The sequence below is a fragment of the Orcinus orca genome, chromosome 7, assembly GCF_937001465.1.
Source record: "Orcinus orca chromosome 7, mOrcOrc1.1, whole genome shotgun sequence".
In the NCBI taxonomy this organism is placed as follows: domain Eukaryota; kingdom Metazoa; phylum Chordata; class Mammalia; order Artiodactyla; family Delphinidae; genus Orcinus; species Orcinus orca.
Window position 1 is genome coordinate 29966635 of NC_064565.1, and position 144179 is coordinate 30110813.

The following is a 144179-nucleotide window of genomic DNA, read 5'->3' on the forward strand; positions in this document are numbered from 1 at the left end:
CTAGGCAGCATCTCAGGTCCTTTAGGTCATCTATCTGAGACAGCCAAAGGGAAAAGAGCATCGGCAAGCCTGAATGTGCTTTTACGGTAAGTCTACACATCTCTTCCTCTCACATTATACTAGCTGTAGCTCAGCAACCAGGCTATACCTCACTGCAGGAGAGGCAGGGTCATGCAGTCTAGTGGTCCAGCAAAACCCTTGACCCTTCCACTGCAATGCAAGGAGGAGAAGGCCCTGTCCTGGTGGACAGCTGACAGTCTCTATCACAAATATGGAAAATCAGTGATTCGGAGGAATAAAGAAGAGAAAGAATGGCTTTATCCAGGCAGGAAGAACAATAAAAATAGCTTAAAAAAAAAAAAAAAAAAGGCTGTTGAACCTCATCAGGTCACCAATTCTTTATCTGATAAACAAAACCTATTCTAGAGTGTTTCCATCTTTTAAGCTTCTGTGGTTCTGGGAGCTAGCATTCAGCTGGAGCAATGTCTTCATGTTGGAAATAAGGTAACTCAGGTGGGTAGTGGGGGTCTTGAATAATCACTGTTTTTTTTGCTGGAGATTTTAAGAAAATCGAGTGACAGATATTGACTAAGTACCTACTACATACCAGACACTTTGCCCAGTGCTGTAGCGGACACAGTTAACTCATTCTTTCTGAGAAGAGATTATGGGCTATTTATGGGGAAGCTGAGCAGCATGATGAAAAGGGAAGACGACCAGTGAAGCAGAACGGGATCCATTCCCAGGGTTCCAGACCTCGCATTATGGGGTAGGACATGAGGTAAATATGAAATGACCCTTGAATATTTTTTACAAGATTTTTATGAAGAAAAAAAATCTGTAGCAAGAGCTTCTTTGCCTGTGATTTGTCACTGACAGTTGGAGACATGAAATTTCCATTCATTGAATGTTCTGATTAATTAACTTGGGGTTAACGATAGTTTTACTGCAAGTAAAAATGCATGACTCCATCCTCTATTTTATGAAGTAAAATTGGACCCTTGGGTAATTAAGGCATTTCACACAATTTACGCATTTCTATGAAAATGTATTCTCAGGTGTTAAAATCAGTTGAAAATTCTGTCGAATGTAGTAACTGCTGTTAACTCTTAGCCAGTCATACCTCTAATACATCCCAGGACTCTCATCTTTGGACATAATGGTTTTATTCTGACTTAATTTTTCCAGAGTTTTAGCTTTAAAAAATTTTGTGTTCTTAGAGAAATCACTATCCTGAGGATTTTGGAAAGAGAGCATTTCCAGCCATTTTCATGTTCAATTTTGGCTTCTGGATCACATCTTGTAATAAACTCGCCGCAATTATTTTTGTTTTGTTTTGAATATCTGCTTCAATTTACCTTTCTTCTGTAACACAAGACCTGGGAAGAGGAGTCAGGAGACCTGCATTTCAGTTGGCTTTGTCACGTACCAACTGGACATGTCCTTGACTCTGATGGGGTCTTGGTTTTACTTGTCTGTCAAATGAGAGGGATGAACCAGAAGATAGTATAGGCTGTACTCTCTTTGAAATATTACTCTTCTATATGTTCATGTTGGTTTGATTACTTTCTTTATTTGGTTATCAATCTGTTAGTTTAATTTTCATTTTTAAAAGGGTCTGTTTCCTTCAACATTTTTTTAAAGTATTGTCAGAAGCCTATTGGAACCAGCACAACCTAGGGTTCTTATTTAAGATGTAGATCCTTAATTCCTAATTTACTAATTCCATTTACGAAATCAGAATTTCTAAGGAAGTACTTCTCAGTCTTTAATGTCAATACAAGTCACATGGGTATCTTGTTAAAATGAAAACTCCAATTGGGTGTCCGAGGTAGGACCTGAGATCCTGTATTTCTAACAAGCTTACAGGTAGTACCGCTGATGTACCAACTGCACTTAATGGCAGCTCCTACTCAGCAGAACCACGTCTTGACTGGAGAAAGAATTAGACAATTGTGGAATGTTTAAGGTGTAGCAATTGTGGGTCATGTAGCATCTGCGTCATATAAAGAACAGTGTTGCAGAATACAGATTAAAAAATATAATGTGATATGAATCAGGTTCTCTTATGAGTACCCATGCCAGAGAACCATACTCACTCTTGCTCTGTTATTCTAGATCATGAGAATGTGTTGAAATTCCAAGTACCAAGCAGTAGGAAGAAAGAAAATTGTTTCCTTTTTACTGATTATGCTGTGCTACATGGTGTCCACAGGTCTTTTTCTCTTATTTCCCTTCCCCAGATTTTACAGACCCTGTAGCTGATATGATCACATTGTCCAGAGTCATGGAAATATGACCTCTTTTCTGATTCTGTGTGGTGATGAGTAACAAGATTGTTTCTGCTGAGGGGTGAAAAGGTCTTCAAACTCGTTTGCTTTCTCGTAAACAGCTGGCCTAGAGAGATCCTGAGAAGATAACTAACACCTCCTTGAAGATTAAATTTCTGCTAGTGCTTTTTTATTTTTTAAATTAATTTTTTTATTGAGGCATAATTGACACACATTTTATTGTTTTCAGGTGTTCATCTCTTAGTTTGATTTTCATTTTTAAAAGGGTCTTCTCCTTTACATTTTGAACAATTTGTGATTGGGTATAAAATTAGCTTACATGAATGTCCTTTTCCTCAATTGAAGTACTCAAAGGCAAAAATGGTTTTGTGGAAATGTGTGCATTTGCATGTTTAAATGGGATCTGATTTGTATTGTGCCAAGTACCATTAATGGCAATGATGTAGGCTTTGAAATGAAATTATGACTAAAAAATATATGTGGCATATTTTCTATGCCAATTAAAAAATATGCCTGGGGAACTTTCTTTCTTTCTTTTTTTTTAATTCCACAGATCCTGCTAAAATCTAAGAATCGTGTAGACTGATTTAGCTTTTTTTTTTGGCATGCATATAATGTTTATACCACTCAACTTTTGAACATCAGATAGTTTTAAATCACATTTCATTTGTAATAATAATTATAATAATCATAATGGCAGCTCACACTTACAGAATTCTTACTAGATGCCAAGCTATGTGTCAAGTGGTTTATATGAGTTATTCTTTTACTCTACTTTAAAGTCTCCATAGCCCAGCTGTTCTGTTTAATATGAACATATGGAAAATCTTAATGCTCAGTTGATAAAACACACACACACACACACACACACACACACGCACGAGCACACACATTAAACCACTGTGAGGAAAAGAAACAAGAACAGTCTTAAAAAACAACAACAACCCTGAAGCCATGTGACAGATTTAGCAAATTCTTTTTATTTACATAGAAATGTGTACACATACTTTCTCTGTACACAGAAAATTCTAAGTTTATATACATAGATGGTTCCCACATATTTTACAATAAATAGTATTTTAATCTTGTTTCTACATGAAAATAAAAAGATGTCTCAAAATATTTCACACCAACCACAAAATTACAAAAGCGCCTGATGAACTCAGAGCAAAAATTTCAAGCCTGTACTACCACACACTAAGTCTAGTACAATTTTTACAAAAGACAAAAACCAAACACTGTGCAGATATCACCAAGAAAAGGAAAGGAATGGAGATGCAAAATAGAGATGAGTGCTGCTGGCTTTTTGAACAATGTAGTAAGAGCATTTTTGTTGGTTAGGGCTGGTCTTCCTTTAGTCCTCAATTTAATGTTTTACTTTAACTGATATTTTTCAGGTAAGAAGGGGGAAAAAAGTTAACGTCTATTGTAAAAAAGAGTAACCATTCCATGAGTCTTACAGGTTCTAGAAACCTTTGTACTGGTCAGCCAGACTGTCTTTCTGTGCTAATTCAAAGACCATCCAGTTCTATGACACAGGATGACTGTCGACCCCCTCAGAGAAGATGAGGAGGACAGGGTTGTGAAGCAACATTATTAGGAAGTCATCTCAAAAGACTGATGAATCATGCATCTTGGTTATTAACACTTAATAATAATTAGCAATGTTTAAATATACTCTTTATTTCCACAATTTGATCCCTCATGTAAATAATTAAATGCAAGGAGAACTTAATCTAAGAGGCTAGAAATAATGAATAGATCATCCCAGAATTTCCTCCTTCCAATTCCAATTTCTTTCCCATTCTAGCCTAGGAAACAATCACTTGCTCTCAATTCAAGAGTTGTTCTACACCTGTATATAAAAATCATACTACCAAATGAATAGAATGAGGTTAAAGGGTGAATACAGATTTATGATATTTTTGACCACCTCACAGCACTGAATTTGACAAAACAATCTAAAAACATCCTGATCATCATTATTGTTGAACTGACTTACAATATATCCAGATTTGCTTTCTTAATACACTAATGTTACTACTCGCATGAGAATCCTGAGGCTGGTGACCAAACCAGGGCTAAGTGTTTAAATCCCACTCTACTCAATCACTGTGGCACTGTAACTGCACACATGAGTTTGGAAACAAATTTTACCCCTTCATCTCTCATATCAGTGACAGCACAGATGTGGGAGAAAAGACAGCAATAAAAAAAGAATTCAGTGTCAGAAATGCAATTCATCTACCCAATACGATCTTTTCAGTTGCTTTACTGCATCTGCTATTTTTAAGGTAATCTTCCAAAACATACTTCAAAGGCAGGCTCACTTCAAGAGCAATGTTTATCACATGCATAATTCGGTTCTTTCCTGTTACATGTTGCTACCATCGACTCTTAGAGAAACAACAATACCCGGAGGACTTAGCCATCCTATGTGAGAGCGATGGCTTCATACACAGTTTTACTCTTTAGATTCAGGTACTTATGATCGAAACAAACACAATTCACATTTAAAGATGTTTCTTTTTCTTTTAAGTTTGAAAACCTTATAGGGAATGAAGGTTCACTGCCAGAAACAAAAGGGATCCTTTACCACGAAGAGCTGGGCTTGGTTCTTGGTCATTCTAATTGAATATATATTTGTCCTTCCTTTCTATCGGCTGTAGAAAGATTCAGCCAGAAGATAAGTATGGAGTCTCACTATGGTAATTGTAGTCAGGACAGACCTTCTGCACAAGTTTATAATCAACACTGTAAAAGGCAATGTAGATGCAAATGACCTTGAAGGGCTTGGAACACAACCAGGAAACGTGGCTCTGAGTCTGCTCCTGGTAGCAGATCTTGGACGGGTCGAAGTTGCACAGGGCAGTCTTCTTCGCCCGATCTGTTTTTTCATACTCAATGCGACAATTGAAAGATTTGGATTCCTTGGTCTCCAAGGTAGACTGTGGGGAAACTTCAAATTCCACCACTTTGGAGGGGGGTACCAAACTCACTGAAACATTGCCCAGGCCTGTGGAATTATGTCGGAAATAAACACTGAAGGTTCCATTTCCATGGTCAACGATCTTCCCCGTGATAAGGAGGTTGAGCTTAACAGTTTTAATGTTGGAATGGAAGTCGCCCCATCCAAACATTTTCTTAAATTTTCCCGTTTTCACTATTGGCCTCCGTTTAGTTCTTGCCAAGGGCTCCTGAACCTCCGTGATATTGGCCAGCCAATCCCAAAAGTTCTCCAAGCTGTCCGCATACGCCAAGTGCCCGGGCTTGGGGACTGGAGACTGTTTAACAAACAGACGCAGAGGATTGATGATCCTTGAGTGTACCACGTTTCCCACCAGTGTCCCGGCAGCATCTTTGTCTTCCCAATCCAGCCCTTCTGTGGCATGCACCACCTTTTTACTGTCACAAAATAGCTGTTCGAAAAGAAGAAAGAGAAACACACTTTAGGTTAGGCTTTGAGTGCCTTTTTTTTTTTTTTTTTTTTTTTTGCGGTACGTGGGCATCTCACTGTTGTGGCCTCTCCCGTTGCGGAGCACAGGCTCCGGACGCGCAGGCTCAGCGGCCATGGCTCACGGGCCTAGGTGCTCCGTGGCATGTGGGATCTTCCCACATGTGTGGGAACCCGTGTCCCCTGCATCGGCAGGCGGACTCTCAACCACTGCGCCACCAGGGAAGCCCCACCATGTTAATTTTTGTAATTTATTTCAGTTCCTGCTAAATAGCATTTCACACACACAGCTGGGCTCCACAGTGTAACAAGATGACCATTTAATTCAAGCAATGTAAATCCGTGAGTACGAAAACGGAAATGATGAGATCAAGAAAAGAGTACAGTTGGCTCTTTGTATCTGCAGGTTCTGAATCCAGTGGATTTGACCAACACTGAATTAAGTTAAAAACAAATGAAAACCCCCTCCAACACGCCCGCCCCCAACCAGATATTTCCAAAAAGCAAAACTTGAATTTGTCATACTCTGGCAACTATGCAACTATTCACATTGTATTAGGTATTATGAGTAATCTAGAGATGATTTAAAATACACAGGAGGAGGTGCATAGGTTACATGCAAATACTAAACTATTTTATGTAAGGGACTTAAACATCCCTGGATTTTGGTATCCAAGGGGATCCTGAAACCGATCCCCCATGGATATCAAGGGTCGATTGTATTTCATTTTAATGCGTTGATGTGGTTTTAGTCTCTGTTCCCTAATCTTTACAATTCAATCTTCCCAGACTGGGGGAAATAGTATATTTTGGTCTCTTATTTCATAAAAATATTAAATTTGTAAGATCTTTTTTTTCAGGTAGAAAACAACTCTAGAATGCTGAGGTTTCTACCATGGAGCTAGAAACCACCTGAATATAAGATATTGATAAGACTCTTAAAATATTTTTGCAGGTACTAAGGGTATTATTGTATTCAAAGCTTATGTCACATAATTTCATAACTTCTGATATAATTTGACTTCAAATTCTGTAACGAAAAGTAGTGTGAATAGGAAGTTCTACAAAAGTTTTAGTTGAAAAAATATAATTTCAAATTTAGCTGCCTTTATAGAAACAGAAATAAACTGGAAATGTACATTTTGAATTAATTAATAGACCTATTGTTGATAAATTAAATTTTGTTACAACTGAATAATACCCTGAAAGACAGGATTGCCAGGAAAGAGTCATGTGCATGTGTTTTATGGATTCCACAGTATTTTGACTCAAATCATACCCACTGAAACATAGCACTGTATTTGCATTTGATTTTTATTATTCTTTTTGTAGTGTAAGAGTCCTCATGATTTCTAAAAATCACTTAGCTAAGTCAATATGAATTTTGAGGGACAGAATCATAATATATGAAACTGTTGCCTGGAGTGAATATTTACGGATGAGTTATAAAGTCTGGAAAATAGAGGTTTCTAGTGGAAACACAGATAGCCTCTTATCTCGAATGGCACAAAGCACTCTGGTAATGATTCTCTGGAAAAGTGTCAGCAAGATGAAAAGGATGAGAAAGAAGTGGGGCTGTGTTTATGTAGTTTCCCCAACCATTTCAAACTTGGCAAAGCACCTGGTAAAACCAGTCTCAGATTGTTACAAAAATTATTGCTTTCAATACAATTTTGAAAAAAAAAGCTTGAATTATTAAGATTGCACCTGACTACATGGTAGAGTTTAATAATATGAGGTTACATTTTATATATTCATAAAAGTTTTGAGTTCTAATAGAGTTTTGTGAGAAGTGTTTTCATCTATAGCTTGTACCCAAACACTTTAGAGGAGGAGTCCAAGGACTTAAATATATGTGTAGATTTTTCCTGTTTTTGCTTTGGTGGGGAGGGAGCACATAATAATGTATTGGTCCCTTTGATTAATTTCCCGAAGGCTTTCCCCCACTCAGGTCTGGTATTTTTAGAAATTCTTTTCTCTTTACTTAAATTACGGAGGTTTGTCAAACTGCATGCTGCATGTTCTTACTGTTTTGGAAACCTAAATCCGTACTACCTCTTCTTAGGGGCTTACACATCCTGAGTTGATGCTTCTTTCTCTCTCCTGGCGTTAAAGGGCTGGCATATTCACCAGGAAAGGAGGTATCATTGCTCAGGATTTCTGGCTTAAAATACTCTGGGTATTTCTGATACTGTAACTAGCTTTCTGTCTTTGAACACTCTTAATTATAATGTGCACAAAACCTCATTCAGATCAACTGGTCATACAGCTCATGAAGGTCAGTACAGGCTCCAGATATGACTTGAGTTTCCTGGGAACTGATGCAACCTGGTCCAAGTGACTTGTCCTGTTCTCTCTCCAGGGAGACATTCAAGGACACATGGGCAGATAAGAAACCCCTTGCTGATCAAGGTCCAATTTCTCTTCTCTCTGATTATGATTCTTGCTGTCTATTATCTATTGTTTTGCCTGTTTCCAGTATTTCACGAGATGTGCCTTGCTTGGTCATTGCTGACAGTCACAACTACCGTTCCTGAGAATCACTGGTACTCAAGCTTCTCCTTTACTTCCTGATCTCAACTCCCCTATTTGTACAACTTCCTCACTTCTTCCCTCGCTCCTGCCTTTCTCTCTTTCATAGGGTAAATTTCCCTTTAGCTTGCTTTTTCAAAACCCCCCAAATCTTAATTCTTACTTTTACACACCATGCTCCTGATGAATACTTTATTAGCAGAATTAAGATCCATTTTCCGTTCAAAAATATTTTTTCACTTACAAGTATGACAACACTCTTCACTACCAGGAGAAATATGCTCTTTTTTTTTCTTAAAATGTTTCTTTTACATTACACATTTTCCTGAGTTTTTTCTGCCTGGATCCTTTTTCTTGATTTAGTCCTGTGCCTTATTTTTCTCCTTCCTTTTCTGTTATTGAAAACCTACCAACATTGAACCCATTGTTCAACAAGAAGTCTTCAATCATGTAGAGTCTCAAGTTAGCTGGTATTAGCATATTTTAGAATACATGATGGGCCCCCTTATGAGATAGACATTATGAGATCCTTCTCTTATCCCTTGGACTTCTGATGTGATGGTTCTGAGATTAGTCAATAATAATTACTCAAAAAGTCATTTATTGACTTTTAAAAAAACTGAAGATTTTCTTTGTAGTAACATGGTGTAGCAACTTGACCCAAACATATGTGACTCATCCTAAAGAAATATGACTGTAAAAAAAAAAAAACCTAAGCTTATCAAACAGATACATTAGATATGATTATTTGCTTTTAGAAAGGCTCTTCAATTCTTCAGAAAAGATTCTCCAGATGAGAATTTAAAATGAAATTTGATTCCTAAAAAATATATTCTAACATAATACTCTTCAGGTTCAAACCTGCTCAAGGAGCCCTTGATTTTAAGGTTGGCCTATCTAAAAATAATCAAATTTAACTATTAAGCACAGATCTATAATTGTTCTCTCTTCCAATGAAAAACAGTCACTGACAGTTCCTTAGACAAAAAAAGTAGACGGATGTATCTTTTAGTTTTTTTGCTTTGCCCTAGACCATCACATTTGTCATTTGCTTTGATAACATTAAACAAGGTGAGAAAAGCTGTGAATAACTTCATCTGTTTTTTACTCTAAAATGCATGGGCGGTTCTTACAAGTACTGATTTCCAAATCTAAACCCAAATTTAAAAAAACTATTGGATGATGATGTATTGGTAGAAGAGTATAATTTAAAGGGTAAGTATATTTCTAGTTGTCTTAAAAAGCCAACAATTGTACCTCCTCTCCCAACTTCCTCTCCCTTTGGTGTAACTTGTTCAGCCTTCTCCCTGGAACATATTCTTAAAGGCATGCATCACTGCTGAGAGGGCACCCTCTCCTAAACAGGTCTACAAAGACAGTTGTGAGACCAAAGTCCCCAGGGCTCATGCTTCACCTCAAAAGACCTAACCAGGGATGACTGGGGTTTGGATCAACCACAACCCTGCCTGCACTCATCCATAAACTCCCAATATGAAAGCAGCATGGTGGAAAAAGCATAGGGTTTGGTGCCTGATGACTTCATCACCCCCTTAGCTTGAAGTATTTGATGTGAGCCCCAATTTTCTCACCTTCATGTCCTTTGCCAGTTCATTGTAAGGACTAAATAAAAGAATGGATGGAGACTTCCCTGGTGGTCCAGTGGTAAAGAACCTGCCTTCCGCTGCAGGGGATGCAGATTCTATCCCTGGTTGGGGAACTAGGATCCCACATGATGCGGGGCAACTAACTAAGCCCTCGTGCCACAACTACTGAGCTTGCATGCCTCAATGAGAGAGCCCGCGTGCCGCAAACTACAGAGCCCGTGCTGCAAGGAAAGATTCTGCAGGCCTCAACAAAGATCCCACGTGCTGCAACTAAGACCTGACGCAGCCAAAAAAAAAGAAAAAGAATGGATAGAAATTACTGAGCCCAATCTCTTGCAAAAGACGTTCAGTGACTGCTGGCTCTTGCGTGGTCCAAAGTGCAGTCCCATGCCTCCTATCCAAGAATTGTTTTCAAAGGATTATATGGATTCTCGGTCTCCAGGAAACTGATTAGTGGTTAATCAAGCAACTTGTTCAGTGCCATATGATACATTAACGAGTAGAAATTGACCTTCTCAACCCCAGAGCATCAATCAAATGCTGCCTCGTGTTTCCAGTCTTGCTGACATCTGAGTCATACCCATATCACAGGGACAGGTGAGCTCTTTCTGCCAACAAAATGTGTTTGTGGATCTTTTATTCCAACCTACGAAATGAGTCAGCAAAGGATCTGAAAGTACAATGTGTCTGGCAGGTGCCCTCATTCCTATATAGACAATTTCGGTGATACAGCCTGCTGGGAGAGGACCGTAGGTGGTTCTGAGCCTGTGGGCAAACCACTCTGTCCAAGGCAAGGTTGTTAGATGTTATCTGCAAAACACAAGGCTGTATCCCCCATTACTTTTGTACTTGCTGGGGCTTCCTATGCTAATATCAGTATCACTGCTATCTTTTGTCCCACCATATTACAATAATAATGCAAAAACGTTTAACGGCATGCACAAAATGGAGTTTAAAAAAGGGAGAAAAAGAGGAATTGCTGTGTTTTATCTGTTTGAACATTCCCTGATTTCAACACATTTATCAAAGCTTAAGTAATTTATGTCTTGGCAGGGTGTATCAATTTCACAAAGCACACACATTAGCTAGATACAATGATATCATATTAGCTTTTTCTGCATCTTAGAGAGGAGCTCAAAAAGATTAATAAAACCTCAAACCCTCATCAATTAAATGAAGCAGGTGGAAGGAAGGAAATAGAGGAAGAAGACTGTATTTCATTTCAGTTCTTTTGTTTTTAGGGGGGAAAAGGAGCTGACAGGTTCAAATCATTCATCATAACAGGCTGGAGTTGAATTTCACTGATAATTAAATGCATTTTTTTCCAAGAGGCAGAGAGGGTGCAATGAATTTTATAGTAGCAGATGTGAGAACTGTCACGAATTATGGAAATAATTTATAAACTAAAAAGCATCTCCCTTTGCAAATACTATACCAGAAGATCTTTTTTTTCAACTGTATTTGTTATGTATTTTTCAATAAACATTTTATTTTAGAATAGTTTTAGTTTACAGAAAAGTTGTGTGGTACAAAGAGTTACCAAATACCCTGTACCCAGTTTCCTATATTGTTAACATCTTACATATTACACTTGTCACAACTAATGATCCAATGCTTATACCTTATTACTAACTAAAGTCCATACTTTATTCAGATTTCCTTAGTTTTTCCTTAATGTCCTTTAGCTGCTCCAGGATGCCATCTAGGGTCCCACATGACATTTGGTCATCATGAGTTTTTAGGCTTGTCTTGGCTGCGACCATTTCTTGGTCGTTCCTTGTTTTTGATGACCTTGAATGTTTCAGAGAGCACTGGTTAGGCATTTTGTAGAATGCCTTTCAATTAGAGTTTGTCTGATGTTTTTCTCATGATTAGACTGGGCCTTGGGGAGCAAGAATACAGAAGTAAGGTGCCGTTTTCATTACTTCATCTCAAGGGTACATGCTAGCAGTGTGACTTAATCACTGTTGATGTTAATCTCTGGCTTAGGTAGGGAAGTTTTTTTTTTTTAAGTTTTGCTTTCAGAATTTTCACAAGGCTTGTACATTTTTGTTATTATAAGCTTAGTTTAATTTACATTTAATGCAGCGGCACTTGGTTTAGGATTTTTTTTAAATGTCAGGAACTCTCAAGCATTTCAATTTATAACCCTTTACCACAATGTAAGACAACAGTTATATTTTTCCTAGTGAAACACTCATTTTTTATTTTCTTTTCCAACTTTATTGAGGTATAATTGACAAATGAAATAGTAATATATTTAAACTGTACAACACGATGATTTCATATATGTTTACATTGTGAGAGGATTCCTACCATCAAGAATTTAAGTAACACATCCATCCCTTCACATAGCTACCTTTCTTCTTTTTTTTTTTTTGGTGAGAATCCTTAGGATAGGGTTCTTAGTAAATTTCAATTATACAATACAGTATTATCAATTACAGTCACCATGCTATACGTTAGATGCTCAGACCTTATTTATCTTATAATTTAAAGTACATGTCCATTTCTTTTAACAATAAACAGGCTCCAAGTTTCAGTCAGTGCTAAATTCCTTACTTGGAGGTCTTGTGCTTGGGGGTGGCAACCTTAGCGGACTTTGTGTTTCAGCCTTAAACCTCCTAAGAGCTGTTGAAGGTAACAATAGTTATTTTTTGGGTTCTAGGACAGTCAGACCTTTGCCATAACTGTGGTGTAACACTTTTCTATTATCCTATATAATTATTACAATATATATTAATGCTTTTTGATAATGAACCAAGTATGTTCTGGGTAAATAACAATATTTTGAAATAATGCATGTTTGTCTTTATGTTTATAGGTGCGTGAAGATATGCTAACAGGCAACAAATCTGACTAATGTCTATGATTTTCACAAGAACTGATGAATGCTCTAAATGAAAGGTAGAGAGGACTTTCAAGATGATGGAGGAGTAAGACATGGAGATCACCTTTCTCATCACAATTACATCAGAAATACATCTACACGTGGAACAACTCCTACAGAACACCTACTGAACATTAGCAGAAGACCTCAGACCTCCCAAAAGGCAAGAAAGTCCCCACGTACCTGGGTAGGGCAAAAGAAAAAACAGAGACAAAAGAATAGGGACGGGACCTGCACCAGTGGGAGGGAGCTGCGAAGGAGGAAAGGTTTCCACACCCTAGGAAGCCCCTTCTTGGGCGGAGACAGCAGGTGGCGGAGGGGGGAAGCTTCGGAGCTGCGGAGGAGAGCACAGCAACAGGGGTGCGGAGGGCAAAACGGAGAGATTCCCGCACAGAGGATCGGACCGACCGGAACTCGCCAGCCCGAGAGGCTTGTCTGCTCACCCGCCGGGGTGGGTGGGGGTTGGGAGCTGAGGCTCGGGCTTCTGAGCTTAGATCCCAGGGAGAGGACTGGGGTTGGCGGCGTGAACACAGTCTGAAGGGTCTAGTGCACCACGGCTAGCTGGGAGGGAGTCCGGGAAAAAGTCTGGAACTGCCTAAGAGGCAAGAGACCATTGTTTCAGGGTGCACGAGGAGAGGGGATTCAGACCACCGCCTAAATGAGCTTCAGAGACGGGTGTGAGCTGCGGATATCAGTGCAGACCAAAGAGACAGGCATGAGACGCTAAGGCTGCTGCTGCAGCCACCAAGAAGCCTGTGTGCAAGCACAGGTCACTCCCCACACCTCCCCTCCCGGGAGCCTGTGCAGCCGCCACTGCCAGGGATCCAGGGACAACGTCTGGGGGGAGAACACATGGCGTGCCTCAGGCTGTTGTGATGTTATGCTGGCCTCTGCTGCCGCAGGCTCGCCCCGCATCCATATCCTTCCCTCCCTCCCCCCGGCCTGAGTGAGCCAGAGCCCCCGAGTCAGCTGCTCCTTTAACCCCCTCCTGTCTGGGCAAAGAACAGATGCCAGAGGGCGACCTACACACAGAGGCGGGGCCAAATCCAAAGCTGAACCCCAGGAGCTGTGGGAACAATGAAGAGAAAGGGAAATCGCTCCCAGAAGCCTCAGGAGCAGCGGATTAAATCTCCACAATCAATGTGATGTACCCTGCATCTGTGGAATACCTGAATAGACAATGACTCATCCCAGAATTAAGGCAGTGGACTTTGGGACCAACTATAGACTTGGGGTTTGCTGTATGTGACTGACTAGTTTCTGATTTATATGTTTGTCTTCGTTTAGATTTTAGTACTTGTTGTCATTGGTGGATTTGTTTATTGGTTTGGTTGCTCTCTTTTTTTTTATTACTTTCATTTTTTATTTTAATAATATATTTTTTAACTTTTTATTTTAATAACTTTATTTTATTTAATTAAAAACATTTTTTTCCCTCTCTATCTTTTTTTTCCCTCCCTTTTCTTCTAAGCCATGTGACTGACAGGGTCTTGGTGCTCCTGCCAGGTGTCAGGCCTGAGCCTCTGAGGTGGGAGAGCAGAGTTCAGGACACTGGAACACCAGAGACCTCGTGGCCCCACGTAATATCAATCAGCCAGAGCTCTCCCAGAGATCTCCATCTCAACGTTAAGACCCAGCTCTACCCAATGACCAGCAAGCTCCAGTGTTGGGCAAGCTATGCCGAACAACTAGCAAGACAGGAACACAAACCCACCCATTAGCAGACAGCCTGCGTAAAATCATAATAAGTTCACAGACACATCAAAACACACCACTGGACTTGGTCCTGCCCACCAGAAGGACAAGATCCAGCCTCATCCACCAGAACACAGGCACCAGTCCCCTCCACTACGAAGCCTACACAACCCACTGAACCAACCTTACCAACTGGGGGCAGACACCAAAAACAACGGGAACTGTGAACCTGCAGCCTGTGAAAAGGAGACCCCAAACACAGTAAGTTAAGCAAAATGGGAAGACAGAGAAACACACAGCAGATGAAGGAGCAAGGTTAAAAACCCACCAGACTTAACAAATGAAGAGGAAATAGGCAGTCTACCTGAAAAAGAATTCAGAGTAATGACAGTAAAGATGATCCAAAATCTTGGAAATACAATGGAGAAAATACAAGAAACTTTTAACAAGGACATAGAAGAACTATAAAGCAAACAACCAATGATGAACAACACAATCAATGAAATTAAAAATTCTCTAGAAGGAATTAATAGCAGAATAACTGAGGCAGAAGAATGGATAAGTGACCTGGAAGATAAAATAGTGGAAATAACTACCGCAGAGCAGAATAAAGAAAAAAGAATGAAAAGAATTGAGGACAGAGGGCAGACAGCAGAAGCAAGAAGAACTATAATCCTGCAGCCTGTGGAACAAAAACCACATTCACAGAAACACAGACAAGATGAAAAGGCAGAGGGCTATATACCAGATGAAGAAACAAGATAAAATCCCAGAAAAACAACTAAATGAAGTGGAGATAGGCAACCTTCCAGAAAAAGAATTCAGAATACTGAGAGTGAAGATGATCCAGGACCTCAGAAAAAGAATGGGGGCAAAGATTGAGAAGATGCAATAAATGTTTAACAAAGACCTAGAAGAATTAAAGAACAATACAACAGAGATGAACAATACAATAACTGAAATGAAAACTACACTAGAAGGAATCAATAGCAGAATAACTGAGGCAGAAGAACGGATAAGTGACCTGGAAGACAGAATGGTGGAATTCACTGCTGTGGAACAGAATAAAGAAAAATGAATGAAAAGAAATGAAGACAGCCTAAGAGACCTCTGGGACAACATTAAATGCAACAACATTTGCATTATAGGGGCCCCAGAAGGAGAAGAGAGAGAGAAAGGACCTGAGAAAAATATTGGAAGAGATTATAGTCAAAAACTTCCTTAACATGGGAAAGGAAATAGCCACCCAAGTGCAGGAAGTGCAGAGAGTCCCATACAGTATAAACCCAAGGAGAAACACGCCAAGACACATAATAATAAACTTGGGACAAATTAAAGACAAAGAAAAATTACTGAAAGCAGCAAGGGAAAAATGACAAATAACATACAAGGGAACTCCCATAAGGTTAACAGCTGATTTCTCAGCAGAAACTCTACAAGCCAGAACGGAGTGGCATGATAAAGTGATGAAAAGGAAGAACCTACAACTAAGATTACTCTACCTGGCAAGAATCTCATTCAGATTCGATGGAGAAATCAAAAGCTTTACAGACAAGCAAAAGCTAAGATAATTCAGCACCACCAAACTAGCTCTACAACAAATGCTAAAGGAACTTCTCTAAGTGGGAAACACAAGAGAAGAAAAGGACCTACAAAAAGAAACCCCAAACAATTAAAAAAATGGTACAGGAACATACATATCGATAATTACCTTAAACATGAATGGATTAAATGCTCCAACCAAAAGAACCAGGCTTGCTGAATGGACATAGAAACAAGACCCATATATATGCTGTCAACAAGAGACCCAGTTCAGACCTAGGGACACATACAGACTGAAAGTGAGGCGATGGAAAAAGATATTCCATGCAAATGGAAATCAAAAGAAAGTTGGGGTAGCAATATTCATATCAGATATAAATACACTTTAAAATAAAGAATGTTACAAGAGACAAGGCAGGACACTACATAATGATCAAGGGATTGATCCAAGAAGAAGATATAACAATTATAAATATATATGCACCCAACATAGGAGCACCTCAATACCTAAGGCAACTGCTAACAGCTCTAAAAGAGGAAATCGACAGTAACACAATAATAGTGGGGGACTTTGACACCTCACTTACACCAATGGACAGGTCATCCAAAATGAAAATAAATAAGGAAACAGAAGCTTTAAATGACACAATAGACCAGATAGATTTAACTGATATTCATAAGACATTCCATACAAAAACAGCAGATTACACTTTCTTCTCAAGTGCTCATGGAACATTCTCCAGGGTAGATCACATCTTAGGTCACAAATCAAGCCTAAGTAAATTTGAGAAAACTGAAATCACATCAAGCATCTTATCTGAACACAACACTATGAGATTAGAAATGAATTACAGGGAAAAAATGTAAACAACACAAACAAATAGAGGCTAAACAATACGTTACTAAATAACCAAGAGATCATTGAACAAATCAAAGAGGAAATCAAAAATACCTAGAGAAAAAAGAAAATGAAAACACGACGATCCAAAACCTATGGGATGCAGGAAAAGCTCTTCTAAGAGGGAAGTTTATAGCTATACAAGCCTACGTCAAGAAACAAGAAAAATCTAAAATAAACAATTCAATCTAACACCTAAGGGAACTAGAGAATGAAGAACAAACAAAACCCAAAGTTAGCAGAAGGAAAGAAATCATAAAGATCAGAGTGGAAATAAATGAAATAGAAACAAAGAAAACAATTGCAAAGATCAATTAAACTAAAAGCTGGTTCTTTGAGAAGCTAAACAAAATTGATAAACCATTAGCCAGACTCATCACGAAAAAGAAGGGGACTCAAATCAATAAAATTAGAAATGAAAAAGGAGAAGTTACAACAGACACCGCAGAAATACAAAGCATCCTAGGAGACTGCTATAAGCAACTCTATGCCAATAAAATGGACAACCTGGAAGAAATGAACAAATTCTTAGAAAGGTATAACCTTCCGAGACTGAACCAGGAAGAAATAGAAAACATGAACAGACCAATCACAAGTAATGAAATTGAAACTGTGATTAAAAATCTTCCAACAAACAAAAGTCCAGGACCAGGTGGCTTCACAGGTGAATTCTATCAAACATTTAGAGAAGAGCTAACACCCATCCTTCTCAAACTCTTCCAAAAAATTGCAGAGGAAGGAACACTCCCAAACTCATTCTATGAGGCCACCATCACCCTGATACCAAAACCAGACAAAGATACTACAAAAAAAGAAAATTACAGACCAATATCACTGATGAATATAGATGAAAAAATCCTCAACAAGATACTAGCAAACAGAATCCAACAACACATTAAAAGGATTATACACCATGATCAAGTGGGATTTATCCCAGGGATGCAAGGATTCTTCAGTATACGCAAATCAATCAATGTGATACACCATATTAACAAATTGAAGAATAAAAACCATATGATCATCTCAATAGATGCAGAAAAAGCTTTTGACAAAATTCAACACCCATTTATGATAAAAACTCTCCAGAAAGTGGGCATAGAGGGAACCTACCTGAACATAATAAAGGCCATGTACGACAAACCCACAGCAAACGTCATTCTCAATGGTGAAAAACTGAAAGCATTCCTCTAAGATCAGGAACAAGACAAGGATGTCCACTCTCACCACTATTATTCAACATAGTTTTGGAAGTCCTAGCCACGGCAATCAGAGAAGAAAAAGAAATTAAAGGGATACAAATTGGAAAAGAAGAAGTAAAACTGTCACTGTTTGCAGATGACATGATACTATACATAGAGAATCCTAACGATTCCACCAGAAAACTACTAGAGCTAATCAATGAATTTGGTAAAGTTGCAGGATACAAAATTAATGCACAGAAATCTCTGGCATTCCTATACACTAATGATGAAAAATCTGAAAGAGAAATTAAGGAAACAGTTCCATTTACCATTGTAATCAAAAGAATAAAATACCTATTAATAAACCTACCTAGGGAGACAAAAGACCTGTTTGCAGAAAATAATAAGACACTGATGAAAGAAATTAAAGATGATACCAACAGATGGAGATATATACCATGTTCTTGGATTGGAAGAATCAATATTGTGAAAATAAGTATACTACCCAAAGCAATCTACAGATTCAATGCAATCCCTTTCAAATTACCAATGACATTTTTTACAGAACTAGAAAAAAAATATTAAAATGTGTATGGAGACACAAAACACCCTGAATAGCCAAAGCAGTCTTGAGGGAACAAAGCGGAGCTGGAGAAATTAGACTCCCTTACTTCAGACTATACTACAAAGCTACAGTAAGCAAGACAATATGGTACTGGCGCAAAAACAGAAATATAGATCAATGGAACAAGATAGAAAGCCCAGAGATAATCCCACACACATATGGTCACCTTGTCTTTGATAAAGGAGGCAAGAATATACAATGGAGAAAAGACCGCCTCTTTAATAAGTGGTGCTGGGAAAACTGGACAGTTACATGTAAAAGAATGAAATTAGAACACTCCCTAACACCATACACAAAAAATAAACTCAAAATGGATTAAAGTCCTAAATGTAAGGCTAGACACTTTAAAACTCTTAGAGGAAAACATAGGCAGAATACTCTGTGATGTAAATCACAGCAATATCCTCTTTGACTCACCTCCTAGAGAAATGGAAATAAAAACAAAAATAAACAAATGGGACCTAATGAAACTTAAAAGCTTTTGCACAGCAAAGGAAACCGTAAGCAAGATGAAAAGACAACCCTCAGAATGGGAGAAAATATTTGCAAACGAAGCAACTGACAAAGGATTAATGTTCCAAATACACAAGCAGCTCATGCAGCTCAATATCAAAAAAACAAACAACCCAATCCAAAAATGGGCAGAAGACCTAAATAGACATTTCTCCAAAGAAGATATATAGATTACCCACAAAGACATGAAAAGATGTTCAACATCACTAATCATTAGAGAAATGCAAATCAAAAGTACAGTGATGTATCACCTTACACAGGTCAGAATGGCCATCACTAAAAAATGTACAAACAATCAATGCTGGAGAGGGTGTGGAGAAAAGGGAACCCTCTTGAACAGTTGGTGGGAATGTAAATTGATACAGCCACTATGGAGAACACTATGGAGGTTCCTTAAAAAAGGAAAGATAGAACTACCATACAACCCAGTAATCCCACTACTGGGCATATACCCTGAGAAAACCATAATTCAAAAAGAGTCATGTACCACAATGTTCATTGCAACTCTATTTACAATAGCCAGGAGATGGAAGCAACCTAAGTGTCCATCGACAGATGAATGGATAAATATGTGGCACATATATACAATGGAATATTACTCAGCCATATAATGAAATGAAAGTGAGTTATTTGTAGTGAGGTGGATGGACGTAGAGTTTGTCATACAGAGTGAACTAAGTCAGAAAGAAATACCATATGCTAACACATATATTTGCAATCTAAAAAAAAAAATGGTTTTGAAGAACCTAAGGGCAGGACAGGAATAAAGATGCTGATGTAGAGAATGGACTTGAGGACACAGGGAGGGGAAAGGGTAAGCTGGGATGAAGTGAGAGAGTGGCATGGACATATATATACTACCAAACGTAAAATAGTTAGTGGGAAGCAGCCACATAGCACAGGAAGATTAGCTGGGTGCTTTGTGACCTCCTAGAGGGGTGGGATAGGGAGGGTGGGAAGGAGACGCAAGAGGGAGGGTAATGGGGGTGTATTTATACGTATAGCTGATTCACTTTGTTATACAGCAGAAACTAACACAATGTAACACAATTATACTCCAATAAAGATGTCGAAGAAAATAAATAAATGAATAAAAGATAAAACAAAACAACTGAATTTTTTCCCGTAATCATAGCATCTATACCTCAATTGGATGTTTTCAGTTTTTGTTGTTTACACTGAATATAAAATATTTATAGCCCGTACTGATTTTCTGTGAAATGCTTGCAATAATAGAAATAATGCACCATGCATAGATTGAATAGATCACCTTCCATTAACAAGGAAGGCCGTACCCTTAACTATTTTATAGTATATCAAAAATATGTAGTCCATCAAGGAAAAATAATTATGACTTTCCAGGATCAGGCAGAATGAGCTGAGTGCTCCAAACTTGTGAATTTATACCAAGCTGGGAGGATTGGCTTTTCCATGATAACAGGACTGGCATATGCTACTAGAGATAAATTGATAGAGATCTGTACAAATATTTTTAAAGGCAGCTGGCTTGCCCCCACTGGATATCCTGGAAGCATTTATTAACGTTTTTTCACAGTGACAATCATTGCTAAGTGCCAGTTTGGAAGAATAACTGGTTTGTTTAATAGATTTGTTTATATTACTGTTGCTGATAGAATACATTAATTATTTCACTGGGGTAGTATTAGTTCAAGCCAAGGACCCCCAAAGTGACCACTGCTATACAACATAGAGGTGGCCTGCAGATCCCACTATAGCTGAACAATTATAGAACCAATAATGAAACGTGGTCTAAGGCATCATTTATGTGGCATATATTTATAGTTTATATAACTGGATTGCTCTAACAATTCTGTCCCGTATCCTTCAGTTAAAATGAAACAACGACCTGCTCAGCAGGAAAAAAAAGGAAAAACCCTGTTATGATCGAAATTAGCATCCCATTGATTTTTTTGCTTGTAAACGAATTTTGGAAAGCATTTTCTCTGGGTCGAAATTTTGCAGAGTATCATCCCTGCTGACAAGAGAACACGTATCTGCTGGACAAACGACAACGCTATATTGATGATTAGTAGTATGGCTTGCCCTGAAGTCATATTTCTGGTGCTCCATTACAGAACTGTCACAGCAGATTAAAAGAAGAATGACATGAAGGGAATGAAGAATGACAGCATCAAACATATAACAATGTATTAATTGTACCTATTAATATTTTGTGGCATAATGTGGCATTGTTTCAAAATTCATCTTGCAAGTTGAGAAACAAATGATTGCTTAGGAGAAGAAAGCTAAACAATGAACGTCCTTTCTGCTGAGAGTAGCAAATTCATTTTACTTTCCAGATATCTTTTAATAGCTACCCTTTACATTTTTCTAAATTCATATAGGAACTAACAGGAAACATAAATGTGAAGACAGAAATCTTAGTAGTAAGAGCCAGAAAGCTAGATTGCAAGGCTTGGCATAGTTTTATTGCTAAGGTTAAATATGGCAATTCTTATTTTATCTTGATGACAGTAATCTGGAAAATCGATGACACAACGTCTGCAAAAAATCTTACACACACACACACACACAAGCCCACATTCTGACACACAGAAATATCACGTGTATAAACGCATGTGTGCATGCACATACCATAATTTCTGTAAACATTTAAAAGAAATGGTGTGATACTAAGTGAAGTAAGCTAGACAGAGAAAGACAAATATCATATGATATCACTTTTATGTGGAATCTAAAAAAAATTATACAAATGAACTTATATACAGAACAGAAATAGAACCACAGACAGAAAACAAACTTATGGTTACTAAAGGTTGGGGGGGAGGGATAAGTTAGGAGTCTGGGATTAACAGACACACACTACTATATATAAAATAGATAACAAACAAGGACCTACTGTATAGCACAGGGAACTGTACTCAACATTTTGTAATAACTTATAAGGGAAAAGAATCTGAAAAAGAATATATATATATAGATAGATAGATAGATAGATAGATAGATAGCTATAAAACTGAATCAGTTTGCTGTATACCTGAAACTAACACAACATTGTAAATCAACTACATTTCAATAAAAAAGAAAAGAGATGGTGTGAAAGAAAACAGATGTCATTTTGTATTCGCAAGCTGCATAAAAGGGGCTCTTTAACAAATTATGAACAGACTAGAAGTAAATTTTAAGATGCCTTGTGGTAGAGGGCTGCTAAATGTTAGGCTATGGCTATGCTTCCCAAGTAAAACAGGGTCAGAGGGCAATCTCATTTAACCCAAGGTTTGCAAAGTCACAGAAGGTATTCTTTTGATCATCTAATAGACACGGTCCTTTCACTGTTAAGGAATAAGTGACTCAGCATGGTAAGTGGCACTGTCTCTTTTCACCCCCCATCCTTAGAAGCCCCATCCAAGTTTTCAATGAGAGATAAGAGCTTTGCATGACAGGAACACATAAATACTTCTGAAATATAATGGCCTGGGAAAGACAACAGGCATCTGTGTCTTGACTCCTAAAAGCTGGCATTTAAAAAGGAAAGTTTGCAACAGAGGGAAGAGCAGTGAAAGGAGAAGTGGAAATGGCAGATATTGTATTTTTTACGCCAGTTTAGGCAGAGTTTCAATGCAGGATGAGGAAACGTGGCAGGCTGGTGGGTGGACAGGGCAGGAGACAGGGGTTAGGAGAGGTGTACTGTGTATGGCTTTGTACTCTACCATCAAATCCATTTGATATTTCAATCTTCAGGTACCAGTAATCCAGCAATTAGCACATACTGCCTGTGAGGGTTAGTTTTAATTGCCAATTAGGCTAGGCTGTAGTACTCAGTAGGCAAACACAAGATGCAAACACCAGGTGCTGCTGTGAAGGTATTTTGTAGATGTGGTTAACTTTGCCAATAAGTTGATTTTTCTTTTTTCAGTTAAAAATGTCAGCATTTATTGATTACATCTTTCACCAAACATTACATTCAGTAATTTAAAATATTTTTTCAAATGGTTTTAGATACACAGATGATATTTCACTTAAATGTGAATATTTATAGTCTATTGGGGATTTTTACAGGATCCTCCATAAAAGTGCTGCTTTATGATGGTCCAATATAAGTATGTTTTGTAATATCAGTGTCAGTTTCCACACTAAAAAAATCTATTTAATAAAAAAAACCTCAATGCATATTGCTTGTGTATATGAAACTGATAACTGTGTCAAAAATTATTTTTGCATTAATCATTCCTGACATTTATACTGAGAATTACAGATTCTCTGTAGCCTGAGAGAACTTCAGAGACTTGCCCAAGGTCTAAGTATTGAGAAGTAGCAATAAGTCTAGAAATCAAGTCTTTTGTATCACGTCACTGCTCTTTCCACACTAATACTGTAATGGACCTGACACACAAAAAAGCTTGAATAATGTAATATAAATAATAATATAATATTTGCCTTATAAATAAAAATTTTTTCTAAGTAAAAAATGAAGTTTACTCTAGAAAATGAAACTAAGAAAACTGAAGAAAATTAGTCTTTACAATTACTAATATTTTAATATTTATTTATATTTTCTCCAAATGTAATATAAATAATATATATCTTATGTATTACTTTAATTATTTTTAAGGAAAATACATTGTATTCAGTCACATAATAATTCAAATGGTCTAGAAGAAAAAAATCTTGCTATTACTAAGAGTAAAATCTAAATTCTAATCTGGGTCAGTTTCCCCTAGACCTCCTCCCTAGATCTTGAAGGACATTTTACTGTTCCATCATTTGGGATCATGGATCTTTCTGGAAAGAAGCAAGCTCACTGTCCTCTGGGTGAGCTGGGGTAGCAGCCCCTCCCTCGTAGCCCAAGGAGGTATTGTCAGCCCTGGTCTTTGCATCCATGGCTCTGCCGTCAGAGTCATTCTTTCTTTATTTTGTCCCATCTCTGTGCCTCTCAGTCCAGGCTGGAAAAGTTTCTTTCTTTTTTTTTTGACTGCCCCGCATGGCACGTGGAATCTTAGTTCCCTGACCGGGGATCCAACCCATGCCCCCTTCAGTGGAAGCGCAGAGTCCTAATCACTGGACCGCCAGGGAAGTCCCTGGCAACGTTTCTGATGACATAAAATTCTTAAAACCTTGTCAGTTTCCTGTGTAGTTCACTGGTGTCCAAGCCATCAATAAGAGCACCCTCCAAGCATCTTTTCTGGATAAGTGTGTCTCTGCTTCTTGTTTACGCTGAGATGGTTGATTGGATCCAGTGTCATACACCCAATATCTTCAGCAAAAGTTGTTCAGTCACACCCTTTGGTGTTTTCTCCAGAGCAAACAGTTTGACTCTAAGTAGATTATTCTTGATGTTGTGAGTGGGCCTTATCCAATCAGTTGAAATGTCTTAAAAGCAAAACTTCTTCCCTGAGGAAGAAGACATTCTGCCTCAAGATTGCTGCATCGACTTTTGCCCAAGAGTTTCTGGGGTCTGCCCTACGGTGTCAGAATCGCCAGCCCCCATAATTGCAAGAACCAATATTTTGAAATACAGCTCTTTAGATTATCTATCTATTATCTCTCTCTCTCTCTCTCTCTCTATCTCTCATCTATGTCTATTTATCTATCTATCTATCTATCTATCTATCTATCTATCTATCTATCATCTATCCTATGGTTCTGTACCTTTGAAGAACTCTGATACACTGCCATTTGATTTTAATAATTATACTCATGTGTGAATGTCTTATTTTCATGATTCAATTATACCTCTTTCTTTCTTGTCTTCTCCATAGAACCTAATACAGTGGACCCTTGAACAACATAGGTCTGAACTGCATGGTCCACCTATATGCAGATTTTTTTCACTAATTACGCATTACACTACTACACGATCTGTGGTTCGTTGAATCTGTGGATGCAGAACTGTGGCTATGGAGGGCTGAATGTACCCAGATTTTTGACTGTGCAGGGGGTGGGCAACTCTTAACCTCTGTGCTGTTCTAGGGTCAACTGTATAGGGATACTTGATGGTGACTTAATTGCTGGTTCAGATTTAAGATCAAGGGACTCCATGTGGCTCCCAGAGGAAACTGTGAAAGTTTAGATCACTGCACTTGTCATATTGTTTATTATTATTATTAGTTATGTTTTACTTGACTCTTCCTCTTGTAAACTCCTTGGTGGCAGCTACCATATCTTGCTCACCTTTATGTTGCCAGCGCTCTTCACGGTGCTTGATTCACAGTAAGTGCCCAGTAAAAACTGAATACATAAATCTGACAGAACATCCTGGACTTTTCACAACTTTTTATTTCTTTAGGCCTTACTCTTAGGACACACTGGAAAATGCTTTAAATCTTAAATAAAACGTAGTTGGTAAAGGAGTTAAGTAAGAAAAACAGTGGAGATGGAGAGTAAGGAGTTACAAGTTGGGAGAATGGAACTGAATAATAAGTAATGATAACTGGATAGAAGAATAATGAAACCTCTACTGTATAGGACAGGGAACTCTACTCAGTATTCTGTGATAACCTATATGATAAAAGCTTCTGAAAAAGAATGAATATATATGTATATATAACTGAATCACTGTGCTGTACACCTGAAGCTAACAGAACATTGTAAATCAACTATACTCCAATAAAATTTAAAAAAAAGATTATAGTGATTCGACATAAAAAAGAATGAAATCTAAATAAAAATATTAAAAATAATATTTGAAAAAGTTAGTAGGAATTATTAAAAGGATTAATTTATAGGGTGTTACTTTCAAGGGGTCCTCATACCTGTGTCTTCATCTAATACCTATAAGCTAATATTAATTCACAGGCCTCCACCTTCAGCCCAGACTCTCTCTGAAGTTCATGATCCGTATATCTCCCTTTTTAAAAGACAGCCTCACTTTAAATGAACCATGAAAAGTATACACCACCAGTTTTGCACTTTGTAAAACATAATATGCTGCCTTCAAGGTTGTGGAAGTAGCAGTTAACAATGAGGATAGAAGGGGATTGGGAAGGCTATGAGCTCTCTGTTAGAACTCAACGGACTGCAACGCTTCCTCATCCGACCTACTGGGCTGACATTCATGCCTGCACAACGCCCTGAACTTCTAGAAGTACCTTGCTGACAACTGGCACAGCCAGGTATATATCCTGGGAGCTCTCTTTCAGTCATCTGATACTTGGCTAAGATCAACTGTGGCTTCTTTCTTGCCATCTGCTATCATTTGTAAACCAGACCAAAATCAAAGCCTCCTCTGTCTCTCCGGCTGTCTCTGCACACCTGGTTCAGAAGTCCTGGGAAAGTCAAACAGTATGGTCCTGGGACTAGGAGCTGGTTCAGGACCACAGGCAGGGGGCCAGGCTCTGTCTTGCAACCATTTCCTGTCAAGCCATATCCATCAGGCTTGACATATCCATCACTTGACAGGTCCAGTGAATTTTCTAAGATCTGATTGTGAGCCTTTAAATATCTCCTTATTACCCAGAGCGGTATTTTCACACTTTCAGAGCTCTGGAACCTTTTCCTCCTAAAGTAAGCTTTTGTAGAGTCTCAATAAATACAAGAGACACAAATGGCATTTACATGCACAATTATACATGAGTTCAAGTGTGTAACAACTATTATTGTAAACTTCATGAATGAGTGCAACAAGGATCTTAAAACAAACATGAAACTTGAAATCAGAGGTAACAGATGATTGTTGCAGTCATATCTGCCTCAAAATAGCTCACGGTAGTACTTCCTCCATAAAGTATCTGTGACAATCTGATGGACTTGGCTGTTCTCCTTTTGGGCTTTCACCATTATACTCTTATAATAGCACCTGAACTGGTTGGTCTCCCTTCATTAGGCTGAATTCTTTAATAACAGGGACATTTTCTTGTTCTTTGTTGTATTCCCAAGGCCCAGCACATTGTCTAAAATAAAGTACACATACTTAGTAAACATGTGTTGCTGAAAAAGTGTAACCCTTCCCATAAAGTGCCAGTATCATTTCAATATTGACTGAATGACTTGGTTAAACTTCCCCTGAGATTTTATGTGTTGCAAAGTCATTCCTGGCTTGTACCCAAATGACCATATAATATTTTTAATTTATTGGGGATCAAATACGTGAAGTTTAACTGACTGTGGTTTCCATAGAGAGCCTGGAGAGAAAAGCCACGCTTGAGGAAGGAAAAAGGTGGGATGCTACAAACTATTCCTGATGGTGTCCAGGCCACCCTGGCCCTTGAAGACTCAAGCATAATCCCACCCTCTGGGATCCAGAAGAGAAGGGTTCCTGGACTTGGTTGGGGGGCGTGGTCAGATTCAGGAAGGGACCTGGAACGGGGTGCTGTGGCTTACTCTAGTTAAACAGGAAAAGGGGGAGACAGATTCCTGTGAAGGGTGTTCTTCCGGGCCTGGGGGAGAATTAGCAGAGCATCCACCGAAGTACCAAGGAGACAGGATGCTTTTCCAGGAATGTCCATGTCAAAGTGAAGAACGAAGGAAGAAGTTATTCAAGTAAGTTACAGTGTTGTGGGGAGATCTGATGATTTCAGACCGAAAGTGTTCTGAACCTCAATCACATACATTCCATTCCTCACTGTATCGCCCTTGGCTTTTGTAGACATATTTAACAATCCACCAAATAAGCCAGAATACTTAATAACGAGTGGAAACCTTTTCAGTGTGTTACTGGGGAAGGGGGAGCAGTCAGTGATTCACTAGGTCTTCATGTACAAATAAGTGTTGATGAAAGTCGGTTCACTTTGGTGCTTACTGAGCATCTAGGGCGTACAGACCACGTGGGTGACATCCCCTCGCTACAAACTTGCAGTGGAATCGATGGGGCTGCACGTGCGGGAAGTAGCTCGAAGTGGTGGCAGAGGGTGGAAGTGGTCAGAAAGCAAAGTTATCCAGAGACTGGGAAACTTGAAATGTAAACTTATCCTCCGCCATGCCCATAACAGGGTCACTTACACTGATTTCCTTTCTGATTTCCCTCCTGTAAACGTATTCTCCCTTTGCCACGGAATCTCTCATCTGGTGCTTCTCCATCCACTAGTCACTCATCCTAGCTCAGTTATTCTGAGTCCTCCCTTGTTCCCGCCATCCACAGCTAGTTCATCACTAATTCCTATAGTCTATGCCCACATCTATTTTAAGTCTGTCTACCTGTCTCCTCCATCAACAATGAGATCTCTCTCCTGGACAACTTAGGAACCTCATGTGCAATCTTGCCCCTTCCACGGCTCTCTGCACAGCATCCAGAATGAACGTTAGGCAACCAGGCCGTGTCCCTCCACTGCTCAAACTCGTCAGCAGATTCCAGTGCACTGAGAATAAAACTCAGACTCCTCAGACGGTGACCAAGGTCCTCTGGCTCTGCTCCTCCTGGCTTTCCAACAGCACTCCACTCACTCCCATGCAGTAACCTTATGTCATCTTCTTTCAATTCCCTTTGAAAACCATCAGACAACTTTGCTCGGGGCTCTTTAACAGCACGTGAACATTCTGCCTTGTTTTACCTTCTCTCACGGGATTGAAGGTTACTTTGAGAGTCTCCCATCACATCCATTCTGCAATTATTTGAGGGGCACTCCTGTGTTCCAGGCACTGGGCTGCAACAGTGGATGAGACGGTGACAACTCCCACTTCATGGAGTGTAGCGTGGAGTAGAGAAGATGGACAGAACATGTGTAAACAAATGCATTTACAAAATAAATGCAAATTGTGGGGGGTGCAGAGAGGAGAAGCAAGAGGAGATTCATGCGAGAATAGGGTGAATCACTTGAAAGTGGGTAGCATGAGGGGGTGGCATTTAAGCTCACACAGAGAGAGTGAAGTGAGCTCACTGTAGGAACAGTGCAGAAGGGGTGTTGCGGGCAGAGGGCCAGTGTGTGAAAGACCAGTTAAAGCTCAGGGAATCCCAAGAATCAAATGAAGGTGGTTAGTGGGAATGGGGGTGGGGGCATGGGTACAGGTGATGGTGCAGAAGTAGGCAGGGGTCAGATCACTGGTAGGAAGGGTTGAATAAATATTTGTTGAGTTTTCATGAGGTGAATATACTCCAGCTGCAAAATTATACAGGCTAAAAAACTGAGGTCCTTAAAATTAAGAAAAAAAACCTAGAAGTGAGGTCTCCACATTTCCAGTTGAGTTCTCTTTCTAGTATCGCTATAGACCGTTAAGTCCACAGGGAGACACGGAAGCAGAGTGGAGATGTGATCGCTCACATCTGAAGGTTAAGTGCCAGCTTCTGTCATGCACAGAGTGAACATGATTGACATGTACTAACTGACAGCCTTTTATCAGGATGCGTGACAGCTACTGAGTCTCCCTGAGTCCAGCTTCATTCTGAAAGCAGATACTGCTCTCTGCCTGAATGTTCCCTTATCCCCAAACTCCTTTTGTCTAATCACGCTCTGTGTTTTCTCCATCTGGGGAGCTTTTTCTCATTCTCGGGACCAAGTTGTAACTCTCACAGATGAACTGTGGGAACCTGAGCAGCCTTGTGAGAAGCTGAAGAACTCTGCTGGAGAGATCTTGTGTGGAGGCTCTGAAATTACACGGAACACAGCTGAGTCTAAACTTCCGGCCACCCTTCCAAGGCCCTGGGCGTGTGAGTGGAGTCCTCTTGAACCCTTCAGATCAATTCAACTGCCAGCTGAGTACCTCCAAGTGATGCCAGTGAATGCCCCTTGGAGCAGGAGAATTAATCAACTAAGCCCTGTCTAAATCTTGGTCCACAACATCATGAGACATAATAAGATGGCTGTTGCTTTAAGGTGTCAGATTTTGGGGGTAGCTTCTTATGCAGCCAGTAACTGACACATGGAGAGCATGTGTAACTCTGTGAGGTGAAGAGTAGTAGCCACTGAAGAGATAATCAGAACTTTTCATAAACAGAGCCTGTACGTGAGGCTGTCTGTATGTGGAGTGACCCGCAGCATAAGCCTAGATGGTTCAGCCCTGAGCTGTTCTGAGTTACGGATCCCACCCAAAGCCCTGGGGTCTGCCTAAACCCTGCCTTTCACGGTCCTCGTTGAGGAAGGCTCTTGAAAACTCCAGACCCAATCCCTGGGCTCCCCCGAACACGATCACCTGCGTCCAGACTGCTGGGATGACTTCCACAAAGATTCTAAGATCGTGTTTATACCATCAAGGAACCAGTGCTAGTTCCTCAGCAGCTACTGCAGAGCTTTGGTCAATTTGTAGAATTCAATGAGATTCAAGATATGTGTAAGAGAAGCTTTAGTAACTATCCTCCAATGCTAAGTAACCATCTCTCTGCTTTGCTTTGCCTAAGATTTCCTATGTCTTGGGTCTTACTTGGGCACCTTTTTTTGCCCAGAGGAAAATTATTAAAGGTTGATTCTGAAAGGACAGCAAAAGAGAAAGAAAATGACCAAGCAGGCACTGTTAAGCTAGGCTAACAGAACGCAGGTGACACTCATGATTATGAGGTTTTATTTATGTAATAATATACTCACAACAGACATCATTTTTATACATAGCTTATGTGATCTTTAGATATATCTCACTCCTCATCTTGAGACGACATAATGCTAAAGAGTGGGTGCCTCAGAACACTTGGAGGTTTGTAATGTTTATAAAGGAATCACGTCAAGGATAGCAGAGGAGAAAACGATCAGAAGAGGCGTAATTTCTTAAGTCAGTTGTCAGAACTGTAAGAAAGCCTTTTTGGAATAAATTAAAAAAATTTCCTTGTTATACAGTGCACATAAGTTATATTTCCATTGCATGCATGTTCTTTTTTTTAAGAAATTTCCAACAAGGAATTAACGATTAATAACACTACACCCTGCTTGCCTCTTTTCCATATTATCTCCTTTTTTAATAGCTTTGCTTGATTTCTTTTCATGTTTTGCCTCATAAATGCACTTATGCTTCTCAAGCTTTGTCTCTCAACATGGCTGAAACACTTAGGAGAGGCCATCTGTTCTCACCACCATGGTCAATTAAAAGAAGGATTCTACTGGGCATATACCCTGAGCAAACCATAATTCAAAAACAGTCAGGTACCACAACGTTCATTGCAGCTCTATTTACAATAGCCAGGACATGGAAGCAACCTAAATGTCCATCAACAGATGAATGGATAAAGAAGATGTGGTACATATATATAATGGAATATTACTCAGCCATAAAGGGAAACGAAATTGAATTATTTGTAGTGAGGTGGATGGACCTAGAGTCTGTCATACAGAGTGAAGTAAGTCAGAAAGAGAAAAACAAATACCGTATGCTAACACATACATCTGGAATCTAAAAAAAAAAAAAAAAGAAAAGAAAAAATGGTTCTGAAGAACCTAAGGGCAGGACAGGAATAAAGATGCAGATGTACAGAATGGACTTGAGGACACGGGGAGGGGGAAGTGTAAGCTGGGACAAAGTGAGAGAGTGGCATAGACATATATACACTACCAAATGTAAAACAGATAGCTAGTGGGAAGCAGCCACATAGCATAGGGAGATCAGCTCAGAGCTTTGTGACCACCTACAGGGGTGAGATAGGGAGGCTGGGAGGGAGACGCAAGAGGGAGGAGATATGGGGATATGTGTATATGTATAGCTGATTCACTTTGTTATACAGCAGCAACTAACACACCACTGTAAAGCAGTTATACTCCAATAAAGATGTTAAAAAAATAAAAATAAAAGAAGGATTAAAAAATAGAAATGTTGATCACCTACTTCTTTACCAACAGCTGTAGGACAAAACGCACCATTACAAAGGTGTGAGAGTGTCTCTATTACGAGCCTTTGGTCAGGCTAAAAATGTAAGGTAAGGTCCATGTCTGCGAGCTGCCATATACTTTACAGATCCTTAATTGTGGCCATTTCTTGATTTTTTTCATCAAAATGTGACTATATCTAAACTGTGAGCTATGAGAACTCTTTTGGTATGTCTGAACGGCTGTCCAATAGAAGCCAGGTGAGATTTCTAACGGTTTGCCCTGGGTATAAGTATGGAGACAGAAGGTAAGCAGACTGTAGTTGGTAAAAGAAAATGATTTCTAACCATGAGGACTATCCATCAGTAGAACAGCCTGCTCCTATGATGGGGTAATGGGTTGAGTTGTGTACTCCCAGAAAGATATGTCGAAGTCCTAACCCCTGGTACCTGTGAATGGGACTTTATTTGGAAACAGAGTCTTTGCAGATGTAATCAAGTTAAGATGAGGTCATTAGGGTGGGCCCTAATCCAATATGATGGGGTCTTTTTAAGAAAAGAAAAAACACACAGGTAAAACACCACATGAAGAGAGAGACACAAAGACAGTCTCTGAAGAGGGCGACAGAATTGGAGTTTTGCTGCCACCTGCCCAGGAACACCTAGGGTTACCAGAAGCTGGAATAGGCAAGGAATCCTCCTCCCTTAGAAGTTTCCAAGGGAGCATGCGTTTGGCCAACACCTTGATTACGCACTTGTAGCCTGCAGACTGTTACAGAATAAATTTCTGTTTTAAGCCCCCTAGTTTGTAGTACTTTGTTATGGTGGCCCTAGAAAACTTACACAGGTGGTCAGTTTCCCTGTCTTCATCACTTGAGATGTTAAAGCAGAATATCTGAGGTTATAAGGAAATTCATAAATCAACTAAGTATTCACTTAGACAACCTTTATGTTTCTTCCAGTCTCAAAATTGCCTTCATTTTTAATATACTTTTATATGGTCTGTAAATGATATTTGAAGTTTTAATAAGATCATGTATCACCATTATTATTTAATACTGTTGCAGAAGTTCTGGCCAATTCAATAAGGCATAAAGAAAAATAGTCGGAAAAACTCCTGGCAATGAAATGACTAAATTATTATTACCTGCTGAGAAAAATAAGTTGGATAAACAGGAAATCCAAGGAAATGAAATGAAAAAGATTCCAAATTGATACTAGTCCTGCATAGTAACTAGATAAGAGATTAATAAGCAAAGATAAATAGTTTTCTGTATTTTAGTACTAACTGTGTTAGAATGTAATTTGAAAAAGATGCTGTTCATGGTAGCAACATAAAATTTAACGTAGGGGTGGCCTAGGACTTCTGTGAGTAAATTTACAGAACTCTCCGAAGAGAAATAAAGGAAGTCTACATTACATGGAGACATACAATGTGCTTGACTGGGAAGAATGGATAGTGTGAAGGTATTACTTCTACTCAAATAAATGTATAGATTTTGTGTAATTTGATCTAAAAGTTCGAACAGGATTTTTTGGAGAACATAAAAAATGATTTTAAAGTCCATTCAGAAATAAAATAATAAATGTTAAACATCTCTTGGTATTGGAATTCTGACTAATGAAATTAAAATGCAAACACAAATTGATAAACTATTTAGAATAAATATGGTAGAAAAAAGCTTCCTAACCTTGTCATATAGAGAGATTTTATCAATACATATCAGTAAGAAAAAGGAGTAAAAATCACAATGAAAACATACACAAGGATAAAGACATATAATTCACCGGAAAAGACGTACAAATAGAAAATGAATATTGTGATAAACACACAAATGTCCATTTAAAAATAATGACATAATATTTTCCAAAAGTTAGGTTGGAGTTTTTTAAGTGAAACAATCAATGTTGAAGGTTGGGAAAGTGCCTGGAAAAATAAACAGATGCAATCTTCCTAGAGAGACATTTAGGCACATGAATCTATAGCCTTAAGAACTGTGATACCCTCAAACCCAATATTCCATGTTTTAGGAATTTACCCTAAAAAAAAAAGGATGCCCCAAAGTACTGATATATGGAGAGACAAATAGAGCAATGGAACAGAAGAAAATGCCCAGAAATAAACTCACAAATAGATGGTCAATTGATTTTCGATCAAAGTGCCAAACTAATTAAATGGGAAAACAGTGGTCTTTTCAACAAATGGTGCTGAAGTATCTGGATATCCACATGGAACAAATGAACCTCTTATACATAATAATTAGATCCACTAGATTTAATTGCTGGATCTAATGGATCTTAGACCTAAATGTAAAATTTAAAACTATAAGACATTTTTTTACAAAAGGAAATAATTTTCAATACCTTGGCATAAGCAAAGTTTTCTTAGATACATAGGATTTAAAGAGCAGGAATCATAAAAGAAAAAAAACTGATAAGATTGTATGTCACCAAAATTAACAATATCTGTCTGCTCTTTGAAAGGCACTGTTGAGAAAATGAAAGACAATCCAGTCTGGGAAAACATATTCACAATACAGTTATCTTACAAGGGTTGTATCCAGATTATAGTAAAGAACTCATTCAACTCAACAATAAGAAGACAAGCAATTTTTTAAAATGGGAAAAATAGTTGAACAAAAGAAGATATATTTCACTAAAGATATACAAATGTCCAATACGCTCATTATAAAATACTCAATAGTCATCAGGAAAATTAAAATGAAATCCACATGAGATAGCACTACAAACCCACTAGAATGGCTAAAATTAAAAAGACTGACGGTACCAAATGGTGGCAAAGATGTGGATTAACTAAAACTCTTATACATTGCTGGCGGAAAAGTAAAACATGAAAGAGGCAGTGAGAAGAGATGAATAGGGTTCAAGGTCTAAGTGGGTTCAGGGAGCTAGGCCACGGTGGAGTAAGAGTGAGGGCAGATCTTGCTATGCCCAGTTTCTGAGAGAGATAGATGCTAGCAAGAGGGGTATTTTCTGCTGGGATTAGACTGAGTCAGAGCTTCGGGTTAGCAACTCTCATACCTGATCCCAGCCCCTCTCCTGCTGGGGTGCAAAGCACCAGCTGTGGAAAAATGTTCACGTTTATTTTCTTGTAAATAGTAACCTTGAATTCAAAATCCTGCAGGGGGCCAAAATATATTAAGACATAAACTGAGGCATGTGTGCTAACATGTGCACTCTTGTGTAATAATGAAACATTGTTCCATTCATGTGCTGGTTGTGTCCTTGCGCTGCCTGTGCAGTTTGAGGACATCAGTGAATTCCGTTTTCCGTATTTTCCAGTAAGCCATGTAAGGCAAACTGTAATAACCTCATTTTGCAGCTGAGCTATCAGGGCACAGAGAGTTTAAGCAACTAATCCAAGTTCCCCAAGCAAGTGAGCCCTGGAAAATAAACAGAGCCCAGTTCCTTTTATTACCCTCACAGGGATGCATCTAATAGTCCATTTTAATCCAGCATTCAAACCATTTTAACATAACCTAAGACTTTTCTTCTAATTGAATAAGGTGTATAACAACCAAGCCCTTCGTAAAATATATATTTAGCACTACAAACACTTAAAAAATAAACCGTAACAATTCAACAAGCTTTTCACCTACTCACACCTGGTTTCTAGCATTTCTATTGTGCTGAAACAGTTTATGATATTGGTAACAATTACTGCTGGGTATCAGACCACATAAATATTTAATGATGCCATTAATTTCTGAAAGGGAACCTTGACATTAGGTTTAAATGGATAAGGAATTTATTTCCCTATATTTTGCACTGATATTTAATTTGAGGTTCTTGGATTGAAGCCTCAGATCTATGACTGGTTAGAATTTGACATTGCTCTTTGGGTGTTTCTCTTCACCTTTAAATATGGGCTTTTCTCTGCCTTGTGCAGCACGTAAAAAGAGGACTATTCAGCTCTCCAACAGACCAGCATCTGCTGACCATTCTTTGGCTGGATTTCTTAGCTAATGGCCTCTCTCTTGCTCATTTCTTGAATGCCTGGGAGATTTCACTTTACATTTGCTAAGGCTGGTTCATTAAAATACTAATTTTAAACTGTAATTATCTGTTGGTTCATATCTACGGTTGAAGCACAGTGGCACTGATATCTTCGAACTGCAGGAGAATTTCACATCTGTTCTCATCCCCTGGGGCCTCCAGCAAGAGTTACCTTGGCCCTCACTTGAAAGAAGGCAGTTTGAAAGAGATGGAGAGAGCTGTATTTTAAGAAGAGGAACAAAGGCAAGCAGGAAGAATTGTAAATATGGTAAATAGACTCCATTGTAAAAGTATTCATGATAATACCTTCTGGGGAAAAAACAAAAGCTATCAAATCGGAAGCATAGCAGGTAATAGTCCTGTTCAGGTTGGGAGGATTTTAACTGTGCAGCAGCTATTCTAATTCCTGGAGGGTTTGCAATCTGCTGGCCCAATCGGTGGGAGCAGGGTGGGGTAGGTTATTCCTTGTTTTAAGAGAAAGGTCAATGATATCTTTAGCCTGGAATGGCATCAGCCAGACAAGGGAATGCCCTTTGGATGGCAGAACTGAGTACAGTTCTCAAACTTAAGGTAAAAATATGTGAAAAAGAAAAAAAAAAAAAAAAGGCAAAATAAGTAAAACAGAAAGGGTTTTTAAAAAGGAATAAAAAGAAGGATAGGATAGAGGAAAGAGGAAGAGGAAGAAAAAACATCCTAGGGAGCAGCTGCAGTATTTTTTGAGCACGAACTACACACAAGGAGAGAGGTTAAAAGAACCATTCACTGAATGTTTATGATGTGCTTGGTGATTCGGGTCTTTGGGTCAGGTGGGTATTATCTTCATTGTACAGATGAGGAAAAGGAGGCTTGGAGAGATCAGAATCTGGGTTTGAGACCCTGGTTGTCTAACCCTATAGCTTTTACATTATGCGACATTGTCCTTCAATATTTCAGAGAGGTACAGCAATGAATAAGACAGGAATCCTTCCTTCAAAGAGTTCATGGCCTATAGTTTAAATTGTAAAAGCAGTGTCATCCATATGCTACAGAAACTTGCTTCATTTAACCGAGGGTTCTGGCTTGCTTAGAGAATCTGCCTTAAGTCATTTGGGGAAATTCACTTCAGAGCATTTCACTTCTACGTGAATGTCGCCCCTGCGCATGCGCAGAGCTAGCTTTGTGCGTAGGGAGAGGGTCTTCCCGGCTGCCCACGATTGGAGAGGAGAGGTGCAGGGGCGGGGGGGGGGGGGGTCTCTTACTCTGGCGTAGGGCAAGGCAAGCGTGGAGGAATGTAGGGAGAATTCTCCGTAACAGTGAGGCTACTTTACCATTTTCTAGAGGCTATTTCTTTATCTTTTAATATGTTCCAGACTCAGTCCTGACGAGCAAAACTCTAACGTTGGCCCATAGATCGTATCACCTCCTGGTTCCCACACACAGCGTCCACCACCAGAATTACAAGAGATTCAAAATTTTTCTTGTGTCACCTTCCAACTCTACCCCCTTCATCCCCACATTGCTTGAATAAATTAACCGGAGGAAAAAATAATAGTGATGGAAGCATAGCAACACTGCGGCTGGAGGGGCAGATGACTTTGACAGGGAATAGCCGGTGCTTCAAGTACAGTGTAAAATCCTGCTGGCTTTGTCTACATGTGAGAAGTAAGTCTCCAGGTGCTGAGAACAAAAAAAGGGAAAGATCTTTTAAATCTTTGAGCAGACAAATAAGTGTTTCAACAATGGCCAACCAAAGGGAAGATAGAGAAGTTTCGGAGGACAAAAAAAACCTCTCTTCTGTTCTGAGTGTAGAAGGAGGTAAAGCAAGTGAGAGCTAAGTCCAGCTTAATGAGAGCTAAATCAAGGGATGCTCTATTGACAAATTAATTTGGAAATCGTTTAAGAAAAATTGTGCTTCAGCTCTTATTTATATCTGCTGGAGAGAATGGGCTATGATCTCTCCCTTGTGTTAAATAACAATCATTTAACCCAGGAAATTACAGTCCATTTTTCTTTTATATCTCTAGGACCCAGGGACTGGATTGTTAATAATTTAGCTAATTGAGTAAAACCTAATGCTTCAAATCTTGAAGCAGGGAAATAAAAATTCAAGATTTCCTGTAGATATGGGATGAATAATATTTAATGCTTCAGAGATCATTAGTAAAAGAAAATATTACAGCCATACACACCCTCTGAGAGTCTAATGAACGCCTCCCAGCTGCTGTTGAAAAATCAGCAGCAGCATCGGTACCAATTTCAAGACAAAGCACAGCTGACAGATGTTTGAAGGGATAAATCAGGCTGTACAAGGATTAAAATAATAAGTCTCCAGTGCCTTTTAAAGGCAGAGGTGCCTCAGCAAACTATTTCCAGCCACTTGAGTACAACTGAAAGATCCTGGGGGTCATTAGCCAGTAGCTCAGTAGGTGTCTGAGTGGTTTATTACTAAAACCCAGCACAAGTTCTTAACCACCCCAAGTTTTAAGTAAGAACAGCTTTTGCTGTTACTTCTGTTTTAAGGGAGTCTCGAGGATTCTACTTCAGTTACAATGTTTGGGAAATGCTGTGATGAAATGGGAATCATCTGGCCAATATAATGAAACACAACTGACAGTGATTCTTTTTGTACATTGTTAAGGATGCTTAGCATGGTAATACAGCTATCACATAAAAAGGATGGCAAACGTACTCCTAATTGAGAAATGGTACTTATTGGGAATGCATTATGTGTCTATTCCTATTGATCGTTTATAAGGTGGGTTAGTGGGATTTTATAACAAATACAAATGGTTAGGGCTTCATTCCAAACTATGGAACCCTTGGGAACTACAGACTTCTCCTACAACAACTCCCAGGATATGGCTTTATTACACCAGTTACTAAAATGCATTGTAATGGTTTGAATGCATGCTAGCTACACCCCCCTTGCCCATACCAGATGTGAGCCTACTGAGGGCAAAACTTGGATCCGAGTCACCTTCTGTCCCTCAGAGCCTTAGACGATGCCTGTAATACACATATTTGATAAAGGTCTTAGTATTTTCCTATGTGTCATAGTGTGACGGTTAATTTTATGGTCGATTTGACTGGGTCTTGGGGTGCTTAGATATTTGGTGAAACATTATTCTGGGTGTTTCTGTGACAGTGTTTTTGGACGAAATTAGCATTTAAGTCAGTAGACTGAGTAAAGCAGACTGCTCTCCCTAATGTAGGTGGGCCTCAGCCAATCAGCTGAAGGCCTGAATAGAACGAAAAGACTGACCCTTCCCTGAGTAAGACAGAAGACTTCCTGCCTGCCAGCCTTCAAACTGGAACATTCGCTTTTCTCCTTGCCTTTGAACTTGGACTGAAATATTGGCTCTTCCTGAGTCTTGAGCCTGCTGGTCTTTGGACTGGAACCGCACCACTGGTTCCTCTCCTGGATCTCCACCTTGCCGACTCACCCTGCAGACCTTGGGACTTGCCAGCCTCCATAATCATATGGACCAGTAAGGATACAATAAATGGTTCTGACTAAAGTGTCTTTAGGCTACTAAAGTGTAAAATATAAGCAGTTACAAGGGAGGCAATGACTGACAGACAGTCCAGCCTCTCTAAGTCTGTGGTTCATTACTCTGGCCTTGTGTTAGAATCAGTGCTCCTTCGAGTATGATCCACAAACTGTCACCAGTCCAAGATAAATCCTTCTGTGTTTAGAAACTTTTATAGCAATTTGCCATTTGCAACAGCATCCAATCATGTGGTTTTTCATTTTATGAAAGTATCAGATTGGAACTTAAAACAAGCAACAACGGCAACAACTGGTCATTTACCAAAAAATGGTTTGGGAAACACTGACCTAGAAAGCTTGTGCCACCTCAGACCAATTAATTCAGGATGCGAGGGATGTGGAGGCTGAGCATCTCCTGGGTATTAAGCTCCTCAGGGGATTCTAATGTGGTAATACTAAATAGATCTAACAACTGGCTCAGCACAGGTACTAGCCAATCAGAATGGCGGCTGGTCAGTGCCCACCAATCAGAACAGACACAGGCTATAACCAATCAGCACTACAGTACCAGCTGAAGAGCAGCCTTTCACGTTAAAGGGTCCAAATGGGATGAATCCCTAGATGAAGACATCTGAGTTAATTTGGATAGATGAGGCCACATGTGAAGGGAAGATATTTTTCTTATCCATTTAGATGTGCTTTAAAGGTATTCAAATTGGAAATTTATGAGTACACACTGGCTATGAAGTAGAGTTAAACTTCGTTGTGGAATGGAGCTAAGGTATACTGGGGTTCAAATTATGTCCCTCAAAATGTGACAGCCATCTAGAGTTAAAGGCTACCATAATGCAGTATCTTGTCTCCCAATAAGAAAATAAAGGGACATCTATGCTATTAGATTGCTATACTCTGAGAGCTATAACTATGTCAAGTGGATCTTATTCAACAGGGTAGAACATATCACCATATTTTTCAAATAAGCACTATTGAACATTATCAATCTAATACACTTCTTTTCAGATTTGTAAATCATCTCAAATTGATATAACAAATATTTTTGTAGTGGAGATGCAAAATAATCCTCTTCTGGAAAATATTATTATTATTAATAAGATCTGTGTTTCTTTGTTTCTTTATCCTTGATTTGAGATATGGAATTCTCATACTGTGAATCTCTCTCTTTCTATATATATATATGATATATACACATATGTATCACATGTATTCTTAGATACCAGACATCTTAATAATCATTCTTCTACAAAGAAAATGTGTTTTTTAAAGTTAAGATGAAGCAATGACACTTCAAACTGTCCTTATTTTGGCAATCTAAAAGCCCAAGGGATGTTTTCTGCCTAATCCTTCTTAGTAGATTTTCTTCAATTACTGATTTCCTGCATTGTCATTACAATTTGAGAACTTACCATTATCTAATTGAATTCTCCACTTTATTCTGAATTTGTTCTATACCATCACTGGCAAGTTGGTCATCCTGTCTGTGTTTAAACATGTCCAGTGACAGGTATCTCCCAAGAGATCCTATGTCATCTTTAAATTCTCTATTACAGTTCATCCTGATATGAGCTGAACATTGCCTGCCTATAATGTTATTGAGTGGTCTGTGTTCTCTCCCTCTCTCTCTCTCTCAGTCTCTCTCTGGAGTCCCAGAGAAGAAGCTCCGTGAATCTATACAATAAACCTTCTAACAGTGGAAGACATTCATATCATTGAACCAGCCCCTCTTTAGACTAAATGCCTCCACTTGCTTCAATCATAAGCTGTCCTTCAGTTCCCATAACCATCCTGGTGACTTTGCTCTTATTGATACTGTTTCACAGTACATTGTTCACCGCTAGTGGGCTCTTCTTCCGAGTTGAATGTGAGATAGCTATTTGTCCTCATCCTGTTTATGCCACTTATATTGGTCATTTAAATTATATAACTTAATACAACATTACGTAAGCTGATGAAATATGAGTGAGAAAAGAAAGTTATCATTTATATGAAAATCAAGTTGAATGCTTAGAGAAACTTGTTGCAGATGAGTCTCTTAAAATATTTCTGTCGAGCTAAGTGAGAGCAAGAAAGCTGTAAAAGGACAAAAGAAAAAAATATCAAAATTCTAAAAAGATCTGAATGGATTGGAAGTTGTCTTTAAGTAATTGCTCCATTAAAAAAAAAGCAGCTAGAAATCTTAGATAATTAATGATGGGGTTTGTTTAAGTGAGAAAATGAAAAACTCCAGTCAGGGGACCCATACGCAGGGGGATGATATTCCAAATATTATTATAACCAATGAGAACATAGCCTAGCAAATGGGAATGGAGGCCAGTCACAAACACAGAGATGGCCGTATCAGGGTGTATTTGGTGAAAGGTCAGCTCCACCAGCAAAGGAAAAGGCTTGATCCTACACCAAAAAATGTGTAAAAGAATGAACATTCATAGTGGAAGTTAAAAGGTTTAATGCACATTTGATAGTTTTACGAATCACTTAAAGAGTTGCTATGATAAGCTGGAGATGCAATCTGAAAAATGGTTGTCTGACCCCAAAGAGCATTTACTTGACATCTGTGTATATTGCCTGCGAATGCTTTATGTTATCACTTTTCTCTTACTAAATACCACAGTCTATTAATACAGTATAGGGTTGCATAAGCATTCTGTAAAACTTATGCACATTTGGAAAGCTTTGGCCATACTGATGACTCAAAACTTTAGTTTATTGCAACTAAAACTTTTCCATACTTGCTCACCATATATCGTTTATCCTCTGGTGGTGCTGTTCTTTTTGTATCCAAGTGCCAGACCTTAAAATGATCCCTTTTAACTTTCTTCTTTGTGGATTTGGTCCATCATTCTAGCCTGCTGAGATCTTTTTGAAACCTGTCAACCAACATATCCCGCCCCTGTCTCTCTGAGCCTCATGTCATCAGCTAATAAGTAAGACTTGTGTCTGCCCTTTTAAAATCTGACCTTGTCAGAAGGCTCCCTCGGCAGTCAAGCTGATGACTATAGATACTTCCTCCATTTCTTCCTCACTGGAATAATTTGTGCTTGCAGTCGCAACTCTCACTGTCCCAAGGGCTGTCTTTCAGCAAAGCCTCATGTGCACTGCTTTCCCTGTCTTGTCCACAATTGCATTTAGTCTAATACACAGAGCATTTAATAAATGTATTTAGATCAGAGAATTTCATTCTTTTTTCTGGCATAGGACGATAAGGAAAGCCTATCTGGAAAAAAACAAAAACAAAAACAGCTGCTACTTTCCCCAGCCATCAGACACACAAACTGCTCTGAAACGATCCCCAAAGCCATGAACCTAAACTTGGGAGAAGAATGAGCACAGACAAATTAAGATGTTTTAGAAACTATCTGAACATACAATTGAGCCAGCACTATTTCTTACATCAGGATTTGAATATTGCAAAAGACTATATTGATTGCCTAAACCTAAAAATAATTTCATTAATAGAGGCAGATGTAATGTAATTTAATATGCAAATTAATGCTGCATTCACTGAAAAATATTAAATAACCCCATTTAGCAATTTGACTGAAAATCTCTAATAAAATTCAAGATGGCTTTGTTTTCTTTCTTCACAATTTTACTGAAAACTCTTGAAAGACAATAACTGTGTTCTGAATATTCCACACAGAGGTCTAGAAATAGGCCCAAACTAATGTGAGATAGAGTGTTTATTATTCTTTGAATGTTGTTCTAAATTAAGCAGACAAGTTGTAGAAGAGTTAACTACTGTGAGCTGGAAAACCTCCAATTAAATGGTTGGATTCCAACCTCTCCTTGACTCAAAGGCTGGAGGACATTATCAACTCGTAGGGAAATCAAGACTGAAAACAAGGGCTGGTTTAGACAACAAAACACTCTGATTCACTCTCTCCATGTTGACAAAATACTCTATGCCCACAGACCTAGGCTATGTCCACATTCACACACACCAATTGGGAACAAAAACAAGTGAGCGTTTAAATTTAGACCAATTATGACAGCAAAAGCTGTGTTCTCTGGCTTTCTACCAAACCCAATGCTGCAGAAACCAGCACTTCACCTATTCCCCTGGCCCCCGTGTGTGCTCTAATAGCAGGACTAGCTATTTAGACCCCGCAGGACTGACTCCGAGAGTCACTTGGGGAAGCTGGGATGTGGGCTGGCAGTTCCGCTTGTGGTCCTGCAGTATCTCAGGATGATAGGGGCAGCAGTGGGACCCAGCATCCCCTAGGAGGAGGTGAGGGAGGGCTCCTCAGGCACTGCATTTTTCTCTCACTCTTAAATCCTACAAGCAACCTTTGCAGCTTCTCTTTTTAAAAAATATTTTAAAATAGTGCTAAAATATACATAACATAAAATTTACATTTTAATGATTTTTAAGTGTACAATTCAGCAGCATTAAGTACATTCACATTGTTGTGCAACCAACATCATTATCTAGCTCCAAAACTTCTTCATCACCCCAAACAGAAACTCTGCAACCGTTAAGCAATAACTCCCCATTCACCCCAAGGCCCTGGTAACCTACCTTCTGGCTCTGTAAATTTGCTTCTTCTAAATACTGTGTATAAGCAGACTCATACAGTATTTGTCCATCTGTGTCTGGTTTATTTTACTTAGCATAATGCTTTCAAGATTCATCCATGTTGTAGCATATATTAGGACTTCATTCCTTCCTATGGCTGAATAACATTCTGTTGTATGTAAGTACCATGTTTTGCTCATCCGTTCATCCAGTGATGGACACTTGGTTTGTCTTCACCTTTGGCTATCCTGAATAGATTCTTCAATGAACACTGGTGGACAAGTATATGTTTGAGTCCTGTTTTCAATCCTTTTCAATTTTCTTGTTTTTCAATACCGAGAAGTGGGATGGCTGCATCATATGGTAATTCCATGTTTAGCTTTCTGAGGAACGGCCAAACTGATTTCCACAGCAAATGCACCATTTTACGTTCCAACCAGGAGTGCACAAGAGTTCTAATTTGCAGCTTATCTCCAGACCCAGGCATAGTGGTTAGTTCAGCTGACAGTTACCATGAAGTTACCTGGCATCCTTACTCCACCTCAGACTCCAAAAGATAAATTTTACTATAAGCCATTACAGTTTGCCAGCCCCAGACCTACGGTTGCCCTCGGGAGTTTCCTTCACTAACACCTTTTTTTCTATGCTTTAGGCTAATTACCCTTCCATTAACATAGCCTTCATTCATTCACTCTCCGTCTCCCTCTCTGCTGAAAAGTCTAATCCACCTCCGAATCGAACTCCTCTAAACCACCTAGGGCCAACGTTTATCCAAGTTGGCATCCTCACCACCACTTCCTCAGCCTCTGCCTGACCTCACTTGAGCCCTCAGCGTTTCTTCCTGATGTCCTCGCTGCTCTTTAGTGAACGTTCCTCTTGCTGCCATCTTCCTAGGGCCGGCTCCCCTCTTACCAAGATGAGGCGAGATGCTGCTTTTAATTCAATGCAGTCTTATGGCCGCAGTAACTGAATTCTATGTAAAACTCTTAGCCAGAGAAAGGAGGCTGATAATTAATGGCCACTCCTATAGGAATCTGCTTCACCTTTTTCTAGCATTTACACTTTCCTTTCAGTCCTTCATCTGCCTCCATCCTGCTTGGTGGCTGTACTTATCTCACGGCAACAGCTTCCACACTTGTCCAAACTTGTTTCACTGCCTCTGAAGTGCACCTAAGTCGAATCCATCTTGTCAACTGCAATCACAGTACAGCTCATACAGCACAAATTCTTTCACTCAAACCCCCTTCAACTCTCCCTTAGTTCCTACTCAGGATGATTCCAACACATAACTTCCGCAGTTGGCCCAACTTCCCACGATGGCCCAACTCACATTCCCCTCGTGATCGCCTACTGTTTCCTAGCTGTGTTTCTTGTCTGCCCAGGCTGTGCACGTCCTCTGCATCTGGCTCATGACTTGGCTTTTGAGTTCTCGTACACCAAGACCCTTTGCCTAATGAGCCTCTACACTTGTTCAAGGATAGAGTTTATGTGATGACTCCAGCTAGATGTGCAATGCATATCCTCTGCTGGTCTCGTGTAGTTTACAGCACTTGGTTTATGTTTTAGTTTGATCTGAAAAGTATTCGGTGAGCTTGGGGTGCTGCTAGAAGAGCGCAGACGGCCGACTGCCAAATGGTCTCAATCAGCTCACCTTGGGACATTCACTAACATCAGGCGCTATCCTCAGACTGGTAGGTGGGGAACCTGACTTTGAAAGCTTATGTTGGGCAGTATTATTTCTTAGGAATGGGTACACGTTACCTGAGCCTATAGAACTGGTGTGTGTGTGTGTGTGTGTGTGTGTGTGTGTGTGTGCATTGTAGGAGGCCATGACATTAATTAATTTATAATGACAACTATAACCTACAGGGATCGAAGCCTGTGAGTCACATGAGTAGAAGAGTCTCTCCCTGATGGATAGACTTAAACTAGAAGCCAATTTCTAACCAGAATATTAAGTGACTGCAGAATCAGAACAAGTGGCTGGTCGATGACCCAAAATGGGGACTCCTTTGTCACAGGTCTGAACGGCTCATCTCCTCAGGCCAACGCGCACTGGACTTCGGAGTTCCCTCCTCTCTGGGCTGACGACCTTCTGTCGATTCCGTTTTCTCCAAACAGCCTAAATATAATTCACCTCAGGATCACCTCTCCCAGCCCTAACACATGCCTTGAGACATTCAGGCACCTCTGAGTGTACCTTTGTTTTCCTGAAATGTGCAGCAGCACACTGTCTGTGGCTTACCCTCAGAGCAAGGGCAACTCCTGTGAACGTGTCTAAGTGTACCTTCCTAGTTTACCTCCCAGAGGCAAAGCTATTTTCTCCCTTCTCTGAGCTCTTAGGACGGACTTTATTGTTCTGTCATGCACTCATTATTCTGTGGCACTGTGCACTAACTCTATTGTACTACAAGTACTTGGGCTCAGCCTTTATTTCCACGTCTGGATGGAAAACTCTTTGAGGACTAGTCCAGTGTCTTGTAGGTCTATCTACACCCTATACAGCCTACCTGCCACACAGCAGGTATTCAGCTAATACTATTAGCTGAATATACAGGTATTCAGCTAATACTATTTACAACTTAGTAAATATTCCATGATAAGTTCCCTCCAATTCTTCCTTCTCTCAGTTGTGTCTACCATTTGTGATTGTCTTGATAATTTTTAATGTTGGCTGTCCACGAAAATGCTCTGAATGAAATTAAATAAATTTAAAATTTTAAAATTAAAAAAAATTAATTATCCAATGCATCCAGGCCTTCAGTGGTTAACTGTGGAGAAACAGTCTCTGCTAAGTTGAAAAGGGCTTCCTTTGGGGAGAAAACTGGATTTGGAGGTTATTCGGGTTCTGCTTCCACCCTGCCAAGTGGCTTCTACTTGGGGCTGGGACTGGGCCCTTGGCCACTGCTTGTCTGAGAATCTGGCCTCCCTTGACTGGAGCAGCAAGTCTCAGAGTTACAGGAGAACACGCCGGATTTCCTCAGCTGTGTTGCTGGCCCCAGCAGTCTGAAGAGGAACCCTTATTCATTAGGAGTAACAGATATTTTTTTTCCCCTGACATCTTTAGATACTCCAGAGGGAGACAAGATGCAAACCGACTGAACATGGCTCCTAGCTTTGCTGCACGGTACTGGGTGATCCGGGGTGCTCAGTACTCATCTTCTGATTTCAATGAGGGAAAGGGAAAGAATAGGAAAGGAGAACATGAGAACGGAAAACCCTTTCTAAAGACTGGCTTTCACTGCACTTAAAGTCAATTGTAGAAATCTTAAAAAACAAAAAACAAAAACAAAAAAAAAACCCCGCAAAATTGGTGCAAGCAAAATCTCCACTTGCTGAGGGTCCCAAGAGAGGTGCTATCTCGAAGCATTCTGTGATGGGGCCGTGGGCCCAGACAATAGGACTGGGACAGGACAGAGGGCACAGGGGATGCTTCCCTGCCTTTTGTTTCACACAGACTCAACAATGGACCCGTCAGGGGAATCCAATAAGTTTCTTATCGAACCTTTCTGTTTTCAGCGTGAATTACTGAGCAATCCTCCATACTGATTTTTATCTCCTCACAAGATAAATTTCAGTTTCTATTGGCACATTCCTACTCAGTGCACCGCTCTCAAATGATGTTAAAAAAAAAGAAAAAAAACCCTACAGTTAGTGGAACAAAATAGGCTAGAAAAGTCAGTGAGAAGAGCTTCTTCCCTTTTTCTTGTTGTCAGAAAAGTGTAGGTGCTTAAATATATGTCCTAACGCAATATATCACTCATTTGGATTATAATTATTGGTTATGTCTGGCCTCAAATTCATACTGGAATAAATTAAATTTATTTTCTATTCCTGCTTCTCTCTCTTCTGTGTGTATATGTGATGGGGGGGGTGTGTGTTAAATAAAAGAGCAAATAAAATCTCACCATTAGCTCACTCCTAGTATGATAGTTTTATGTTATTGGTTCCTTATTTTAAAAAGTACATCCATTCATTTTTTTCATTTATTCAACAAATATTTATTAAGTGCCTGTCATGCATGTACCTCACTTGATGCCGTATATACCCTCATTTAGCCGATCTTTGTATCCTGAATTTCTTTGAATTCCTAGAAATGGAGTAACCCTTCTCACATAAACATAAGACTTCCCTATTCCCAGCACCTTAGAAAGAATATTGCAGTCTTTTTTTTTTTTTTTGCGGTACGCGGGCCTCTCACTGTTGTGGCCTCTCCCGTTGCGGAGCACAGGCTCCGGATGCGCAGGCTCAGCGGCCATGGCTCACGGGCCCAGCCGCTCCGCGGCATGTGGGATCCTCCCGGACCGGGGCACGAACCCGTGTCCCCTGCGTCGGCATGCGGACTCTCAACCACTGAGCCACCAGGGAAGCCCAGGAAGAATATTGCAGTCTTTTTGAAGATGATGTGCAAGGCGAGTGCTGGATTCTTCTAAACACAGAATCACTGGCCCACAAACTGGAGAAAACACACTTTGCTGCCGATGGCCTGATAAAAAATATAAGGTGAGGTACTGAAGAACTAGGTTCACCTCTGAGATAATGGTGTTAAGCCATGAGAATGACTTTATTTCCACCATGTCCTCCCACCACATTATCTAGTTTGTTTCAATAGATTTATGCAAAATAGCACAAGAACAGAATCTAGAACCTGAAACTAGACCATGTACTCAAACAACCTAACTTCATGACAAATATTGTAACCTCTAAAGGTATATACATATACAAGGTAGACAGATAGATGCTGATACTTTTTTTTCAATTTGTTGCTGTCCATTAACATTAGCTCTGTGATTCCTTTATCCAGAGAAACAAAGGAGATCACAGAAAGTATTACATATGTGCAACAGAGCCAGCAAAGTTACTTGCAAAGTTAGTTAAAAGGCTTATTAACACATTTTTCACACACTTTTTTTTTTTTTTTTTTTTTTTGCGGTACGCGGGCCTCTCACTGTTGTGGCCTCTCCCGTTGCGGAGCAAAGGCTCCGGACGCGCAGGCTCAGCGGCCATGGCTCACGGGCCCAGCTGCTCCGCGGCATGTGGGATCCTCCCGGATCGGGGCACGAACCCATGTCCCCTGCATCGGCAGGCGGACTCTCAACCACTGCGCCACGAGGGAAGCCCCTCTCACACTTTTAAATGAAAATCCATAAAACATTGTGGCCAAGCAAATTAATTTAGGATTTAATTAGAGATGTTAGAAAATAGATTCTGGGTTAATACAAAAGAGATCAGAAAGAAAGTTGTTTTCACTGTATTAATATTTTTTATTACAGTTTGTCTTAACTAACCAAATTGTTTCATCCTATGCTCATTTACTTTTGATATAATCACTCATGGCTTCCCAGAACATTGCTAAAACTATTTTATAATGATAACTGGACCAGTGTTGCTGTGAAGGACCCTTCTGCTGTAGAAAAGATCCTAGTGAGGGCATGCTTTCTGATTATGATAAAAAAACAAACCATGAGGTGCTCAGAACTAGAAGTAGAGGGAGGGGGCAGGGTTGCTCTGAGGTCTTATGCCTATAGAGGTGCAGTAAATTTGATACTGAGCAGTGGGTCTACAACAACATTGACAGGCTGAGTCTGAGAATCCTGTCTTGAATTGTGACTCTTAAAGAGACCAAATGGTCCCAGATTGGTGTAAACCCTTACTTCACAGCAGAAGCAGATAAAAACACTCTCCTGAGGAAAGCATCCCCTTAGGATCCCCACCAATGAAGAAGAAACAAAAAGCCTGAAATCAAAGATGCACAAGCAGAGACTTCCCTGGCAGTCCAATGGTTAAGACTCCATGTTTCCAATGCAGGGGGTGTGGGTTCGATCTCTGGTTGGGGAACTAAGATCCCACATGCCGTGTGGCGCAGCCAAAAAAAAAAACAACAACAAAAAACTTTATTTAAAAAAAAAAGAACGACAAGCACAAGATAAGGCAAGCTCCATGAGTGACAGTCAAAGGAAATGACAAGGAATAGATCTGGGCCTTCAAGGATGCAGACACTGAAATTGTCTCATATAGAATTAGAATAGTTATCTGTAAACGATTCAAAGAAATAATATAGAAATTAAAAATACAAGCAAGAAGCAAGGGATTATCAGGAATGACCACATTGCTATGTAAAATATAAACTTTCTATGTAAAATCAGATATAAATTCTAAAAATGGAAAATTTTGGAGGGACACAAAAGGCAAAAGTGCCATTTGGATAAAGCTAAAGAGAGAATTAGTGGACAGAAAGAGAGCTCTGAAGAAAATATCATCAGAGAGAGACAAGAAGATGGAAATATGAAAGAAAAGTTTCAAAATATGAAGCGAATGAAAAGTTCTAGCATGTCTAATTAGAATCTCAGAAGGAGAGTAGAGAGAGAATGGAGAAGAAATATTTGAACAAGTAATGCCTGAGAATTTTCCAGAAATTATAAATGACATTAATCTACAAATAGTAATCCAAAGAGGATGCGTAAAAACAATTCCATGAATAGATACATCATAGTGAAATTCCTGAACACCAGTGACAAAGAGGAGATGTGAAACTTGAAGGAAAATACAGATTATTCACTGATTATATTAGTGATGGAGACACTGGTGTTCCGTCACCTCTAGGTACACTCGTCCAAAGATGCTGAAAAGGATTCTATTGCATTGTAGGTCCACTACAGCCGCTTTGCTTTTCACTTGAGTCCCTGTACATTTATTATAATTGACTATAAGCTAACAGCTCTCTTGGCACAAAAGTTGTTATCTATTAAGTCGACGTAGAATTTGATTTTTCACTCTAAACTCAATTTTTAAAAAACAGAGATCATTTTATACTAGACACATAGAAACATATTCAGTTCAGTTGTTTAGAGCAGGGTTCCTCAATCCTGGCTGCAACTTAGAGTTACTTGGTGGGTTTTTTGATGTATATAATTTTGCACAAATTTTACGTGCGTAGCTGGATGAATTATAACAAAGTGACACACCCCTGGTGCAGGCTGGCTTACCAAATGCTTTCTCTCCTGACTTGGAGGGCAGAATTCATCAGTGATAGTGCGCTGGCATGCTGACAGGTACATGCTGGCTTGGAGCAGACAGGAGGCTAGGAATCCCACAAGAGTCAAGGAAAAAAAGACCTTACTCTGGTGGTAGAGGGCTTTCCTGTTTTTATTCCTGGACAGAGCTGCTTCTTTTATATTTTCCTTCACTCTCTGAAGTAGAGGTCTAGAATTACCTAAATCTTCATTTCTTTTCTCTCTCAGGTCCTGTACATTTTCTAGGATTCTTCCCCAATCTCATTAGCCACCTATTCTTTAGAGAACAGGTCTTCAATACTAAGGGCAAAATACTCCCTTGCTAGGTTCTGTATATTGGGGTGGGGTGAGGGTTAGGGAAAGAGCTGGACTGGCTGCTGTAAACGTAGTTCTTAACTTAAAAGATCTTGGTGTTTGGCTGATGATCTACTCTTGCCTTTGCCCTGACTGTACTTATAGTTTCTTTGGAAGTTATCTCAAGAAGAACTATTCTTATCTTATCTTATTCTGGTGTTTCTTATCTCTGGTGTTTCTGGCTGTCTCTCTCCAAAATTTCCTTAAACTTTTTTGCCCATTGTCAACTTCATTTTTATTTTGTCTTGCTTTATCTTCAATCATTGTTGCATTGTTTCCATATGTATATATATTTTTTTATTATTTTATGTGGCCATGGAAAATGGGAGGTAGCTATTTAGTCTTTTCCAGACATCAATTCATGATATCATGAATAACCTCTGATGATCAGTTTCACCAAATTACCTGACATAGCTGTAGTCCTTGTTCATAGGACACAGTGAAAGAAGTGTCATATAGTAGAAGAAATGCAGGACTGAGTGACACAAAGCACAAGGTTCCATTCCCCATATGGGCATAAACTTATGTCACTATGATCAAGCCACCTCACCTTTCTAGGGCTGTTTCCTCCTGTTTAAAATGGAAGAACAATTTGTCAATATTTATCAAAATTAAAAATACATTTAACTTTTCAGCCAGCATTCCATCTTTAGAGAATTTATCTTGTAGGTACACATGTACAAAATGATAGATGGATAAGATTATTCATTGAGCATTAAAGGAAAGAATTCCTCTCTCTAATATCTGAAAGAATTCAAGTGTTTCAAATCAATAGAGAAGTAATTAAATAACTATGGTATACCTACACAATGGAATACTATGAAGCCCTAACAAGGGAGAAAGCTTTTTATACACTGATAAGGAAAAATCTACAGGACATATTATTGACTAAAGAAGACAAGGTAAAGAAGCATGCGCATAATCATACAGCTTCTCTATTACCAGCAGAAATACCCCAGTTCTTTTCTCCACATGAGAATCACCTGCAGAAATTTTAACAATACTCATGGCATGGCACCTCAGGTCAACCTATATGATTCACAAATATGAACAAATAGCAGAATATCAACAGAAAGGTGAGGAAACACAAAGGATCCCAAATGACCTAAAAATTCTAAATATTATCTGTAGAAAAATTAGAGAGGTTATTACACCTACCAAATAAAAAGAATTTTAAAATATGATTGCTGAAATAAAAAATTCAATCGATCACCACATATTATAATAGAGTTAAAAAACAATTATTGATTTGGAAGCTCAAGCAAAGAAATTTCCAACAGTCCAAAACAAAAAACAAAAATGACACAAAAATAAGAAAAAAAAATTAAAAATATGGAGAAAGAGTCCAAGAAGCTCAACTGTTGATGAAAATCAGTTCCAAGAGAAAAGATTAGATAGGAAAGAGGGGGATAATAAAAGAAATAGTGGAATAAAAATATCCCAGACTGAAAAAACAAGAGCCGTCATATTGAATAAGTCTCATCAAGGCTAGGTGAGGTAGATGGAAAAAAAGATCCATACTTAAACACTCTCTGTTGAAATTTCTGGAAAGACAATTTTAAAAATGTCCAAAAAGACAAAAAAACGAGGTCATCTATAAAGGAAGGAGAATCAGATTAACAGCAGATATTCCATTAGCAGCACCGAACACTAAACTCAAAGGAACAAAAACCATCCAAAAACTCGCTGGGGTAATGACTCTAGATTTAGAATTCCATATTTAAACTATTATTTCATGTAACATTTTCAGTCATATAAATTCTCAGAAAGTTTATCACCCTCACAAGCTGTCCATAAGCATTATTCAATAAGGCTCTTATTGAATAATAAGCAGATCAAACAAGAAAGAAATAAATTTTAAAAGACCTAATTAAACTTAAAAGCTTTTGCACAGTAAAGGAAACCATAAACAAAATGAAAAGACAAACCACAGAATGGGAGAAAATATTTGCAAATGAAGAGACCAACAAGGGATTACTTTCCAAAATATACAAACAGCTCATGCAGCTCTACATATTAAAAAAAAAAATCAAAAAATGGACAGAAGATCTAAATAGACATTTCTCCAAAGAAGACATACAGATGGCCAAAAGCACATGAAAAGATGCTCAACATCACTAATTATCAGAGAAATGCAAATCAAAACTACAATTAGGTATCACCTCACACAGGTCAGAATGGCCGTCATCAAAAAGTCTTCAAACAATAAATGCTGGGGATGGTGTGGAGAAAAGGGAACCCTCCTACAAGATATACATGCACCTCAATGTTCACTGCAGCACTGTTTACAATACTCAAGACATGGAAGCAACCTAAATGTCCACTGACAGAGGAATGGATAAAGATGTGGTACATACATACAATGGAATATTACTCAGCCATAAAATGAATGAAATAATGCTGCTTGCAGCAACACGGATAGACATAGAGATTACCAGACTAAAGGAAATAAGTCAGAAAGAGAAAGACAAATATATGATATCACTCATTGTGGAATCTAATTTAAAAAATGATATAAATGAACTTATTTACAAAACAGAAACAGACTCAGATTTTGAAAACAAACTTACAGTTACCAAAGGGGAAGCGTAGGGGGGAGGGATAAATTAGGAGCTTGGGATTAACATACACACACTATTATATATATTAAAATAGGTAACCAACAAGGACCCACTGTATAGCACAGGGAACTCTACTCAATATTCTGTGATAACCTATATGGGAAAAGAATCTGAAAAAGAATGCATATATGTATATGTATAAATGAATCGCTTTGCTGTACACCTAAAATTAACACAACACTGTAAATCAACGATACTCCAATAAAATTAAAAAAAAATAAAGAGTACACCATAAGCCACAAGAGTAGCAGCTGAAATGTCTTACGAGGAAAGAGAAGAACTCAAAAGAAATTAGAGGAGAAACCACTACTGTCATGCTTGGATCATCATCCTTTGAGTGGCTGGAGATTAGTGTCTTAATATTATACTGCTTTCTCTCTAAATCCAATAGCATAACTTGGTTGTAAATATTTATAAGAGCATAATCTTATTAAAGCCTCTTAAGTTGGGGTTAAAAATTTTGCATTAGCCTATAGACTAAACATGGGATAAATAATCATAGTCATGGAACAGCAGATGTAGGGAAGTAGAGGAGATGGGAGACATAGTATCACTCATTAGATGGTATAATTTTCATACCAGGAAGTCAAATAGGAAAGAGAGAGAGAAAAATATAATTTAAGCAGTAATGATAACCCCAGAAGAACTACAACACAGAAACTTCCATGTGTTTATTCCTGGGGGAGAATATTCAAAATATAGTAGAAGATAGCTGAACATTTCATTTTTGACCCTTCTGTATGATTAGACTTTAAAAAATACATTAAATACCTCCTTTATCAGTAAAGGATTACTTAAATAAATTGAAATGGAATCAGATAATGAAATACTGTATAGCCTTTGGAAAGAATGAGATTTGTCAATGTATATTTTTATGCAAGGTTGTCCACAATTACATGTTTAATGTAAAAAAAGAAAGGAATTTGCAACATAATATTGTGTCATCCTCACTAAGGTAAAATAAATATGTCTGTGTGCACATATATATGTACATATCTGGGAGGAGAAACTATAAACTGACAGTACTGGGGAAAGGAAGGAGTCTTTCAGTATTTACTGCTAAAACTTCTGAATTGTTTTAATGTTAGAAATATGTAATATGTAAATATTACTTTTAAATTACAAAGGTAATATGTGTTGTAACAAGTCAAAAATGTAAATTTATAAATGTATAGTGTTCTTACTTTCTTCCTTACTTTTTTCTTCCTTACTTTCTTCATTTAAAAGTGAATTGTTTAAATATATTAACATTCAAACTATTTTTTTTGCTTCGATAGCCAATAATGCCAATATTATTTATTAAATAAACTCTAATTCCCATGGCATGGAAATGCTCTCATTATCATATAGTAATGTTCCACATTTACTTATATATGTTTCTCAGTTTGATTCTATTCCCTGCTATATTTGCTTTTTCTTGTGCAAAGAGCATTTTTTTTTATTACATTAGCTTTAAAGTAAATTCCAATATCTTGTACTACCTGTTCCACCTCATTATTCTTTCTCCCTCTTACATTCTTGAGCATCCTTGCATTTATTTTTACATATGAACTTTTAAAGCATCCAGTTCAGTAGCAAAAATAAATCTGTTGAATTCTGGGGGGATTACATGAAACATGCATTGTAAGTGTAATAAAAATTTTTTTTTTAAATAAAAAAGCCGTATGGTTAAATCAACAGAGGGCATTTTCACCAAAGGGAGGACAATGCAAAGCAGGTCTCCTGCTGATTGTATGAAGAGCACAAGCAGTGAGTGGTAGAGGACTCCATCTTCATGCATCACACAAAATCCTGGCTAACAGAAAAGGTAAGTATGGCAGTAAACGTCCTTGTCGGCAGACAGTAACAAAACATGAGTGTGTGTGCACGGCTGGGGTTATCATAAACTGAAAGAGTAAACCTCAGCAAAGTATGGGGCTTTTCTTAGCCAGCTTTGAATGGGTGGTGAGGGACAAGGTCACGTGGTTAAAGGGCTGACTGGTCTACAACTGGTGGTGTGCGATGTAATTCCTAGTCATGGTTTTTTACACGGACAATTAATCTTATTTATGTAACTGCCAAATTGATGACCCAGGTCATGGAGGCAACGTAGCTGCAAAAAGAAAAAAAAAAAAAAAAAAGCTGCCACCGAGAGCCTTGCATCACTTAGGAGGAGATACTGTCACAAAGGTAGATGCGTGGCACCCAGCACAGTGCGAAAATTATGGGCACTGGTGCCATGACAAGAAAGTATGGCTCAGATGCCTGTTCTTCCACTGTCTAGTCATGGGATCTTGGGCTCCCTTAGCTTCAGTTTCTTTATCTGAAAAGATGGACAGAACTGCTTGTGAGCAGGGCTACTGTAAGCATTCAACAATACATAAAGCCCCTTGAACAACACCTGACACATAGCAGGCTCTCAATAGATGCTCGATACGAAGGACAATCAGAAACGCACAGCAGGCAAAAACTGGGCAGAGAAGGCAGTATTTCAGAGTGTCTGGAGTAGAAAAAAGTGTTTAAATGTGAAACTGAACGATATAGGTGGGGCTTTACTAAATACTCTTGCATTGTGAAATTAAAAGTGGCCAGAGCGGGGGACGTCTGAGCAGAAGGCTGAGAGGAACACAGGAATTCAGTTAGAAAGGGCCTTGTAGGCTAGCATGCCAGGTCAAGGAATCATGATTACATGGTACAGCAGTTTTTCTTTTTCAAAATGGAGTAAAATAATGAGGTTCATGTTTTATAAAGACCTTCCTGGGAACAGTACAGAGGATGTCCTGGAGGTATTTGGAGGTAGGGCTTGGTGGTAACACTGCAGGCAGGGGGATCACATTATTTCAATAGAAGCATTAGACATTTTTTTTTTTTTTTTTTTTTTTGCGGTACACGGGCCTCTCACTGTTGTGGCCTCTCCCGTTGCGGAGCACAGGCTCCGGACGCGCAGGCTCAGCGGCCATGGCTCACGGGCCCAGCCGCTCCACGGCATGTGGGATCTTCCCGGACCCGGGCACGAACCCGCGTCCCCTGCATCGGCAGGCGGACTCTCAACCACTGCGCCACCAGGGAAGCTCCCCCCCGCTTTTTTTAAAGTTGCAGTGGGTGCGATATGACGTGTGCAGAAAAATGCTAATAAAAATGAGTATGTTGAATAGCTAGACAAGTGATACAAACTCCGGGAGTTAAGGAATCCATCGTTAGGTTCCGTCTTGTTCTCTTACCTTTCTTCCCCCCTCTGCAAACCTAAGAGTGACAGAGGCTTAAAGTTCCCCAGGCTGAGCAACCTTGTCAGCAGGTGGATAATGCCTGTAAGTTTGCAGGATTTAGATGCAGCAGGTAGATATGAGAGTGCAACTGTGCTTTGACCATTCTGTCTTTGTTGAATGTGCAGACTCACACGAGCAATGGATGGAGCTTGGCTATCTTTGCTTGTCCCTGCTTGATTTAGCAGAGAAAGCATGGGCAGCAGAGGCAGTCAGACTGGAGGTTGTGGTCTAGCGGCTCCATTTTCACTATGGGTAAGTGAGTTAATGTCTCCCAGAGAGTCAATCTCATCCGTAAGTGCCTCTCTCATGAAATATGGAAGCTGAGGTGACATCAATAAACAAATATATTGCAAAGACGGTATGGGTAGTAAAGAAGAACACAGCAGTGTGAGGGGATAAGAGAGTAACCGAGAACCACTTTTTACATAAGGTGATCAATGAAGGCATCTGAGATAAGGTTTTGAGCACCCACCTGCAGGAAGTGAGGGAGTAAATTTTGAAGATGTTTGGGGAAGAGAGAATTGTAGGCTTCGAACACAGCACGTGCAAAGGCTCTGATGCGGAAGTAAGCTGGGCGTGGGGGAAGGAACATCAAGGAGCCACGCGTGGTAGGAGAAGAAACGTGGTGGAGATGAGGTCAGGGAGGGGGTGCAGGTCAGATCACAGTGGGATCCGCAGGCAGCGTGGAGGCTCGCAAAGGAAGCACTGGTAGGCATGCAGGCCAGCATCGTCTCTGAGTCATCAGAGAGATGGCAAGGAGTCCTGAGCAGAGCAGGGGCGTCACCTGACTTGCCTGAGCCTCACTGGGGCTGCAGTGTTGAGTACAGACTATAGGGGGTGTCGGGGGGAGCATCATTCCCACAGTGAGGAGATACTATGAAGGGTCAGTAGAGCCATGAAGAGGATCTAGATTCTACTAGGAAGTGGAGGTGTTGTGGGGTGCTTATACTCTGGATGTTTTAAGAGGGTGGTGCCGACAGGATCTGCTGATGGATGGCTAAGGTGGGAACTTTGGCTCAAGAAAGTTTTGGCTGGTCTTGTAAGAATAAAGCAAAGTAAATAAAATGCCTAGAATGTGATAGTTGCTCAAAAACATGAGTTCCCTTCCACCTTCCTTGGAGGTTTTTTTAGCCTCTCCAGCTGCTTGGCCCAAGAAGAGCTTAGCCATGAGTGGCACAGGGGGGAAAGAAGGATGAAAGAAGAGTAGGAAACTCTGTACCAGCTAGATCTGAGTTTAGAATTTTCGCCAGAAGTTCTCTCCTCATCAGTAAAGACCCAAATCATAAATGACATGGGAGAGGAGAATAGAATAAAATAAAGGGGAAAAAAGTGGCATAAGGTGCTTTTTCAGTTATTATCTACTGCTTCCTGTGTCCTGGACTACTTGTTTTCTGGGTGAACAAAAATAAAGAGGTTAAGTGTCGCATTATTTTTATATCTATCGCCAGGGCAAGCAGAGACAAGAACTCCTTGAGACGAGATATTTTCCTTCTCAGAACAGCACTGAGGAGATTCATTGTAGGTTTTCGCATTGAAGCACAGCCAAGCAACAGAAATAAACACACAAACTGTGTTTCTCAAGACTCAAAGCTTTATTCCAAGTAGCTGTAATGAAGCCCTGAAAAGCAACAATCAACCGTGGCAGAGAATTTAGTTCCAGAGGGAGCAATGAAAAAAAGAAATTCACTGAACATTATAAATACTGAAAAAATGAAAAATGGATGGGGAAAAAAAAAAAAACATGGTTAAGTGTACCTACCAGAATACCTGACATCTGAGGAGAAACCAACCCCTTTGACCCAAACCTGTTCCAGGAATCTAGTTTTCAATGACTAAGCTGTAAGCCTTCTTTTCAAGTGAGGTTTTCATGTTAGGCCAATTGTGAGGGCAGCAGCCTTGGTTTTCTATTTCTTTTTAAATTAATTTTATTGGAGTATAGTTGCTTTACCATGCTGTGTTAGTTTCTGCTGTACAGCAAAGTGAATCAGTTATGTGTATACATATATCTTCTCTTTTTTTGGACTTCCTTCCCATTTAGGTCACCACAGAGTATTGAATAGAGTTCCCTGTGCTATACAGTAGGTTCTCATTAGTTGTCTATTTTATATATAGTAGTGTATATACGTCAATCCCAATCTCCCAATTCACCCCACCCCTCCTTTCCCCCTTGGTATCCATACATTTGTTCTCTATGTCTGTGTCTCTATTTCTGCTTTGCAAATAAGTTCATCTGTCTCATTTTTCTAGATTCCACATATTTTAGATGCCTAACCCTAGGAACTGAACGGGCAAGGTGCAGCGTTTTATGTGCAGATACAGCCAGAAACATCAGGATACTAAGAAAACCAAGGCAAGCAGTTCAGTTCCTAGGGTTAGGCATCTAAAAGGCCCTTAGGTTTTATTTTATTTATTTATTAATTTTTTAAAAGATTTTTTTGATGTGGACCATTTTTGAAGTCTTTATTGAACTTGTTACAATATTGCTTCTGTTTTATGTTTTGGTTTTTTGGCCGCACGGCATGTGGCATCTTAGCTCCCCGACCAAGGATCAAACCCGCACCCCTGACACTGGAAGGTGAAATCTTAACCACTGGACCGCCAGGGAAGTTCCGGCCCTTAGCTTTTAGATCATAAAGGGATACCAACTTTTACTGGCCCTCTGCCTCCTGTCAGGTCCTCGGAACTCAGTTTAATTCTCTCAGTAGCACTCTAGATTGACTATCGTTATTTCCAATTTTCAGAGGTGGAACTTGAGACTAACAGAGGCCAGGTCACTCACCCCCAGCCCACAGATGTTACATCTGACTGAGCGGAGACAGATGGCCAGGCCTCTCCTCTGTGGCCTCAGATGTCCTTCTCTCTCACTGGCTAGTATGTATGGCCCCTGGATTATTTCGCCATTATGCCTAAACCATTCATTTCATGGTTTATTAATACTTGTATCAGGAGCAACATTAGGCAGAGAGAAGATTTTATCAACTTTAGGGAGTACTGCATCACACTTAGCATGACGGCTTTACTCCATGTCTTCAGAGTTTGCAATAAGTGATGAAGCTTCAGCAAGGAATGAACTCATGTCAGACAATTTCAGCAAACCACTGCTGTGCAATGGGATTATGGGGGGTGTGTGTGTGTGTGTGTGTGTGTGTGTGTGTGTGTGTGTGCGCGCGCGCGCGCGCACTTACAAACACTGTATGAAGCATTCTGTATGGGTTGGTGGGGAGAGTTCAGCAGATCACTGTTCACTGTTGGATACCTGGCCCTTTCAATGGTACCTTTCCCGGTACCATTCTCCCCCTCACCTTATTTATTGCTATTGTTGCCTTTAAGAAAAGCATAGCCTCACTGAGTAGCCATAGTATATGACTACTTCGGTGCTCAGATAATTTGATGAAATGGCAAAACTCTACTACTGATAATTTTGTGTGTATGTGTTTTTTGTCCAAATTAGTCTGTTAATGGCTCAAGAAGAGGAATGTTTAACTAAATAAACATCAACGGAGTGCTTATTACACAGCAGGCATTCATGCATGTAGCATGTAGGCCCCTTTGGAACTTGGCTCTCTTAACACAATAGGAGTACACATAGTTGAGAATTAGTCTATGAATGGAAGAGACACGCTGACAGCAGTGGCTGGGATTGCCACTGTTACTATGACCGAGCCCTTCTTCTGGAGTTCCACATATGGACGGCTCAGTATTTTTTTGTTAACAAATGGCAGTGGTGAAAAAGATGAGCTAAGACACAGAACGATTAAAATACAATTTGCATTTGCTTTGAAAATGTAGTCTGAAATATAAACATGGATTATGTTGATTCCATAACAAAAGAGTTGAGAGGCCAGTTAATTATTGGAATATTTTATTCTGCTACTTCAAACCTCTGTAAGTTTTAAAATGTGCAGGTATTTGAGGTAATGCACTACAGATATTTACTAAGTGGTCGATTTTTAAAGTTTTCACTTGATGCTTTGTTAATGGACTCTGCATCCCCAAATAGATAAGACAGACTCATATATTTACCCATCCTCCGAACTCAGGTTTTACTGTATTTACTAGTGTCCCAATCTTTGATAAATATTAGATCCTTGGGGGAGGATGGAGAAAAGAGATAAATCCACAAAGCTATGATTTCTCATGTGATATGAGTGTCTGATTTAGTAAACGCTTGTTGACTGAACACTTGTTTATTGAAGGCAAATAATTAATAGATGCTAAATTGTGACTGTTTTACGTAAAGTTCATGCAAGGGTTTTTTTCACAGATAGTTTTAATTCATGATTGTGGCAACAGGTTGTTACAGATGTAACTTATGTTACATAATATTTGGCATTGTAGATACACTGCTTCTTATTCTTGAGTTTATCCCACATTTGTTCCACCAAACTATGTATATAGTTGTTCTTTGTATTTCAAAATAGTCTTCTGACAATGAGTTGTATTTTCCAGCTTCAATGATCAGTGGCTTTCTCGGACAGTCTCTGTGCTTTTTTATTTTCCTGCATTAAAAAATCCATTTACTGTGTGTAGAGAATTTTCAAATGCGCAGGTAAGAAGTATTATCATTGTTCTGGGATGCCTGCTTCTAGTATTTACTGTCATTCACATTATCTCCATTTATATTCTTCTTTCCTAGATATATAAGTTTGTTTCATCTGTGCTACAATTTCCTGACTATATCTTGATATTGTAACTATTTGCATATTGACTTTTTCTCCTCAGCACCATTCATAATATCTCCCTTGGTACCGCCAGTTTAGAGTTTAATTAACATAATGTTGATATATTCCCCCCTAGATTATTAACCAAGATGTAGAAATTGTGTTGCTGAAATGAACCATTATTATTACTGTAATACTTTCCTTAGGATTTCTAGAGATTAAAAATATTCAATCCAGGGCTTCCCTGGTGGCGCAGTGGTTGAGAGTCTGCCTGCCAACGCAGGGGACACGGGTTCGTGCCCCGGTCCGGGAAGATCCCACATGCCGTGGAGCGGCTGGGCCCGTGAGCCATGGCCGCTGAGCCTGCGTGTCCGGAGCCTGTGCTCCGCAACGGGAGAGGCCACAACAGTGAGAGGCCCGTGTACCGCAAAAAAAAAAAAAAAAAAAAAAATTCAATCCATACCGAAATCAGCTGCTTAATTTGTATCAATTTGAAAAAAAAAAATAAAAAAGGAACATGCATAAAATATCTCCAACACAGCACCAAAGACCAAATTTTATTTGTTGCGTATATGAGACATGTTTCCATATTATTTGACCTAAATAAATTTCCGCCAACTGAGTTTACTCCTAATTGTTGTGTACCCTGCCAAGGTTTCTGGAAGACAGAGACAGATGTTACTATACAAGGCTGAGTGAATGAAAATATAAAATAGTAGTTGGAGGCTCAAGGCTCCAGAGTCAGGCTGCCTGGATTCCAAACTTAGCTCTCATATTTCCTGGGTATTTGACCTTGGGTAGGTTTCTTCACATCGCTGTTACGGACTGTACTGTGTTCCCCCCAAATTCATACTTTGAAACCCTAGCCCCCAATGTGCTTGTATTTGTAGATATGGCTTTTAAAGAGGTTATTAAGGTTAAATGAGGTCATAAGGTGGGGCTCTAATCTGATAGGACTGGTGTCCTTATAAAAATAGGAAGAGACACCAGCGCTCTCTCTCTGAAGGCACCTAGGGAAGGCCACGTGAGGACATGGTGAGAAGGTGGCCATCTGTTTTCCAACCCTAATGGCACCTTGATCTTGGACTACCAGACTCCAAAACTGTGAGAAAATCAATTTCTGTTGTTTAAGCCACCCAGTCTGTGGTATTTTCTTATAACAGTCCTAGAAGACTAATATAATCTCTAAAACAGAGTTTTCAACCTTCTGGGTATAAAAATAGCACATACCTGATAAGGAGTATTTGAATTAAAAAGAAAGTCATTTCAATTACTTAGCATAGTAGTTGACATATTGAAGGATCTCAATATAAATATTAGCTTTTATTATTTTTGATAAGAGCGTGCTTCATGTGCTAGAAGTCAAACAGAAGGCTTTCACCTAAAACACATTCTTTCTTAAAGAATAAACAATGCTTACAAACACAGTGTAAATAAAAAATTCCTAGATGAAAATACTGCCAGAACAACAATGTAGACACTTATTCTCTGATAAAAATGTTTGCCATTATCTAGACATCAAGATTTGCATAATAAACAAAGCCAAAATTATAGATCACAATGGGGAAAATCAGTTAAAAAAAATCCAGATGTGGCTTTACAAAATATTTTAATGACTTCTGTTTTCATTTTTCATTCTAACTGCTGGGATTCATGTAGACACAAAGTTATGCTAAAGGGTTTAAGCCATTTCCTGGTAGTTATTAAAATACCTTATGAATCTACTGAATTTTTAGGGTTAAATTTGATCAGAACTTTACTTATGTTTCTTCTTATACATATTGGCCCAATTATTATACAAGATTATCTGCTTTTCAGAGAAAACATTTTAGATTACTGTGTATGGGTCCATTCTTCTCCCGATGTTCAGAACTACCCTTATGTTTTGCTAAATATTTTATCAGGTAAGAGGTTGTAGTTGTTGTTCTTAGAAAGAAAATATGTTATTTTCTCTTCCAAAAAATGAGGTTGATGTTGAATTCTGCTTAAAGTTCAATTTTTTTCTAGACGTATACAGAGTTTTAATATCATTCCAATTATTTTCCTGGACAAATTGGATTTACTTGTTCCTTGAAAGAAATGATATTTCTTCTTTTATAAAGTGAGATTGATGCTCCAAAAAAGTCTAATCTTCTACTTTTTTTTTTTTTTTTCATTGAAAGCACAGTTTCCAGTACATACTTGCACGCTTGGAGTCCACCTTCAACTGGGGATGAGGTGGGGAAGTAAAGGATTGGATGTTAGAGGTGACCTTCCTGGTGTTTGCCTTCAATAGTTCCAGATAATTTCTTTCTGATCTGCTTGTGTTACATGAGAAAAATGTGAATAATAATTAGGGACCCTTTTTCATTTCTGGATGATTTTTTTTAGGGAAGATTTGTTAAACCCTATTTGAGGAAAGTTCAGAAGATACATTTTGGAACCAAAATAAAACTTTTGATTTGTTTTCCTCTTCCTGTCCCAATCTGTATATCTTTGGTTTTCCCACCCCAGTAAATATCACCATTCACTTCTCAAGCCAGAAACTGGTAGTGATCCTTCATACTTCCAGTTCTCTCCATTAGCACATTCAGTTCCTCCTCAAGACTTGTCAGTTTCACCTTCAAACCCTACTTTGTGTCCACCCATCACTCTCTGTCTTCACCACCACCACCTTCGTCCAAGCCGACAGCTTTGTGCACCTGAGCTGCTCGGTGAGCCTCAGAATCAGTCACTCTGCTTCCTCTCATCCCCTTCCCCACAGCTGCTTTAATGTCTTTTAAAAATACAAATCAAAACATCACACTCCCGATTAACCTAAAATTTTCCTGCTGCACTTAGAGCATGCTCTGAATTCTTTGCAGTGGCTAAAATGTCCTCAAATAGCGGATCCCACCTACCTTCTGACGTGACTTCTTCCCGTGTGGTGCCTTGCCCACTATGGCCCAGCTACACTGGCCTTTTAGTTCCTCTGACTGCCAAGCTCCTTCCAACATGTTGCAGTTTTAAAACATGGTCCCAGAACTTCTGACACTACTGTCATGAAGAAGTGGGGTCCATGGTGCCCCTGTTTGGGTAGGTTTGTGAATGCTCTAATAGAGTATATCATAAGTGATGTTTTGTGATGTATGAATGTGCTTGGGCTGCCATAACAAATACCACAGACTGGGTGGCTTAAAAGAAGTATTTTCTCACAGTTCTGGAGGCTGGAAGTCTAAGACGGTTTCTTCTGAGGCATCTGTCTTTGGCTTGTAGACAGCCATCTTCTTGTTGTGTCCTCACATGGCCATCCCTTTGTCTGTGTTGTCTGTGTCCTAACTTCCTCTTATAAGGACCCAGTCATGTTGGAAGGGCCCACCCATACGAGCTCATTTCACCTTAAATACCATTTTAAAAGTCCTAACTCCAAATATAGTTGCATTCTGAAGTACTGGAGGATAGGACTCCAACATATAAATTCTGGGGGATATATTCAGCCCACAACACTTCTGAGGCCAGGTTATAAAAGTTAAGCAACATCTATTGCTAATTCTTGAGGCCCTGAGCCACTAGGTAAGAAATATGATTAGCCCCAGGCACCATGCTATGAGGAAGACCAAGCCGTTGGCCAGGCTATGTGTAGATGCTTGGGTTCATGACCCCAGCTAAGCCTAGCCTCTTTTTAAAAATATTTTTTATTGAAGAACAGTTGATTTACGATGATGTGTTAAGTTTCAGGTGTATAGCACAGTGATTCAATTATATATATATGCATGTATTGAAATTTTCATGTTCTTTTCCATTATGATTTATTACAGGATACTGAATACAGTTCCCTGTGCTATACAGTAGGACCTTCTTGTTTATTTATTCTATATATAGTAGTTTGTATCTGCTAATCCCAAACTCCTAATTTATCCCTCCTCACCCTTCCCCTTTGGTAATCATAAGTTTGTCTTCTGTGTCTGTGAGTCTGTTTCTCTTTTGTAAATAAGTTTATTTGTATCATATTTTAGATTCCACATATAAGTGATATCATATATTTGTCTTTCTCTTTCTGGCTCACTTCACTTAGTATAATTTCTAGGTCCAACCATGTTGCTGCAAATGGCATTATTTCATTCTTTTCTTATGGCTGAGTAGTATTCCAGTGCATACATGTACCACATCTTCTTTATCCATTCACTTAGGTTGCTTCCAGGTCTTGGTTATTGTAAAAAGTGCTGCTGTGAACAGAGCCTAGCCTTTGAGTCATGCTAGCCCAAGAGCCAGACATGGGAGTGAAGTCCTAACAACTCTGGCTCATTTCGGACCCTAGTAATCCAAGTCATCCAGATATTTTGAGTCGTCTCAGGTGATGTCCCATACTTTGTGGAGCAGAGACAATCCGTTCCAGCTGCACCCTATCCATATTCCTGACCCACAGGGCTGATGAGCACAGTAAATCGGCTATTTTATGTCACTAAGTTGGGGGTAGTTTATTATGCAGCAATAAGTGACTCTAACAGCATCTTGGGGGGAGAGGTTCACGTAGGCTCTTTTCTCTCCCTGGAGTGCTCTTCCGTTTATCATCATCCTTTGATTCTTGCCTTAAACATCACCTCCTTAGAGACGTCTCCTCTGACTACCGAAGTATCCCTTTTCATTTGTCTTAGAGCTCCCTGTTCTTCTCCTTCAGAGCTCCTATTAACAGTATCTAATTCTTTAATTTTTCAGTCTCTGTCTTCCATGATACTACTTGCTTTTGAAGAGCAGGAACCACTTTTCACTTGTTCCCTGAGCATAGGATATGCTCTATGTGTTCATCATAAGGGGCTGGGGAATATCTGTTGAATAGATAAATGACTGTGGGTTCAGTATTGCTCTGTTCTGGTTACAAAAAAGTCACTGAAAGTAAACTGATCGGATTCAGGAAGAGGCTCGGTTACATGTAAGCAGTATGCTTTTATGGAGCACCTGTTCTTGCTAGCTCTAATCTAGCAGCTGAGGAAGCAGTGACAACCAGGAACACCACATGTTAAATAAATCCTGGAGGGGAGAGAGCACTGTGGCACCTCGCAAATAGTCTGCATTTTGGCAATAGTCTCTCCAGGCCCTTGGCAACTTAAGGTAGGCGTCAAAGTGATGAGACTATAAAAATGCTCATCCCTGTCTGTGCTTGGTTGGTGAAGTTGTTTCTACCTTCTCCCATAAATGCCAGCCTAAGCCTTTAGAAGTCTATGGACGCTGAAGCTGAAAGATTTAAGCAAACTTGTAGAGAGATTTATTAGAAACGAGAGTGGTCAACCCAAGGGGAGAACTGGAGGCTTAGGGATGAAGGACAGGACGGGAGACTCGGGACTTAAGACCAGCATGCTGGTCTATGGTGAGCAGAGCCATCAAACCGTCACAAGGAGGAGGAGGAGGTGATGGCGTGGGCTTGACAAGTCTGACTTCACAATTCCTAAGAGTCACTTCCTTCTGAAATAGTGCCTCTGTTTTTTTTTTTTTTTTTTTGCGGTACACGGGCCTCTCACTGTTGTGGCCTCTCCCGTTGTGGAGCACAGGCTCCGGATGTGCAGGCTCAGCGGCCATGGCTCACGGGTCCAGCCGCTCCGTGGCATGTGGGATCTTCCCGGACCGGGGCACAGACCCGTGTCCCCTGCATCGGCAGGCGGACTCTCAACCACTGCGCCACCAGGGAAGCTCCCATGCCTCTGTTTTGGCCCCCAAAATCTTGCAGTTGTTTCTCGTTATTTTCTCAGTTCTCATGAGTTGTAATACACTGCCTTGACCTGTGATCTGCATGTATGCACCTCTGCCCAAAGTCTGAACATGATGTCTGGGTAGGCTGCTCCAAGTGGGCCGGTGTGGTTGAAGACGTGGATTAAGAGGAAACAGAAATGAGAAAAACGTGACTGATGTGGCAAAGGAGATTAAGGAACGGCTTGATGGTCCTCAGAAATCTTGGTTTAAATATGGAGTGTGTCAAACTGGAAAGAAGAAACTACAGACTGCGTTGCTTTCCAAGTTTTGTTAATAGCATACATGCTGTGTCAGAAGGGGGGCTCCGGGATTAGGGATGTATCATCTCAGGCATCCAAAGTATTTTTAGGATACTACTGTAGAGAAATTTGGTCCATGGAAAATCAGAGAGAAGAAGAGGGGGCCGGGGAGCTCCTCAGGTGATCTGTCATAGGGACAGCACCGGAGGAGAGGTAAAAGGCACCATTCAAAAGTCCCCACTGTGAGGATGGGGACTTCTTTCACGAGAAGGTCTCCTGTAAAATTCTGTCAATGTTAGACTGGAGGCTGCGGACCTTTTCTACATGAGGGGAGATTCCCTGGCTCTCTCAGGTCTGGTGGTCTCACCTTCTGATTCCTACACCTCAAACCTTCCCCATGTGGGCCCTGACCTTCTTGACTGCCTTATCACCTTGGCTTTAAGAACCTGTGCTGTTATCTCTTCGACGTCTCTTCCTGAGCCTAGGGTCTTTTTTTTTTTTTTTTTAATTTTTATTGGAGTATAGCTGCTTTACAATGTTGTATTAGTTTCTGCTGTACAGCACAGTGAATAGGTTACACATATGCATATACACACTCTTTTTCAGATTTCCTTCCCATTTAGGTCACCAAGAGCATTGAGTAGAGTTCCCTGTGCTATACAGTAGCTTCTCATTAGTTATCTGCTTTATATATAGTAGTGTATATATGTCAATCCCAATCTCCCTCTGAGTCTAGGGTCTTTTAAATGTTCCCTCTGCTGGTATTCTGAGTCTAGTTTGTGGCCTGGACCTTTTATTTGAAGTCCTGATAACTGACTCCTCATAATTCTGAATAATATGGCTCGTCTTCGTTCCATTGCTTATTCCTTTTATTCTACTTTTAGAAGTTTGCTCACTGCCATTGATTATACATGTCACAGCATTGAAATTGCTGGTATCCTAATCAGTGTCTAAATATATTTACATGATTTTCAGGCAACTAATAAGTAGAGCACTTCTTTGGATTACTATTTTGTGTGTCATCCTTTGAAAGACACTGCCAGTCTAATTTGTGGTGAAAAATCAATCCAGTATCAACACAAAGGAGGTGTTCTATCGTCTTGTTAAACAGAACATCTTCATTCTCATACGTAGACCCAGTCCATTATAGTAGAATTGGGATTAGGTTTTGGGTTCCAAATCTGACTCTATTACTTTCTAAAACTTATTTTCTTTATCTGTAAAATGGGAATGATATACAACTAATGGGACTGTTCTTATAATTAAATAAAATGAAGAAGAAGAAAAATACACTTGGAATAATGCATGCATTTAGTGGACTCACCCCCAAATGGTAATTACTATTTCTAATTTTATTTTGGAAAACATGTTTTCACCTCTCCTCCTTGTGTGCAAAAATCTTTATCTAGCCCTTAGAGATGTACCTATTGCTTTGGTCCACAAGGTAAAACACTAAGGAAAAAAACCACTGTGGTTATTCAAAGGACTGTCTTGACACTGATAAATGGGTCTTTTGTCCAATATAGATTTCCTCCATCACCTTGGTGCTCATTGCAGAAGCACCTCTGTTCTATTCTCTCTTTTACACTTTTGTTCCTCCAACAAAGGAAATCAAATCACCCAAGTTCAATGCAATGCAGTGCAACTCTGATCTAACTACATTGAAACAAAGAGTCAGAACCAAGGGGACTGTCTGAATTTGCTCCCCTTGCTCTGCCCGGTGAGTCCTGCTTGCAGGGAAATATATTATCGCTCATGCTGTATGTGCCACAGCATCAAAGGGAACAGAATCGGGTGAATTGGGAATTTAATCTCTCATCAGCTTCTTTGGGGATGGACAGACCTATAACACCATCCTCAGAGACCTTGTCTGCTTGCGACTCATAGAAGCTCTAGAGAGTACAATGCAAGTCAGCAAACCCCAAAAGACATCTTGTCTCTAATAATTAATGAACTCCTGGGAAACAGGGTCTATGTTTTTTTAAGAGGAGAAACTTGTTAAAACAATGGGTTAAAGTCCACATTGGATGTAGGATGGTGCATAAGATTGCAATTATTGTTTCCACCGGCAATGTTGTATTGCTTGAGGAGCGGAGACAACAAAGCACTGCATCAATGATAAAAATAAAATATCCACAATAATAACCACAACCACCAACACTGTCATCATCATCATCATCATCACCATCATCATGCATTTTCATTCATGCCACAAGTAACCAATGAATTCCATCTTAGATTCCATACTACACTGCTGTGCTAGGAGGCTCTGGGAAGAAGGACCACTGCTCCTGTGTAATGAAACAAGTGGACACATACAAACACCCACGATATTTGATGCCAAAATTTCATACACACACATATTTGGAAGATGGAGAAGTAATTACTAGCCATGCTGATCAGGAAAGGCTTCATATGCAATGTAGTGAGGAATTACTTTGGAAATATTGAGACGAGCTAAGGCACGGAAGGCACGAAGGAGGATGAAGGAAACCGCCAAGGGAGGACACGGCAAGAAGTCCCAGGGGCTGGCCACACAGGGTGTCCACAGTGGGACTGCGCTAGGCAGGGTGGGAGGAATATGGTGGGAGCAAGCTGTAGAGGCACTTGGATGCCAGGTTGAGGAACTGTGATTCTCTTCTGCAGTTTAGTTGATGGAAAGCCATCTGCTCTCCAGTAGGGAAATGACATATGATCAAAGGTGTGGTGCAAGATTAACTTAGCAGTTGTGAAGCTGCCTCAGGTCCTTTTTTGGAATAAGGCAAGATCTTTAAGTATAAAGAAAGAAAGAAAGAAAGAAGGAAAGAAAGAAAGAAAGAAAGAAAGAAAGAAAGAAAGAAAGGAAGAAAGGAAGGAAGGAAGGAAGGAAGGAAGGAAGGAAGGAAGGAAGGAAGGAAGGGAGGAAGGGAAAGAAAGAAAGAAAGAAAGAAAGAAAGAAAGAAAGAAAGAAAGAAAGAAAGGAAGGAAGGAAGGAAGGAAGGAAGAAAGGAAGAAAGAGAGAAAGAAAGAAACAGAAATATATGTAAAATATAGTGTCACTATACAGAATGGATGAGAATGAGATGAAAAAAACAAACAAACAGAACCAGGGAGAACAGATAGGAAACAGATGGAGAGATGTAGTTCTTGACTCTGGAATTATGAGTCAAGTTGGATGGACAGAGTCTCAGTTGTTTTTGTAATGACTGTGGTATTTTTGCCCCCATCTACCTATATCTTTTCACTATAATCCTCTTGTGTGAAATGGTGCAATTTTGCACCATGATGTTCCGTATCCACAGAAAAAAATCATGCAAACAGGCCCACGCCAGGCTCAAGCTCATGCTCAGGTGGGGCAAAGGGCCTGCGCAGCTGGAGATCAGCTGCAACACTACAGCAGAAGAGGATGGGGCAATTCAGGAACCAGGGGAGATTTTGGTAACTGGGTCATCCTAGTCACCTTAGGAAGAGAGGGTCCCAGAACCACAGATATCTTAGACACAGTCTGTCCTTTGGGGAAAAAAAAGAGTTAGGAGCACAAGGTAAAGTATTATTCTTCAACTTTTTGGCTGGAGATGCTCTGTTTTTCCTGTTTCCTCTCTTACTCAATATGCCACACAGGGGTCCAATTGTTCCTGAACTTTGCTTGTGTGCTTGCACACCTCTGCAGAAGATTATCGAAGTGGGATGAGGGGTTCCAGTCATCCTGAAATGAATCAGCTAATTAAATTAATTTTATCTTGGGTATGCTGCTCAGTCCAATTAAGTTACTAATCCAATCACATCAGAATAAATCAACCATATTGTTACATAATTCTTTTTAATAAACAGAGTTATAATTATATGCAGGCAATTCTGAGGATACCATATGCTACAAAGTAGGGAATGTAATTCACTTCCTTGATTTGGAGAGACAAACTCACTCATGTGTAATAACTTTTATGATCCAAAATTTTAATTCTTATTGCATTCTAAAGTTGAAAGTCTCTTGCTTGCTTAATAGATCACAGTAAAAATTTTGTTCACAATGGGGCTTGAGGGCGAAAGGGAGGCTACGTAAAAGGCCTGAAATGACGTGCATAACTGCATGCTGCAAATTCTGCTAAAGCAATGTTGGAAACGCGTGCTGGTTCCTCCTGCACTTTAGAACAGCCGATACAACTCGAGCTGTGAGTGGGGGCTGGGTGGGAAAAATACGCCTTGAAATAGACCCTTAAAGTGAAGAGCCATGTTGGGACAATCCCCTCACTTTCCGCCTCCCTCTCCACCTTTTCCTGGCAAGTCATAGGCGCTGTATCCATTCCTGGTGAAAATGACTGATTTTAAAATAGAACAGAAATCCACTTAACAGCTCAGAGAAAAGGAATGAAAACACCTTTGCTCGACAACTAGGCCAGATTCTCCGTGAATGCTGTTGACGTTTCGGCTTTGTTGTGCATGGGAACCAGTAAGGCCTGCACTAGGAATCAGTCCACAGAAGCATGATGTTCACAGGCAGTTATATCTCCGGCCAAGATAGTGCTGGCAGAGCCCTGGACACCCTTGGTCCAAGAGACTGATGGTCTGCACAGCTCTGCACACACTCATTCATCCAGCCACTCAGACAAGGACGAGCCCAGGGAGTTCAGAACTGGTGAAGTATTAGGCCAGAGTCCCTGACAGCTACCTTTGCTCACCTTCTCTTTGAAGTGATTTTCAAAAATGCTAGAAAAGTGGGAAATCCTCCCCCACTTTTCCCCCCATATTTCTCACTAATGAAGTTCTGAAATTGTAGTGATTTCTGGAAGAGATAAACAAACTGATTTCTCAACTGGAGATGGCACTTCTTGTCACTTAACTAAGTAGTACCACTCATAAGCTACTTGGAATCCTAAAATGAAATAACCTAAACATAATGCAGAGTACTAACCACTATACGATCATGGCAAAATGAAGTAACGTAGACACAAACGTCCAAATTTAACTAGAAAAAAATCTAGACTAAAGCAACAAAAGTAACAAACATTGACTTGAAAGCAAGGTACTTAGTGTATTATATACTTTCTGTAGTGTTTACATCTAATCCTACACTGTATTGCTGCTAGAAATGACTGGATATCAACCACATTTACTTCTATTTCCTTCTGCCTTTACATAATTAACTGGATGCAGAACAGACAGAAGTAGAGGATGCTCAAAGCAGAGAAACCCCAGTATTGGGCTTGATTTGGGCATTAACAGGGAGAATGTTGCCATGGTAAAATGTGTTACTGCTAATTCATGGTTACACCTTCCACAGAATCTAGCATATTGCTCTCTTATTTAGTAAGCTTGCAAAGTCAATCCCATGCCATCATTTGCCCATTATTCTGGCCAACTGTCAGCATTCCAAGTGAAAGAGATCAACACAAAATTTGGCTCGAATTGAACTAGTTCATTACTGAGGTATTAATCCCAGGAATAATGAGTCTTGGGCTCCCAATTTAGATTGTTTTATTTATCCTCAACAACTTCAGAGCTGGGTGTCCAGCTTCACAGATGTGAGATACCTCTGACTATCTTCAGGTGCTTTGCTGTGATGCGGGGCTGGAGACCTGAAATAGGGGTGTTTTTTTTCTGGAACCTACAAACATTAAAATACTGAGGAATCCTGGGATGAAGTGAGGGCTTTTTAATAAAGCATACTGAAAAAACAGTAGTTGCTTTTGATAAGCAAGAGATGAATTTGAGTCTTACTAACATTTGTGGTGAATATTCATTTCAAAACACTCTGGTGCGATTGTAGAGTCAGATAAGATGAAAGGTTTTGTCCCAAGGTTTCCAACACACCATAAGTGTCCACTAACAACAGTTGATCCCATGATGTATGCATGTGACAGGAGTGTGTGTGAGACCCCAGCAGGACACATGGAAGAGCAGTGCAAATCTCCCAAATGGCTGAAACTACATCCACTCCTGGCAAGCATGCATCTGCCCTTGCTGTTGAGCTCAGAGCAAGTCAACTTTATTAGATGAAGTCAAATAAAAAAATAGTGACAATATAAATTTTGACTCAAGTTTTGCAATGTCAGCAGTGTTTTTGAAGCTCAGGTTCCAGATATCTAGGAGGCCTAGAGATTGACCTTGAATAGAATGAATTATATCACAGTAGAGATATGGCTGGGGTAAAAAATGGCCAATATTACTTGGTCTTAGGTATGGCAAACACAAACAGCAACAATATTTTATCCTGCATTTTCACTTCTAAATCCATGCATATTGGTATAATTTAGTGAGATCATTTCTTATTTGCAGGACTGTTCTCTCTGGTAAACACTTGCAACTCACAATTCAAAAAACTTGCCGAAAGAAATCATTTGCAAATGTATTTCAAGAGAGTTATTATAGTGTCAAAGTAGTTCTTTTGATTGTTTGTGACAAAGGCAGTTGGTCTGCATCAATTAAATAAGGTTTCCCAATGCAAGGAGAAATGGATTTTGTGTATGTTATGAGATACCTCTTTGAAATCAAGGTCATCTGGGCAGGATCCAGTTCTAGGAGAAATGGACTGAAACTAATGTCCATCCACTGCTGAATGGATAAACAAAATGTGGTATATATTCATACAATGGAATATTATTCAGTCATAAAAAGGGATGAAGTACTGATACATGCTGCAATGTGGAAGGACCTTGCAAACATTATGCTATGTGAAAGAAGCCGGTCACAAACGACTACATTATCATATGATTCCATTTGTTGTAATGTCCAGAATAAGCAAATCCATATGAGGAGAAAAGTCAAGTTGTCTAGGGTTGGAAGGGAGGGAAAAGATGGAGAGTAACTATTAATAGGTATGGCATTTCCTTTGGGGTGATGAAAATGTTCTAAAATTAAAACCAGTAGTGATGGTTGTACAAGTTTGTGACTATACTAAAACGCATTGAATTGTACACTTTGAAAGGGTGAATTTTATGGTCTATGAATTATATCTCAATGAAACTCTTATAAAAATGACTGAAGCGATCCTGTTATTTTATTTTTTTTGCCGTGTCTTTATCCTACTCTCTTTAAGAACATTATTAGTAGAGGACTGACATGGCTATAGCAAAAACTATTCTTTCAGTAGGTATAATGTTATGAATTTGTTGTGACCATTAGAATGTAGGGATGTTTTTTAAAGAATTTTCTTACCATAGGGACTTCCCTGGTTGCACAGTGGTTAGGAATACGCCTGCCAATGCAGGGGACATGGGTTCGAGCCAAGCCCTGGTCCGGGAAGATCCCATATACCGCGGAGCAACTAAGCCCGTACGCCACAACTACTGAGCCTGTGCTCTAGAGCCTGCGAGCCACAACTACTGGGCCCACGTGCCACAACTACTAAAGCCCACGCACCTAGAGCCCGTGCTTTGCAACAAGAGAAGCCACCGCAATGAGAAGCCTGTGCACCACAACAAAGAGTAGTCCCCACTCGCTGCAACTAGAGAAAGCCCGCGCGCAGCAACGAAGATCCAATGCAGTCAAAAATAAATAAATTTATTTAAAAAAAAAAGAATTTTCTTACTATAAATAAAATAGGCAATAAGTTTTTCCCTCTAATTAGCACAGATAAATAATTTGTGAATTGATAACCGACTTAATAATGGATCTTTCTTGTCAATATAAAGGAAAGTGAAAAAGAATAGGACAAAAAAAGAGGCTTTTACAGAGGGAGAAAGAGAGGCAGAATGGTATTTTATTGTCATCTTTGGTGCTGGTCCTACTATTTCACATTAGTCTTTACAGGCTTGTATAAACTGGCTGTTTTTGAGTGTCCAAAACCACCTCTTAGACTAATCTTTTCCTTGATTAGCTCAACGTTTGGGCAGTGGGTAGGTGTGCATCTGATCTTCCTGACACTTACCGATGCCCTTAATGTGCTACCCTTTGCTGCCATCTTCCCTACGTCTCCCTCCTTCAGGTGTCCAGACCCGCTTCCTCTTCTTGAACCTCCCTTACTTTAACAGACCAACTTGAACATGCTTCCCAGTTACTCTCCCGTGGGTGCAGCTCTGGTTCTTAAGGTCTGGCTTCTTCCACTGTGTGAGGGGAAGAGTTCTTCCTGGCTCCAGCCTCACCACGCAAGGACCGAGAGTCAGGCTCACTTCTTCCCTGGTTTGGTGGGGGATCTCTGAGTGCAGACTGCTGCTTCCAGAGGCTTCTTCCCATCCCCAGGCCGCTACACAGTGGACAATTAAGTGGTCATGTGTTCCTGGAGAGTCCGGGACCCTTAGCCGGACCTTAGCAGCCTTCAGGGTGCACGTGCAGAAATGCGTGTCCAGCTGTCACCTTTCCACGTGTGGTTAGCAAAGCTGTGGGAACAGCCGCAGCCACTGCTGTGATGACAAGGCGAGCCCATCCGCCCATACGTCGGCTCTTGCAGCTCCAAAGCCTAACAGAGAAAAGCCCTCATACTGCTCTGATCATTGTTCTGGTTGCAACCGTAGCTGGGTGCGCCAGACACCTAGCGTGCTGAGCAAACAGAATGGCTAAGGATTCTTGTCTCTTGCTAGAAAGGAGAAGCAGAGAGAAGAGTCATCCCCTAAAATGGGACCAAGGAAATCACAGGGTTTGCACTGGATACTAACAAATTGTTTTCTAAAGTGGTTGTTCCAATTTACACTCTGAGAGTCGTGTTTAAGAGTGTCGGTTTACCTAAATTCTCCCAACACACAGATGGATATGGAATAGAATCTTTTTGCTAGTGATTATCAGTGAGGTTGAAAATGCTTTTAAATGTGTACTGACTACTGATGTTTTCTCTTTTGTTCATTGTTCAAGTTTTCACGTTGCTCATTACGTATATTCTTTATTTTTTTAACTGAATTATTTGGACCTGTTAGGGATTTGAAGTCTTATGTTTAATACTTTCTAATTGAGAAAAAAATAGGAGAAACCTGCAAGTGAAAGGAAAATTCTTAGAAACATAATATTGGGTTAAACAGTTGCGAATGGATATTCATTGTATGATATGATTTATGTACATTTTTAAAACACAGAGAATAGTCCTAAATTATAATAAACTTATTTATATGTATTAAAGCACGTAACATGTCAGGAAAAGCCACTCTACAATTTCAGGAGCAATTTCAGCGCTATTGCATTTGGGGTGGGAGAGGAATTAAATTACAGAGTGGGAGCACGGACAGTAGGAAAGTGCTTTAATTGTGTCTATAATGTTTTATTTATTGAATTTGATATACTTCGTAATTACAAGATGAATTAAAGGGTCATAACTCCATTTGGTGTCGGTATGGACATCCTACTCACATGGGACGACACAGCTGGTGGCGTATTCCACCAAGTGATTGTCAAATCTTTATTGACCATGTGACATTCTGGTGGAAGCGTTAACAGTCATGGGGATTGGGGTGAGGAAGGTGGCAGCCCACAACTGGACTTCCTTCTTATGTGGCTATCTGATTGGATAAAGCTGGCACCCTGGGCCCATTCTATGAAGGCATTAAGGTGATGTTGCGTGTTGAGCCTGCTGTAACAACCAAGCCCACCAAATTCTCCAGTCTCATCAATTTCGACATAATAATAGCAGATGCCCCTGGGAACCAATGGAGACCTCTTCATGGCCGCCATCGATCCCTCTGATATCTGTCTCTGTTTATCCCTCATTGGGATCTCAAGAAAGGACAAGCTATTAGACAGATTAACCACCTATATACTGTGAAGGGGCAGTTCACTGTGCCTGCAAATACCTGGCAATACAACTTCCGCAACTAAGAGCACCCCTTGTGCAGAAATTGGCCAAGACTTTCGAAGCTCCCTCGTTGTACCTGGCTCCAGTCATACGGAGAACGAAAGGTGACTTGTATCTGACTGTAGGGTGATAGCTGTTGCCCTGCGATAGCTCTCAGAGCAACAGGGAGCTTTGGTAGCCAAACCCTGCCCAGTATGCCCAGCTGCCCACCTGACCAAGACTCCCCTGGTGGGTAAGGATATTGCTAATCTTCCTTGTAAACAAAAATACTGAACTAAGCAGATGGGAAGGCAACAAAAGACTACTGCTCTCTGTTGCTCACATCCTACACCCTGGCCTCTCTTACTTAAAGCCCCATGACTCCATTATCCCTGAATAATTCTCACCATCATTTCCACATCAGAATTCTGTTGTTAGCATTGTCTTCATCTTAAAGAAGGGCCCAGTGCCACCACACACTTCCTTTAGTTTTTTTCCCCCAAGTAGATTTCCTACAAAGAAAGATGTTTTTAGACCAGGAGACACTAAAGACGAGTAACTGTATGATAGACACAGTGCCTGGCCCTGCCTTGTGAGAAGCTTCTCCTTAAATTTATAGGTGCCAACCTATTTCAGGGGTTCATCAAGTACGTTATATTTCCTGCCCACCTAGGGTTAAATACTCTACTATGAAGATAAATCTCAAGTTACTTGAGCATCCTCCTGTTGATAACTGTTCCTAATTATTTGCTGTCATAAACAGTGCTGTATGAACATTCATGCACATTTATCAAACATCCTCAAGCTCGACAGGGTTATGACAGTTCAGTTCCTATTAAGCCTGATGGAGACCTGGCAGGGAGAGAAAAATGGTGCCCTTGCCTAACAAACCTTGCTGAAATGGTGAGTGTCCTGGGGCTGGTTGTGCTGGGTGCAGAGTTTGGGGAAGGCCTGGTTTATTAGGACAAACAGTCAAGGAGGCACATACCCGAGTTTGGGGACTGTGCTTTGACACCATCTGGATGGACCACTGAAGGTCCAACTGAAACTCTTAATACAATCCCAAAGGCTGTTGGGGGGCCGCACATGGTACACTTGGCCCCAGATTATGACCTTTTCCTTGCCATGGCTGTGAGACCATCACAGTGTTGATGGACCCTCTTTGGAACATGGCACCATTGTGATGCTGGAGGCCCTGCTGTACCTGGGCTTGCTCTAGGACGAGTGTGGATCAGAAAGGTGGCCATAAATCTCACCACACACACACATCAGTGCACTTTAAGAGCTTTTTATCTGAAATCAGGCAAACCCTGGCCGGGTCCATCCTTCCGGGGACAAAGGCCTGAGAAGGCATGCTGGGAGAGTACCTTCCCTGCTTGAAGTTGACCCAGCCTGACCACACAAAAAAATATGCCAACCACTCATAAAATCCATTTATGGGTATCTACTGTCTCTCCAGAATTTGTCTAGACTATCTCTCTTTTTTCCAGTTTCAGTTGCTTACCTTCATCTACCCTGCCTCGGACTCATTTTAACCTGCACACCTCCCCTTGCTCTTCATCCTCTGACTTTCTTGCTCAGATCTTCCTTTCTGGACTTGTTTCCCTACCGTGATTTTAAGAGCTTCCCTCTACCTTATTTTTGAGATTAGGTGAATGGGTTTGGAATCCGATGCCATGGATTCTTGTATGGCTTTGTCATTTACCAGGGCAAGCATCTTCATGTATTCATTCAACCAATGTTTTATGAATGCTGTTATGTGCCAGGCACTGTGCTAGGTGCTAGGGACGTTGCAGTGTGTCAGGAAGGAAGAGGGATGATGAACAATTAATGTTTGTTTAATCTTGCTGGCCTCAGTTTTCTCATCCGTAATGCAGGAATGAAATGGCTATACTGATCTCAGAGGACTGTTGTAAGGTCTGCTGTGAAGGTTTTAGCACGGTGTTTGAGAGTGAGCGCTCATTAAACCTTAGCTCAGTGTCATCATTTATATCCTCCACAGGTCAGCATTGCAACAAGGCGTCCTGTTGCCCAGTAAGGCCAGTTCTGGGTCGCCTCCCCATCACGGTCCAAACCTTGCACAAGAACGATAGCAGAAACAACAAAAAAGGTGGGCCAAAATTATGGTACCAGCTAGAAAGATTTATTACTGAACTGGATAGAAATGGGCCAGAAATGGAAAACGAGATTTGAGATTCACACAAATACACGCGCACACAATAATATACTGTTGGCAATGTATTTATTGTGAGAGGAAGGAATTGCCATGTTGAAACAGCAGAAAGAGGAACTTCCACTTACTATTGGATTTGCTTTTAGAAATCAAAGATGGCATGGTACTACAAACTAAAAATAAGAGGAATCAATATACAAAACAGAGCACCTGTTGTTAGACTAAGAATGGCATTTTTTTAAAAAAGAAAATGGTGCATTGTGGTCAGCAAGCTTAAGGACTACTCTGTGATTACATAATAAAATGGAACAAAAGAAAAATAGTTTTGCATTCTCGCTTCTACATCTACTTCTCTTACCAAAAGGCCACATTTCTTATGACCTAGTTCATTTAGTCCTAAATTTTCAGGTTTGATTAGTAAAGTTACTATTAATGATAATACCTTATATATTTATTTTTTTCCCCATCTTAAAAAAAAGTTTTATTTTGAAGTAATTCTAAACTTAATGTGCTTAATTCTAAACTTAATGTGCTTAACTTAATCACATATATGTGATTTCCATATATGCCTCATACATTTCTTTATGTTTATCAAATTATGTTCATACACTTTACCCTATATTATCAATATGTGTTTAAATTTTCTAATGATGGATTTTGATCACGTAAGATATTCAAAGAATAAACTCTTTACTAAAGAAAAAAAACAAAAATTTAACACAAGTTCAAGAATTAGAGGTTTCCATACACATTATCTTTTCTCTGCCTCTTTAACCCAAGCAGAATTCTCAGTTTAAAAAATAAAACAGCAAAAACATTCAAGGGTTTGAGGATGGTTGCTTGAACTACAGAGAAAAGAAAAAAAAAGAGTGATGATTTTAAATCACAAATAGTTAAGAGTACAGTTTATAATGTCAGGATAAGATAATAAATTCACTGACATGAAATATTTCTTTTATGAAAACACCACAGTCTAAGTTTTGTTCCTCATAAGGGATGAATTTAAATGAGCAAACATTCCTCTACCAACTTAATTTAAGACCAGTGCAAGCGTTTCCTGGTATCTAAAACAAACCAATAGCAGGGAGTGTGTTGCTTACATAAAGGACTTGTTTTGTTTTTCATTTCAAAAATGCTTAGAAGTCAGGCTGCAGCCAGGAACCCAGGGCACTGGTGCTCGTATTACCCGTGGATCTCAGGGAAGGCAAGGAAATAGCATACCGGGCGTTTCACTGATTAGGGGGCATTTCAGTTTAAACATTCTTTCCTCCTGGCCCTAAACAGAAAACACACAAGGGTGTGTACACACACAATGATATTCAGTGACACGAGGCTCCTATAGAAGGAAAATAATAATGCAATCTTCTGTTGCCTCCAAAATACAGGAGGCAATTTTATTTTATTTTTTTTCCATGGTAAGGACCGAAAAGATGTTTCTTTTTGTAGTTCACCATTTACTATGATCAAAAGAAGCATTTTATGAATGTGAAAGTCCTTGTATGTTCTCCTTTTAGTGTCTCTCAAAACCCCCAAAACTTGGAATATATGCAAATAATTTAATTCTAAACAGTAATATACAGTCCAAATATAGCCGACAATACAAGCAAGTGAAGGATTAAATAATTCATCACTTTTTGGATATAAAAGAACTCATGAAATAAGAAAAAGTTCTATCTAGAGTATCTAGATATTACAAATATCATGATCTAGCCCAGCAAGTAGAGATGTAAATGTGTAAGAGCAGCATGAAGCCTCATTCATCTGTCTAGTCACTCATTAATTCATTCAGCAAACATGTATTGAGTGCTACTGTAAGGCCATGAACTCTGCTTAGATATTAGGGACACAAAGGCGAATAAGACCCAGTCCTTGCCTATGAAGGCCTTATAGACAAGTGGATGATGACAAATCTACTGGATAATAACATGACTTCAAAAATCAAATTAACAGGAAAAGGAGATGTATGCACAGCCCCAGAAACTTTAAGACAATTTAAAAAAACCCTAAATATTACAGGCTTTTTCACACTGGCATAGGACAGCTCTTTCCATTGAAGGACCTGACAAGACTGATTGAATGAAAACATTCTGTGGTGAGACAAATGCACCCCTGAACATGATAAAAATAACTGGAAAGAAAAAGCATTTCTAGGTTATTAAAAAACTAACCAAGAGTTAGTCAATGGCACTGAGTTAAATTAAACAGAGTTGATTTTATTAAATATTTTCTAACAAATGCTTTGTTACTTGAAAAAAATATAAAATAAACCCCACGGGAGGCACTAGGTTTAGCTCTTAGAACTATGGTCAGTTTGGGAACATATTTATTTGGTGAACGGTGTATGACATAACCTTAGAGTAATAACATAAAGCTTTCTATTCTAGGAAATATACTTCAAATTCCACGTCCCTAACCCTCTTGCTAGATAAGGCAAGAAGACCTCTTTAAATACTTCTCTCTGCTATATCTAAACCCTGCCATTGGCTATTCACAGATTATTTTCCTAATTTTACCCTTTAGTTCAGAGTTGATTTCCTGCAGATAAATTAAAAGTATAATTAAAATTACCATACATTTTGCTTTTTACAAAGGCAGGCCTATGACTTTACTAGGGTCTTTCAATACTGCATTTCAATATTATTCCTAGCTTTAAAATTTTATTTTTAATAAATGGCAAATTTATGTCTCTCAATCCAATATTTTTCTTTTTGTGGAAGAAGCAAGTTTATTCCCATTATAGTCTTTCTCATCTTATGGAAAAATATTCCAAGAAAAATGTAAGTCTATTTACATCTTTCAAGGACACAATCTCCAGTTTTATTAAACTACTCTTTCAAAAGCTGCCTTGTAGTAGCCCCACCATCATCAAGGGGAGGCAAAAAGGATTCTTGCTGAACCAGACAATATTAAATGGTGTCATATCAGAACAAGGCTTAGCATCCTTCCTTTGAAATTTATATCTACTATTTCAATGCTGTTGTTATTCAATCTACTAATACCTAAAATAGGAAGTAATGGGCATCATTGCATTTCTGTACCCTCTTCCTGGATACAGATTCTCTTTCCCCAGCTATTCCCACTTCCGGTTTCTTCATTTCACTCTGGTCTCAGCTCACATATCATGTCAGGCCTATGTATCCATATATCTACATACTGCTCTTGGTTATCTAATATATTCTCAAAGTGAAATAGAATTTGGAATATATTAAAATACACACGGATCACATTAGAATATCATCTCAAATAACTATATGCATAGAATTACCATTTACTATTATGTCTTCCATCTTTTAGTCAGGTTTTATGAGAAGCAAACGTATACATTTTATTTCCATATTGGCTGTGAAGCTATTGTGAACAATTCTTTTATTTTACCCCCTTGAAATACCCTAAATAATAAATTCTTTCAGAATCTGGAACAGGGGAAAGTTTTGTTTTGCGTCTCTGAGAAACTGGTATTTTCCCTCTTCAAAGGAGACATAATTTGATCACATTCCTTGTTTTTCTTGGCCACCGGGTAAAACAGTGGCAGCTTTCATGATGAATTTTAACAACTGTATTAACTTTTACGGTTAAAGTATTTGTTTATCCTCTCGTAATTCTGTTTAGATGTTTTCAAATTAATTTTACTCTATTTTTCTTTCCAGGGTATCTTCAATTCTTATTTGAAAGGCTGTGAGGAATACTGAATTTAAATTGTAATACTAAATATTACATTTAATACTCAACATTAAATACCTGACACTAAATTGATTAACAGACATCATTGAAATTGTGGGGAGATAACTTTAGGAATATTTGAAATGCCTAAATTACTTTGAGTTTGGTCTCAAAGATACATTAAACTATGAAATGGAGCCCTGAAGGGATTAAAAAATAAAATTTGAGAATAGAGTAATAAAGAATGATTTAATTCTAGCTAACAACATGGTTTAAAAGGCCTCCTGAATCTAACGATGTGAAAAGGAAATGTAAAGAGAAAAAGTCCACATATGATTTCTTTTCCACTCCAATCTTATTAACGAGCTATAGAATTCTGATAAATCCTTTATTTTCTATCAGCATTAGTTTCCTTTCTTCACACTGAAGAAAAACAGTGTCTCTGTGGGGTTATGTTCGGGACTGGGTGATATAATAAAAGGAAAGTATCAGGTGGAATTCCCGGTCCTGAATTAATGGCAGAGGTTTCAGAAGGCCTCTTATTTGATGAGTTTAGACCTGGCACTCAGCCAGTTCAAAAGACATCTATCTCTATCTGAGATGTGCACATACATCATGCATACCTTAAACATTTTTTTAAAAGTAAACTTTTTAAGCAACATGGATGGACCTAGAGATTATCATGCTAAGTAAGTCAGAAAGAGAAAGGCACATATATCACTCATATGTGGAATTTAACTAAAAAATTATATAAATGAACTTATTTACAAAACAGAAACAGACTTACAGATTTCGAATACAAACTTGTGGTTACCGAAGGGGAAATGTGGCAGGGGAGGGATAAATTGGGAGCTTGGGATTAACATACACACACTACTATATAGAAAACAGATAACCAAATAAGGACCTACTGGATAGCACAAGGAACTCTACTCAGTACTCTGTAATAACCTAAATGGGAAAAGAATTTGAAAAAATAGATACATGTATCTGTATAACTGAATCACTACACTGTACACCTGAAACTAACACATTATAAATTAACTATACCCCAATAAAATTTTAAAAAATAAACTTTTTATTTTAGAACATTTTTAAGTTTATAGAAAATTGTGACAATGCCTGATTTCCCCTATTATTAACACCTTACATCAGTATGGTATACTTGTTTACTGTGATTAATAAACCAATATTGATACATTATTATTAACTAAAGCCCCATACTTTGTTCAGATCCCCTTAGTTTTTCCCCAACGTCCTTTCCTGATCCAGGATCCCATCCAGGATACACAGTCCATTCAGTTCTCGTTTCTCCTTAGGCGCCTCTTGTCTGTGACAGTTTCTCACACTTACTTTGTTTCTGAGGACCATAGCAGTTTTGAGGGGTCCTGGTCAGGTATTTTGAGAAATGTCCCTCCCCTGGGATTTGTCTGATGCTCTTCTGTTTTTAGGAGGAAGACCACAGAGTTAAACTGCCTTTTTGATTCCATTATATCAAGGAAATAGACGATCAATATGACATCACTGTTAATTTTAACTCTGGTCACCTGGATGACCAAAGTTTGCCAGCTTTCCCCACCACATGTGCATTTTTTTCCCTTTCCATACAGTTTGGAAGGAAGTCACTATGGACAGCCTGAGCTTAACAAGTGGAGTTATGGTCCATATCCTTGAAGGTGGAGCATCTCGATAAATCATTTGGAATTCTCCTGCCTGGGAGATTTGTTTATTCTCCCCCACTTGTTTATTCAGTAACTTGTATCAGTAAGGACTCAGAGTTATTTATTTTAAACTTTGGGTTATGACTAATACTAATTGACTTTGTTGCCCACATCATCCAGCTTTGACCACTGGAAGCTCTTTCAGTTCAGTCAAATTCTATATAATTTTTAAAAATTTACACGCATGAAGATTCACTCTGTGCTGCAAAATGGTATGTGCTTTAACAAACACATAATGTCATGTATCTACCATTATAGTAGCCTATAGAATAGTTTTGCTGTCCTAAAAGCTCTCCTGTGCTTTACCATTCAAACCCTCCCCTGTCCCCTGAACCCTTGGCAATCACTGATCTTTTGACCATCTCTATAATTTTGCCTTTTCCAAACTGTCATATAATTAGAATCATAAAGTATATAGCCATTCAGTCTGGTTTCTTTCACTTACCAGTATACGTTTCAGAATCATCCGTATATTTTCAAAGGTTGATAACTCAAATTTTTTATCATTGAATAATATTCTATTATGGGGTGTGCCACAGTTTATCTGTTTACTTACTGAAGGACATCTTGAGAGCTTCCAGGTTTTGGTGACTCTGAACTAAGATGCTACAGACATTTTCATGCAGGTTTTGGTGTGCAAATAGGTTTTGAAATCTGTTGGGTAAATACCTAGGAGCTCAGATGCTGAATCATATGATAAAACTATGTTTAGCTTTGGAAGAAACAGCCAAACTGTCTTCCAAATTGTCTGTACCATCTTACATTCCCATCGGCAACAAATAAGAGTTCTTGTTGCTCCACAACACCCCTGCCAGCAATTGGTATTGAAAGTTACTTGGATTGTAGGCATTCAAATAGATGCGTAGTGATATTTCATAACTGTTTTAATTTGCAATTCCCTAATGACAAATGACGTTGAGCATCTTTTCACATGCTTATTTGCCATTTGTATGTCTTCTATGATGAGGTTCAGATCTTTTGCCCATTTTAAAATGTTTTATTGTTGAGTTATAAAAGTTCCTTGTATATTTTGGAGACAAGCTCCTTATCAGATATGTATTCAGCAAATATTTTCTTTCAGTTTATGCTTGTCTTTTCATTTTCTTGTTAGTCCTTTCACCATGAAGTTTTTTTTCTTTCACAGACTGCTTTTGGTTTTTTATTTAAAAACACATCAACAAATCCAAGGTCACCTAGATTTTCTCCTATATTTTTGTTTAGAAGTTTCATAGTTCTGTATTCTACATTTAGGTTTATGATCAATTTTGAGTTAGTTTTTGTGAAAGATGTAAGGTCTGTGTCTAGGTACAGTTTTTGCATATTGTTCCAGCACCATTTGTTGAAAAAACTGTCCTTTCTCTGTTGAACTGCCTTTGCTCCTTTGTCAAAGATCAGCAGACTATATTTGTGTAAATCTATTTCTGAGCTCCCTATCCTGTTGCATTGATCTGTGTGTCTATGTTACCAACTCTACACTGTATTGATTACTATAGCCTAGTAGTAAGTCTTAAAATTGAATAGTGTTACTCCTCAAACATTGTTCTTCTCCTTCAGTACTATGTTGGTTATTCGAGGTCTTTGCCTTTCCATGTAAATTTTAGAACCAGTTTGTCAATAACTACAAAATGGCTTACTGAGGTTTTTAACTGGTATTGCATTGAATCTGTAGATCAAGTTAGAAATAACATCTTAACAATATTGAGACTTCCAATCTATGAACATAGCAAGCATATCTCTCCATTTACTTAGATCTTCTTTGTTTTCTTTCATCACTTTTGTAGTTTTTTACATATAGATCCTGACATAGTTTGTTAGATTTATACTTAAGTACTTCATTATTTTTGGTGCTGTTGTAAACGGTATTTTTTAAAAAAAAGTCAAAGTCCAATTGTTCTTTGCCGGTATATTGGAAAGAAACTGACTTTTGCATATTAACCTTGTATCTTGAGACCTTGCTATACTCACTTATTAGTTCCAGAACTTTTTGTTGTTATTGCTGTTGATTCTTTGGGATATTCTAGTTATACAATCATGTCATCCATGAGTAAAGAGTTTTATTCATTCCTTTCTAATATGAACAGGATTTACTTATTTTCCTTGTCTCAATGCATTATTAAGACTCCTAATATAAACATTTAAAATTTTGATCAAAACATATAAATATGCCAATCTTTCATTGTAAGGCCAAGACCTTTCCCTGAGAATGGGCCCAGTGATGGGAGTTAGGCATCATATTTCTTATAAAAACCACAGCTTTTCTAAGATTTCCAGTGCCAGTTTTTTAAGTACCACCCCCACCCCGCCCCACAATGAACATACTTGCAAAGTAATCTGGGTACAGAATCTGCCTAGAGTTTTAGGAAATGTTTTGCTTTTCTCCCAGTTGCCTTGCCCATCCTAATTTTCCAGTGATTAAAAAAAAATTAGCTTTTATTTAACCTTTCAAAGGCATTTAACTAAATACTATTTAGAAATAAAAACGTCTTTCAGTTTTTATCAGTTTACAGTAATAATTAATTACAGAATCACAATAACAGAGGTGGCATGAATAAGTTGGGTGCTGACTTGATAACAGCAACTCTATTGTACTGAGAAAGTTCTCAGAAAGGTATCTAGTGACCTCAAACTCTCAGTGCCGCATAGTTTGACAGAGAGAAATGAAGCCACTAGTGAGATTGGCAAACCAGTTAAACGGGTTAAAAGGTAATTTACTGTATTAAATTATAGCCTTACTTTTGGATCAATGAACAAATGAGGCAGCACTCGGCGGGTCTGTGAGACACTCATTTTAATAACTAAACTCTCACACTAGGCGAAGTGATGTAACATGCAGTCTTCTTTTTTATTTTGTGAAAGTGTGACTGTCTATAAGGAGTATGACTGCAACAGAAAAGAATGAACATGGGTTTAAATCCTCCACAAAACAAAGCTCCCTGGGAAAGGGAACTAGAAGTTTACAAGAATTATGCTGAGCACTTTTACATAGAGATTCCCATTAATTTGAGCAAGTCATAAAGTTCCTGGGGGCAAGATATATGCTTTAAACTTCCTCGTATTCCTCACTGGGTTGGCTGTGTAATGGGCCAATTTGGCTAGGCTGGACTGCATGTCTCAGAATTTTCTTTAAGCTGATCGGGTGGCCCACAAGAGAGATTCTTGTGAGATTTGGAAGGCAGAGGGAAGGAAAGGGCCATTTGGTGGGTCACACGTGTTGCTGATCTGTTGTGTTGAGACGAAGCAGCAGGTGGGTCTGTGATCAGGCCACCTTCCCTTGGATTCTCCCCACCTCCTCTACTCCTGGGCCGGGTATGTGTGTTTAGCTCGTGTTGAAGAGCCCTGGCTTCTGTAGGAAAGCCTTGTAACCAAGGTCAGAGTTAATGAGACCTGACATAGGTTGTGGTCTACCCTTGTGGGGTTGCAGCTCATCCTTGTTGGTTCTAGCCAGCTTGTCATCTCCCCTTCTTGACTGCCTGTGTGGCTGGCCTTCAAGTTCTAGCATCAAATGCAGAGACAACAGCCTTACAGAGACAGCTTAACCAGCCCCCAGATTGCATTAGGTCAGTCCCTATAATAGATCCAATTATGTGCATACACACACAAATCTCTCTCATATATATATATATATCTATATATCTATATGTGTATATGTATATGTACAACACACACATATATAGATGGATATATGTGTGTATATGTATGTATGTGCATGTATGTATGTATCTATCTGTAATATGCATATACAGATAGATGGTTATATATGTGTGTGTATATATATATATGTAATGTCTATCTATCTATCATCTAATCTAATCCCTCATTGGTTCTGCTTGTCTAGTTAACCCCTAATATACACAACCATGAACTTTCTCCCAGAGTCATTTCTGAACGACAGGAGTGATTGTCCAAGCAGTACCACTGTTATGATTTTGCCTTCAATAAGCTGTGTGATGAGAGAAGGGAGAGGCACAAGGATGAAGCAGGGATGAGTCTGTTTGACTCTCAGATAGACTCAAGGTTTTAGGAAAATTTCTATTTCCTAAATCCACAGACTAACTCTTATAAAAGAGGCCAAAACCCTTTATAAAACAGAGAAGTCCAGAAAAATGAAAAATCATAATTGAATAAGATTGTACCTCTTTTGAAAAATCTGGTCACTGATCTTAAATATTATCACCTGGGTTCTATGTATAACATTATTAAATATTATTACCAAGGAGCTATCCAGGGACCTAGGAGACCTCTGCTTGAAATGTGCTCTGACCCAAAGGACGTGTTCCTCTATCTTTGTGAAATAACTGTAGAATCATAGCATTTCAGGTCTGAGCACAACTTTAAAGCTCATATACTATTTACAAAAGAACATTTAGGTTCAGTGATATGGTGACTTGCTCACAGTCACACAGCTGGTCAACGAGAAGAGTTCAGTGTTCAAGTTTGATTTCCTGCCCCCAAGCCAGAGTGCCCTACACGATACTATTTCTGTGCCTGACTCATGTCTTCACCTATCAGGCCCTGCAAACTCCCACATAAGTCTTCTGGCTGAAACACGCCCTGCCTCACTATCAAACGCCCTACATTTGTTGTCATATGCTTGCATTTGCAAATTCCAGTTCTCAAAATTGAAAGACTCATAATTAGAGACTGTGGCCTTAGAGATCGATTTCCCTGAGGGTGTACCATGTCTGGAGAATCCTGAAGTCATCAGACTTTGCTCTGTACCTCACCAAGAACACCAGCCAAAGTTCACTCAAAAACGGTTCCAGGACATTTCGTTCTTGGTCTCCCGTTCTGAGAGGATGAGAGCTGGTCCAATCACAATACATTTATGTCACAGGAGTGTTTCCTTTGGCTACCTTAGGAGATACAGAAGTCACCATCTCGGTTCCTGAGACATTTTGTGCCCCCCCACCTTGAGTTATAAAGCAATTTAGAAAGCAATATATATGCTGGGGAGGAAAACTGTCATTTGAAACTCCTTGTAACTCCTTCTGAACCCCATAAGACTCTGGTGTGTGGGTTTTAAGGATTTTATTTCTTCCTTTTTTTTTTTGCGGTACGCGGGCCTCTCCCGTTGCGGAGCACAGGCTCCGGACGCGCAGGCTCAGCGGCCATGGCTCACGGGCCCAGCCGCTCCACGGCATGTGGGATCTTCCCGGACCGGGCACAAACCCGTGTCCCCTGCATCGGCAGGCGGACTCCCAACCACTGCGCCACCAGGGAAGCCCCACAGCTATCTTTGATAATGGTTATTTTTTATTAAGGTCATGCATTCACAAAATATTTTAGTACCCTGTGTCTATTAGGACAGCATGTGGTTTCAACTAACAAAAACTTAATTACCACAGTGGCTTAAATAGGCAGAAACTCAAGAAACAAGAAGTCCTGAGACAGGCAGACTAGGGCTGGCACAGATGCTCAACAAAGCCATAGGAGACACAGGCTGTGTCATCATTCTTCTCTGCCATTCTCAAGATGTAGCCCTCAGCCCATGCTTGCTGCCTCATGTTCACAGAATGGCTGCTGCATCCCCTAGCTATAATTCTATAATCCAGGAGGAAGGTGGGAAAGGGGCAAAGTGCCAAAGGGCCAAAGGCATTCCAGCCAAATTTATCCTTATTCTAATCAAAAAAGGAAAAGATTTCCTGGCAGTAGCACTCAGTAAATTTGTACTCATATGCCGTTGGCCATATCTAGGTCTTATAAACTACCTTGTGTTAGAATTTTACAAGGAACAAAGAGGTTGTAGATGATGATTGTGACAGCCAGCCAATAGTGTCTGTTATAGATTCCTCTGTCACTATTCTTCTATAAAGTGTTTAAATTAACAATCATTCTGAAAAACTTAAACTAAAACTTTTTTCCCCAAATTAAAAAGTTAAAAGTCACCTACAATTTGTTCATTCTCAAAGACAATTGGGAAAATTAAGAAACCCAACCCTACATTGAACAAATACCTATATATCTCAGTGAGACAGCAGTAAAGTAAGTGGGCTACCTGCTCCCCAGCCACTAGGGGGCAATAATAAACTCATCTTCAAACCGTTCTCTTTTCCTTGTTGCATGCTCTGAGTCTGTCCCCATACTCAATATCTGTTTAAGTTTTAAGATCACTCAGCCTGACCCTCTGAAACAGAAAGAGCTGTCTGTTAGAAACATGCTTACCAACGGTGACATCCTGAGAAGTTACATGTACAGTATGGGGAACCACATCTCATTCGCCACATAAAGGGTCCCTGCTTTGGAGGAGAAATGCTGTCAAGATCCTTAGCTAATGGTCTGTCATTAAAAGCCATAACGTCGGGACTTCCCTGGCGGTTCAGTGGTTAAGAATCTGCTCTTCCAGTGCTTCCACTGCACGGGGTGTGGGTTTGATCCCTGGTCGGGGAACTAGGATCTCACATGCGGCACAGCCAAAAAAAATTAAAAAAAAAAAAAAAGCCATAATGTCCTTAGAGGAATATTTTCTAAAACAAAGTAGAACCAGCTCCCTTTAGGCTAGTGTTTCTCAAATTGCCTCTAAAATCCGCCTTGGAAGCCCTGCAAGATGCTGCTTAAAATGCAGGCTCCTGGGCCCAAACTTCAACACCTGGTATCGATCTCCTGAGCACCAGCCCAAGAATGTGCATCTTTAGCAGTTTCCCAGGTGGCTGCATACTCCAAGTTGAGAGCCACTTTCACAGATTAACATTCCAGACTCATAGGCTGAGTGGACGGGCTGGCAGAGTTCTCAGTCAGACCAGACGTGGACCTTCTTTCTGAAGCCAAATGCTGGTGGGAGAACAAGAATTTCAGTTCTTTACATAAACCGTGCTCTGGACAAAGGCCTGAGCTCCCTTTGCCGAGTGACTATTCGGAGCAAGAGTGGCCACCTGACTAAACCAGGCTCTGCACCTATAAGCCTCCAACTGACTAATACCATGACCAGGTAAATGTCTACTATCCTAAAGGGATTTCAGGGTGCTGGAGCTAGCTTTACCTGAAGCTCAGAGATCCATAAAGGTCCAAAGCTTTTGTCCTTGTGCCTGACCTACTGCTGCCATATGTCTCAACCCTACTCTCCATTTGACCTTATCCAGGCCGTTCCAGTCTCCCCTGCCTGGGCTCTGCCGAACCTCAACTAATTATTTCACCAGGGCAGTGTCTACAATGTTCTCTGGCTGCCCGGGGTTAACCCCTATGCCAAACCTTCTCTCTGATCTGTATTATCTGACCTTACCACTCACCTATGGCTGTCAATTGCTCTAGCAATGGGCAACCCTGACACCCAGCTTCTTGGCCAGGTCCCCAACAGTCAGGGGCCGCAGCCGACTCCCAGTCACACCTTTGCATCAGAGCTTTTCAATGTGATATGGCTGTATTTCTCTGTAGTTTTGAAATTTCTGTGATTTACTAATACATCTGCTGTGCCTCCTGTTGGTTTTAGCAAGAAGCTGAAGCATGTTCTGTGGCAACAGAAATGAGTGCTATTCTGAGAGTATGTTGGAAATCAGAAGGGGGTTTCCTGTGCCATTTGAAGCTGAGAAACGAGGATCCTGGATGGGGCATCAGTACCCGAGTACATCTTCCCACCCACAAAGTTCACTAAAATAAAGTTGGGAAAGTAGTTTTCCGGCCGCTTGCAGCTATGAGAATATTTAACTCTCAAAGATTCTGATTGAAGTACATATCTGAAGCAAAATACGTTTTATCGTGTGCATTCAAATGTATGTATCATCTGAAGATAAAAAAGAAGGTTGGCAGACTCACCTAAAGAGAAACCTAGCAGCTCTGAAATTTAGAAAAGTAAAAGCCAGGCGTCTGAAGCAAACCATTTAAAAGTGCTTGGAGGTGTTCGAAGGGGATGTCATGGGAGTAGTGCTAAACAGACAAAAGGTCATCACATTTCAGAGTATACGTGGCAAAGGTTTAGGCTTCTTAAAATCCAGAGTAGCATAAGGGTCAGGTACAACTGAAATTTAAGAGAGTTTCTTTCCTGGATTAGAGAAGGATGGTATACACAGAACCGGGAAGTAGCCAGGACAACATGGGTCCCCAGAGAAAGAGCTTAGCAGGCGCTTCTGTTGGAAAGCATATTAAGCAGAGTCAAAGCTGAGTATATGTGAGAGGAGAGAAGGGAGCAGATGTGAGGACAAAAAGCACGACTTCTGCTTCTTTCATAGCACACCCTCTAGCCTGCCCCTGACATACCTGGAGACGAGAGCCTTGAACTACACTCTATTATATCGTCAACAAGGTCAACTTGACATAACAGAAGTCCACGGGCTACGACAGTTGTTACATCACCAAAGGAACCAGATTTCATGCCAATGCTGGCACGTCTCTCCCCATGCTTAGCAGTTTACCCAGAAGCCTTGAACATTCCAGAATTCTTAATACAAACTTCAAATCTCTCATTAATAACATTCAAAGTTGACAGCTTTTGCTCACTGCAGGCACTCATAAAAGACTGTTCTTCCACTGTAGGCATTTCATTTAGTAACAACTTGGATAGAGATGCTTTGCCTCTACATCTCCCCAATATAAATCCAAACACAGACAAATCAAAACCAAATATTGTAGAAGGAATGCACTTAATTACCCGGTCATGTGCCTTCACTGTGTCAGTTTTGGTCTACCAACTCCAACGTTGTACAACACACGAGAAGGGCTCATTATACCCTGGTATTTTTGTTGTTCAGAACCCAGAAGAAAAGCTTTTCCTGGATGAAAAATTCCTTCCCTGACAGCCTCTATGGGGTTGCTGTGGATAAACAGAGGATGCCTTTATCACATGGGAGCTTGTGGGCTGTGTCCTGCTTAAACCAGATAGCGCTCTTCAACTGAAAGTAGATCTCTCCCTTATCTGCTGGAAATATGCTTGTTTAGTATAATGAGAAGAGGGGCCATTCCCTACAGAGTCATGCCTGGCGCCTCAGGTCCGGCTGTCCCTACGTGCGTGCACCATTATGTAACGTTTCACCTACTTGTAGAGAAGGTAGGAGAGTTGTGGCATATCTCATTGTTACGACAAAGTTACAGTGCTTATATGGTATGTTAAAACCATAGCTGGTCTTTGAAATTTTTAAAATAACCTAAATCATGAAATGATCACCTTAATTAATGTTAATGTTAAATAAAAATCTGATTCATAGTGATTGCAATTTGAAAAGAGTAAGTTAATCTATACTAAGAAAAAGCCCTTAGTATATAAATGTCAGCAAATTAAACCTATGACCTCACACAAAAAACTAAATAAATGAAATAAGGACCTTAATGTAGAAAAGCACTAAAATATCACAATTAAAAACCAGATCAGAAATCTTGATCATAAATTTAAAATTGCTGAATGTCTAAATCCTTATTTTCAAGGTATTTTCCACCTTATGATTGACTGTAAACTTTAGAAATAATTTTTTCCTATGTTAATTATTTCTTCTCTAATTATATAAATATTGATATATTAAAAAGGACAAGAGCATGGCATATTGTACTAAAAACACGAGTCAATAATGATAGGAAGAGATTGTAAAGCATTACAAAGTGGATATTTGTGGACAAACATCTTTTGTGGCTAACTGTATTTACTTCTAAAAGGGTAAAAAAGGGAACAAACCAATTCCTTGGCTACTGAGAATATCCTTTCTTTGTTCTAATATAAGAAAACAGACTTAGTCTTGAGAGAATCAGACAGAACAAATAACAGTATTTTAGTTTGGCACTTCAACCTAGGTGTAGAAGTTTTGTCCCAAAGGAGCCTTATGATACTGCTAAGAATAAGAAAAGTTAAGGGCCTTTTCCCACATAAATCCAGAGCTTCAAAACAAAAGGGCTTCAAGAACACTTTGAAGGAGTTCAGCGATACTGAACAAGCAGACTTAGGGCTTGGATTTAATTTGCCAGCCAAACTTCTCTGTAATCGGTCACAGGTAGTTTTCCATTGACTTGGAAACACAGCCTATCAGGAAGGATACTGAGTGATTTCTCTCAATGGTTCACTCATTCATTCATTCATTTGAGCACTTACTGGATGCCTACTATGTGACTGGCTGTGGTGTGACACAGATTGACATCCACATTCTCTGTGTTCATAGATTTCACTTGGGTTAAGTGGAATGCAAAGAGGAGCACCTGCAGATACAGTGCCATGAGATAAATACTACAGCGGAGGTATGCACAGTGTGCAGGAGCCCAGAGGGACACACTTAACACAGAGGTATCTTTGGAGGGGAGATCTGAAAAGCTAGGTGACCCCTGGGGAGCTAAGGCATTCTTCCTCCTGTGTCACTGGCAGTGTAATCTGCATAACTGTGGCTCTTTTCCTCGGGGCTGGCTTATATTCCACCAACCAAGGGCCAAGGTTCCAACAGCACTATAAATTCATAAAGCCAAGGGACATCCAAAAGACCATCTGCTCTAGGGGTTCCCAAATCTGGCTGGGCCCCAGCATCACCTGGTGCCTGGGCCTCAGCCTGGAGACACTGATGTAACATGCCTGGAGACTCTGAAAAGGCTCTCTCGCTGCAGCCAGCCCATGAACCAGCGTTTGGGAATCACCGACTCCAACCACCTCCATTTTCAGAAGGAGAATTTTAGAGGAAATTCACACCCACAGAACTGAACTGACTTCAACAGATTTTGGGCACATTAGGACAGCAGTGGTGGAACATCTGGCAAAGAAAAATTTGGTCCAAATACTTTCAAAGAGTATTTCCAAAGTGCATGATATAAGCCATATAAAACAGGACCATTTGTACAAGGTCAAGAACTATATAATAGGAGAGAAAACGTCAAGAAAACTGGGCTTGGACTTCCCTGGTGGAGCAGTGGTTAAGAATCCGCCTGCCAATGCAGGAGACACGGCTTCGAGCCCTAGTCTGGGAAGATCCCACATGCCGCGGAGTAACTAAGCCCGTGTGCCTCAACTACTGAGCCTGCACTCTAGGGCCCGCGAGCCACAACTACTGAGCCCGTGTGCCACAACTACTGAAGCCCATGTGCCACAACTACTGAGCCTGTGCTCTAGGGCCCATGCTCCGCAGCAAAATCCACCGCAATGAGTAGCCCATGCACTGCAAGGAAGAGTAGCCCCCGCTCTCCGCAGCTAGAGAAAGCCCACACACAGCAACAAAGACCCAACACAGCCAAAAATAAAAAAAAAAAAAAAAGAAAATGGGCTTAATAAAGGTATTTGTTGCAATGAGCTATAAATTACCTCTGCTCTTCCTGGTATGAAAAGTGAAAAAGGAGCCAAATTGAGTTGAAACTCTCATTCTTTAAATAAGGATGCTTGATTTATCAGGAAAACAGGTTTTTGTCCTTAGGAATATATTCCAAGGAAAGGCTTAGCATAGTGTCATGCCTACAGTAGACACTTCAACTGTCGAATAAAGCAATGAATGAAAATGTGAATATGCGTTAACCAAAAAAGTGTTTTCCTACAGCCACATCCTACATTAATCTTTGCCAGAAGCTAAGAGTATATCAGTAAGTAATGGCTTATTTAGGCATTTGTACAGAGTGACAGAAGCATTATACAGGTCTGTAACTTTCACGGTAGAGACAACACATCCTCTTGCAAGTGAAAAGATACCACTTTTTTTTTTTTTTTTGCGGTACGCGGGCCTCTCACTGTTGTGGCCTCTCCCGTTGTGGAGCACAGGCTCCGGACGTGCAGGCTCAGCAGCCATGGCTCACGGGCCCAGCCACTCCGCGGCACGTGGGATCCTCCCAGACCGGGGCACGAGCCCGTGTCCCCTGCATCGGCAGGCGGACTCTCAACCAGTGCGCCACCAGGGAAGCCCCAGGATACCACTTTTGATGTAGTGGGAAAGGTTCAGTAGGAGAATGTCATCTGTGTGCATGTACGTGTGTATGTATTAAAGGCACGGGCTGGAATGCAGGAGCCCTGACCTGCCTGGCGTGTCTGTAACACACTCACTCGGAAAGCGACAGGAGCCTATACAAAGGCCCACCCACCTTGACATAAAGGGATATATCCCTTTATACATCCCTGGAGTGGCAGCCCAGCTGCAGTTCACTGGAGTTCTCAGATTTTATCCCAATAAGTAAGGTCACTATTTATGTATAGATTTAATTTCAGGAAACTATACTCTATTTCAAATTTTAACACCAGCTGGGATTCTTTTTACTTTTTTATTACCACGTTTATCTCTGGGGAAGAAGATGCAAGTCTTATAGTACCTTCATAGATACAATTTCTTAAAAAATGAGAATTGCCTTAAAGGAGAAACTTAATTAAAAAATGCATTCTGATGTAGGAGAAAGTGTTTCATATACCATTTATAAAAAATAGAGTAACTCACAGTTTACATTTGTAAACTTGAAAATCCCCAATTTTCAACAAAAAGAAATGCAGTCTAGCCCTCAAAAGTTGAACTGAATAGTTTTAAGCTACATTTTAAAAATCTCAAAAACTAGATCCAATCTTCCACTCAAAAGTGTTACTGTCCTGTTTTGATATCCATAGTGTAATCTGGGTTTGGGATAAATTCTTTGAAGAATGTAATCCCACTATATTTTAATTATAACAAATAGGCACATCGAGGGTGATTTAGTTCACGTTTTTATTAACCAACTATTATTTATGGTTATCATTTTCAGTTTTATTTGCTATCTTCATTACAAAGTAACACTTCCTCATTACTGCATTGTAAAATATGGAAACTCGAAAGCTTTCCTAAAACTCTTGGAGCCAGCCCTAACTACTGGTAAGATGTGTACCTGAGGCAAGATGAAATGTGTGAACTTTTCTTGGAGGGAACTTTTATCCAGGAGAGGAATATCAGGGGGATCACTCATCAGTCATTTCCCTCAAAAAGGAAAATTTGTCAGAGATGTGTGTACTGGGCACAGTGCCTGATGGACTTGGCACTCAAAAACTGAACTGAAGGAAACTTGCCTGAGATGGAAAGAAGTGTTAAGAAATAAACTAGGTCTTTGCAAAATGCTGACCCCTTCCCAACAGTTCAAAGACAAAGTATTTAATTGGGAGAGTCCAAAGAGCTCACCTGGTTCAGCTTCTCACAGCCAGGAATTCCCTTCACTGGTGGTTCTCAGTTGGGGTGTGTTTGCTTCTCAGGGGACATTTATCAATGTCTGGAGATATTTTGGGTTGTCACAATGGGGAGAGTGTGCTGCTGGCATCTAAGTAGGTAGAGGCCAGGGATGCTATTAAGCATCCTACAAGGCACAGGGCAGCCACTTTTCTCCCACCCCTTCCCCCCACTCAAGTAATTATCTGGCCCAAAATGTCAGTAGTGCTGAGGCTGAGAAACCCTTCCCTGAGGCATGACCCAACAGATGGCCTCTGCTTACCTCTTTTTTATAAAATGACTTTTTTGGAGGAATGATTGACACACAAAAAGCTATACATATTTAATGTATACAAGTTGATGAGTTTGGAGATAAGTATACACCCGTGAAAAACCATCAAGCCACAATCTACACCATAAACGTATCTATCACCTCCTAGGGAAGGCACACTTATGGCCATGTCCTGAGCATGTCTTTACAACTGCTGGACAGCTCCTTCCACTGAAAAGACCCACTTTATCTTGAAATTCACTGATGAATGATATTTGTCAAAAGCACTACAGAAAAAGAAGGGCACAAATACAAAATCACATTTTAAGGTCAAAATGCCTTTTCCAGATGTTAATATTCACTTTCTAATCTATTTAAATGATAGAAGAAATTACAGCACAGAGTAAATAAACGTACATATTGAATTTTTGTTGGTTGTATTATTTTTAATTCTATTATTTGGTAGCTTTTAAGGCTTTAAGTCTATTTCTTTTTTTTTACCATGAAGATTTTTTTTAAAATTTTTGATTTTTTTACTACTCTGTTTCAGTTTAAATAACATCATTGACTTCTTTTTATGAAGGGTGATGACTGTGCCTATCTCCCTTTCTCCAATTCTTGGTTTTGGTTGGTTGTATTATTATTCGTAAGTCTACTTCTTAATTTATTAACATTAGACAGCTTAAGTTCTTACTATGAAAAACAAGGAAACTGATATGCTCACCTAGCCTCACCTCTTGTATTCCCTTTACCTCCAATTTTTATTATACTATTTCAGTTCATTAATGTTTATTATAGTTACATTCCATTCTCGTTTTTTCTTTTTTTTTTTTTTTTGCAGTACGCAGGCCTCTCACTGTTGTGGCCTCTCCCGTTGCGGAGCACAGGCTCCGGACGCACAGGTCTAGCAGCCATGGCTCACGGGCCTATCCGCTCCGTGGCATGTGGGATCTTCCCGGACCGGGGCACGAACCCGTGTCCCCTGCATCGGCAGGTGGACTCTCAACCACTGCGCCACCAGGGAAGCCCATTCCATTCTTAAACTATGTTTAAATCATTCCTGCTTTGAGTACAAATCCATTTTAAACACAGCAAATTAATAAATAGCATTTATAAAACTGAATGGTTTAAATGAAATTCCCAGCAGGGCCACAGTGTGACTGGACCACACTGAAGGAAACAGAACCCACATCTCCCCTGGGTCAGAGGCTAATGGACCCTTCTCTAGCCTCCTTCACTTCTTCTGAGTCATACTCAGACACCAGGCTACCTCACATCATCCCCTTGTGCTATATTCTTTCTTGCTTTGCTGATGTACTTCTTTGAGGATTTTTCCATATGGAGTGAGTGGTAACTCCCCCGAGTCGCCTGCATGCTCCAGATGTCATTGTTTATTTTCTCTTCCTTCTCTTCCTCCTCCTTTTCCCCTTCATGTTTGATTGATAATTTGGCTGTTGGTTCAATATTCTTTCAGAACATTCAGAAATTTGAAGGCATTGTTCCATTGCTTCTAACATCCAGTGTGGTTGATGAGGTGTATGTTTGTTTTGTTAGTAATCTCTGAAAGCTCTTAGGGTTTTCTGTTTTTTCCTTTGAGTTCAGGAATTTCACCAGGATTTTATTTTTTTTATCAGCCCATTCAACCCTGTTGACTATGTTCCTTCTCCTCATAGCCTCCTGTTACCTGTTTCTGGGGCTCCTCGCTGGATTTATCCTCTACGTCTTGTCACTGTTCTCTCGTATTTTCCATGTTGGTCTTTCAGCTCTGTCATGGCAGGTTCCCTTGATTTCACCTTACAGTTCACCAGCATGATCTCTGTTCCTATTCTTCCTAACCTTCTCCCTGACGTGTTAATTTTGTTACATATTTCACTTCCAAGAACTCCTTCTTATTACCCAGTCGATCTTTCTTCATAGCAGTCTGTGAAAAGGCCTTGTTTTTAGGATGCAATATCCTCTTGACTCTCTGAGAATCCTAATTAGGAATTTTTAAAATTGAAATCTGTCCCCTGTATTATTTGTTTCTTCCAGGGTAGGTTCTGTTAGTTTCTCTTTGTCCTTCTCCTTATTATTTTTTGCTAACGATTTCACTTAAATGTCTGGTGATCTTGTGGTCTATGTCTGTTTACGAGTGGAGATCTGGTTGATTAACACAAAGAGCTGGAATGGGTCTTCACTGTGGGTGCTTGGGTCTCTTTCTCTGAGCTCTTCCTGTGGTGGGAGTTCTGATCACAGGTTCTCTAACAGGAACATATAGTGTTGATTCCCTAGGATGCATGGAACTGTTCATCAAAGTGTCCCACCCTTCTCAAGCCAAGGCATTATGACCCAAGCCATCTAGGCTCTCTCAACCAGAACATGGCATCTTAAATGAAGTGAAAGAAAAACTTGAGAGAAAAAGATGGACATTTATTCATCATCTTGGCCAGTTGATACTTTCCCGATACCTAGACCCTTGATTTTGCTCTAGACATGCCCGATTCTCCAACCTTTCCTGTGAGCTACCCTGTATTCAGGAATTTCTTCTCTAAGTTTGTCAAAGTCAGTTTCTATTGCTTACACACAAAAAACCTAAGCTGTTGCAGGTGGAAAGGAAAACTGACATTTGTTAAGCTAATGCTAGGTACTAGGCATTTCACTTTTTTGGTATATAATCATCATAACCCTAAGAAATAGCTATAATTACCATTATTTCAGGAAAAAAAAAACCCACTGAAATTGAGTAGATGTGTTCTCTTGTCCAAGGTGCCAGAAAAAGCATTGGAATCCAAGTCAGTCTGACACCAAAACCTATGCTTTCCCTTTACTCTGAAGTATTCATGGAGTATAAGGATACAGACCTGGCTGCAGTTAAGAGTATGTGATGAATATTGGATGGGAGATTTAAGGCTGGAAAACCAGAAAGAGAAGTTTAGACTCAATGTATTAAGGAAAAGGGAATCACAGTCTCATCCTTAATAGTGGAGTGGCATAGTAAATCAAAGGAGAATTTAAGAAAGATGATCTGTGACATATGGAATGCATTCAGAGGGCTCATGTTGGAATAAAATAGACCAGCTAGGAGGCTGCTGTAGTGATGAAATGGAAGCAGGTGGAGAGAAAGAGACAGTTTACAGATGGATTTGGAAGGAAATTTCACAGGATTTTGTGACTGAATGGATACTGTAGGGGATGAAGAAAGATGAGCCAAAAATGACTGAAAGATTTTGAGTTGCAATGAGGAAAGATGAGTGAATGTGTTTACCTTGCCTCTCTCCCAAATTTCCAATGAAATGAACTAGGAATGCAAAAACAAGAATGAGTGCCTAGTGCTACAAAGAGGAAAGGATGCCAAGGGTCCACAAAATGTGAGAATCTCTGGAAGATGTAAAGAAGAGTGAATCAGAATGATGGAGAAGCCAATTGTGCTGAGCTGCCAGTAACCAAACAAAGGCAAAAGAGAACAGCACCTGAACAGGGGTTTACCCGCCCAACAGAATCCCCTCTCCACCACCAAAATCAGCACGGGAGGAGCTGGGAGTGCAAGCAGGCGCAGGGCAGCTACCAGGAGGATGCATGTCCTTCACTAAAGTAGAAAGAGGGCTGAGGTCCTGAATGCTCACCCCTTAACTCCAGGCTTCATTCAACCTAGGCCACTTAGTCAATTAGCTATGGAATCTGCCCCAGAAAGCTTCTATTTAGCTTCTATATACGATTATTTATAGGTAATATGATTGTCTATACATAAAATTCAAGAGAATCAAATTAAAAATTATTAAAACTAATAATCCAGTCCAGAAATAGAACTGATACAATAAATATACTAAAATAAATAGCTTTCTTTAAATTCCAGCAAAAATCAATTTTAAAATGTCAGGCCTAGAAATGGTAGCCACAACCCCATAATATATAAAATATCCAGGAATAGTAAAATAAACAATTGTGCAAGAGCAATATAAAAAAAAAAAACTATAAAAGTTTAAAAGCTGTAGACAAAAAGAATTGAAAAATGGGAAGTTATTTAAAAAGGAAGGAATCACAAAATAAATTCAAAGGGTTATTAAATATAAGAATAAACTTCACCTTCTTAATAAGTAATATACAACAGATTTTAAAAACAATGAGGTGTTTTCCTCTAACAGATTGAAAAAGTAAACAAAAAAGCCACTATCCAGATAGGGATGTAGGATGCATATCCACTGTGAGTGGTACTGTATTTTTGTATGGTCATTAAGGGGAAAATTTATATTTATCAAAATTCATATTGTACATTCCCGGCCTTGGCCAAGTATTTTCAATTCTAGGAATTCATTTTGTTTATTTTTTATTATTTTTTTCTATTTTTTAAATGTTTATTTATTTATTTTCTTATTAGTCATCCACTTTATACACATCAGTGTATACATGTCAATCCCAATCGTCCAATTCATCCCACCACCACCCCCCTAGGAATTCATTTTATAAATATACTCACAAATGAACTGAAAAAATTCAAGACAACCAAAATTTTCATTAATAAGAGACTGATTAAATACCTTATGGCATATCAGTGCCATGAAATACTAAGAATTCTCAAAAATATAAGTTGTACATGGTATAAAAATGGCCACAGTATATTATTGCATTAAAAATACATGTTACGTGATGTTATGTTGTGTTGATATAATTATGATGAAAGCATACATATCCGTAATTTCTGGAAAGAGACACATTAAACTACTAATAGTGATTATCTCTTAGTATAAGGTAGCACAAAGCAGGCAGAGGTACGAATAGCTGCTTTAAATATTTCTGCATGTTAAAAAAAAACTTAAACAGACACCTTAGGTTGGGTTCCCCAGAAACAGACAGCAAGACAAGTGTTTGAGTGCAAGTGATTTATCGTGAAGTGCGTCCAGGGGAGTCTGGTGGGGAAGCGGGGCAGCGGGTCAGTGAACAAGAGGAAGCCATGGACGTGTGCGATCCCAAGCAAAGTCCCCTTGAGCGGAGCTTTGACCTCCTCTCACAGGGACACTCCAATGTATTCCTTAAACCTCTGAGCAAGGGAGCTGGGCCTTTCACCCTCTGGCACCTGTCAGTCATTTGTCAAGAGCTGTCCCAGAAGGAAGGGAACTGCAGTCTGGCTCTGAGTGCTTTCTGGCGAGGGGCATCCAACACCCCCAGGGAAATCCTCTGAAGGAGAGTTATAGGTGCCCAGTGTTAGAACAGAAACCAAAAAAGGAGAGGGCGCACAGAAATGGTAAGAAGAGATCCAAAGGGATCTGGGTGGAAAGCCAATAACATTCACTATGCTATACCACCTCTGTAATCAAATACATATTTTCATAAAAAGTAAGAAAGGGAGAGAGGGCAAGAGCCAGAATGCTACTTCTACGGAAGCTCACAAGTCCTGCGAGTCTAGTAGGTGTCAGCACCTACTAGATGCCTCCCCCCACCCCACTGGCTCCTTCTCATATTCCCAACTGTCCATTAAAAAAACAAGATTAAGTAGCCCTTCATAGTAGTAGTTCATAGTAGTTGAAGCTCATAGTAGTTCATAGTAGTTGAAGCTCTTCTCTCTCTTCTCGTTCACCTTTTCCATCTGAAGCGGGACAGGTTGAGATCTTGAGGAATTAGAGGAACTCTCCAACCCTCTGCTGATCCTAACTGGAACCACATCACTAGGCCGTCCACGTAGCCCTAAAGCTGTAAAAGCTGGAGCACCTGGAAACTAAACTCTGAGGCTAAATTCTAAATGGGACTCCCGAATAAGAGCCAGGCTCTAAAAATCTGTTTACTCTGTTAAACTTGTTGACTTCATGGCAAATTTGTTTAAAACCTTCCTAGAATGAGTGAGTCGAGGTTTCTGCCTCGGCATGGCTGCTGAGCAGAACAGAACATTTCCTGGAAACGTCCCTCAAGCCCTTCACTCTGGGGGTCTATGATGGATCTCACAGCCTTCTGCTACAAACAGATGCTACCGTGACCTTGGGGATGGACTGGGTGGACAATTCAAGTTGCACCTTTTGTGTGGTCTGTATACAGTCTGTCTTGGAAACCTTCCATGCCTTTGTGTCTTCATTTTTAAAAATGGATGCAATAACTATTGTTCTGTTTACCTTCCAGAGCTGATGTGAAGATGAACCCTGAGATCACACACATGAAATTATCTTATAAACCATGTGATGCTTTATACTAAGTCGCTTGTCCCAACACAAAGATACCAGACATTAAAAAGGGGGACAAGGTAGTGACTTCAAGATCTGAATCCATGAATGTTGGAAGGTTACTTGTTCAGGAAAGCTGTGTGTGGCTGTGGACATGTTGAGTGTGAGTTGGCAGTAAAACATCCAAGGCAAAGAAAGTGAGCTATGGAGAGATGGCCTTGGAGGCTGAGCAGTAGGGTAGGAATTGAGGTACAAATTTGGGAGTCATCAACATGGAAGCAGCAGGTGAATTCATGACTGTGGAAAACACACTTTTGAAAACTTCACCTCCCTTTTCATTTCTGCAGCCACATTTCTTATGTTTTGGGTCTTCTGTTTGGGTTATCCAAATGCAAAAACTGTATTAATAAAAATGATTGTTATCATTGCTACAAAGTGTTAAATGGTTCTTTTGAGTCCCTATTCTCTTATGTATACATTATCCATTCAAAATATCATGCAGATCATGGACTTTTAACAGCCATATAAATTACATATGTGGTCTCTCCCTTCAAGTAATCTCAACTATTTCCTAAGTTACAGTTTTGAGTGAATAAATATACAAGCCATATAACTTAAGGTAAAACTGATGAGATTTTAAAACTGTCAATATATATGTCAATGCTTGAAAATCACCATTTTGCATAATCTTGAATAAAGAGATTTACTTAAGTGTTTTTATGACCTGAGAATCCTTTTATTTGGCCCAAACCAGCACTATCACAAAGTCAAGTTTCGTTTTTAAAGACATTCATGTTGTTTAGAATATAGTTGGACTGAACCCCAGGACTAGTCAGTCTGTTTCAGTTGACTTGTCCCCTGATGTTAAAAGCATTAACAATTTCTTCCATCTTTGATAGGTCTCACATGCCAGTTCTTTCTTGGTTTTCTTTTTAAAATTTCATCCCATTAACATCAGAACTCCCAAGACCTTTGGAGTTAGTTAATAGTATTCCTGATTTAAATAGGTTGGATTCTACTGAGGTGTACAAAAAGTCACATGCTAGTTTTCTGGTTGAAGTACAGTATTAAGCTGTAATGCTGCTTATCTTAATAATTAGAATTTAACTGAGAGCCAATTTACTTTTTATTTAAATTAAAGAAATGAGTAGATGTTAGTGGTTTACAATTTAAAAATGGTATATAGGGGGAAAAGCCCTTATTGTACCATTTTAATTTAAATTTTATTGATTTTGCTGATTACAAGTGTTAAATAAGTATTTGTCAATTCCCTTTGCCTAGTTTCACTAAATTGTCCTTTTCCGTAAGAAGATATAACATTAAGCAGTCTTGTGGTATCTTAAATCTATTTCTAAATATATGTACCATTTGTGATATGGTTAAAAGCACAAACTCCATGTAAAACTTATATTTAAAGCAATTATGTTTGTAGGTAAGACATACTTTAAATTGTACAGTAAAGATGTACATAATTCATAAAAGAAAAATACAGTAACACTGTTACTGTACATTAAAAAAAGGAAAGAGATGTTAGAAATCATTTTTCATTCTCTTTATCACTGATGACGTCATCGTACAGATGAGGGATTTGAGGTTATTAAATGACCAGCCCAAGACACACAGACATGCGCGTGCGCACAGACACACACACACACACACACACACACTCATATTCTCATAGCAGTTCCATTTTTTTTACTGTTATGTCCTCAATGTCTGCTACAGTCTCAGTGTAAAGTCAGGGATAAAATAGTAAATATTTGTTGAATATGCAATTTATTTAGAGATAGAACTCGTCTTTCGACTCCAAATACATTGTTCTTTCCAGTACACAAATGGAAACTTTCAACATGTTCTTCTTGTAGATTTTTTGGGAGAATAGAATGTGATAAACTGTGTGAAAGAAACTTGAAAACAGGTAGGTATATGCAAATCTAAGAGAGCATTATTATCATTGTAGTTTAAATTTGTAAAACTTCCCAGTTTTCTTACTATGGGTCCATAAATCTAAGAAAAGCAAAATTTACAAGAATGACAATTTTAAAGACAACTATTTTAACTTCTTGAATGATCTGGCCAGGAAAAATATTTCTTATAGCTTTTGGGTTTAGATAATGAAATATTCATTTTTAATGGTAGTTCTATAAAGAAACAGAATTCCTTATTATATACTGATCTTACAGCATAATAAACCAAACAGTTATTTGAAGGTTTTCATCTAGATCTTCATAAACTAAAACCAACATAAATTGGAAGTTTTCAATCAATCTTAGAATTCTTTCTATAATATGAAAATCTATATTGTAAATTGCTTTAGATACTTTTTTTATTGAGCAAGATTTTGAAATAAAGAACAGAGTTGTCATCGATACCATTGGTCATATCACAAGTAATAAAAAATTCAAACAGATTGTTAGCAAATAAAGGCTCTTACAATTTTTAGTAAATAAAGACCAACTAAGGCATCTGAATTTGGCACAATTAAAATTGTTCGTGATGAAACAGTGTTACAATATCTTACAGTGGTTCAATAAATAGGTTAACTTGGAAGAGATTATTGAAAATAATTTAAACATGCTACATTTTAAATTATAACCACTGTGCAAGAATGATATAGAAATTAGTTTCTTAAATCATCATTCCACATACTATAAGAATATCTAGAGAGTAAACTCACATGGATGAGTGCTCAAAATCACTTGGACCAATTTTTTAAAGCAGCTTTAAAATAATTGACTCCCAAATCAAGATATTAAATGCCAACTTCTAACCGGCTATAATGCTTATGGCTAAGATAGAAATGAGATTCTTCACAGAAATGCTGACACAGCCCTAACTGTAGGCATTTGAGCGTGTGGCTATAATTCTTTTTTCAAATCTTACCCAGCAAAGCTTCAGGTAAAAGAGACTGCAGAATATGTAAACAGTAGGAGACAGTCCTGAAGCTTTTACAAAATCACAAACCTGTGACACACTTATATTCATCTCTGATTGCTACTACTAAATAATGAGATCATTCACAATGTATTGATTAGCTCTTTAATAGATAAAAGGTGGGCAGTGTGTTGTAAAAATCAACATTTCTTAATTCATTCGATTTGCAAGAGCTACACATTTTAAGCTGAGAATGGAAAACCTCTAATAAAAGTTTTTCAAAAAAGCCTTCTGCCTTATTTAGCATTTTGACCACTAATCAGAAACAATAAAAAATTAAGAAAAAAACTATAAAAAAAAAGAAAGAAAAAAACTATGGAACAAAAAGTAACAAGGCTTTTCTTTTCCATTCGGAAGTCTATTGAGCTATAAAATAGGTTCCCAAGAGGAGTCAGTTTCCTATGTGGAAGGCATTTAAAACTGAATTACACAACCTAATCTTAAAATAGGCCAAGGGAACACAATTTATACTGGGAGGTGAGTGGCTGGAATAGAGGACTTAATTGTCTAATCCTAGTTCTCATTTTTAAAAATGTCTAAGATAATGATGCTTTTAATGAGGAGTCAATTTCAAAGCCCAGCCAACTCTAAGTCGTAACCATGATATGGTGGTATTTTCTTCTCCTCTGCATTGTCATCTAGGCAACAGACGACTATTGATCCTACACTGGAAAATACTGTTTTGATGTTAATTGATCAAAACTGTATGAGGGAAATTGTGATTTCTGAATGGAAGACAGTCATGAGTTATCACTTCTTGAAAATACAGAACTGGGAATAAATATATGTTATGACTATGACACTAAATAAATATTAAAATCAATAATTTGTTAAGATAAAAATATCCTCAATAAGTTCATGTGGGATGATACTATATAATGAGGATGAACTTAAAATTGTTAACACTTTGCATCACAAGTATTCTGATTTTATAGGATCCTAAAAATTTGCTAACTTGCATCGCTTTTTTAATTTATATTTTACTTGATAAACTCATCATTATATCACAGAAAAACAAGTTGAAATGTATAACAAACTAATTTTTAAAATCACCACTAAATTTTATCTTAAACTCAAGCTTATCATCCATTTAAATTCAAATTTAATCTTCTTACAATCTGCATTTTACTTAGAGGCAAAAATCACACTTATTATGAGTTACAAATAATCATGCAAATCTGTGAGAAGCTGTCAACTGGCGAAGTCTTTACCTTGTATCGTGTCACAAAATAACACTCATTATAATATTAACTTCAAATGCTAATTTTCTCTTCATTAGATGGCAGACAAGAGATAATGTGCTATTAATATTTTTATAAAGATATGTTGCTGAATAAGAATTTCAAAGAAAATAATACATTCAGGATTGATACTTAATTCTGCAAATGCCTAGTAATCTTATTAATTAGGTATAGCAACCTGTCTGTTAAAACACTAGACACAGGCCAGGAAAATTGGGTAAGGACAAATCACAGACACACATACTTCATAGTTTACCTGCAATATTTGTCAATTCAGCTTATTGTTTTCTTAAAAATTATAAATATCCCCCAAATAAGTAAAAATCTTCTAGTTATTGTATCAGTATTATATGATAGGGACTTATTTGGGCCCAACTCCCTCTGACTGCTTTCATATAAATCAGGCAATTTTCTTAAAATTAAAATGTCAATATCCCCCAATGAATCCACTCCTCATTTAAAAATATTTAGCATTTTAGGATGGCAGTGGGAATGGAAAAGTAAAATCCAGTTCCAGCGATAACCCAACCTCGTCTCCACTCCCTCCCCCCAAGGGCAGATGTACTATGTACACACGGTTCCTAGAAAAAAAATTAGTTTTCAAACATTTTATCCACTTGCTATTGGGATTTAGCAAAGAAGTTCAATATTAGCTGAAAAGGTAGACTAAAACTATAAGCCATCCAAAGGGCCAAATTATAACTTTTTTTTTTTTTTTTGGATACCTGCTGGGTTGGGGCGAATGGTGGGATTGGGGGGTGTTTTCATTTAGATCTACCCTGCTCAGCCACTCTGTTTTCCTTTCACATCCTAACCCCCTTGTGTTATAAGGCTGGAAACAGCTCTAAGATTGTGGAGAATGTAAACAGCTTTTCATTGTCCAAAAGGATGGCAGTGTAAGGAATGTATGCTTATCGCCCAGCTGCAGCTCCCCACCTCACTTACCATGATAAAGTGCTCCAGGAAAAAAACATTACAACCCAAGCACAATCCAAAAATGGATTAGAATTTGACATACACTTCCTTAAAAACTGATAAATCAAGCCACGCTGTAATATTAGAATCTAGCTCTTAAGGAGGGTATATAATCTTGTCAAGATGTATTTCTTATTCCCTGTTGACTCTGGTGGTGTGAAAAAAAAAAAAATCTAACATTCCCAATACAGTAAACTGATAGAAGAACTTTTCCCAACACATCCCCCAATATAGCTCCTTATCTTTAAGAGTCTAATACAGTGGAACAGATACACAGTTCATGATCACTGAATGCAAAATTAAATGAATGAACTAAGAGATTCATGAAGATATTCTGAAGATCCTACCTAAGTACCTGAGTTCCCCAGGTTTTTACAGTTTTACTTACACACACCATACAAATGTTGCTTTGTTAAATCACCTTTTTTTGCACTCTAGATCAAACATTTCAAAAAGCAAGGGATACTGAAGAGTATTATGGCATATATGTGGCATGCTTAATGCCTTAGATGTAAAATTTATTTTAACATGCCATCTTGTATATAGGCAGTATGCGCTGGCTCATTTAAGGACATTTGGGAACATCACTGCATTTTCTTCTTGAAGCCACTGAAGAATTTCTTGATGCTGTGCAGGTGAAGCTAATCTCTGTGCAAAAGGAACGGACAGGCCCTTTCGTGCTCTCTCCCCTTCACTAAGACATTTTAGAACTCCTTCCATCCTCAAACTTACAGAGTATCTTTGCGTCTACAATATCATATGTATCATAGAGAAACTTTAATAAGTTACTTGATCTTTCCCTCTAAAGGGAAATGAGAGAGAGAGAGAGAGAGAGAGAGAGAGAGAAGGAAGGGAGGGATGAAGGAAGGAAAAAAGGAAGGATCATCATCCTTGGGTTCCTTAACCCTGTTTTAACAGCCAGATTAAACTGGGTCAAGTCTTAAATATGAAGACCAAAGAAACCTTGGCTTCTGGAGAAAGCCCCCTTGATAGCACCGTATTAAGACAAGTGCCAAGAGAGCAAGAGAAATCCATCACAGAGGCGGACTGCGCCAAAGCAATCCCCTTCTATAATTGTACTTTAAAAGTTGTCTTCTTGAACGTCTTACTTGGGATCTCCCTTAAACAGAATTAACTAGCAATCCATACAGCATACAGGTATATTTCGGAAGGAGGAGAGGGTGGCGCCACGCGGGAAAAGCGAGGAGAGGTGAGAGGCACCACTGGAACGGTCGCCTAGAGCCTCCCTGGCGGACCGTGCAACCACCTTCTAATACCCTTCATATTCCTCGGTGCCCCCTGAGCCGCCCAGACCAGACAGGAGAGGTCTTCGGGAACAAAATGCGTAGAGACGACGGGGAGGGGGCTCCTGTGTGGAGTTGGATTTGAAAGTTACATCCTGCGTCCCCGCCGGCACAAAACCGCATCCTAGTCTCCAGTGCCAGATAGAAAACGAAGAGAAATCCAGTCTGCCTCCCAAATCGGTCTTTTGCCTAAGTTTTTCCCCAGCAAGGAGCCACCAACCGGCCCTGAGAGCGAGGATGCACGATGCCGTGCTTTATAAGTGTTTGCGGGCATCCGGGCAAAATACCACGTGAAAAATAACCACCAAGCCCCCCAAACTCTGGGCTAGAGGCAGGTCTTTCAGCCCATTCTCATCGCGTCCGTCTACCCTTATCCCCTCCTTGACCGCTCCTCAATAAACCTGTTCCTTCTCTCTCGCCTTCTTCTCTGCCACTTTCTGCCTTCTCTACCTCAGCCCTCCAGTCCCAATCCTCCATAAGCACCGCACTCGCCTCAGGGTCCCCACTCTGATCCCCGTTCCCTGATTCTTTCCCTTCAACCTCTAAGGCAACCCTAAACTCCCTCCACTGCCTGCGCCCCCGACCCCATGGCCCAAGCAGCCCCAGACTCTGCTTCCGAGTCGGCAGCCGGAGCGGTTTTCCCGCCGAAACGCGGCCCCGGCGCGTGGGGCGTGGGGCGCGCGGCGGGCCGGGCACTCACCAGCTGCAGCAAGCCGGGGACCACGACGAGGGGCAGCGGCCGCAGGCGCATGGTGCCGGCTGGCGCGGCGTCTCACGAGCTGCGCGCCCTCGCCTGCCTCTCGCGCATCTCCACTTCGCGGGGCAGGACTGAGGACGCCAGGGACTCCGCGCGGCGCTTCCCTCCCGGAATCCGAGCGCAGCGCCGCGCCACGCCGCGCGGGTCGGGTGGGCGGGCTGGGAAGGGGGTGGGGGAGGGCGGGCGGGAGATGCTTCTGGGGCCCCGCGCGCCCCTCCTTGGAGGGGGCCGGAAAAGGAGCGTGGGGGGCAGCTCGAGCTCCGGCGTGCTGCGCGGGGTCCCAGCAGCGCCCGGGGCTCCCGCGTCCCGGGGTCAGGGTGAGCGCGGCGGGCGCCCGCGGGCGGGAGGCTGCGGCTCCGGCGCTTTGATGCGGGGTTCCCGCGCGAGGCTGCTCCCGGAAGGGCTGAGCGCGCCCGGGAGCCCTGCGAGGCTCCGGGGCCTTCTCCGCCCCCGCTCAGCAGAGGGCCGGTTGGGCCGGGTGCCCTGCCCACTGACCAGCTCTTGTTTTGCCGGGGAGGTGGCAGCGGGGATTGGGGGGGCGGGTGGTCTCCCTGAGTGGATGCAGGAAGGAGCGCGCCGGGAGAGCACCCAGGGAGTTCTAGGGGAAGGCGACGGCAGGGTCCTGAGGCGGGGCGGGGGGCGGAGGTGGTGGTGGTTTTGAGGGGTGCTGGAGCCCGGGACGCCCCGGGAGAGCGCCCTGCTCCGCAGCAGCCCTGGCTCTCAGAGCCCGGCGCAGGGGTTCCAAAGTGAGGCTGGTGCGGCTGGAAGAATGTCTGGAAGTGGAAAGTAGTGGGCACCTAGAGGGACATTGAGGAGGGGTAGCGGCAGGGCTCTGAGAAACCGAGCTAGGTGTAGAGGTCCAGGCTTACTCGGGTTTGAGGATGCTGTCGGCTGCTCGGTGTCCAGGAGGAGGATAGAGCTGCGCCCGGGCGCCTGGGGAGAAGAATAAGGAGAGGAGACCCTGCCGCAGCCTCCCTCCCAGTTGGGAAATCTTGGAGAGGGTTTCTGAGGCGGCGGCTGGGCGAGGCCAGAAACCTGCTGCCCGCGATCGCTCAACCCCATGTTAACAACTCTCCATTGGAGAGATCCTTAACCTTTAACTATCTCTGTGCTGGACCCTCTAGTGGAAAAGTCAAGGGACAGTGGGGCTCAGGTACTCCCACGTTTACGGCGGGTGAGAATTTAGACATCATCCATCAGCCTCTTTATTGAACAGATGGGAAATCTAAGGTCCAGAGAGGTAAAATCAGTTCTCCAGGGATGAGTCTCTAGGCAGCTACTTCAAAAGAACACTCAAGGCAAGGCTAGTTCCTACATCCTCTTGCAAATGAAAAACACGTTGAGGCAAGGGAGTGGAATTGAGATAGATTTTTATTTAAAAAAAAAAAAAAACAACAAAAAGTGAAATTTGGGTTGGAATTTTAGGGGAAAAACGTTTCCATCTCCTGCTCTTACTGCTCTTCTACCCCCAAATAAAATGCAACGGGAGTTGGTAAGTCTTTGAATGGTGCAGGACCAAGGGCAGGAGGACTGACCTGGGTAGGGCAAGGTCCCACCCTTCCTTTCACCGGGTGTGTCAATTTTGTGCAGATGGGGAGGGAGGTCATTCCAGAGTGTTCTGGGGTCCCAATGTGACTTTGAAAGTTGTCCCTGAGGCTGCAGGTGGGGTACCTCTCTAATACAACTCCATTTCCTGTATGGAGGAAGAGAGGCAAGCGAGGGTTGTATATCCTTCCTAACGCCTCACCTACCCTGACTGGGGGATTCTGGGGCCCGTGGCAAAGGCTGCAGCAGCGAGAACCCACTTTGTCCTCAGACTCTTCCTTTTCCTTGCAACAGACTCAAAAACAAACAAAATCATTATTTGCATATCTAAATATATAACTCACCTCCTTATAGCTACCCTTCACCTCCACAAAAATTCTCTTTACCTAGGCTTAGAGCTCACTTCTAGAAAGTTATTCTATCCTAGAAGCATAAATAAGATAATTTCAAAAATTGGGAGCGATCTCTGTAGGTTGATCTTCTTGTCCAACTTTGTCTCTGCATTTTATTTACAGACAATCTTTGGGAAGTGATTAATAGGGAACGAGTTTGGCAGACATTAGAAGGACCCCTTTTTGGAGAGGGGCTGCTAGAAGAGGAAGAAGGCAAACGGCATTGCAAGAGGCAGTACCTCATATAGACTCAGTGTTTCTGCCGGAGCCCCAGCTGACTCGTCTCTAAAACCAGAAGGTGAGGTCCCTTCTTGATTTAGTAGTTTCCGATTCTGTTATCATTAGCTCTTTAAATGAGGAGTGCCTGACTTAACACACTATTGAAATGAATAAGTGATTTAATGACTGGAATATTTCACTCTTTTCTTTAAATTTGTTCCTATTTCTTAGACCATTTCTACCCTTTTGGGAAATTTATGCATAAAATTTTAGAACCTAAACTTGGACATGTGTCCTAATAATACTAAGTATTCTCACAATGGAACTTGCTGCAGGGTGTTGGATTCCAAGCTAAGAGCTAACGGACACAAGAGAACGTGTGTCCCGTTGATCAGGCTGTGGCAGAGAGAAGCACCGAGGACCCCCTTGACTAACGTCTGGTATTACTGTGTTTATTTATAAGGTGACTACTGCTAATTTAGTGTATTCCCCAAATTTTGCTGTAAGTACTATGGGAAAGTGGAAGGAAGGAAGAAAGGAAGGAGGGAGGGAGGGAGAAAAGGGGGAAAGATAGAAGCATTAGATACATGGACTGTCATTCCGAACATGCAGTCTAACCAGGAAACATGCAACAAACAAAAGGCAGACAATACAGGGGAGTTCAAGTTTAAGTGCTGCCTAGTATAGTTGGAGGAAGGACAGATCATTGTAGACCAGCATGACTGCTTCATGGCAGAGATAAAATGTGAGCTGGCTCAGTTTCTGAGAATAGCCAAGGTTAGTCTATGTGGGAGAAAATGGGGAAAGCTATTCCCTGTGGGAGGAACAGCACAAGCAAATGCCCAGTGGAGGGACTTTGTGTGACTTAACTGAGGGATGGACAGTAAAGTGGGTCAGACTGGCTTTGAGAAAAAGGGAGAGAAAAAGTAGGTTAAAAGCTAGACTGTAGGGATCTGGAAATGCCAGGCTAAATATCAATAGTTTAACTTGGTCTGCAGGAAATAAGACCAAAGTTTGGTCTTCAAACTTTTTGGAGTAGAAAAGTCAGACATCAAGTGGCATAAAGATATACGCAGTGGTAGCAGGCAGGATTGTCTTAAGGACGAAGCTCCATGAGGAGATGGTCATGGTTGCTGGAAAGAAGAGAATGGAGAGATGTGGGTGCAAGAGCTCCTACAGAGGAACAAGGAACTGAATTTGGGGTTGGAATATTGTAAAACTTTCCTGGCATATTAGAGGAATTTTTTTTAACATAATCCCTTTTCCTCTTAGAGGCAATTTAACAACTGGAGAATCAGATCATTACCTTTTCATTTTGAAAGGGTGGTTTTCCCAGCGTGAGGGGAGTGAAAATGGTCTTTCCATACAGACAAAGTAGCAGAAAGTAGAACTTACCAAATTTTACTGCCATAAGATTCCATTGTAGCCTTTTAAAAAGGTAACTTATAGGGATATTGTCGATGCTTTGAGAGCCAGTCTGTCAACTTGTGGCTCACCGGGACCATTAGCTTTTTCCTTGTGCTTCTCCTCTGCACTTACTTTCTCACCCTTTACTGTTCATTAGCATCGTTACCAGAACGTGGATAAGAACATCATCTGCAGTATAACAGTTCAGAGCTGCGGTGGATATCAGACATGAACCAGATTTCTCACTTTACCTTTAAGGAAATGGAAGCTCAACATGTTATGTGACTTGCATCAGGTCATCTGGAGAGAGGCATGGGCGAATCTGAAGCTTGATTCAAGGCCTTCAGTTTCTCGGTGCAGTGTCTTTCCAATTCATCACTCTGCCTCAGGTATTTTTCAGCTGGCCAGCAGTTGTAAAAGTTGTGATGTAGTGAATGAATGAACCTTTAGCGAATAAAAGTTACAGGAATGATCTACGGATGTTAAAAGCCCCTGAGTCGATCTTATTATCAGGAAAAGAGGGTTGACTGTACTGAGCCTGAAGCAGTGATCAGGTAATAATTTTAGAAGGGTGAGAGATATGGAGAATTACATGGCCCAGGGCTCAGAGGAGGAATGGGGACTCAAGAACATGGCAGTGCTTACCCCAAGGATAGAGGGAATTCTCAGGGACCCTCTGGACCTCTTAGACCTCTGTGATAAGAAGCTGGTGGGCTTTTTGGTGGCAATTCTTAATGAAAATCCTTTTCAGTTGCCATTCTTGTTGAGTAATTGACTATTCTTGAGTCGCTGTTGTATTAAAATGATGCTGCATTACATTGACTCTCAACCCTGATGGCACTGGGGACTTTAACCTCTTTAAAAGTGGACTCAAACATTGGTATTTTTCACCCGGAGATTTCACTATACAGCCATGGTTGAGAGCTACTACTCTACCAGAAACATTTCTTCCCCCCTCCCTCCGCCCTCCCTCCCCCCTTCCCTCCCTCCCTCCTTCCCTCCCTCCCTCCTTCCCTCCCTCCCTTCCCCTACAGAATCATAGGCCCCACATTTGGAATGCACTCAGGCCTTTAACAGAACATCATCAGAACCTATTTACATCCTTAGTTTTTACAGAACTTTTCAGGAGAGAACTGGACATTTTCTTTGTAGCCGTTTCGACATGATTGGGGGATTTATGAAGTTTTATCACACAAACGTATCAGTTGTTCCAAGTTCAAACACAAATCAAAGAATTCTTCTACAGTGAAATTGGTTTTTTTGCCACAACTCTCTCTCTTCACCATCTCTTCCCTTGGATGTCAGAAGATGCTGCCAGCAGTGTACTGGTGGCTGATGCCACTGTCAGAAGCCAAGGGGAGAGGCTGGAGGGAGAGGAAGAGAGGCAGCCTGGGGGTCCCAGTGGGTCCTGTGATAAGAAGGTGCCTGGGTGAAGAGAGCATCACTTAAGACCGACAAGGCAGGAGAGAGCATCTCTACCAAATCAGACTGACTTTTGCAAACTTGTCACTGTCTTTCCGTGTGCGTCCCCATGCATTGTTCATATATGCATGATTATTTGACTGAATAATCAATCACCTTTTCTACTGGTGCATCGAATATGATGGATGTCATTACTAGGAAATCATTTAACCTCTTTCAGATGTAGCTTCCTATATGGAAAGAAGGCAGGAGAACAGAGCCATAGAAGGTTAGAATTGGAACATCTTTCTTAACCCTTCAGTTTATAGATGAAGAAACTGAGGCCCAGAGATGGAAAGTGATGTTCTCAAGGTCACACAGCCAGACTGTGGCAGAAGAAGGCTAGACTCCGGGGTCAGTGCAAGGGGGAGCTCAATCCAATCTCTTTTCATCCCAGATTTCTGTCTTCCTTCTAGGAACCCTAAGCATTCTCAAATTGGAAAATTGTCCTTTGATTGGCTAAGATAGCATTCTGTAAATGTGTTTTTCCCTTGCTGTCTTTTTCGTAATCATTGCGGATCAGGCAGTAGGCAGTCCACAGCTCCACCCTACCCCAGAGTAAGCCTAGCACAGTCAAAAGAGACTTTTGGTTGCAAATACCCAAACACAACTCAAACAAGTTGAGCAGTTACAAAAGAAAGCCATTTAATGGCTATGGGAACAGTAAGTTCAAAGGCTAAAGGTAGTTTCAGGCAATCTGAGGCTAAATTAAGAAATTTTTGAGCAGGATATTGGGTTAGCCATTCTGTGTGTAAGTCCATGAAAGTGGGCTGGGAGCACAGCTGTAGAAAGCTTAAGGTTGGACCCTGGAGAGCAGGGAATGAAAACCTGTCCTCCTAGGAACTGACTTTTGTAAGAGCCTGACCACCTCCCAACCACCACCAATTTTCTGCAGAAGGAATTTGAAGTTGTTTTTTTTTTCAGATGTCTTTTTCCCTTGATATGGTCTTCCCTAGCTTAGGTGCCTCCACTTTTTCTTTGATAGATATTTGAATGATTCTCATCTCCTAGCTTCTCACACTCCAGCTTTCTGTGTCTGCTTGGACAGCAGCTTGATAACCATCACCTCATTTAGCACAGACCCGTACTTGCTGTATCAGATGAACTGAGCTCGCGACATGTGGGAGATGGTTCAAAATCATGGGAGCAGGGCTTCCCTGGTGGCGCAGTGGTTGAGAGTCCGCCTACCGATGCAGGGGATACGGGTTCGTGCCCTGGTCCGGGAAGATCCCACATGCCACGGAGCGGCTGGGCCCGTGAGCCATGGCCACTGGGCCTGTGCGTCCGGAGCCTGTGCTCCGCAACGGGAGGGGCCACAACAGTGAGAGAGGCCCGCGTACCACACACACAAAAAAATCACAGGAGCAGCTCCCTTTACCACTTCCTGCCTCTGAGCAAACATGAGTTGGTTCTTACGCACCGTGGAAGCCACCACTTATCAAAGCGTAACAGTAGTTACCCTTATGCGTAGGTCTAACCACGCCAAGGCAGTGTCCATTGGCTTCAAGCAGTTACAATTCATTTTTTGTTTATAGCCAGGTTCTTATTTATTTAAACATGGCATTCTGAAATGCATGTGGCTTTTTAGCAGGATGGATGAGTCACAGCGTTTTGCCTTTTTAGTCTTTTTGTGCAAGGCAACTGGCATATTCCACTTGTGGTCTCTCTGGACCTCAACATTACCATTCAGGTGCTGCTTTCATGTTTTATTTCAGTTTGTGTCACATGAGTGGTACTTTCCTTGTCTTCCAACAGAAATTGTGTTAGGAAACAAGTGGGCTAGTTTTCCTACCCTAAGAAAGTACAGATTTACATTAAGTGGCTGCTGGCGTTTTGTACAAAAAAATCCCGATTTCCAGGTGTTTGGGGGGCATCTCTTTTCCCCCTCTGCTGATCTAAAATGAACTTGTCTAATGTTTCCCTGGCACCGAGGCGCCTTCTCTCCGTTTAGTGGAATATCTTGAGTGCTATCTACTGGCCAAATGTGGCATTGCTTCATAAAGCGTGAGCTTCAGGCCAATTGTCATGGGTCTTTTAAGGATAACTTTTGTCGGTCAGCTGAATATACGCCATGTGTTTTAGCACATCCTGACACATACTGACTAAGGACATGCATTTTTAAATGATATCATTGCTAGAGAATCGCTTATTGCCTTCTGGGTCAGAAGACCCCTTGATTAAGAGTCGTACAAATTATAGTGTAAGTGAAATATAACCAGTGGGCAGGTGCCCGCTTGTTCTTTGAAATGGATAACTATGAGTATCTTAAATCTGATTCTCACTTTGCTGAGTAATGTCAATGGATAAAAATAAGCCTTTAATTTAAAATGAACTTTACAGAGTCAATCAATAATGCTATGTTTTCATGTGTATGAAAAGGAAGAACAGAGCAGTTAAAAAAAATCCTCTCCAGTTAATTTGCACTCAATACGAGGTAAAAAGAACATGCCAGTACTAATAGTATTGATCAGAATGTTTAAAAGGTAACAGCCAATATTAAGTATGAGTTAAAATTCATCCAAGGTTTGCTAGCCAAACTGTATTTTCTGCCTAAGGTCTTTTGTTTTAAGCAGCTTGTAAATTATCCAGAGAAGTATATTATGCTTTAATCAAGATTGAAGGAAAGAACATATGAGGAAGGAGTGCAAAGCATATAAAGCATATATTATGCTTTAATCAAGATTGAAGGAAAGAACATATGAGGAAGGAGTGCAAAGCATTGAACAACTGAGAGTCAATGACAAGTGATTTGAGAGTCATGGTCAAAGAACCAAGGGATCTTCTTATTGTAGCAGAATGAATCATTGTTACGTTTAGGACAAATAGCTGTAAAGGAAGGACCAAGGACGGGAGATTGCTATTGATTATCAGGAAATCATGAAGAGGAAGGACTAATGTGTTGACATTAATTTAGGCAAACATCCAGATCATGAAGCTGTAGTTAACAGGAACTTTATACAGACATATAGATTTAACAATATACAGGGAAATAGACTCTCCTATCATAATTTTTAAGTTATTAAAATGCAACTTATGCTGCCTTTCACTCGATTATTTTAAATTGTTTATTCAGTAATTTGGAATTATTTATGTCACTTCATACTTATGTATTCTACTGCAAATTATAATTTTAAAAATTGAATATCCTGGATTTTGAGACTCTGATCTATGTAACGTATTCGGTGATCTGTATGCTACTAAATAATGATCGGTATAAACATTTTGATAGATAATAAAAAAAGAGAGAACATGAGTTAAAAATACATAACTATAATTTAAAACCATTCTGTTTCAGCAATAGAATATTTATATATATATATATGTATTTATAGGCACAAGCAAAAATCTCACTAATACTTATTTTTCAATCATTCCTAAACTGAGCTTTCTTTTTTTTTTAACCCCAGGTGCTGTACGTATATTATAACATATAATCATTACAACAACCCAGTAAGGTGAGTATTATCTGAAATTTGCAATGGCAATGCTGAGAAATAGAGGAATTAAATATTGTGCCCAAGATCACTTAACTCTCCTGTCACAGGACCCACGATTTGGACCCGGAAACTGTAGAGCTTTCTCTCCTAACTATGACACAACATTGTACTCAACTGTACTGTTGTTTACATCTTGTCAGTAAAGTTCCTGGTCTGCCCAAACTCTTCTTCATTTTTCTCTCATTGTGACCAACAGAAATGGGGAAAGGTAGCATATGGTGTGATGCTACTAGAGAAGTTGTGTTTATGTAGGGGTGTGTGTGTGTGTGGGTGTGAAAATATTTGGCACAGTGCCTGGCACTGAGTAGGAATTCCCCCAAAGCTCCTTAAGTCTGAGTCATGTGAATGCTGTCTTCAGAATGAAAGGAGGTATGCTTTTTTGTTCTTTTTCATTTCACTAGTAACCCCTGTGGTGGTTTGCTCAGTGCAATGCCATCAAACTGGGAAGCACTTTTTCCAGCATCCTTTTCCCCTGTATAGTTGTGTTAGAGTTGGCCAAAGAGATCTGATCTGCATAAGATCTAGAAGGTTGAAGCTCCGGGGCAGCCATTCCTCTCTAAAGGTCTTCTACTTTGAAAGAATAGATCGGACCCAGCTATTCCAGCCTGTCCTTGCTGTCTTCCGTCTTCCTAAGGGCTCTGCCTGCCGGCCAGCAGCTACCCCAAGCCCACCACGAGATGCTTCGTGGGGATCCACAGGACAGGTAGTCACTCAGACACCTTCCCTTAAATCACCCCACGAGTTCCTCTTCATGTCCCCATTTGGCTTCTAAGAGTATCCTGACCGAACCTTGGCAACGTGAATATCAACACAGTCTCCAAATGGGCAGTAAAAAGAGTTTACCCAAATCTGTCAAATTTCATAGGACTTACACACTTTTTCTAAAATTAATCAATTTTAAAATTAATCTTAATTCTAAAATTAATTCTAATCTTAATTCTAAAATTAATCTTGGGGTTAAGAATCTTGGTGCAGTGGTTAAGAATCCACCTGCCAATGCAGGGAACACGGGTTCGAGCCCTGGTCCGGGAAGATCCCACATGCCACGGAGCAACTAAGCCTGTGTGCCACAACTACTGAGCCTGCGCTCTGGAGCCTGGGAGCTACAATTAGTGAAGCCCGCGCGCCTAGAGCCCGTGCTCCACAACAAGAGAAGCCGTGGCCATAAAAAGCCCGCGCACCGCAACAAAGAGTAGCCCCTGCTCGCCTCAACTAAAAAAAGCCCTGCGTGCAGCAACGAGGACCCAACGCAGCTGAAAACAAATAAATAAATTTATAAAAAAATAGAAAGTAATAAAATTAATCTTTTAAGTATTATCCAAAGTGTAAAAGTGTATTCCTACATCTCTAAGTGTTTCTCAAAGTGTATTTTACTAAACCACCTCCAAGGAAAGTTAATAAATATTTACATGAAGAAAAAATTCCGAGTTCAACCTAGTTCGAGAAACACTGCATGAGCTGAAGTTAAACAGATTGATTTGTTCAAGGGTTATTCAAAGCCCTTAATTATTTTTCTTGGAACTTTTCAAGTACCTGTTTTGGGACTAGTGTGATCAAAAATACACCTTGAGGGACTTCCCTGGTGGTCCAGTGGTTAAGACTCTGTGCTTCCTCTGCAGGGGCCTGGGTTTGATCCCTGGTCCGGGAACTAAGATCCCACATGCCGTGTGGAGCAGCTAAAAACAAAAAAAATACACCTTGAGAGACACAAGGAGAACCACATAGTAGCCATGTCTTCCTGCACACAGGGATCCAGCAGGATCATCAGCAAAGACTTTTTTTCTTTTTCAGAATTTCAGAATTGGCTCTTCTAGTTCCCTTACCTTTCCATGTACATTTTAGAATCAGCATGTCAATATCTACTCAAAAAAGCTTTATGGGATTTGTATTGGGATTGCCTTTTGAATCTATAGATCAAACTGGGGGGAAGAGATGAGGAATGGGGTTTTGATCATTTCTTTTTTTTTAATTTAAATTAAATTTTTTTGTTTATTTTTTTTGGCAACCTTGAGTCTTCGTTGCTGCACGCGGGCTTTCTCTAGTTGTGGTGAGCAGGGGCTGCTATTCATTGCAGTGCGCGGGCTTCTCATTGACGTGGCTTCTCTTGTTGTAAGGCACGGGCTCTAGGCATGTGGGCTTCAGTAATTGTGGCACACGGGCTGTAGAGTGCAGGCTCAGTAGTTGTGGCGCACCGGCTTAGTTGCTCCACCGCATTCAGGATCTTTTCTGCACCAGGGATCGAACCCGTGTTCCCTGCATTGGCAGGCAGATTCTTAACCACTGTGCCACCAGGGAAGCCCTTGATCATCATTTCTTGACTAAGACAACAAACAAAACCCAAGCCTTTCCTTCCTATTAGAAAGTAAAGCCCGAACACCATAGCCTGACACTGAAAGTTTTCTGTCATTCAGCAAAAGCCAGTTTTTCTCAGCCTTGTATTTTATAACTTTTCAGCCTAGATTCTCATCACCAGCCAAAGCAAATCACTGCCCCTCCAACATTACAATGGCATCCTCATGCCCTTTCACTCCTTTACCTCCTCCAAAATCCTGCCTCCCCCTTTATTTCAAATTCATTTTCAAGCTTTAACTCAAGTGAAACTTTCCCTGCTTCATCCAACTGAGAGTTGTCTCTTGGTTTCTGAGTTCCTTTCACAGATTCTGTGATCACCACTCAGTAGACGTTTCCCAAACATTGTGGTGTATTGTTAGTGTCATTTTTGTCTGAGAATGTCTTTCCAGAAGCACCGCCTGGTAAACTCTCTAAAGGTACAGATTGTTTTTTTCTATCTCTGTGGAACAAGAGAGTATGCAGGCATTGATATTCAAAGTATTAATTAATTAGAACAAACTAACTTTTTTTTTGGTTTGTTTGTTTCAAAAAAAACCCACACATGTATTGTCTCACAGTTTATGTGAGTCAGAAGTCTGGGTTTGGCTTAGGTGAGTTCTTTACCTAGGGTCTGACAAGGCTGCAATTTAGATGTAGTCTAGGGCTGTGGTCTCATCTGAGACTTGGGGGTTCTTCTCCAAGCTCAGGTGGTTGTCGGCAGAATTCATTTCCTCACAGCTCTAGAACTCATGGCTGTTCGGTTCCTCAAGGCCAGCCAGAGAATTGCTCTTCAGGAAGGATCAAGTTCCTCTTTTAGGGACTTTCCTTATTAAGTCAGGCCCACCCTGGATAATCTGTCTTTCTTTTTTTTTTTTTTTGCATTACGCGGGCCTCTCACTCTTGCAGCCTCTCCTGTTGCGGAGCACAGGCTCCAGACGCGCAGGCTCAGCGGCCATGGCTCACAGGCCCAGCCGCTCCGCGGCATGTGGGATCTTCCCGGACCAGGGCACGAACCTGTGTCCCCTGCATCGGCAGGCAGACTCTCAACCACTGCGCTACCAGGAAAGCCCTAATCTGTCTTTTGATGAACTCAAACCCAACTGATTTGGAACCTTAAATGCATATGCAAAATCTCTTCCCTTTTGCCAGGTAATGTAATCTAATCACAGGAGTGAAATTCCATCATGTTCTGGGATCCCACCTGTATTCAAGGGGAAGATTATACAATAGTCCTTGAGGGCTGTCTTAGAATTCTGTCTTCCACAAGGGATATGCATGAGAACTTTCACTGTTGCATTGAGAACAAACTAACTTTCAGTGTTTGATACACCAATAATAAAATATTAAGACTTCTGATATGACTCCAAATTTAAATATTTGGCCTGGGAAGTGTTTGGCTTTGGATAGGGCCGCTTATGTAGCTTCATCTTCATAGCTCTAAACTGTCTCATTTTCCACTCACACTCCTTCATCTCCCCCACTCCTGTGGCATCTGGGTGAGTTCACCTGGTACTTGGGGGTCCCATGTCTTAGATCCTCTATGTAGGGCCAAGTTTTCTGGGGCTTTGCTTATTTCATTCTTTTTATCAAACATTTTCTCTCAGCTATACCATGTCCTCAAAGGTCTGTTCCTTTCTAAGTGATGTGTGGAGATCAGAAAGAGAGAGCGGGTTTTGATCTGATTGATTAATCTTTGATGGTACACCAACAGAATTCAGGTTAGAAATTCTAGTGAAAAGTGCATGGTCTTTGAAGTCAGATAGTCCTGTATTCAAATCCAGACTCTACCAGTTACCATCTTTGTGACCTTGGGTGAATTGTGAAGTTTAAATAAAAGCACATACAATATTTCTAGAAAGTGAGGAGAACAAATATTCTAGAAGGTGAGGAGAACAACACACATTGGTTTTTTTGCCCCTGTTTTTCTATAGTCCTTCCCTGAGAATACAGTAATATCTGTTATTGATGATTTAACATTTTCCGTATGCAAGGCACAGTGCTAAGTGATTTACACACATTTTCTCATAACCCTTAAAGCAATCTATTTTTTTTTTTTTAGTATTACTGTACCACTTTTCACAAGAACAAGCAAAGACTTAGTTTAAAGAACGTTTTGTAAGGTCATAAAATAGGAAACTAGTGACATTGGCATTTGAACCTCAATCTAATTACTTCCGAGACCCGGGCTTTTAGTTTCTATCCCATTATCTTGCTAGCTATATGCACAGTGTCTCAGGAATTTCATGGGTGACATCAAGAATGGAGAACGTTCAACATCTAGCAAACTTGTGGGAAATATATTTTAAGTCGCATAGATTTTTCATCTGTCCTTTGGACCATACCACAAGAAGCGGTTACTATAACACCCATTTGTAACTTACAAAATATATTTTAGTTGGGTAAATATATTTACATATTCATAGCACTCTATTGGACTCTTTCTACCCTGACTCCTTATAGCCAGTTAATCAAGAAGCACTGTGAAGTCTTTCATAACACTGTCGCTGGTGTTATTTCCACTGACACTTTAAATGTGGTCTGGCTTGATTAGCAAGAGGTCCACCTCTTTTCTAGTTAAGGTGGAGTTGGCGGTTGTGGATAGGGACTTGGCTATTCATGGTCAGAGCTATGCCTGCACTTCTGCAGCTATCCTTTTCTGGGTTCTCGTCCTTCCAGTGACCATTATGGCTGTACTTCCCACAGCCCCTGGCAACTGCTGAGCTACCAGCCATCTCTGAAGGGTCGGCCTGTAGGATCTTTTTCCTTCTCTGGCCAGCAGGGAAGTGACTTTTGCTTCTTGTGACCAACTTTCACCTGAGATTTTCAGAGAAGTGCAATGGGGGGTTCCTAATGACATAGTTCTCTCCTCATCTTTCTTCTCCTCCTTCTACTTCTTTTTTTTTTTTTTGCGGTACGTGGGCCTCTCACTGTTGTGGCCTTTCCCGTTGTGGGGCACAGGCTCCGGACGCGCAGGCTCAGCGGCCATGGCTCATGGGCCCAGCTGCTCCGCGGCACGTGGGATCTTCCTGGACCGGGGCACGAAACCCGTGTCCCCTGCATCGGCAGGTGGACTCTCAACCACTGCGCCACCAGGGAAGCCCAACTTCTTTTAAAATTGTTTTATTTTTCTCAAAGATACGGATACTTTCAAAAGCTTACTTGTTATAAGATTTGTTATGGAAAACAACAGTCTCATGCTTACCTGTTGCCCTGTTACATCCCCCCAATCAGCCATTTCTGAGTTTATCTGAGTCGTTTGGTATTTATTTGTTTCTTTTAATTTTCTGTTTAACCATTTTCTCTATTTCTATTTTTTTGCCATCTCATTTTTCTTAAAAAAGTGTTTATACGGCCATTCCTTAATTATCCAATGGTAGCCATTTTCTATTGACTTCCAACTCTGGAAGGTTTCTTTTCCTATTTTGCATCCTTTTACCCCTTTAATGTAGTTACATCAAAGCGTCAGGTATGTACTCTGATGCTATTATGACTATTGCAGTTGATTTTCATGGGTAAGCTATGTGGAAGACCATGACTCCCTTTTCTTGACTACACATTTTGTTTTTTGTAGAATTAATAATAGTCTCATATATCTGTTTGAATTTCTAGGTATTTAATGGCAGTCCAACCACAAACTATCCCACAACTGTTTAATCTTCTCTCCGTACAAAAACAATTACTGATAACTCACTTGCATTTTCTTGGGGGTGCCTCTCTAGGAGTCTTCTGACCTGGTCCAGTCTGCTTCCACTCTTTCCTCCTTTCCTGTGGCACAGAGGGCCACCTGGGATCTCCCTTCCTACTGGACTGGGAACCCTTCATCTCTTTCTTATGATAGTCTTCCTATTTCCTTCCTGTTTCCTCTATGCCATGCTTTCCTCTTTCTCGGTTTACTCTCTTTTACGGGTGGGGCCTGTCTTCCAGTAGCTTCCTGAGAAAATGTGTATGGGAGGTAAAATATTGGTGTGTTGAATATCTGAAACTTTTCTTTTCTTTTTTTAAGCATCATGATGCACTGGTAGTCTATCAGAGTATAGAAATCTAAGGTGAAGCCAGTTCCCCTCAGCATTTTTAAGGCATCCGCCTATTGTCTTCTAGCTATCTGTGTTGGGATTGAGAATTCTCAAGTCACTTTGAGTTTTAAGTTTTATTTGTGACTTCTTATTTTGGTTGCATTCCCTGGATGCTTAAAAGTTTTCTGTTTGTCTCCAGCATATCATGATGGCGTGCCCTTAAAGTGGATTTACATTTGTCCACTATGCTGAGCACACAATAGGCTCTCTTGTGCTGGAAACACCCCCTTCAGGGATGGACGCTTTTCTTGAATTATTTATTTTATTATCTTCTCCTCTTTTTTTTCTGTTTTATTTATTTTTTTCTCTCTCTGAAAGCCCTATTATCCAGATGTTGGTCCTCTTAGGCTCTTATTACCTAATCTTTTCAATTTTATGCTGCATCTCCTTGTCTTTTTTTCCTTTAGTTTCTGAAAGATTTTCTTAATTTTGTCTTCCAAACCTCCCACTGAAGTTTTAGTTTATGTTAAACTGCTGTATTACAAGAGCCCTCATCCTATTCTAGTTTATGGATGAAATACCTTCTCTTATCTTTCTGAGAATATGGTTTTATTTTTGTAATTTTCTTCTGCCTGTAGCATCTCTGATTTTTCCCAAATTGCTTTCATCTCAGTTTTCTGTGTAAGGGCTCCCCCAACAGCAGTGTGGTCCTTGGCTGTCGTCTCACACTGAGAAACGAGTCACTGAAAAGCTGATTGGAACCACTGTATATATGAGTGTGTCAACTCAGAGCTTCACTGAAAATTAAGTTGCCTTGACCATTTCCTTGGTGAACCCAGAAGTCAGTACCTTTACCATCTTACTCTTGGCCCAATCAGAATGCTCAGAGAAGAATCTTCCAGTCTTCTTCATGGAGGCTACAGGCCTTGCTTCCATTGTTCTAGTAGCTGACTGGTGATAAGAGCCTGCAGGGAATGTTGTCAAAATTTAGTATGAGAATTTTCACTTAATCTGTCTGTGTTAATTGTGCATCTCCAAACTTCTAGGGTGTCTGATATTCTCCAGTCCGGACACTTTCTGTTTTATAGTTTTCAGGGGTGAGGAAGGGGAATTTATCCATCAATATGGAGTTGGGGAGAGGATTTAAGGAGCATTTGTTTCTTAAACACACTTTCAACTAACCTTCCTGTTTTTGGTCACTTTCCCCAGAAATCTCTGAAGCCATCAACTCCTGAGCCTTTTTTGAGAACAGCAAATTGATTTTCTTCCTCAGCCTTAACAGTATCGGCTTGGGGTTCAACTTTCTCAAGTCTACGGCAGTGGTTATTACAAGTCCTTCTGCTTTTCCAATTTGTGTTTTTAATCCTCTCCTTTCCCGTTTTTTTGACCCTTGAAATGAGCCATTGAACTTTTCAAAAAGTTATTAAATATTCCACATGGTATTTTAACAGGGGCCTGGGAGGGAGGAGCACTAAATGTATGTGTTCTGTTTACTACTTTTAAACTAGAATTCACTTTTATTCCTTCCTGTCTCTTTCTCAGCTGAACCTGGACATCCTGTTCCCTTCAAATCCCAGACCAGCTGCTTAGTCTCACTCACTCTGCCAGGCCCCTTCACTCATCTGACTGTCTTAGGGGCCCTACCGCTTCTCTTTCAGGTGCAATTTCTTCTAAGTCTTTCTGTGTCTGAACCCCAATGAAGCGCTGGCTTCTTTTCCTCTCCTTCAGGGTTCCTGGATCCACACTGATCCAGAGATGGGGGTGGCTTTTCTTTCCAGATCTCTAAGCATTCTGTGATCTGCAGAGTGTTCTCAATTCCATGTCTGGAGTCTCCCAGAACAGTAGATGAAGTCTGCCAGGGCACACGGAAGACAAACCAGCCCCAAAGAATCTCATCTCCTTCCAGGCGAATATTATTAGTTAGGTAATTTTCACATATGATGTCTTTATAATTACCAGGTTACCATTTGCAATTCTAGAAATGCGATTCCCACTTGGCCACGTTTCCTTCTTTACATTATTTTTCCTTTTCTATTTTTTTGGGGGGAAATTCTTTTCTAATGCTGCCCTTTTGTTTCTGGTCAATATCTCATTTTTCAAATAACTATACCTTTTGTAATTCTAGCATCTCACCATATTTATATGCGCTTTTAGAGATAGGTACTCAGCCCTTTACATAAAGCACAGTTTTTACTTTTAAAATTTATTATTATTTTTCTAATTAAGAAATTAATGTATATTCATTGTGAAACACGAAGTTCAGTGAGGTTAAGTAATTTGCCTAAAAGTTATCTATCTAACTAGTGTCAAATTCAGTATTCTCACTCACATCCAAAGTATTAACACTCTGCTATTCTACATTTTATTAACCTAAGCTGTCTTTTGCAACAAAAGATGCATATAAATGGTCATTATGTATAAATGATTATAAAATTCCATTGAAATTATTTTCATTTGGTCTTATTGATAGTCAACTTCAACGCTTATTAAAGTATCAGCCAGCATTTTCTCAGCAATAATTAACTTATTAATGAATTATTTCAAGTTTCAACAGATATTCCATAAGCACCTGTTATGTTCTGGACTGTGCTAGGGGTTGGGTAAACACATGAGCATTTTAGGATAAAAATTCTTGATTTTCTCATTTTGGATTTTGCATGTGGGGCCATCTTTGTCTTTTCTGCTCAGGAGAGAGATTCTTAAATGCCAAGCGTTTCTTTAGCTGTGACATTGGGAAGCAATTCATTTTTTTCAGTCTCCACAGTCCTGCAAGCACATGATAGGCAGTCTACCAGCGGGCACTGCTATAAATGACCTATGAATTATTATAAACCTGGCCTAGGAAATCAAACAGCTATCTTAAATCAACAAGTCTTTGGCTGATTCCCAGATGTAATAGGACTCGTTTCAAATCATCGTCTGTAGTCACTAGTGAAAAATCAATGAGCAGCTCACTGGGATATGTAATGAGGGAAAAGCCATGAGTTGAAAGGAAAACAAGCAATGAAAAAATTCAATATTTAGTACAAAAGAAAATCAACCACTTGCAGTGTTATCAGCTACTTATATTCTTAAATTTATGTACCATCTTGATATTTAAATTAGTGCCTTCCCCTAAAAAAACAAGATACTTCTGAGTCCAGTAAATTTTGGCTTCTAGACAAGAAAGTAGGCTTAGTTTGTGCTGTGGCCTTTATGGTTTTGTCGGCGTGGGGCATGGGCTCCTCCAGGGGTAAACATGCTCTTTCTTCCATTATTTGTGAAGGAGTAACACAGAAATGGCTCACTGATTCTTATATTTTTTTCTACTGAACAACTATGTAACAGTTATATTTTGCCAAACATCAACTTTTGCGGAACTTGGACTTGAAACTGTAATTTGTAAATGGTTGCACCTCAGAGTCATCTGTAGAGGGTTTAAAAACTTCAGGTGCTTGGGCTGTGTCCTTGGATGCTCTGAGAAGCTCACATGTGAGTGATTCTGCTGGGCCATCAGGATTGGGAGGCCCTGGGCAGCAGCATAAGCCCAACTGGAGGGAACTATGTCAGGGGTCCCTGGGGACCCTGAGAGTTGGGTGAAGGCTGAACTAAGCACATCCAGATTAGGAGGACAAAACTGGAGAGATCAGTTCATGGTGGGAATGGAGAGAACGGATACAAATGCCATTAATAAACGACTCAAACAAAATGTTTATTTAGTATGTCTTAAAAAAAGGGTCTAGACCAATGCTGTTCAATAGAAACATAATGTGAAGCACATGTGCCATCCAAAATTTTCCAGTTGGAACATTAAAAAAAAGCAAGAAGAGGGCTTCCCTGGTGGCGCAGTGGTTGAGAGTCCGCCTGCCGATGCAGGGGACACGGGTTCGTGCCCCAGTCTGGGAAGATCCCACATGCCGTGGAGTGGCTGGGCCCGAGAGCCATGGCCGCTGAGCCTGCACGTCCGGAGCCTGTGCTCCACAATGGTAGAGGCCACAACAGTGAGAGGCCCGTGTACCGCTAAAAAAAAAAAAAAAAAAAAAAAAGCAAGAAAGGGAATTCCCTGGCAGCCCAATGGTTAGGATGCAGCACTCTCATTGCTGTGGGCCTGGGTTCAATCCCCGGTCAGGGAACTAAAATCCTATCAGCCATGTGGTGCGGCCCACAAAAAAAAAAAAAAAAAAAAAAACCAAGAAGACAGAGGCAGAATTAATTTTTATAATATATGTTATTTAACCCAATCTATCACAAATCTTATCACTTTAAAAGTTAATGATATGAAACATTATTAATGAGATATTTTAATTCCTCCCATTTCAAGTGCTCAGTTTGAAGATCACTCGTGGCTTCCATACTGGACAGTGCAGGTTTAGGTGGAGGATGGAGCTAAATCCATTGACAAGCAGTGTCAGAGCTCCAGCAGAGAAGATAATCTGAGCTAGGAATTAGACTTTTCTTTGGGACGTTTTCAGTGCTCTAGGCCTTAAGGAAGAGGTTTTGGAGGATTGTAGCTTCAGTAGTAAATGGAATTGTTGAGAAAATTGGTGGATGAAAGGGGAAACTGGTCACTCTGCAACCAGGCAGTAGAAAAGAAACAATGGGGGCATGGAATAATGAGCAGTTGTTTTAGCATTAACTGTGTGCCAGATACTGCTCTATACACTTAACATAGTTTCTTGTTTAATTATTGCAGGAACTCTATGGAGTAGATTGGGGCCATAGTGTTTGGCCAGTCCTGATAAGCATGGTGAGTATCCTCATTTTCCTCTGGAGTTTTATGATGTGGTGGTCCTGAGGTTGCTACTATTATTACGCCCATTTTACAGATGTGGAACATGAGGACTTTCCTCCTCCTTCCTTCACTTCGGTTTACCTTCTCTCCTCTTCTTAGCGTCTCTGTTCTACAGTGACCTGCTTTTGCCGTTGTTTCTCTCTGATTTAAATTGTTGTTTTCCTGCTTCGAGAAAAAGGGAGAGAGTAGGATACGCTATTCTCCATCCTCAAACTCTGCTTCCTGCCTCTCAAACTATTTACTCTTCCTACTTTCACTTCAGATCTTATGAAGTTCCATCTTGCTGCACTGCCTAGATAGGACTTATTACTAAAACCAGCTAGTTATTGATAACTGCTCAGGCTAGAAAACTCCAAACAAACAACCAGAAAGTACCCAAAGAAATAGAAACGAATATCTCGACTTTATATTGTAAAGACAGTTGATTTTTTTTTTAAATTCTGTATTTGTTGTGCTTGAAGCCCAACAGTCTTCAGGATTCTCCTTTTTAAAGTTGTAGGTGATTAATACCAGATCAAATTCCAGCCTAAAGGGAAAGACAGATATCAGGGTTTAAGCTAGGATTTCTGCTAATTCCTTAGTAGTCCTTAAACTCTAATTTAAAGTTAAAGGAATAGATCCTTTTATACAAACTGGCACTATCAGGTGACATGCTGGCATATTTTGAAGGGCATGTCACAGCGTCTCCACTAAACACATTCTATTGGACCCAAGGGCTCTCTCAAAATACACTATATGTGCCTGAGTTACTGCATGCAAGCAGTGGATTTCTTCAAATCATCTTGGAAAAATGCACAAAGAAGGAATAAAAGAATGGAGAATGGAGAACTTAGTGTAATGAAGAAGACAAAGTTAAGCTTCTAAACATATTGAGGGGAAAAAACCCAAGAATTCATTTTGATTGTTTGTTCTTGTAGTTACTTTTAAAGATTTAAAACCAATATGTATTTTAAAATTTCCATTGATGCAGTGGTAGACTTACGAGTTGCCAGAATATTACGTCTGGTTTTTCAACCACTCTCGATCGTGTATTCAATAAACTCCTAAGGAGTGCATGTCCCTGAGCTGGTACCATGGGCCCGTTGTTGGTTCTCTTGGGCCTCAGATCCCTCATGTGCAAAGTAGGTGAATAATGCCAGAATTATAGGTTGTTGTGAGGGTTAGAAATAACATGTATAAGTGGTATGTCACTGGAAGGCAGCAATGGTCAGTGGGAGTTTCTTTTTGTTTTTTACCAAAATGTTTAATCTAGTTGGGCAAAGTAGACATATGTACAAAAAATAAAAATATAAAATACACTAAGTGTAAAATAAGAGGTATAGCTAAGACATCAGAGGGGAGAGAAAGGTATGGTTTGATTGGGTTGATGTGTATCTCCCATGCTAGTCTGTAAGCCCTCTAAGGGTGGAATCCTGCTCTGGTTTGCTCATCCTTCAGCACCTGGCATGGAGCCTGGCTCATGGTAGATGTTCAATCAATACATTTGGACAATAATACAAATTGGGAATTCATAAAAGCACCAGTTATGTGTTACCTGCTTTCAGTCAGTGCCTTGGGAAACGCAGGCAGGGCAGATGGGCTAAGGAAAGCCAGGGAAACTTCATGCAGGAGGCAACTTGAACAGTAAATTTAAAGAGCCAGAGTGGGTGGCCAAAGGGCATTTCATGCGTGAACAAAGGTGCAAAAGTTAGAATAGTATCATTTATTGAGGTGCTATTAAATAAACCAATTTGACCATAACTGGTTTATGTTAATATTTATGAAGAGGTAAGACTGGTGGATATTTCAGGTAAATTTCAGAGAGCCTTGAGTGCCAGGCTTGTTTTTCTAGCTAAGGGCAGTGGGTAACAAAAATTACCCCTTGAAACTGCTCTAATTAACAACAACCTCCTCCAACTCTGAAAACCCCTAAACAGATAGGAGAAACCTCCCCCTAAGGGTTCCCCTGCCCTCATTTACATTGTAAAACAATTTCTGAAGGTCTATAAGTAGAGATGTAGAGATGCTGCCTGTTTTGCATGGCCTGATGCCAGGAAATCTTCCATCCCAGCTGGGAGCCCTAGTCAGAACAGATCGCCTTTAAATGCACAATCAAAGCCAGGTCAAATGTGTTCTAGAACAAACTGACAGACGTGAAGCCAAATGTGATAAATCGTGGTGAGTAAGTTGGCGGTGAAAGAATTTGGCTGTGTGCGCTTTTTTCCACACATCGCTCAGGGGGTGGTTTGCTTGTTGATTGTTGGGTGCATTTTAGAAGCAGAGCCCTGTCCCTTCTTACAAAGGTGGCCAATAACTCTTCCCCATAAGCTGCATTATTCCCTAGCTGCTACAAGGGGCCAATTAACATAAGCATTTGGTATTGTCTGAAGTGGTCACAATTAGGTGCGATCCAATTTCTGTGAGATAAGCTGGAAATAACCTAGTTATCTCCTCACCTTCTCTAATTTACTGTTTCAATTTCCTTTTTATTTCTTTGCTGTGATTTGATGTCCTGAGCTTTCTTCTGGATATGACGTGCTTCCAAATTTTCTTCATTCTATACCCTTTCTTTTTTGTTTTTAAATTGTAACTTTATTTGTGTGTGGAGTGGCTTTTTATGTGAGAGTTGCAGAAAGTGATTATTATGTGGAACATTCTGATTTTCTATTTATCTAGACCTTGATTGGCTTGTCATGTAAAACTAAATATAAGGGACATAATAAGTTTAAAGTATAAGATGCTCAGCCCCAGTGACACATTTCAGAGTGTATCCTGAAAGATATTTTATTTTATTGAAAAAAAATTTTTATTCTAAGAATAAGTTGATCTGGGATTGATGCATTTATAAACCTGGTGTCTACCTTTCTTAAGAGCTGGAAGACTCTGGCAGGCCTACTTTGGATCGTTAGAAGTATTTAAATATACAGTGATGCCGGATCCTGGCTGTGCTTTTTTTCCCCCATACTAATAAACTGATATTTTGGACAGCTGCTACTCTTTTGATAGTAGGATTAAAAAATTACACAACATTTTAAATGCAGAGAGAGGGAGAGAGAGACAGAGAGAGAGAGACACAGAGAGAGAGAGAGAGAGAGAGAATCATTTATAATAGAAAAGGAAGAAAGATTGAAGAACACGGAAATAAATGTTATAGAAAAAGAAGGGAATAAACTTCAAAACATAATTTAAAATATTTAGTTATTTTTAACATGAATATATTTTCATATTTCTAAAAATATTTGTGATTGTTCTCAGCAGTGATTTTTATTTTCTTCTACATATATTTCTAGATTTTTTTCACATTCTCTAGAATAATGTTATGTTTTATAATCAGAAAAATGAAATATTAATTAAGCTCTGTAAAACTTCTGTTAGGTTTGGCGAGCTACATTGGCACTATTCCTTACCCATGATGTTAGGGGTGGGGAGTGAGGAGACTTAACTAAGTTAAGACTAATCATGGTTGGATGACCTGGGGCAAGTCATTTAAGCTTCCTGAACCAGAGATTTATCATCTCAAATCACCCAGAGCTTTGCTGTCCAATAGAGTAGACAATAGTCATGTGTGGCCAGTGAACACTTGAAATGTGGCTGGTCTGAACTGAGATGTGTTGTGAATGTGGAATAAACATTGGGTTTCCAGGACTTAGTATAAAAACTGTAAAATATTTTATTGATAATTGTTTTTATATTGCTAACATGTTGAATGATAGTATTTTGGACATATTGGATTAAATTATATATTTAAAAAATTAATTTCACATGCTTCTTTTTAACCTTTGAATATGACTGCTAGAAAATTTAAATACATAAATTTTATTTCCATTGAACAACATGAATCTAGAGGATGTAAGGGTTCAATTTAATGATATCTAAAATCCTTCTAGGTCAACTGTTCTGTGAATTGAGAAAAGCATATAAACAAAGTCAAGATATAAGGTAGGATGAAGATGGAGCATATCATCTTAGGGTTAGTGCGAAAGCAATCTTTGGATTAAGTTTTGGGGAATAGGAATGATGTAACTTTGCATACTTGCTTGAAACCACCTGAGGAAAATGTTTTCTAAAAAATTTAAGGAAAATGATGGGGAAAAAATGTGGGAAAAAAATGAGTAGTGACACTTCATATTTAACACAGTAGATGCTCTCTTACTTGACTTCTACTTAACCAATTAACTTGATTATATGACAAGCTCCATTTTTTTCTACAAAACATGTTATATTATTGGCTGAGGCCCACAAGTGCACTACTTGCTTATCTCATGGTTAGTCAGGTGCCCAGGAAGCTATGTGCTCATCAATTGAGTCATATACTTACCAGGGGTCACTGGTGTTGGTTCCCTAACCTATTTATGCTAGCTGTACTTGTTTTTGTCGTTACATAACTTAATAAGGTACTAAGTAATTGATGAAATACAAGTGTGAAAGAGACATTGTTTCTATGAAAAATCAGTTTAATGCTTTAAAGCCAAGTTGTCAAAACATGGTATCAAGTTATGTCTAGAAGTTTTGGGGGGAACTGTAAAAATCTACAAGGATTCTGTACTCAGTTTGCTTCACAATGTTATCAAGAGCTATGAAAAACCTAGAATCTGTAGATGATGCATTATGAGGTAGTTTATGCAGGAAAGAATGGAAAATTCTAACCACTCTTTGTTCTTATATCAAAAGATAATTCATCTACTTACTTTTGATCTATATGTTTGTTTTTGTGCCATTACCATGCTATTTTGATTACTGTAGCTTTGTAGTATAGTCTGAAGTCTGGAAGGGTAATGCCTCCAGCTTTATTCTTTTTCCTCAGGATTGCTTTGGCAATTCTGGGTCTTTTGTGGTTCCATATAAATTTTAGGATTATTTGTTCTAGTTCTGTAAAAATGTCATGGGTATTTTAATAGGGATTGCATTAAATCTGGAGATTGCTTTGGGCAGTATGGCCATTTTAACAATATTAATTCTTCCAATCCAAGAGCATGGGATATCTTTCCATTTCTTTGAATCATCTTCAGTTTCCTTTATTAGTGTTCTATAGTTTTTAGCATAGGTTTTTAGCCTCCTTGGTTAAGTTTATTCCTAAATATTTTATTTTTGTTCATGTGTGTTTTTTGTTTTGTTTATGTGTTTTTAAACAAGGGTTTTTTTGTTTTTGTTTTGTGTGTGTGTGTGGTTTTTTTTTTTTTTTTTACTTTCTGATACTTCATTGTTAGTGTAAAGAAATGCAACAGATTTCTGTATGTTAATCTCATATCCTGCTACCTTGCTGAATTCACTGATCAGTTCTAGTAGTTTTTGTGTGGAATCTTTAGGTTTTCTTATATATAGTATCATGTCATCTGCATATAATGACAATTTTACCTCTTCCCTTCTAATTTGGATACCTTTTATTTCTTTTTGTCTGATTGCTGTGACTAGGACTTCCGATACTATGTTGAATAGAAGTGGTGAGAGTGGGCATCATTGTCTTGTTCCAGATTTTAGTGGGAAGGCTTTCAGCTTTTGATCACTGAATATTATGTTGGCTGTGGGTTTGTCATAAATAGCTTTTATTATGTTGATTGAGATATGTTCCCTCTATACCCACTTTGGTAATAGTTTTGTTTTTTTTTTTAATCATGAATAGATGTTGAATTTTATCAAATGCTTTTTCTTTTAATTAATTAATTTATTTTTGGCTGCATTGGGTCTCGGTTGCTGCCTGTGGGCTTTCTCTAGTTGCAGCAAGTGGGGGCTACTCTTTATTGCGGTGTGTGGGCTTCTCACTGTGGTGGCTTCTCGTTGTGGAGCACGGGCTTTAGGTACGTGGTCTTCAGTATTTGTGGCACGTGGGCTTAGTAGTTGTGGCTCGTGGGCTCTAGAGCGCAGGCTCAGTAGTTGTAGCACGTGGGCTTTGTTGCTCTGCAGCATGCGGGATCTTCCTGGACCAGGGCTCAAACCTGTGTCCCCTGCATTGGCAAGTGGATTCTTAACCACTGTGCCACCAGGGAAGTCCCTATCAAATGCTTTTTCTGTATCTATTGAGATGATCATCTGGTTTTTATCTTTTCTTTTGTTGTTATGGTGTATCACAACTTTGCTGTAGCCTTCTTCTTGATATAGTTAAAACATGGGTTCTGGAATTAATCTCTTTGGGTCATACCTCCATACACTGTTTACTAAATATCATACATTGGGTATGTTGGGGAGGAAGAAATTTCTCTCTACCCTTCCAGGTTCTTCTGGCTGGTCTAAGAATTAAAATGACATGAGACAGATTAACAGGAGAAAAATCAAACAAAAGTTTAATAACATGTATACATGGAAGGGACCCAGGAAAACTAAGTAACTCACCAAAATGGCCCCAAAACCCTCGCCTTAAATACCATCTTCAGCTAAAGACGAAAGAGGATGTTGGGGTAGTGGTTTGGGGCTTCAGAGGGGAGGAAGGCATTTCATGTGGAGATGGAAAAGCAAATGTTTGATAAACAAATGTTTGCTGGGCTGAGCAGAGACAGTGGGACACAGAGTGGATTCTGATTTCTAGGCCTTGCCTGAGTTTCCCCTGCCCACACCAGCCCATATTCTTTGCAGATATCTCTGGTGATATCTCCATTCTGGGAACAGGCCCTCCATCTAAATTATTTTCGGCAGCTGGGGAGGAGGTTAAAGTTTCTTCCTGAGCCTTTTGGCCTTGATTGTTTTTAGCTTGAAATAATCCGCATAACAAAGAGACAGTTTGGGGTGGCAAATTTTGCTTCTCTACAGGTTATTTAAATTATCTATCTCTTATTTCCCTTGCGTATAACGTAGGGTTTATAACCTCTATGGGGTTGTCCCCAGGACTAAGTTAATTTATGTAAAGGATTTTGTAAATGCTCCCTGATTTTTACTATCATTTATCAAAGACTAAATGCAGAAAACTGCACTTGATAGCATCGAAGAAAAGGGGGAGCAGGAACAAGACGCTGTTTGTTAATGAAGCTCTTCCAGTGTGCTGCTGGCACAGTGGTGAAAACAAGGAGAAGGCCTTCCTTCCTCCATCCTTCCTGTGCACTTGCTGACCGTGGGAGGACCCTGCCAAGGTTAAATGTCCTTCAGTAAAGGACAGTAGGAGGCCTGGGTGTGTCTGCAGACCTGGCCAATGTGGTGTTCTTCGCAGCGTCGTCCTTGGCCTGGACCACCTCTGGACACCTTTCTAGCTCCAATTCTCCACACTCACCAAGAAGCCTTCTGGGTTTCCTTTGGGTTGCCTGGGATGTCTTAAAATACGATTTGCTGTTGGCTGGGGCTTAACCACTAGGATCAGTGTTGTGAGGACTTTACATCTTCTGTTGAGTTCGTCATTGAGTTCTCTGCCAATTGGTGCTGAGAGACTGAACTTTGGAGCCCTGACAAGTGTTGGTGAATTTCTCATTTTCTCTTCCATCCTAGATGGTCTCTCCCCATGTCTGCCAGGTGTGTGCTTCCTTCTTGTCTCCTGGGTTCCTCACTGGAGTGTTCCACCAGCCTGATCTGAGCCCGAACTCCCCACCATGGTCTCTTCTTCACAACCCATTAAAAGTGTGCATGATGTTTCCTCGGGATCTGATAGGAATAATAAAGAACCATCCAGCTAAATACAAAGTCCTTTCAGATTTACCATATCTGACTGATAGGAAGCCCATTTCTTCCTGGGGACTACCTGAACTTTGGAAACCTCTGGCAGACTTATGGGGAAGGGTGAATGCTACAAATCTATATCCTTAGGCTACCCTAGGAGGCCATGGATTACCCAGGACTTGACTCTCATGGAGTTGTGGTAACATTTCTGGGAGAGTCTTCTCTGAGTGCAGGTGGTCAGACAGTGGCAGGATTGGAGATTTCTTCCTCTCAGGAAGCACCTGCAGCTCCTCGAGTCTGGAGTGGCCCTGCCTTGGCTAGTGTTACAGGCCCTGTTGCTTTTGGTGTTGCCTCTGTCCTCTGTCACCTGTTTAACACGTGGTTAACATGTTTAACGTGATTATTTTCTGATTACCTAGAGCTATATTTCTAGACCTTGGGAACAACCCTCTGATTAATTCAGTCCTCAAACCCGGCTTCTTCCATGAAAACATCTGCCAGCTGAATTCATCTTGTTCCTCCAGGTTTCCATGTAGTAAAAATATGTCTCATTTACATGGGGCTTTGCAATTTAGAAATATATATTTGAATCAAATGTGGTTCAAGTCCACCTTTATATTTTAGAGGTGAGGAAGCTGAGACTTTGAGAGGCTGTGTGATTTACCCAAGTCCATACAGACAGTTAATGGCAAGGTCAGGGCAAAATTCATGTTTCTTATCAATCACAGCCAAAATGCATTGAGCAGAGAAAACAGACTAACTATATTCTAGGCCTATAAGTTGGTTCTTACCATTAGATCTATATTATAATGGAGATCACTGAGGCTTAGAGTGCTTGAGTAATTTGTACCGTTGAAGAGTTAACGGCCTGGAGCTGGGTTCAAGCCTTCAGTGATGGCTGAAGAGCCCATCATTATATTACCAGATTCTGTTGCCTCAATTTATCTCCTGATACCTGGCACTGTGCTCTTAGCTTTCCTCCAGTCCCCAGCACTCCTCTAAAAGGAAGCAGAGAAGGACATCTTAATGCCATTTTATATGTGAGAACATTGAGGGTCAGAAAACATGACCGTCAGGGAAGAATCTGCAAGTCACCCCAGGTGTCCTCGTAACCAGACTCCAGAGCTCTTGTTATTTCAAGCAAGAGGGATAAGATTCAGCCCTCAAGCATGATAAAGGGCTGAGTCTCTGTATCCAGTGCTAACTGGTCAGGCAACTTTCTGATAGCTGGGGGCCCTGTGTCCTATCCGCAGTTAACAATCCTGGTAACAAAGCAATCAGCAGAAAGCACTTAGGCATCTAGTTTCTTTCCCCTCACTGACCAGTAAAGAAAGTTCAAATTCATAAATGTCCTTTTTACTGCTTTCCAAATGATGTTGGTGAACCAGCCAGTGGGTAAGAAGTATATTTGTTTTCCTTTAATTTGCTATTTGCAATGTTAGTTTTCACTCTGAACGACCCATTGGCTGTTGTACAAGAAATTTGGAAATGTTATATTTGCCAGTTGAGCTGGACTTGGCTTACACACCCAGCTCAGGTTCTGTATCAGAGACTCACTACTCTTTATCAGTGCTGACTCTGCTCAGCAGAAGCAAAGGTACATCCCTGCGAGAACTATAGCTCTATGCTGCCATCTACTGGAATTCTACAGAAATGCTTTCTTTGAGTGTATATTAGAAAATGCTGTAATACATAATTGTTTAACAGAGAACCAGAAAAACAAAAAGAAAGAAAAAAAATAACAAAAACAGATGTCTAGAGTCTGGACAAGTAAGCCTGACAAGTAAGTCATGGTTTTACTAGAGGTTTCATCTCCTGATTCTATAGACACTGCAGAACAAGGGACTTAAATCTTTTTCAAATCCAGGACACCAAGAATATCAAGCACTTCAGGGGCCCTCGTGTTTTGAGGCTCAAACCTCAGATAACTGAAAACCAAGCTAACTGGAATTTAAATTCTTTAATGTTTCTTTTTTAGGTGGAATCAAATCATAAAAAGTTAAAAACAACAGAGATGTTACTTTAAAATCATTGTAAGTCTATTTCTTCCACTCGGTCTTTAGTTAAACATCAAACTCCCAAGTAAGTGTTCTCTACCTGCCAGCAGAGGAGGGGACCCTGTTGTCCTTTGTCAGTTGCTCACTGCTTTTATAGCTTTGAACACAGCTGTCTGTAATTAAATATTTGTGTAATATTTTGTCAATTCCTTCCCCTCCCCTCAGGCATATTTGTTCCCCATGCCTGGCAGAGAATAGATATTTAATAATTATCTGTTTAATGAATTAATGGGCTTTTGGTATATATATATGTCCTGGGGTCAGTATTACTCAGCTCCAATCCCACTTAAGTTCCTCATCTGTATCCACTGACAGTTCAGGTATCTGTGCCAAATCCCCATCTGTGAGTTCAGTTATGTTCTCTGTACTCCTGAAATAAGTACTAAAATGAGAAGTTGATTCTTCCAAGTTCAAAGAATTCCAATAATAAGGGTTGAAATATCAAAAAGGCTTTTGGAGAATCAAATGTCCAGTAAACCAAAGCATCCCATTCCCTGGGGTTTAGTTTTCAGGGTGGTTAAGCAGATCCTCTCCGCTGTGCTCAGTAAAACAGAGTCTCAGCCTCAGTTGACAAGTCAGTGTCAGGTCGCTGTCAGCTTCCAGCAAGAGCAGCTTGCATCTTCACTTGTCTATGGAGCCATCCTCCCCTGGGTCCATTATCCATCATGGAGAATCTTTACCATGGGAGGAAGAGATGTTATCTGAAGCAGCATTCAGAGACCCTCTGAAAATCCACAGTGCACCAAAAAGAGACATTTTCATGTTTAAGCCAGTGCAATTAGCCATCCTTATCAGAGTCAGGTTGCTAACCTGCCAAAAGCTTTATCCTTCCTCTGGAAGACTTGTGTCTTGCTAGTCAGGGCGGCAGGGCCCTCCACTGGGGACGTACGCAGGTCTGTTTTAAGGTTGTTGATCAGGCTGAGTCTGTGTGTTGCTTCTCGTTCAGCTTCTGAGCGCACGGCCATCGCAGAACTGAAAGTACATTGACTCTTGCAGAGTGTTGTTTACTTCTGCTTCTGAATAGCATGACGTGGACATTTGAAACCTTGTGTACAGCGAGGCCCAGAAAGCTCGTGGCTTTGTTCAAAAGCCTGTTCTGATGTTTGTGTGATTTTCTGTTTGATTTTAGGTACTTACTGAAGTGAGCTGGTCAGGTTGTTTTGTGATTCTCTGGCAGGAAAAATAAAATGGAGCTACTCTCTAAATAAACTTGGCCACCTGAACAGCCATCACATTTTGACCCTTGAAGTCCCCTACAGGTAACACACTTGACCCTATTGCGGTTGTGCTATCCTCTGAGTTTCCAGAGCTTAAAGGACACCAGAGAGGTTGACTACATCAAAGGCTAAAGTCATGAGCAGGTTAGGCTATGATTTTATGAATTTGTGTTGAAGATATGGCCTCAGAGAATAAGAAAACTAAAAATGATGCAGGCAGAGTAGAAGGGTGTTTCATAGTGTTTTTGTTTGCTCACTCACTTTTTCTTTTTAAGGAAGGAAATAATCCCATTTATCCTAAATGTTACAAGACGGCTGCCTAGTAAGTCTCAGTCCACTGGATAATTGCTTTTCTGCTGCAGTTTAGATGATGGGGGTTTGATCTCATGTTGCTGCCTTCTCTTCCTCCAGGTTAGCAAAAGCTAGTGGTTCCCTCATCAGGACCTCTGCTTTTAGCTTTCATCCCTGAGCTATCTCCAGTCCTGTGCTGATTAAATTTTTTTGTGTCAGCTTGACTGGGACACGGGGCGGCCATTATTCTGGGTGTGTCTGGGAGGGTGTTTCTGGATGAGATCAGCATTTGAATTTGTAGACTGAGTAAAGCAGATGGTCCTCCCCGATGTGGGTGGGCCTCAGCCAATCCTTTGGAGGCCTGAATAGAGCAAATGGCAAAGTAAGGGAGAATTCATTCTCTGCCAGGTTTTGAGTGGGGACATTGGTCTCCCGCTCTCAGACTGGAACGTACACCATCAGCTCTCCTGGTTCTCAGGCCTTTGGGCTTGGACTGAACGTGCACATTGGCTCTCCTGGGTCCTCAGCTTGCAGACAGCAGATCATGGGACTTGTCAGTCTCCTTAGTTCATAAGCCAATTCCTTATAATAAATCTTAATCTCTCACTCTATATATACACACATATATACACACACAAACAGGCATACATATATTTACAGAATATGCAGAAATGAGGGCATGAAGGTGGGAGCTGCAGCAGCCATCTTGTACTATTACATGAAAGGAACATGTAGAGAAAGGTGTATGTACTTTTACACAAAAGGCGTACATATAGCTACAAGGGAGAAGGAGCCTGCATTCCTGATGATCATGGGGCTGCCATATCAGCCCTGGTCCACCCACCTGGACTTTTACATGACTGACAAATAAAATAACTTTGAAGGTCAGCCATAATTTTGAGTCTCTGTGCTCTCTGTTATGGCATATATTCAAACTAATACATGTAGAGAATGTTTTTATCAAGGTATTGATTTCTTATCTTACTGGAAATAGACACTAGGGTCTAGGAAGGTAGAATCGTATGAGGGTAAATGGTGCAAGGAAGACTTACATTCAATTCTGGCTCCATCATTTGCTGGATCTGTACACTTGAGCAGGGTACTGAATCTCTCTGTGCCGCAATTTATCTCATCTGTGAAATGGAGATACAGTAGTACCTAGTTCACAAGGTTTATATTGGATCGTACGAGACTATATGAGAAGACTGCTCCACACACAGTAACCATCCAATGGATATTTTCAACTCCTTTTGTACTGGCTATCAAACATGCCTTGATAAATAATTTGGTCTCTTAAGTATAGTGGTGCCCTCTCTGTATAGCCAATTTCCATTTTAGATCAAAAGATTAACATTCTAATATTTAAATAAACCATTTGTTAGTTTGGATAGTGTAAAACAAATAAGCTATAGTATCTCCCGCGAAGATGAGGATCAAGCCACGGACTAGGCGATTTTCTACTGAATCAACATTATTGTGGATAACAATGATACCAAAAAGATGATAATAATAAAAGTAATAATAATAAGTAAAATTGATTGAGGACTTTTATGTGCCAGACTGTGTACTGTCTTTTTTTTTTTTTTTTTGCGGTATGCTGGCCTCTCACTGTTGTGGCCTCTCCCGTTACAGAGCACAGGCTCCAGACGCGCAGGCTCAGCGGCCATGGCTCACGGGCCCAGCCGCTCTGCGGCACGTGGGATCCTCCCGGACCGGGGCACGAACCCGCGTCTCCCGCATCGGCAGGTGGACTCCCAACCGCTGCGCCACTAGGGAAGCCCGTGTACTGTCTTTTTAAATGTATTAATCTCCTACAATTGTATAACATGGATATTATTATACTC

The 144179-nt window shown here is 40.0% G+C and overlaps 1 protein-coding gene across 1 annotated transcript; it reads right to left on the reverse strand.

The window, feature by feature from the left end:
• Nucleotides 1–3255: 3255 nt before the first annotated feature.
• NXPH2 (neurexophilin 2) lies at nucleotides 3256–111754 on the reverse strand. Its single transcript, XM_004284492.3, has 2 exons — nucleotides 111524–111754; nucleotides 3256–5710 (listed from the first exon to the last, which is right to left on the reverse strand). Exons 1-2 carry the CDS (start codon nucleotides 111572–111574, stop codon nucleotides 4967–4969), a joined length of 795 nt encoding a protein of 264 aa, XP_004284540.1. The 5' UTR covers nucleotides 111575–111754; the 3' UTR covers nucleotides 3256–4966.
• Between the last annotated feature and the right edge of the window lie 32425 nt (nucleotides 111755–144179).

Bases quoted from the DNA above. Each gene is read 5' to 3' on its own strand.
- NXPH2 (XM_004284492.3), bottom strand. From the start codon at position 111,574: ATGCGCCTGCGGCCGCTGCCCCTCGTCGTGGTCCCCGGCTTGCTGCAG. The intron at 5,711-111,523 runs GTGAGTGCCCGG...CTTTTCGAACAG, and splicing joins TCCCCGGCTTGCTGCAGCTG to CTATTTTGTGACAGTAAAAA.